The sequence below is a fragment of the Scomber scombrus genome, chromosome 19 (assembly GCF_963691925.1).
Source record: "Scomber scombrus chromosome 19, fScoSco1.1, whole genome shotgun sequence".
In the NCBI taxonomy this organism is placed as follows: Eukaryota; Metazoa; Chordata; class Actinopteri; order Scombriformes; family Scombridae; genus Scomber; species Scomber scombrus.
The window spans coordinates 11,574,704-11,715,030 of NC_084988.1; the positions used below are offsets into that span (position 1 = coordinate 11,574,704).

The following is a 140,327-nucleotide window of genomic DNA, read 5'->3' on the forward strand; positions in this document are numbered from 1 at the left end:
CTTTGACAGGGAGAAATAATAAATAATATCCTGTTTTTGTGGCAATTGGGTTATTTCTGTATTCATGGCTCCTGAGTGTGAAGTGTCAAGCACGGGGCCCACTGGGTTTGATCTCTTTTTCCTTCAGAGTTCCCTGCATGTTGAAAAATCTGACCTGTCTTCTACACAGCAGTATGAGGACATTAATGAAAAGCACAGTATTGATTTTCTATGAAACACTGCACTGCTTTGTTGCATTTCCTTAACCTTGGCTTCGTTGAACCTAAGGCTGCCCAATTCAATTTTTGTTGGATTTTCCATCTCCCTCCTCTCTCAGGGGGAAATTTCATTAACTCTTAACTCCAGTGCTTGGCGTCTCTTGTTCCACTCATAGTTTAGTTGAAAAAAAGAAAAAGAAAACACAGGTACAGTCAACCTATTTTTTTCAAAGTAAAGTGCACTGCTCTTTGGAGCTAAGAGGGAAAGATGTAATATGTACATTTATCCAAAAACTTTCTGTTCCAAAACTTGAATTTTGTGTGACGGATTTGTACTGTCACCACTCAACAACTCTTGAATCAGGAGCTTGTGGCGAGTGAACTTCCACTCCAAGATGAGTGTCGACAGCCTGTATTTCATGCAGCGTTTTAAGCTCATTTGGGCTCAACAGTCTTGGCAGGTCAAAGCAGAGCTACTAGCACCATCAGGCTTGTCACTGATCTGAGCCTTGGATGTTGGTGGTCTGTTTGACAGGCGTAACGTTTCTCCTCTGTCAGCCTGGCAGGTGGTTTAACTAACACTGTGCCTCTGGATGGGATCTCAAAGTTAAGTATTGAAACCTGTTTGACTTCTGGACTTGTGCCGCTGTGACTCATCAACCCTGATAGAAGAGGACAGAGACAAAATGCACATTTAGGAAGCTACAGCGCGCCACAGACATGACAAATCTGTCTAATAATACATTCTAACAGAAATTACCAAGGCTGTCAAAGGTTCAGCTTGTGTACAGGAGGAATTTCTTTTTCTCGATGAGGGTTGATAGCAAAGGCTACAGGGTTGCAAGTCTCCTGCCCCCTACCCAACCTGTAAACTCCCGATGTAAACTAGGTCAGTGCAAAGAGAGAGTGAGAGAGAGGTGCTGCTGGGAGCATTGAATTATTCAATCCAGTCCGTTGAGCTCTGATAACACAAGCAGAACAACAGCAGCGCAGAGCTCTGTGCAAGACAGCCGGAGAACAAAATCAGTTCACACGGGCAATACCTCACACCCTGTTTGGAGTCAGAGTTAGCTTTTTATAGGGGTAAAGAAGGACTTCTGTGCTTTCGAATAAAATAATTTTGCAAGGCAGTTTCTCAAAAAATCATATAAACATCCTTTGTGTTACTAATTAAGTCATATTTCATAACATGCACAGTGTAATTAGTAACATTACAAGCTTGCTTCCAGATTTTCAGACAAGAAAATGTCATAAAGTGAAGAAATACAGAAATCTCAACCACTCTTGCATGCCCCTCTTCAAAACCCCATTGTAAGGCTTTGATCAGCATAACCTGCCATATGTCAGAGTATGTTTACTGCTTTTCTGTTATATGCAGAGGTTGTTAACTTTTACAACCTCCTTTGAATGACAGGGGAAGTGCATACGTCTTCACAAAAAACTGTTGAGGAAATCTCCTTTTTTTCCCATCATGGACTTTCTGCCGTGTCTGCTAGATCTAAGTGAATTAAATGTGAATGCAGACGTGCTCATAAATCTTACAAACACTGAGGTAACGTGTTTCAGACTTGCTTACCAGGTGTAATTTGTCAAGAATGGGTAACTTTATTCCACACAGAGCGCAGCCTTCTGCTTCAGTTGCTTGCTACAGCCGTTAGGGTTTAGTGTTCAATGTGGCATCACTACATCAAACCATGGCAGAGTTGTCATCGAGACCGAGACAAGACAAGAAATCTGTTTTACTCAAAACCAGTACCACAACACAAAAACACTTTAACTATTTTATATTATAATAGTATGCTTAAAATAATGTAAGGCTTTCCAGTTGGACAATTTTTTCACTAATCCAAATATTAATATAATAATAATAATATAAATTACTAAAAGTGGTTGAATGTATGAGTAAGTAATTTTAGTAGTATAGAGTCATTCAATAGGTCAATTTAGTGAGTATATATATATATAATTATTTTCTGCAAGGCATTTATATAAACTGAATTCCTCTTGATTGTGTGCGCCAGTTTTTCAGGGATGTTTGAAATGTGGGGGAGGGGTCATCAGGGCTTAATTATGCTGCAAATGACAATAAGGTCTTACAATTCACTTTACTGCATGTTAATTAGGGGAAACATTTAGCCAATAGTGATGCTCTAATCACGCTTGAGTAGACTTTGATTCTGATCTATAAGCAAGGGAACAAAGGAGGGAACTGAGAAAAATGTCACTCTAATAAACAAGGAATTACCTCAATGCATCCTGATGCTGTTACCTGACAGTAATGGTTTTTTGTACAATACAACAATAGAACCCAAAACACAATAAACAGTAACGATAATCATGCATATCACATCATATCCTCTGGATTCTGATTTCAATTAGCAGCACATTGATCTTGGTTAAACTGACTGTAAAAGAATTCTTCAGCCTGTTGCATTTAAATTGAAGGATTCTAAATCACCTTTTAGACGGCAGAGTCTGGTATTCCCCATTGTTAACATGTGTCACAAAACAGTGTTTGAAGTACTTATTTGTGTCAGAGAAGTGGCAAAAAAAAGTTAACCAACTACACTACAGTGATCATTAAGGACATTACCTATTTAGACTTTTCAAATATTGACGGAATAGTTAGAATAAAGAGGACATTCACAAATAAATGAGTATTATGTTCTTTGAAGCCTTAAAAAGAAAAAGTTCAAATATAACTTGATTCTGGTTTTTCATTCTGCTCTAATTTTTACAAGTTGAAACTGAATTTAATTCTGCTTTCAGTTCAGTTGAGAGTGCTGTTAGTTTGTGATAGCCTTTATTTGGATAATACCCTTTAAGGGTTAATTAATTTATGTTTGAATGGAAGTCAAATTTAACGATTTGTGTAATATAACACTGCAGTAGAGGAAGATGAACCACAGTTTGAAGAAATATGCTGCAGACAAGTGAAATTTTCTTTGCAGGTTGACCTTGCAGGAATATCTCCAATGTGTTTGGTAACGAAGCTGAGCTTCCTCCACCTCCTCCACTACTCCATCCGAGTCTCTCTCTCAACACTCCTCCGCACACACAATTCCCTCCCGCTCTCTTTTTACTGGAGTCTGGATCTTTCTTTCTCACCCGCCCTTTCTGTCATATTGGCTATGGACTGTCATAAAAACAGCTTGTGATCCAAACCCCTCTCCTGTTCTTCAGTTACATAAATTCCACATTCTGTTGGAGTCCAGAACTGTATTTTTAGACTGGCATAGACAGGGTCGATAATGATGCCAGCCATCAACAGTCCCATTATATAAGAGGGGTCTGTATGCAGATGCATTGCCCTTTTTCAGTGACACACTATACTTTTCCCTATATCTGGCATAAGCACTCACATGTACAGTAAACACTGAGCTGTATAACTGTATGTTGGTAGAGATGTCGTGCAGTTCATCCACATTTGTTTTTGTAGAAAAAAGAAATACTGTGACTGTGAGATCATTCTGCAACCCACCACATGCTCTGTTATCTGGCAACTCTGCAACAAAACCAAAGGTGGAAGACTGTTGAGCCTCCTCTGAATGTTTTCTTATTACAGATCAGTTGGAAATACAGAATTTATTGCACACGACTCTTGCAAAGCTGCAGCACAGGGGTTTTGAAATTGTATACTGTATTTAAAGTTATTGTAATCCACATACATTTGAGGTGATTGGGAATATGAGAAGGTCCACTGGCTTTTCCTAAGGCACAAAAGCTTTACCATTGCTGTTTACCCTTGGGATTTATAAATGACATAGTAAGATTTTAAATGCAGCTGTCCATTCAGTGCCATCTGTGGCCTGTCAGCACCATGGACAGCATCAAACTGGTGTTGCTTCCTGTTCTTGGAGCTTCTTTACTTTTCCTCTGCCATCAAAATGTTTTTTGGAACAGAAATACCCAGGGAATGAATCAGATCAAGTTTCATATTCTATGTGTTGTTCCAGACCGTGAGTAAAAAAATACAGGAAATCACTGACAAAAAAACCTGTTTGAGATGCTGCTCAGAAGCTGTTTTTGTCATGGTGGAAACAATATATTAACAGTATGACTTTTACTTGGCCATACTTTCTGAAAATGCTTTCTCTATATTGATTCTTTTAGTAGTCAAATATTTACTTTTTTGGGCAAATTCATATTTTGACCTGATAATTGTACTAGATGAAAATTAAGGTGATATTTGGTTATATATATATATATATATATATATATATATATATATATATATATATATATATATATATATGAATATATATAATGAATATATAATGTATATATATATATACATGAGAAGTCAGGTGTTCACCATTTTCAGCAGGATTCATCCTCTGGGGACCATAAATGTCTTTGTGAAATTGCATGTCAACTCATAATTGTTGACATATGTCAGCATTGAGCACCATTCCAGCCCTAAAAACAAACAATAACTCTAAAGACATACTGTATATTTAGACTCCTAAACAACTTTTCATATCCTCCCTTACAGGCATGATTTAGACTGTGAATGCACAAGGAATTAGAGTACAGCCAATGAGAGCATGAGGGATTCTTGAGAAAGAAGGTGTACTATGGCTTTACCTTGGTGTATTCTTTCCACATCAACATTGGAGCCAGGACTTGACTGAGGCAATGTTTCACAGCACCTTGCTCTAATCGACATGACATACTGTCTGCCAGAGGAGGTATCTGGAATAGCTCAGGAAAAATAAAAATAAAACATCACTAAACAAAGGAGAGGCATTTAAAATGATGTGCTATGGGGTCAGAACCAGGTTAGCACTAGCCTGGGAGCAAATGGGTGGAATGAGCCTGAGGAGGGAAATGGACAAACCTGGATATACTTACAGGTCACAAGTTTACAGTGGAAGAAAACATTAGTGGACAAAATAACAACACAAGAAAAATAATAATATGAAAATAAAAAGCACATAGGCAAAGGAGACGTTAATCAAATAGAACTGAATTGGACAGACCTGACACTTCCAATCTAACACATTAGGATGCTGACAAACAAGCCAGGTATAATGTGAGGATTGATTACTGTGAGTTTCTTTCCAAATGAAGCCTCTTACTTGGTAAGTAATTAGGAAGTGAGCAGATGCTGGTATTGAGCGCTTTGAGCAGCTGAGAGAAGCAGTAATTGTTTTCTGTTGATTACATGGCCTTTTGACAGAAAAATGGGTCACTGCAAGAGTGACCACAGACTGGGATGAGCAGACCTTCCAGCACCTACTGTTGGAAGCATGGCAAGTTTGAGGAAGTGACAGGAAATCCAACCATAAAACCGAGACTGTAAAACATAAATATAATTACAAATATAATTTTATTTTTAAAGGGACATATCATGCTTTTTGTGATTGTCAATGTTAAACATGGTCAAACATCGAAAACTTGAGGTGAACACATACAAAAACATTTACTTCAAGTGAAAAACCACTGCTTCAGCCTGCTAGGAATACTCTACAAGGTTTCTGCTCCTTCCTCCTCATGATGACCTCAGATTGTTTGTACATGCCCACAAACAGACATTGCGTTTGTTGATTGTTCCATGGGTTGTTCAAGTTCTCCACTCGCATATTTTGGCTCGGAATCAGGCTCAAACATGGATGGATGGATGTCCATGCATGTCCAAATTCATTTATAACATTCATCTCTAACCAAAGACAACAAAAACACCCTCACTAGTATATGAAAACAGATATTTTGGCACAAATGAACCCTCATCCAAGGAGCTCTCTGTTAACAGTTTTGCATAATTTTCCTTGTCAAAATCACAGGGTCCCTTCTGAGTTTACCATAACATATCCCACATATTAAATCTGGAAAACAACGTAATACTTGCTGGTAGTGGAATTACTGTTGTCCTGTATGACAAGCCTTCAGTATCTTTACTGACAGGACTCAAAAGAGGAGCTGCTGTATGTTTTAACTTTTATTGAATGATGGCTCCATCTGCTGGTTATAAAGATCCTTGGTATAAGTTAGTTGGACAACCTGAGGCAAGTGATGAGGCAGACCACAGCAAATATTGATGCTTTATCTCTCTCTGCAAGCTGTTGGTGAATCTATGTGAGAAATATAGTAGGTATTAACGTGTGGACTGGGAGTCAAAAGGTTTGTGGTAAGTATTTTCAAACCTTCCCGCAATCTTTCTCCCACAGGAGATCCAGAGGTCATAAGTTCATCTCAGTGACGTATTTTCAACGTCAACGCAACGGCAAAAGCCTTAATTTACATTTGGGAATCTAGTAGATTAAGAGGGATAGCTCAAAGATAAATAGGGCTGACCCCACTTCTTTTACTACAGTTGAACTCCCCTTGGCTGCATTGACTGTTGCCATGCCAACCTTATGTCACCATGACAGAGCTACAATATCCCTCTGTCTCAGCTTTTCTCATCAGGTCAGTCGATTACGTGTATGTAGTCTTTTGGTGTCTTCCTTTGTGGAAAAAAACTCTCATGTACAATATATTATGTAATTAAAATAGTTTTGGTTGCTGACTTCAAGCCTGTAAGATGTAAGATGAAAGAGATTAAATACTTATCCCTTAACACACTCTCTCACACACAAACACACACACACACACACACACACACACACACACACACACACACACACACACACACACACACACACACAATCATTCAGTACAGAAGAAAATATTTTCATGCATTGATTTATGTATTTCATGTTTCATACCTTGATAGCAGAAGAGATTCAATATCATCATTCAAAGGGTAAGGCTTGTGATTTTCTATATTTTTCTTACTGTCAACGAATCTCATGTGCACAGCCATATCAACAATGAACTGATCTACTTACAAGTATTGTGTGTGTATCTAAAGCCTGATATATTTTATGCCTCTGTGTCATAGACCTCCATTGTTCTCAAAAAACTACTAAAAATATGTCAGTGTGCCACACCGCTGCACTGAATGACTGTTCCTTCACCACATTGTTTTTTTTAAGCATTTTTGGACAACATTGGGGGTTTACAGGACAGAGGAAACAGTATATCAGGTTTTAGATACACACACAATACTTGTTAGTAGGATCAACTCATTGTTCGTTTGGCTCTGCATTTAAGATTTGTTGACAATAAGAAAAACGTGGAAAATTACCAACCTTATCCTTTAAATTGAACCAGATGTGAACTACATGCAGGTGGGGGGCAAGAGTAATCCACACAATTATTTGGGCCTCTAATATTTTTCATAATATATATATTCATTACAATAATTAAAGAGGTTTAATGTTCACCCCCAACCCAAAATAAATGCTGATTTAATAGTAGGCTATGATAGAATAGCATATGTAATTCCAAGCAATAATGATGGTGACGTAGCCATATCTTTTTAGCATTGAACAGATAATTATTCATACTGTTACATCTGTTGCCTTGATTATTTTGATACTAAGATACTGCAAAAGTCTGAATATGATTATTATGAGTTGAGATCTGAAGTTATATGAAGCACCTTTTTATAATATCTGAATGAGGGGTTTGTGTGTGTGTCTTTGTAAGGAGTTATTGATCCTCATATGTTTCAAATGTATAATAAGGGTCTGAATTAAAGTAAACAATGTTGTGGTAAAGTTTTAAAAATGACTCAAAAACACTGCATACTAACAGGACATTGTGTATATGTTTTGCGTTTATTTTTGACCATGGCATGTTTGTGTTTGCGTACCTTGCTGTTAGAGAAAGAGGCCCAGACAGTTTTACAGGAATGCCTATCAGTGGGCAGCTGGCTTGTTAAAAACACTCTAGAGAGTCGCCTTTGCCAGACATATGGCAAAGAAATGTTTATTTGACTCAAACATGGCAACAATAGTTTTATCTGTTGTCCTGCAAAAATGGAGCAGTTAAATCATAACAATTAACATTTCTCACACGCACCTTCCTGTATCACACTGATTGGCAGATATTAAGCAGTGTACAATATACATGCAGTATATAGTACAAGCTGTACAAAGACAGAACTTAACCCAGTTTTTCCAAGTCTCTGGAAGCAGGAATATTCTTGACACTGAGAAGTCAGAAAAGCCACAGTTATGTAGGGAGCTGGGCTGTGGCCTCCATCTAGCAGCAGATCCTCCCCCTCATCTGGAAGCTGTTGAGTTTTTCTCCAGATGTGGCCGTCTGATCTCTTTAATGATACACTGGTGCAGGCAGAGAATAAACAACACAAACAAGACCCCATGAAAAGCAGGGGCAAGAAAGTAAAGCTGTTGATGTTCTTGTTCTTTTGGGTACATTCTAAAATTAGTATTTCAGCTTTCACTTAAGAAGGTTTTAATTACGTTTTGGGCTCAAATACATTGGAGAGGCAAGAATTATAGTATACAATTATGCAATTATTACACAAACAGGAGTTCTGAAGCTCTTTTCCCTATAAGGCAATCTCTAGGAGCAATTGTTTTATACAGACAAGATTATCAAAACTTTTCAAAGCATCTCTTCATGAAAGAATAAATCATGAATAGGGCATATTCACATTGAAATGAATATGCCCTTTCCTACTCTTACAAAGTCCTCATCAGGCATTAATACAAATCTAAGTTGAGGAACAGTATCAGTATTTCCACTTCTAATGAAAACATCCAACAACATACATATGCTCTCCAGAAAAACGGAAAAGCAGGAATTTCCTTGATGAGACATCTGGGACTTTTTTTCTCCTTCTTCGCACATTCACAGTTAGAAAAATGCCAGCTGCCTAAACGGCAGGTGTCTTTGACTTGGTCATCCTCCAGAGAGAACAAGTTGCACAGCTGTCTGGCACACACACACACACACACACACACTCATATGTGCACACACAAGCAAAACAAAAGTCAGAAAGAGGCACTTAATGAAAGATAGCAAACAACTTCTTTATACTCGGGTGGACTCGGGGTTCTTGCTGGACAGCTCTGGCAGGGAGATGCCCCCGCTGTGCCTTTTGTATGTGCAAGTGGACCAAACAAAAGCTTATTGCGAAATCTCTGGGAAGCCCAGGCTGTCGGAAAGGAATGCCTCTTGTCTCTTGTGGCTCAGTGCTTCAGTCTTCATCAGTCACTGGCTGGTGAGCTGGGGGCCTCTTGGACCAGGCAGGCGGACAGGAACTCACTCACTCTTGACCTCACTTGCCTCAATAAAATCTATTAGCTGAGCACAGACGGGCAATAGGCGGGTCATTGTTGCTGATGTGATATAGATAAATCAAGCTGATTGCCCTCTGTTAGCCTTTTCACATCTTACTGTCTAAACCATTATGTAATCTCTTTCTATGTGATGAGAATGGCTAAACATTTAAATACAGACCTTGTTCTGTTTAGTCTTTCATCAGAAAGTACTTCTATTTATGGCAATTTAGGAAACACAGAAGGAAAAGCTTCTAAAATTGGGAGTTTTGTTCAGTAGTGGAAACATCAAGGGTGTTTCTCCATATATGAAGGCGGAGTTTTCTCCCTGGGGTCCTGAGCCAACTGGATTATGTAACGGATACGCTGCTTCTCATCCTGATGTGGAGTTACTCTAAAGTTTGGAACATTCCTGTGCTCTGTAAACATGGGATTTTTTTTATTTATTTCAAATGTGCGTCTGCAGATCTTGAGCTCAACATTTTCATCAGATTTTTAGCCAAAGAACTATCTTAGAACCTATTCGAAAACTGACCTCAAAACCCTGCCAAGGATCAAGCCTTTGGTTAATTTTCAACCTGTAACGCTCTTGGTGTGCTGGAAGGGAAATTTGGGAATGGGACTTTGCATTTAGAACTTGAACACAGCCAGACAGGATGGGCAGCGGGACGAGCCGAGGGAAGAAAGTTGCACCTGAATGTGTCAGCGAGGTAAACGTGACTAAAACAGCTGCCGGCGTCACTTCACCCACACAGCAAAGCCGTGCATTCAAACCTCTCAAAATACACAAAATTTTGCGCAACGCGCGCAACCGTGCGCCACAGGACTGCCACAGCGAGGGGCACGACTCTGAGTTTTCTGGGGAGGACGATGACATTGATGGAGAACTGTTGGACACAGTCATGGCAGAGTATGAGGCGCGAGAGAGGACCTCCGTGAAGAAACATCCGTCCAAGAAGACTTTTATCAGATCCAAAACATACGGACTGTGTCATTTCAGCCGGGAAGAAGCTGACGATGACTTAAGCTCAGCTCCTCCACTGAAAGAGACGGGAACAGCCGAGGAGCCACGTGGCTCACACGGTGGACCAAGAGATGTAAACAAGAGGAGCAATGATGCTTTCACACACTTTAGGAAAAACACACCCCCGGATTCCGGTCAGCATAATGTAAGGATCCTTTTATTACTGCATTATTAATTATTTGATATGAGATCATTTAACAGTGTAATCAAGTTTATTACAGAATAATCATAAGAAAAGAGAATTGTTTAGTGCTTAAATGAAAACACACGATATGTTTTCTTTCCTCTCTGGTTGATGTCAGACCTCACAAGGCGGTTTGCTGGAAGCTGTTCCCGCATCTGAAAAAACATCGTAAGTAGACAACTATGATCAATAATTGATTTCCGAGCTCAGTGGAGTAGTTCAAATTCACCTGAAAGGGATCGAAATACCAACCCATTATTCTCAGTGCAGATCAGATTAGTCAGAAGTCTGCAAGCAGGCCGGGAACAAACAAGTGTCTTTTGTTGCGACTTGCGAGGTGATTCCCCCCCCCACGTTTGCATTAAAGGGAAAGAAACCCACAGCAAGAAACCCGGGAGCAATGTATTTCATTGCACTGGATTTATCACCATCATTTCCCTTTTGTGCATTATAATAATTGGAAGTTCATCAGCTGATTAGTAATGAAGCTTGATTTACTCAAAAAATATGATTAAAATAACACATCAAATGTCCCACGCCTCATTTTCATAGTCTCTGTTCTTTATTATCATTTTGCTGAAATGTGTCTTTGCTCTCCTCAGGACTTTTAGCAGATTCCATGGCTCCTCTCTCACCATGCCAGTCATCATGTATAATGGATCAGAAGAAGAGCTGATGGACACTATTGAGAAAGAGTTTAGTTGACCCCCAAGTTGCTCCAGAGCTGCTGTCCTTTTCAGCTTCATGAGATGCAGCAGTTTGCAGGGGGGGGGGGGGGTTTCTTCACAGGGTTGGTACACTGTATTTTTGCAGTTTCTAGGATAGATTTGTGTTGAGCAGCTGCACCCCAGGCCTTTGCATTTACCCAAGTTTTATTTAACAACAAAACAGTGTAATTGTAGAGTTAGAACACCAACTTGAACAGACGCCAGAATATTGTCCTCACACAGACCAGAGCTGTTAACAGACAGAGGCCTCCTCAGTTTGTTATCTGCAGTGATAGAGTGTCACTGTCACCCCCTCAATCCTGCTGGACTCCTGCAGAGAATGCACTGATGTATTTGTAACCTATTTCTTACTTTACTTTAACTTGTCTGTTAATGGGAAATAGAGTGAACAGACATTTCTCTGGTTGCTTAAACTCAGCATTTCTTAAAAATCTAGCAGCACAGTCACATTCTTGAGGCCTTGTGGTTACACTATATGAAGAAAAAAAATTCCACCAGTGGTTTTGAGCATGTAGTGCAGTGTGCAGGGTTATAGTATTTTGGAAGTGGCAAACCTGCAAAAGGCATGAGCTTGGATTGTTTACTTAAGATTTCCTTCCTGACCACAGCTCCTGCACTTCTCCACCCATGAAGAAGGAATGTGCAGCAATAGAGAGACTTCGAATTAGGCTCAGTTTGACCCAGCTGCTTTTCTGCTGAACACATGATTCAACCACATTTAAACATACGGGTGTGCTGCCACTCAGTGGTGGAACACAGTAACTGTGTGTATGTGAATATACTTGGAATATACTCATATAAATATCATATGCATCAAGAAACTGCAGCTGTAACTTTTTAACGACCAGTGAATTTCAACCAGAGCGTAGAGTGAATTTTGTAATTTTGTTTTATATTTCAAATAAAAATGGACTATTCCTATATTCGTGATCATGTGAAAAGTCTGTGCTGTGCTGTGTGTGTGTGTATTACAGCATTGCTTAGGTGACCGATACTTAAAATATGTGTGTAATCTAATAATCCATGTCAGGCAAAAATGTTTGATGTGCCATTTAATCATCACAGTTTCAGCAGGCAGACAGTACGAAATAAATGTAGCATTTGTAAAACAATAAAATATAACACCATAAAATATTTTGCACATTATATTTAAAAAAAATAAAAATGCTACCCCACTCTGGCTGAGCTGTTCAGAAATAAAAAGAGTACAGTACTTAAATAATGATTTGTATGATAATGCATTGTTTTTGGCATTCCAGAAGTTCTTAACTAATGTTATTATTTCTTTGAAGGCCTGTAGAAAGACATCTTCCTCTGTACTGCTGTCAGTAGTTTGGGAGGAAGGAGAGGGAGCTGACTTCTGAGGGTCTCAAAGTTCCTCACATTCTTGGCAATGTAATCCTCACAAATCCTGTCAGAAGAAAAAGTCTGTCATTTTCATTTCTATTTTAGGAAAATAAGATGTTTTAGGTAAAAATACCTACAAAGCAATAAATATTTGCACAATAGATATTCTGACTGCACTGAATTTCATTAATATGCACTTTACTTGGACCCTGAAACTGACAAAACTACATGAAAGCTTATTTGACAAGTCAAAATGTCTGTTGTGCAAAGCTCCTTTGCTGCCATACAATTGCTGTATTTTATTTATGTGGGTTTTCATTAATGTCTCTCTTAGAAACTGTTCAAATATAGAAAGTTTTTACCTGAATAGAGGATATGGCTGCGTCTGGAAAACCAGTGCATCATTGCAGTGACCCTAAATTGAAACATGCAATGGGTTATTTTATGTTGTGTCATCATTTGCAAGGCTATATTTCAGTACAAAGCAATTTCTTTCATATATAATATAGCAACAGATAAAATAATAAGTCTTGACCATCAGAACATGATGTTGTACAAATAATAGCTGCCTCAAAATAATATATAGACAACCTGTTTCACCTTGGAGTCAGCACAAGACTGGCCAGGCTGAAGAGACTCTACATGGGCACAATATTGGCCTTTCCATCCTGACATAACACCGGTCCAGTTAGTTCACCAGTTTTCCTGTCTATTGACAGACATCTGTTCACTATTACACTATATATTATATTATATAGTATGTTCACTATTATCGATATTTTGCTGAGTTTGTTGCTGATAGACGGAAATTAACGAGCAATGCACAAGCTTTGGCTGCATGGTTGGGGTCTGCACTGAGCTTAGGCATCACTGTGGGTCTGTGAGTGTTTCTCTATTAGCTTTGTGCTAGCATGAGATGTCAGGCAGTTGTGCCGCAAGCATGCATGAAACGCATCTTTGATTATCAGCCCGATTTATCCATAATAATTGAAGAACTAATGTAACGCAAGTAACGCCACATTTCTTTGTTTAGTAACTGTAATGTGATTACTGACTGTAGACACTGTAACGCGTTACATTACTGTGTTACAGGTAAATGTAATGTGATTACAGTAACGCATTACACCCAACACTGGTCAGAGTACACCTTGTTTAAGTGTTACATGCCAAATATTTATCTATCAGTCTATCCACATAGTTTCAAGTTGTGCCAGAATTAAAGGACCAGTGTGTAGGATTTAGTGACATCTAGCAGTGATGATAACTTGATGATAACTGATAACCCCATCCTTCCCCTACAAAGCATGTAGGAGAGACTACGGTGCTACGGAGCCTATTTAGATATAAAGGGAATGTTCTAAGGTGATGAAAACACAATGATTCTTAATTTCGGGTGATTATACACTAATTAAAATATACTTATGAATATTATATTCCATCTCCACCAAATGATCCCCTTAAATTTTACACACTAGTCTATCAATGTAATTTAAGGAGGTGTTTAGTTGTTTTTTATGTTTGTTAATTCAAAGGGATTTAGCTTGCCATGTGATGATTTCCAAAGTTATGTGAAATTGGAATAATTTAACTGAAAATGAAATGACGTCATATTAGTTTTTTACCTCTCACAATGATACTCACTGTGTCAACAAGGAGGATGTAGTCGCAACTTCCTCCAAACACAATGACATCAGAGTCTTTACCTGGACACGCTGTGTGCCACAACCTTGAGGAAGGAAAAAAAACAGATGCAAGTTTTACTGAAAAGACAATACAATTCTCACAAAAAAACCTTCCATCATTTTGTCATGATCATAACTGAATGCTCAAGCTCTACACTAAGGGCCTGATTTACTAAAGGTTTGCGTGTGTAAAAACGTGTGCAAACTTGACATCACCCGCAAAAAATGTGCAAGCTAATCTACTAACGCAGCGCACTGAGGTTCGCGTCTTTCAACTGTGCAAGATACTACGCGCTGTCCATGTAGTACGTTTGCCATAATGAATATGTAATATGGGGCATTTCAACCCCAGTGCGCAAAATACAGGGAGGAGAAAATGCAAATGTTATTTAGCACGCGCATTGTGATTCACCAAACCTGAAGGTATTATTTCTGACGCTAACTGCGTCTATAAATAATACCTTTGAAGGACAGGTATTAACCTGCTGCGCACTGGGCACAGATGACTTTTGTCACTATGGAGAGGAGGAGACGGATGCACAATGACAGAATACGCACAGGACGGAGTTTTCCACCTGTGTTAATAATATTGGAGTGGAATATTTTTGGTTTTACTAACAGCATTGACTGCGTCACAAATACTCTCCCATATGTCGGTTTCTCTGGTAATATTTGTTTTTGTTATAACTCAATATATTTGTTATTCTCTTCCACTAGAACCTGATCACATTTCATCTCACGCTTGCAGGCTTTCTGCTCGTCCAAACTCTCCATAAAGACACGCAAAACCCTCATTTAAATACTGCTGTCTCCACCCTGTTGCACCTGTTTTCATTTACGAAGTTATTCTTAGTAGATCACCCGCAAAAAGCACGCAAACGGCACGGGCAATCTATTGCACCGTGCACGCAATTTAGTACCCACTATTTGGGATTTTAGTAAATCAGGCCCTAAGTGTACAAGCTGAAACGTTTGGTTCAGTAATCTGCAAATACGTATAAATTGCTACCTTGGCTTATTCTTAAAGGGATGTTCGATTTCTCTCCATTTCTTTGTTTCAACATCAAGCAGCCACCCATCACCTAACAGAGGAAGACAATACTTTATTAAAAAGAAAACAATTATATCAGAACTACAACACTGGAACAAGGGGGGAAAAAAAGTGGGTAGATTTCCTTACTCATTGGTTTGCAGTCTACACTGAGACCTCCAAACACAAACAAGGTGTTATCCGACACTGCTGTGAGTGAATGCCACGATCTGCCCACTGGAGTCATGGACACTGGGGTTCTGCAAAACATATTTTCCACAACATTATCAAAGAGAAATGTGGGGAAAGATTATGCCTTTTAATATTAATGATGATGTTGAGAGAGTAATTTGGCCATACTTGGAGTTTAGTCTTATAAGATGGGCACCATGAACTTTTATTTGAATGTTGGCCCAGCCTCTGGGATGGCCCAGTCTCTGGGATGATTATGTGTATGTTTTTTTCTGTCTCTAATACTTGACCAGGATGGAAGCACAACAGAGTGTAATTATTCAAGTAATGGTTTAAGATTGTCATTCATCACAATCACATACATTTCTGACCACGTCCATGATTCAAGGTCTAAGCAGTGAATGTCACTCGTCCTGGTTTCCTGCATTTAAAGAAAAGAGAAGTAGAAATCACCACTGCTACTAATAAATGCTGATATATGAGAGAAAACTGGAAACCATGAAGCTCTCTCACCATGACTCTGCCTCCACAAATGTATCCTTTACAACCGACTGTAGCGCTGGCGTGAGCTGCCCTGGGGGCTGGAGCACGGCCCTGCATACGAAAACGATCATTGGAAAATCATCAGAGAATTTTGACACTTTCTTAACAGATTTCCAATACTGCAAACTCCCCCAGAGGCATGAATAACACTCTGACTTACGTGGGTTTGTGGTTCAGCCCAGCTGGCTTGCATGGGGTCAAATACATGAACTTCGTTGTTCCATCCCCAGAAGACATCCTCTACCTGAAAACAACAAGATAGCTTTACAGGGGGCAAGAAATCATTATCTATTGTTTTTAACACAAAATGACTCATGTATCTGGAGGCATGTAGAAGGATTCTGTGTACCAATGATTTAACAGTTGTGTGTTACAATTTTGGAACAAAATCTCATATAAAAATGACACCTGTACTACAATCTAAAGGAAAAAAATACAGAATACCTTGCAGTCCACACTACAAAACATGGCCCTGATTTATTTTTAAAATATATTTACACCTAAGCTGCACTATTGGATTAACCAAAGTGTACTTGTAACATATCTAGAGTTTATTTTGAAAATTTTAAATTACCCATGATGCTTCATCTACAATGAAGCTTCTGTTTCTGCTGTCGACATCAGTCAGAAGTTTGTGACCATAACCTCCAAAATAGATTATCCTGGAAAATATTAAGGAAAAATTATGATGGTTACTATCATGCTAGTGCATCATCACAAATAATACGATCTTACTTTTATCTGCAATATAATTACACATTTTAGACTATTATTATTATTATCATATTTTAGGTATAATTTTGATTGTGTTTTTGTCTATAGGCGTTTTTTTTAAGATAAGATGAGGAATGGATGATAAAATCAAAGAAGTCAGACAGACATCCCCACAGTGCTTACCTTCCTTTATAAACCCAGCAGGATAATTTGTCTCGAGGTGAGGGAGCAGATCCCATCTCATGTATCATTTTTCTCCATGTGTATTTGCCGTCTGTCAGGTTGACACAATAGATCTGTTTGAAGTCAAACACAGATCACTGCTTCATGTCAACTTTGCTCTGTGTATGCTAAACTTTAGGCAGGTCCACCCTGATTCGCTGTGTCTAAATTAACCATAGTTGTTCACAGGCTGCATCTTATGTGTTTAGCTGGTAGAATTTAGTTGACTATTTTCAACAAACCCCTCCATTTAATTCACATCCATTAAGAAAGAGATATGTGTATCATAAGTGCTCACACCCTTAAAAGGTAATGTATCCAGGTATCAAAAATAAAATTCACTGTTTCTGATTTTAAAAGCACACAAAAATAAATCTGTCACATCTACCAAAATCATGTACTTTACGTGGAGCATCAGTTTCTTTACATATCAGCCTCACCTGACTGGTTTGTCCGTTGTCATCACAACCTCCAAAAACGTACATGTGTCCATTCAGAGAGCAGCCACAGGTCCCAGACATGGAGGGCGGGACTTCCCCTGTCATGTGGAACACTTGCCTTCAGAAAAAAAAAAGAAAAAGTGAATAGGCCGCTCACATTCACTGATGTCATCACACATTTTTCAGAGTAACGGACAGAAAGTGGACTGTGTCAGGAAAGTATGACAATCACTAGAAACAGAGAGAAGATGAGAGTCCAGAATATGTGTCACTTCATTACTACACAAACATTTGGAATTTATTTAATATTCTTACCATACACCTCGTTCTAAGTCATATACCCAGATTTCATTACTGGGTAGGAGAATTTCATCATCAGCAATTGACTGTAGAGAATATAACATTACAATGAAATCAATATCTACCGTAACAATATATACAAAGTCTGTTCTGAATGAAATATATCATATAATATATAATATTAAATAAAACAATTATGTTGAATACAAAACCCAAGCAAACAAAAAATATGTTACATTGATATATAAAATAATATAAAACACAACAGCATGCTCACAATGTATGGGTGTGTATTGTATGACCAGTGGTGAAAGAAGTATGCAAATGCTTAAAGAACAGGTTCACAGTAAGGTGACCACATGAATACTGACACAGGTTTTACTTTCTGTAATTGTTCTTTCTGATATTTCCACAGTTACAGTCTTTATAGAAAAACAAATTGCAACAAAAAGAGACAATGTGGCACCAAAAAGACAATAACTAAGACTAATATATAATTAATTGCAAATCAACTCTAAAAAACGTTTTTGCAGAGAAGGACACCCCCCCCCACCCCCCCACCCCCTTATCACTTACATTGAAAAATGTCAATACAAGCACCTGACTTTTGTTTAAGGAAAAATCCTGTACTTTGTACAAAAGTAAACTGTAATCAGAGGACTCCTTTTCAGAGTGTTATAACATATATTACTGGATTCTTATTGATGCATTAGTACTGATGCTCTAAACAACATTTGGATGTTGTGACTGATACAGTTTATTATATAGGCCCAAAGTATTATAATAAAATGTAAATTAAGTACCTCAAATGCACATTTTAATTTGTGTGTGACGCATACACTGTCTCTAAGCAAACAGTAAAACACGTTAGACAGCCTTTTTGGTCTTATTTGTCTGTTTCTCACCATGTATCCTCCCCACACATACAGCAGGTTGTCCTCCACCACGGCGGTGTGTCCGCTCCTCTCTCGGGCCACCAGCTCCGAGCAGTGCCTCTCGAAGGTGGAATCCATGACTGGCTGCTATAAATAGGGTGCCTTTAAACCTAAAACTGTATAGAAAACGTAGCTAAAAATGTCTCGTAGGTTCTCAGTTGCACCAGCTTTTACCAGCAGGAATATGGCACATAACTGTGCGAGCAACCACCACATAAAAAGGCTTTTCCTGCACTGAAATGTGTTGTCATATTAGTTCAGATTAAAATATAAAACATAGTAGGTTATACAGGATTTGTACAAAACTGACAGCCTGTATACGGTGAATTATTAGGTGATTATCCGAAGGGCTAACGTTTTTTCATTTAAAAACATATTTAAAAATACTCACGGACGACAGTTCACCTTTTTTCTGTCTTACAGTTTTTTCTCATGTTGACAAAACCAAAACATCTTGCACAGTGCACACGTCACGTAAAATCTGGCAGGAAGCCAGAAAGACTGGGATTGGTTGGGTTTGGACATGAGGAATGAGATCATAGGCTAGAGTTGAAGGGCTGCATTCAGGGTCTCCTCGGATGGTCCCATTTCGGGAGAGGGGGGAGAGTTTTTTCTGACGCCGGTGTGGTCATGAGATGTTTCAGTCGTGAAGTTCAACTTGAAGTGAAGTTTACCAGGAAACTAATGTTTCCATTTATTCCGACACCACGTCAATGACACAAAAATATTAAGGGAAGAGCAAGTCAGAGGCAGAGTAAAGGATGTCTTTGCAGAATACGGGTGGGAAAATTGCTTCAAAATAAAATATCCGGCGTTCTTTTCTTTTCAAAATAAAATCTCTTTGCCCACTCAATGGAAACCAAAGTGTTAAATATTAAATCAAAAGAATCCATTATAATAATAAAAAGAAAAGTGTAACATAACCATGGAGCTGTGAAATAATACTTTTTAAAAACGAATTTCCTTATTTTGAAGTCCATTTAATTCATTAATCCATCCTGCATTTTGCAATAACAATTGTTTTAATAATTCCAGTAGCTTTTATTCGAAACTTTTTTACATAAATATATATTTGTCTCTTATTTTATTTTATAGAGGCTGTTAAGTTAAACCAAATAAGTAGTTGTGTTGTGTGTGTGTTTTTTTTTTTCAAATACATTAAAATAAAAACACTACTACTAAAAGAGAAAATGTGTAAATAAATATGTGTTTAAAAACAAAAAATATAACACCATAAAGCATTTTTTCCAATATAGTTGTAACATACCTATATTATAATGGTTAAAATGGTAACCTGCTCTGTAATAGTCACTCAGGGAGTATACAGTACATTCATATTTTATGATTTTGTCCTAATATTAATGCTGTTGTTTATTTAAGGCTTGTTGAAAGATTTCCTCCTCTGTACTGCAGTGAGCTGATTTCTATGGTGCATAATCTGTAATGAAGCTGTTGGTCCTGCTGTTGAAATCCTTCAGTACTTTTTCACCATATCCTCCAAAGCAGTTGATCCTGGAGAACATTAAAGAAAGGTAACCATGTTTGCTATAATGCTATTGTATATTATGGCTTGAGTTCAATGGCAGTGTTTTTTTAAATATTTTTTAAAATATTTTTTACTGGGCATATTTGATCAATATGCCCAGTAATAGTTGTACGCATCACAATTTTGTTTGTTGTTAGTTTTTTGTGATCAAAGGTAGTCATTTCACTCATCCTTCCCCTGGCAAGTTAGTTTATGTTATAATTACTAACTTAATGTATTTCAATATAATACGGTATTTTTAATGCATTATGTGCATAGTTTAAAGGGATTTAAAGGAAAACTAAAAATGCAAAGAATCCAATAAAATATAGCATAGATTATTTCAATTAATTAATTGTCCCCTTTAAATTACATTTTAAAACACCTTAATTGCATCATTATTACATTTTAAGGTAAAAATAAAATGTATGTCACATTAATGTTAATTAATATGTACAAATAAGACTAATGGAAATGCAAAAAATACCTTTGTTTTTCGTAAACATGTTAAACTGAACTGAAACAATCATAAACTCAATAACATGTATACATGAAAACGTTGAAATGAAGTTAAATTATATAATTATTTAATATTAGGAGATGATATATAGTAGAAACAGATTAATAACATCCAGGAAAAGAAGAATCAAGTGTTTATTTTCAGCCACAAAAAAAGAAAAAAAAAGAGAAAAGAAAGCAGCGCAAAGCGGACGTGACGAAATACATGCGGAAGTTGACATTTAGCGCCAAAGCTTGAGATATACAGCAACAATCATGGATGTTGTTCGCAAAATAAAGACGAAAGTGTGCGCTGGATTCAAGATGCGAGGACTTATACTACGACCGTATGTGTTTCTTTTTCTTAATGGTTTTATTGTTTAAAAATGTTTTTGCTGATTTTGTAACATTAATAAATGTAAACCCGTGCAGCCATAAAGATTCACACAATACATAAATGAGTCATCTCAAAGGCATAACGCAGGTCTCAAAGCCTATAAATGTCTTTTCAGCCGCCTTTCGTCAATGAGGTTTCACTAATTTTACCTCAACTGACAGTCCAGCAGTTTTAAGCACTTTGACTTGAGCTCAGTTTTATTTTTGACCTGAATTCATTTCTATCCATTAGCTGTCACTTTAACTCATTTCACTGCTTCAACACTACTTCAAACCCTTTCCCTGTTTCTATTGACACTTCAACTAATTTAGCGAGTTCTCTCTAGTATTCTTAGTACATTTAATATTTATATATTTAAATTTTCTTAACATTTCAATCATCCGTATTTTCTCTTGTTCTTTGCTTTTGTTCTTTCATTGTTTTTATTCCTTTCTTTATGTTTTCACCTTCCCTTATTATCTGCTGAAGCACTTTGAACTACACTAGCCTGTATGAAAGATGCTATATAAACAATGTTTGATTGAATGATTGATCTATAACCTTCTAACATCTCCCAAGTAAGGAAATAACAATTCAGAACATCTCAAATGTTAATATAGTTCCAATAGCTTCAGAAAATCTAAATTTAAAACCAGTTGAGAAATATCAGATGTTTCCTGCAAAAGTGAGCACATGTAAATGTTCTCCATTAAATGTACCCTTTTTCTATTTTCATACTAGTGATGACACTGGAAGAAACAATGCTAACAGACCATGTTTTGTGTAGATTGTCATGGTTTATTTTTGTTATGTGCTCCAGTGAAGCCAGCAGGTACCTTGTGGAGGTCCTGGAGTCTGTTGATTCCTCTGAACTGGAGGATATTATTGAAAAGGTCCTGGATGCAGTGGAAAAGCAACCGTGTAAGTATAGTTCATTCAGTTACAGCGTATATAGCTCGCAACCTGCTTATTTCTGCTACTGTTTTTGTCTTAAGTGTGTTTTCAGTCGTGACCATATGTGTTTTCCAACAGTGTCCACTAGTATGATCGAGCTGTCTGTGGTGGAAATTGCAGTGCAGGACTGCACTCAGTCTTGTGATGAAACCATGTAAGTAGGGATGATACTAACAACTGTTATTACCAATCAGTGTTTTGTTTTTCTGTTTAACTGATCATCTATAAAATGTTTAGAATATTGATAGGGTTTTTTTAATAAAGTACTAAAAGCACCAGTATTTCACTTTTGTAAAGTTACAGTCTGCAAGTGTTTTGCAATTGTACTGAAATGACTAAAATGATTAGGTTTATCCCTGTAGTTAGTATTTTGGGTCAAATAGATTGGGGCAGCAACTAACAGTTATTTTTATTATCATTTAGTCGTAAGATTATTTTTTACAATTATTCGATTAATCATTTTGGTCAATAAAACATCAAAAATGGTGAAAAAATGTCCATCATGACATCCTGGAGACCAAGTTGATTTACTCAAGTATTATTTTGTCAAATCAACGGTCCAAAATCAAAAAATCTTACATTTGCAGTAAGTTAAGACAAAGAAAAACAAGTCACATTTGACAGCAATAAACCAGCAAAGGTTTTGCATTTCAGCTTGAAAAATGCAACTATGCTGTATTTTAATAATGCAGCAATTGCCTATATGTTCTATATTTTGTCTTATAGATGTTCAGCACATAATTAGATGAATCTGTATAATCAGCATTATTGTCCTTTAGGAAAAAATATACTTATATAAGCTGGTTCACTTTTTTTCAGAGATAATGTTTTCAACATCATTGGAGCCTTTGATGTTCCCAGATACATTTACAGTACGGAGCGTAAAAAATTTGTTCCGTAAGTAAATGAAAGTTTTCTCTCTCCTTTGTGTCAAAATGAACCTAAAATAATTAAATTTTACTCCAGACTCAGGCAAAGTGTTTTAATTTCAACCTTTTTCAGCATCAGCATGACGACTCATCCGGCCCCGAGTCTGTGTGGTTTGGCCAGGGACAAAGCTGAACTGTTCAGGGAGCGCTACACAATTTTACAACAGGTCTGTGAGCTCTGCTTCATGACTGACTTTCCAGACTTGAGAACTGATTCACTCCTTTACTGTTGTTTGCAGTTTGTTTGTCGTACTTAAATAGAGAATTTTTTTTTGTAGCGTACACATCGGCACGAGCTCTTCACCCCACCTGCAATAGGAGCTGTTGTTGAAGAGGGTCAAAACAAATTTCAGGTATTGAATCATAAACTACTCTCTCCTCACCACTATTTTGATTATTTGTTTATTAAAAAGTGTAAATGTATTTGCAGTTTTTCCTCTTGAGATACTGCACTTAACTGAGCTGCCTTAACAGCTGGAAATTGAAAATGAAACACATTTGACTAACAGACTGATTGTGATTCGTCTGTTCCAGCTGAAGACAATTGAAGCACTACTTGGTAGCACATCTAAACTGGGAGAGGTGATCGTACTCGGGATGGTCACACAACTAAAGGAGGTGAGTGGCGCAGATAGCATTCATTTCAGATCAGATGGAGATGGAGAAGTCCAGAACAGCAGAAGTAATGTCACTGAAAATTAGGAATTTGCAATGTATATTTTTCATCCAGTTTCTAAAAGATTTATATTTTTTATTTTTAAGGGTAAATTCTTCCTGGAGGACCCAAGTGGAACAGTACAGCTGGACATGTCCAAAGCAATATCCTTTTATCTGTTCATTGGAGGCTGTCAACAAAAAGAAAATGTTATATTATGCAACATTTTGTGACTTTTACAGTGGACGTTATACCTTAACTAGATTCTCACCAGTTTCATAACGGCCTATACACAGAATCCTGCTTTGTCTTGGCAGAGGGTAAGGTTGCGTATAACTATAAGATAAGATCAATTTATTGATCCCACAGTGGGGAAAATTCATTGCTACAGCAGCTCAAAAAATAGTGATATAGAAAAAACATACAAAAACAAATGTATACAACAATAAAATTAAAAACTAAATAAAAGGACCTTAAAATGCAATTATAACATATATATATACTGTATATACAACAAAAAAAATATAAACTAAGAAAAAGGACCTTAAAGTGCAATTATAACACATATATACAACAATAAAATAAAAAACACTAAATAGAATATTTTAAGAGATAAATCTGAAAAATGTAATTGTTTTTTTCCTACACTTTTAGATAATTATATTCATAAGCACAACACTTTCTGTTGATTGCTTGCTTTCTTTCTTGTAGGTTGGTACGAAGACTCTGTTTTCCACGTCAATGGTTTTGGATTCCCACCAACAGAGCCTTCATCAGGCACGAGGTCAGTGAGTTCACACAAACTCTAATTACAGACTGAAGCAGAGACCAATCAGTGGTGAAGTTGTTTTACCTTGTTGTTGATAGTTCACAGCATTGCCATTGGGAACAGACCTGGTAAATCTGATCAACATCGCTCGTTAGCAGAGTGTCTTCAATTACATAACAATATATTAAGAAAAGTTTAACATCTAGTTCACCATTTACAGGAGATTTCACTCATGTAGAAATAGTTCAGTTTATAAAAAAAACAGATTCTTATGAATGAACCATAATTATTATTTTCTGCCTGAATTCATTAGCTCAGTTTTCACCAACTCAAACTGAATCCAACATTATTATATAAGCTCCCTAGACAGTCTTCCTGTGTCCTCACCACATAATACTTGCTGTACTTTCAGGGCTTACTACGGCAATGTTAACTTCTTTGGAGGTCCGTCCACCACTTCAGTGAAGGCGTCAGCCAAGCTGAAGCAGCTGGAGGAGGAGAACGAGGATGCCATGTTTATAATTGTCTCTGATGTGTGGCTGGACAGTGTTGAAGTGATGGAAAAGCTCAACCTAATGTTCTCAGGTCTGGTATTAGCCAGGTTTCACTTTACTTTGAGACCAGTAATATGTGAATTGTTTTTTTGTAAATTTAAAGAATACAAACCACTCACATTGAGCATAATCTTTTTTTCTTTTTTTTACAGGCTATGCTGCGATGCCTCCCACCTGTTTCATTTTATGTGGAAACTTCTCCTCTGTGCCATATGGAAAAACACAGATCAAATCACTCAAAGGTTAGACTCATTGAAACCACATTGTACTGCACTTCTGTGTCCCTTAAGAGTTGAAATAAATGAATAAATGGCAGCATTTTTAAATCTTGTTCATTTTTCTCTTTTAGAGTCATTGAAGGCTCTTGCTGATATAATATGTGCACACCCAAACATTCACAGCAGGTAGGATGATCTGCTATGGTGTGTTCTTAACTTTGCATGGTCTTGTTGATAAAACATTGTGTTTGACTCAAATGTCTTCTTAAACCTGCAGTAGCCGCTTTGTGTTTGTTCCTGGTCCTGAAGACCCTGGTACAAGCACCATCCTGCCAAGGTAAACATTCAGATACACCTGGTTTACAACATCACTGGTTCAGACAAATGTATATATAAATATGTCTCCCTCAGGCCTCCCTTGGCAGATCACATCACTGAGGAGTTCATACAGAGGGTGCCATTTTCCGTGTTCACTACTAACCCCTGCAGGTAAAAGAGATATGAGGCTTTCATTAAGTGAACAACTATATTTTTTACTTTTTAAATGTCCAATACACCACGTGATTTTAGAGGTGACAGACATGAGTTTGATGTGTAAAACTGTTAGTAGATTCATGACATTTTGGAAGTATGTCTGTTTTTAGAAACCTTTACCTGATGGCATGCTTTCTCTGTCAGGATCCAGTACTGCAGCCAGGAGATCATCATTATCAGGGAAGACCTGGTCAACAAGATGTGCAGGAACTGCATCCGGTTGCCCAACAACAATCTTGACATACCGAATCATGTGAGCATCAGTTTCTCTGGACAAACCTGTACAAATACCTTGCATTACACAGACACAGAGTGTAATAAATCCTTTTGTTTTTGTAAAAGAATGATCTTGTCATTTCCTTCTTCTCAGTTTGTTAAGACCATCCTGTCCCAGGGTCACTTGACTCCACTGCCACTGCATGTCAGTCCTGTATTCTGGGCGTATGACTACTCGATGCGTGTGTACCCAGTCCCTGATGTCATGATCTTCGCTGACAAGTACGACCCCTTCAGCATCACCAGCTCAGACTGCCTATGTGTCAACCCGGTAAGAAACACAAGAGCAGAGTTTATTTATCTTTTGACAGATTTAATTTTTTTATGCTCTGTTGTATTCTCAATGTGCGCTCATGTGATATGTATCACTATATTTTGTCATTTATTATAACAGGGCTCATTTCCAAAAAGTGGCTTTACATTTAAGGTGTACTACCCATCCAACAGAACTGTTGAGGACAGGTGAGATATGTTTCTCTTTAAGTTTTCCTTTTCACTTCAGGTCATTCACCACAGATAACTGTAGTTTTAACAATCATTAATATTTATACTTATCTGTGTTCTGTGTTATGCTTTTACAGCAAACTTCAAGGACTGTAAGGAGAAGAGAGAGTGGAATTACAAGCGGAGCTGTGTGTTTTTTTGTACAATGTCTTTGTATGATACTGTATGTTTAAAATGGACTTGTAATTAATCAGATTGTAGTTTTTTTAAATTTGTATGTATCTTTATGTATGTTCTGTCATGAATAATAAAGGTTTTATTCTTTGTCCTGAACATCCTGACATCTGTGTGTATGCATGATTCCCAGCCTTAGTTTGAATATGGACAAATTCACTGAGCAATCCTCCCAGAAGACAAGCAAACATAGGTAGAGCTGTAGAGTTTTTAAATGACATTGCTTTGCATATAATGGCAAATTACTGCAAATTATCTTTAATATCAGTTTAAAAGGGTAAATATACATAATTCCATTGGTTAGCTTGTCTTTGGTGTTCTACATAACGGATACAGTTCACACTTTTGCATCCACCGGCAGAATGGTCGACTTAAATCTTCATATCTGCAAGCAATAGGCTGCTGTATCTATGTTTCGTATATAAAATGTGTCTGGATGTTTGCTCGCACAAACACAATACAGAACAATACAAATGGAGCAAAAGTAAGGTCATAATATTTGAAAAAACAAACAAAAACTTACTTACTAAAATGAAATAAACTACAAAATGGAATAGTAATAGTAGTTTTGAAATGGGATATGAAACTTGACTATATTGGAAATATGGACAGAAAAACTGTATGAAATATGTTGTGATAGCTTTAATGTGCAACTATTTTATATTTATTTATATTTTGTATGGGGTGCCAGCCAGGGGTTTTAAGGGGGACAAAGTTATTATCATGGTCACACAGAGGATGTATGCCTAAATGTAAATGAAATTGTTCAAACAACCTTAAATTAAATTATTGGACAAATCAAAACATCACTTTGTTTCTCTTCTTTTTTGCAATGACCATACCAAACATGAGGGCTTGGTTATAAAAGCAGTTTTGATATATCCATGACTTCACCACTCTCCTATGAGGCTGACCTTATCAAGATGGTGGATTTTATACGTCGGTAACTTCCGGTCGTGCCCCCAGAATTCTTGTGATGACCTCACACATATGGCTTACTGCTTTTGAAATTTGAAAACAAACATCTGACTAGGTAAGTCACAGGCAATACGCGAATTAATTGCACCATACAATAGCGTCGACACTATTAGGATTGGGTACACATTGGGTTTATGGCGTGACTATATATATAAAAGCGCTAACGTTAGCATTTAAAGTTTAAAAACGCTGTGCAGCTAAAAGCAACGAGCAGCTGTTTGGTGCTCGCTAGCATGCTGACCAGCCAACTAGTTTGAGGGCAATTTATTTAAATACATCTTTTAAGTCGTAGCCTCGGTCTGTCTTTTCTCAAGTACACACATATTGACGCCGATGATTTTGTCACCTGAATAGTTAAGCTAGCGAAGTAGGTCAGCAGCATTAATCGTTGGCAGCTAGTTGCTATTTCCTGATTTAGCAGCAAAATTGAGACGTGTGCTGCAAAGAAAGCATGAATCTCGTAAATACTACCTTACAGTGAGAACATGTAGATGCCCTTTTCTCTATTATACTGCAGATAGCTAGCTGAAAAACACTGTCATTTGCAAACATCGACTGGGCTCTGAAAGTGGGTCATTTATGTTGTAGCAGCCTATTTTTCGACTACTTATCAGGGGTGGGAACAAACCATTTATTCGATTACCTAATCGCATCAGCACTAACCAAAATGATTTCTCCCCTACCACACGTCCTGATAGGAGACAGGAGAGACGGACAATGGCAGAGAGAATGGCAAACATGGAGGAAGACATGGGGGATCTTCCAGCTGAAGAGGATGACAATGACTCAGACAGAGATGGAGATGATCGAGCTTTCGCTTGGATTGTAAACGACGATATGGATGAGGACGACGATGAAGAGGATGAAGTGGAAGATGAACCAATACTGGACACTGAAGCATCTGAGTCGTTTGAGTTGGACTCCCCAGCTGAGCGCAGTGGTCATATTGCAGTGGTTGACAGGAATGTAATGTATGTGTGGGGTGGTTACAAGGTAAGGAGTTCATGAGATATATATATTCTCAATACATGTATGAAGTGTGTCCACTGATTGCATATTAATGTGCATATTAATTTGAATCGCTTTATTTCCCCTCTTAACAAGAATGCTCAAAACCATGGATTCTTTGATTTGTACCTGCCAAGAAATGAGATCTGGACTTACAACATGGAGTCAGGAGTATGGTAATAGCCTTTTGCATTTAAGTCATGTATTGTTAAGTGTTTACCTGGTCATCAACATTAAATTTGTCTTATATGCAGATCACAAAATGTGTAAATTGTCCGTATATTTACAGGACAAAGCATGTAGCTGGAGGTAATCTGCACACGTCCATGTCAGGCAGCTGTGGGGTGTGTGTCGATGGAGTCCTCTACCTATTTGGAGGTCATCACGCCCGAGGAAACACAAACAGGGTAAAGCTTGTGTGTGACGTTAAGCATGTGTTTTTTCGTTTGATTGCATTACATGTGCCGAGCAGACCTTGAGGAATGTCCGTGTGCAATTTGTGCTGAACGTCTTGTCAGAGCTCCGGTTTTCTGTGGCTGTGCTTTACAGATCTACCGCCTGCCGCTCAGGGCTCCCAGCCTCGTCTGGGAGGAAATGAGGGATCTTAAAGGACTCCCTCCATCCTCCAAGGACAAGCTAGGGTGCTGGGTTCAGAAGAACAGGTGAGAGATGAATATGAGTTTGAAATGAAATGTTGACATCATTATTTCCAAATACCAGCTATTTGCCTAATATGCTTGGGCAAGCTGCGCTTAATGAAATATTAGATTCCAATGTAAAAGATGCACGTAGTTAACTAGAACTGTCTGGTTTTGCCAAGAAATGTCTCTTTTTTTTTGACAAGGCGTTATGAACAGAAAATCAGTGGGTTTTCTGAATGACGAATGATGTTAAATTTGATACAAAGCGTATTCATTCAGCTATTAAGAATTTAGTTTCAGCTATGTAATCATGATAATACAATACAGATTGCTTTCTTGTAAAGATGAATGACATTTTTTGGATATTTTGTCCACAGACTTATATTCTTTGGAGGATATGGCTACGCTGCACAGGGACTCCATCGAGGAACTTTTGAATATGATGAATCGTCTTCGTTTATGGTCTGTGAACAAAAATCTTCTTATGACATCACATAATGTATTTCCAAATTGAATTTAGGCAGAAACATATCAACATACCAGAACAATTGGTAATTGTTTTTTGACTTCAAATGGTGAAATATTCCCTGTGTTTAATTTCTTTTATTTCAGTGGGACAGCCCTGGGCGAGGCTGGAACAATCATATCCACATCCTGGACCTGGAGACATGTACATGGAGTCAGCCCATCACAACGGTGAACACATGTGGAATCTTTTTCATATATACCTGTGACTGGTTTGGGATTTTTGGATAAATGGCAGAAAAATGTTTTACGTTGTCTTTTTGCTGTTGTAGGGGAACACCCCGTCACCCAGAGCAGCCCATGCATGTGCCACAGTTGGTAACAGAGGTTATGTGTTTGGAGGACGGTATAAGGTAGGGAAGAAAAAAACAGGGTGTCTTTAACCTTTTATAATCCAAATCGTTTGTGCCTCACTTGTGTTGTGTACTAATCCTGACAAATCTGATTTGGTCAACAGAACTACCGACTAAATGACCTGTACTACATAGATCTGGACACATGGGAGTGGCATGAAATGTGAGTGTTGCCTTACAGAAATTTGTTTTTTTTTGCCGTTTACTCATCAGAGCACACATGGAGATTGTCTTGGTTGCTCTAATGTTCCCTCTGATCTCTCCCTGCTTTGCTGTAGGAGCGTTCCCCAGCAGGGTCCCGTAGGCCGGTCTTGGCACTCCTTCACTCCTGTGTCATCAGACCACATCTTCCTATTTGGAGGCTTCACCACAGAGAGGGAGACACTGAGTGAGTCCCGGAGTCACAAATAATCCTAACCACCTCAAAATGATGCCCTTCTCTCATGTAGATCTTCTTATGTTTTACAGGTGATGCTTGGCTCTACTGTGTGAGTAAAAATGAATGGAAGAAGTTTAAACACAGTCACACAGAGAGCCCCAGGTAAATGTCTCATCTTACTGTGAATACCATGTTTGTACTGTACTTACTGTATATAGATATATCATGAGTGTATTTGCTTGTGTGTTTCAGACTGTGGCACACAGCATGCGCTGGCCCTGATGGGGAGGTGTTTGTTTTTGGAGGGTGTGCCAACAACCTGTTAGCTCATCAAAGAGCCGTAAGCTTCATAACATCATATCACATGCAGTATATTAACAGTGTACCTATTACTGAATTTTGCACCTCTTTCCACTTTGACAGGCTCACAGTAATGAATTACTGGTCTTCAATGTTCAGCCCAAATCACTAGTTCGGTGAGTGTGTGCAAAAGTGGAAGACAATTCATTAGTGTACAAATTCTCCAACTGAAATGTTGTCCCTCTCTGTCCTCGTGTGCATTCATGGGTGCATTTCTCTGCTCTCCAGGTTTTGTATGGAGACCGTTCTGCAGCACAGAGAGCATTTGGCTAGTTATTGGGACTGCTTGCCCAAACACCTCCTGCACAGCCTCAAACAGAGAATGACACGCATCAACGTACTGGGCTCCTAGACAATGAAGAAGCCATCAATCTAGTCCAGAGGATTAAAGGACGAATATGTTTGGATGGATGGATGGACGGACAGGAGAGTGTGACTCTCAAAGCAGGTAGTCCTTTTTTAGAGTATTAGTTTAATGTGTGTGCACACTTGCATTAAAAAAATATGTCAAGTGAACAGCTGTGGATGTTGGAAATACGTCCTGACTGGTACACTAAGATTTGCAGGCAACCCTTAAAACGGGTTATAATGTTTGATATCATTTCACAGGTGGGCTTCTTTCGTTATTTCTTTGAAAAAGTGGAAATGTTAATAGTTCATGTTTTCTGTAGATGGATGTCTGCTGCTGTGCTGGGTTATAAAATGAAAGGGCGTTGTTTGATGGGGAGAAAAACCCAAACGTTATATTATCTTAGTTAAAATGAGGTGTTGAGATTGTATTATCCAGCACAGTAGTAGATACCTGCATAACCAACTAAACAATAAACACAAAATCCCACTTGTTTAAAGCTTTTAAGAAAGACCATTGAAAGGAAAGTGCACTGTGTTAGTCAGGGATGGGAGAAAAGAATAAAGTTTGTAAAGGGGGGCAGAACTTCAGCTTTGTGGTTCAGCAACTCCATTTCCTCCAAAAGAATATAGTGCATCCTGCAGGTATACCCAAGGGTCAAGGGATTAGTTCTAGTCCCTAAAATGAACAACACATGCATCAGACAATTGGTTGTAGTGGTTTTCGTGAGTCTTCCTCAGAAATTTAACCAACTTAACAACATGAGTCGCTTGCTTAAGTTCACACAGACCTCAAACTAGTGCTTTAAGCTACATACGACTATCTACTCTGAAGCCACAGAAAGGTTCCTTCTAGTTTTATTTGTATATATAGTTATTTATATATTTGTGAGAAAATGTGTGGTTTGTTTTCTTAAAGTGTGATTTACTAAAAAAAAAAAAAGAGAAAAAAAAGGCTTTTGAAGCCTTTTAATTGGCTCCTGTAGCATTTTAATCAATAACTTGAAAATACTACAAATATGCTGATGTTGAGCCACATTGCACTGAAATGCCTCATATCAGTAGGGCTTTGTTTGTATTTGCCTGGTTTGCACAATGTTCCCTTGGTGTTTTTTTATTGTAGAATACAATGCCTACTGTTGATTTGTACTCAAAGAATAAACACATGCCACAAAATTGTGTTCCGTTACTCGAGGTATTCATTTACATGGTTTTCATTTCCAACACATTTTTGGTCAACAAATACAAATGGTATCCAAACAAGGGCTTTTTTTTAATACAGGTGATCAGATGTTAACTCTCATGTTTGAAATATAAATGAAGTCTGTATTGTCCCACTGAACTGCATCACACTGTGCAGTTCACACTTCTTGCCAGGTGTGTTTGCACCCATCTCACTTCTTCTTGGAGGCCAGCAGGTTCGGAGCAGACACTTTAACTTTGCCTGGAATGTTTCTGGATAGGTCAGTATCCTGCAACACAAGATGAAGTTAGTGAACCCATAGCTCTGATACCAAGAAACACAACTACCATATGATTAAGGCATTTTCATTACAGATTCATCTGTAGATTATCTTTACAAACAAAGATTTGTTTAGATCAGAGGTTTTCAAAGTGGGGGACGGCCCTCCTCAAGGGGGCTCCAAACTGTTTCAGGGGATGCTAAGTGAATGAATTTGTTATCAAGAGGAGAATAGCCTAAATGTGTGTGATTTGGTTAAAGACAGATACAGTAGTTTGGGGGGAATTTAACTGGTTTTCCCACTTTCCCAGAGTCAGAAACAAACACATACTTTCAGGAAGCCCTTTATGTATTTGGTGTAGTCTGAAGTACGTCAAATAAGTAAATTAAGTGGAGTGGGGGTGGCTTTTTTTTTCTTTGGCTGATGATCTCAGACTTTGAAAACCCCTGATTGAGATTATAACATGTCATAACTGTGAAGTACTTTTATCACCAATTTATAGTCCAACTCGATATTTAATTTACAATCATAAAACTGAAAATCTGAGTCAATGTTGGACATTTTCACTTGATAAATTATTAAATGTTCATGAAATTTAACATTAATTGTTAAGTTGTAGCCTTATTCTCTGTTGATTGAAAAATTAATAATTCCTCACTACAAATGACTGTAAATGGAACTTAACAGATGACCAAAAGACAAATTATTTACCTTGACACTGCGGAACAAGTCCTTTTCTCTAGTTGATGCTTCTCTGGCTTTCATAAAGCTGAAAACTGCAGTGCGTGCAGCTGGCAGGAACAAAAAAATTATATTACTATCCATTGTAAAAGTAAACTGACACTAAAAACAGAGGAGAGGGTTTATGCATATTAACAATAGATACTTACCTTTTCCTTTCTTTTGAGCGCCTGGTGTCAGTTTCACCTTGTGTCTGTGGGTAAATATATTACTCATTAGCCTATGCAGCCCATTCTTTTACACAGAGAGTGAATTGTTGTGATGCACATACTTAAAGTTGGTGAGGGCGGTATAGGGAGCACAGACTGGAACAGCAAACAGCAGCACGTCTTCAGGATGAGGTTGGCCTGTCAGAGAGGTGAGCAGATTCTCTGCTTCCTGAGACGACACATAGTGAAAACACAATTATACTAATGGAACATACTGGTGAGTTAAAATGAATTGTGTGTTATTAAAAAGGATATTAAAGAAGTAAATAATGACAACTTTTTTTTCCACATTAAAAACCCACCTCTGCTCCAGGGTTGTCCTGGTCAGCTTCATCCTCCTGGAAAAGAGGACAGCTCCATTTTTAAACATCAAAACAGTAGTAAAAATTCATATCTGGTGAGATCAGAAGAGTCAGCATGTCTACCTTATCCTCTTGTTCAGCGGGCCCTCCCTCCTCATCTTCTCCTCCTGTCTGCTCTGGTTTCTTTGCTACAGTCTCCACATTGCGAGGTTTCGGAGGTGGTTTCTGAATGACTGGTTTCCTGATGGGCTCCTCTTTTCCCTTTCCCTTCTTTCCTTTCTTCCCCTTATCCTTTTCTTCTTTTGAACCGGCTGACTAAGAAGAAGAGCACTTATGATGTTATTTATTATGTCTGTGTTGAGGAACTGCAAGACAAATAATTTTAGTAGATGGTGTCATGGAAACTTTTGAATCTTTCTCACCCCGAGCAGCTGCATCATGAGCTCTCTGTCCTCTTCGTCCTGGTCTTTGTATTTCTCTTTGATCTTCTTTAACTTGTTCTGATATGATACACACACACACACACCAGTTAAAGTTCAAGATTTATCCATGAATGAAGTCCACTTTGACATGCAATTCAATTGGTGATGTCTGTAAAACCTCTTAACCTCATTCTGGATATGATTCAACTCCTGTATTACCTAATTCAAATATTTTGTCACATAATTTCATATACAGTGATTTTGGATCACAAATATTTGAGCATCTTGGGTGCAATCATGGGAAAAAAAAATTTCTGGGGCTTTTTATAATTGTTAATAATTGTCCTGGAAATGGTTTATTTTGGGGTTTTTTCCCTCTTTCCTTTATGTTTTAACAAGACTAAAAGGCCATCACTATGTTAACATGCTCAATAAAAAAGTTAAGGGATCAGCTAAGTTATTACAATTTACTCTGAGGGGAGCATAAATGTGTGTACGAAATTTCATGGCAACCCATCCATTAGCCGTTAGGACATTTCATTCAAAATAACAAATGTAAACCTCATGGAGCAGCTACAGGAAAAGTCAGGAGATGACCAAAGTCATCAGAATAAATCTTCAGGGAACCATGAATGTTTAAACAAAATTTAATTGCAATGCATCTAATAATTGTTGTCTGGGCCAACAGACCATGAACATCTGCCATCCACAGAGCCATGACACATGCATGTGTTGTTAAAGGTTTTAATGCTATGTTTTATATTTGGTCGAAGCACAACAAAAAAAAAATCTTATCTTTAAACTTTGGTTTTACCTTTTGGCCTCTCTTCAGTGGCTGCTGGGAGGGGCCTCCTCCACCTTTGGATACCTGTTCAACTGCTGATCCACCAGGTGTAACCTCTGTCTTCTCCTCAGTGTCAACACCTTCCGGTTTCTGCTTCTTTTTCTTCTCTCTAGTGGCAACGACAAAATAGACCTGAAGATTTACACTTGAGACACTCTAAACTCTTTATAAGTGCTTCATAAAATATAGAACTTATAGAGCATCTACTTCTTAAGTGAGGAATATTTCCTCCTTTTTTTTAACTCAAACCAACCAAATGTCTTAACTGCACCTGTTGCGGAGGTGGAGTAGGAGTGGAGCTAAATAGGAAATGGATCATGGTATTCATTTATTCACTCACCGTCTCTGCTTGGCAGTCATGTGTTTCGTCCCTTGTGAGTCTGCCTCAGCCTGAAGAGAAATTCATGAATTTATTATTATGTAGTGTTATGCCCCTTTACTTAGATGAAATTACTAAAATGCATGTGGCCAAAGATTGTAACTTACCTGAGGCGTCTCTTCCCTTTTGAAGCCAGGGTTCTGAGCGCCCCTAGAAGTAAGTAGACACAAGTTAATGTAAGCTGAAGTCATTCAAGCTTGTAGAAAGATCTGAAATGACTGTAGCGTTTGTTTCATTGGTACTATCACCTCTTGGGCTGTAAATGAGACAGGGAGATTGTAGTATCCGGAAAGCTGAATTCTTCACCGTCTTCCTCTCCAGCCCCATCTCCCTCCTCCTCTTCCTCCTCCTCCTCCTTCATGTTGCTCTGCTTTGACGGCATCTTCCCTGTGTCTGCCGCAGGCTCCTCAGGAATAGCAGCGTTTTTTATCTTCTTCTCCATCTCCTTATTCTCTTCATCACCTTCCGCTCTTTCCTCACCCTGATCTTCATTACTGCTCTCATCACCTGCAAATGCAACAGAATCCATCACACCTGCCTGCGTACAGTACCATCAAACACTAAATGAAGTCCGTATTTTTAATGCGTGCTACCTATCAGCTCCTCTTCCTCCTCTAACAGCTCAGAGGTTCCGGATGTGACCTCCTCCATGTCTTCCTCCACCGTCTTCACTTTACGCTCCCCTCTATGCCGAAACACGCTCTGCTCATCTACCTGCGCAGAGGGAAGCATTAAACTATTGTTAGAGGGTGCAAACACACACACACACACACACACACAGTAATAAATAGTTTACCTTGAAGAGGAAGCCAAAGCCCATAATCAAGTAAGAAGGTGGCAGAAAGTTTTTCTTTCCTGAGGAGAAATAGATCAAATGTTATGTTGCGTGTTGAACATCCTCATACTTTGTTTTGGTGCCTTAAAAAGACTCTTTAAATTCTCTCATGTCATACCTCTGATCATGAAACTTCCAGTAGTCAAGTACTCTCCAGTAGGAGCTGTCTTAGACACCTGAAAAAAAATAACAGTTTTGATACTGGTAAGTAAATAATTAATGATACATAATTCACAAACTCTTCTAGTGATGAAAATTAGGAAATGTTGGATATATTGTTCCCAGATTTGATTGGGTAATATCTGAAAGCTCAACCGTCAGAAAAACTAAAAGAGAAGGAAACAAAATGGTTTTCTTCCCATGAAATATAATCACCAATCAGTACTGAAGCAAAAATAATTTTTTAAAAACATGACAAACTTATTCTTGACTGACCTGATTATGATTGACCCACCAGGCGCTGGTGATGATCTTGGCATCCCAAGCAGCGCTGTAACACACGGACATAGTGCCAGCTTCTGTCAGGGTACGAGGAGGGATGGGATCACCTGTAGAAATAGGATGAAGAATAAGAGGGCATGAAAATTATTTTGAAATGTAATATCAAGTGTCATCGTAAATTTAAACGATCAAGTTGACCCACTGAGGGATTACCTGAGGGATTTTTGATGACACAACTAGTTGCTCCGTGGAGGTCAGCGTGAACGTAGATATCGCCTGACAAAGCACAAAGACGAGGTACGCGTGATGAGATGAACAAGCTCCAGATTTGATGTATTTAAAAGAAGTGTGTGGATGTTTATCTGTTACCGGCCCGGAGGTAGCGCTTGACGATCATCTCGTTCTGTTGCTGATCCCGTCCTGCGATGATGAGGTAATTCTCAGAACTGATGAACCACAGAAATTTCTCAAACCTGCCGTAAGAGGAGAGATAGTTGAGAGTAAAATGTTAACTTCCTGTCAAGAACGAATACACATAATGAATTGTGACAAGGTCTGAATATATGTATGGGTAGGTCAACTGTGTTTTACCAGTAGACTTTTCTGGCCTTCTGAATGGTCATCACTGTTTGGACTTCTTTGAGTGTTTGCTGTGTTTTTTTCTCTGCAGATTTCATAGCCTTGAATGAGATGAAAACAGAAGAACATTTAATGGTAAATGAAGTGTCAACTGCAAAGCTGTCTTGTGTCATTAATCAGTGGTTATGAGGGTAAAAAATCAGTGTGTCCTAGTTACAATGAATAATCACAATAGCCTTTAAACAACAATAAATTCTGAGTTTACATACGGACAAAGTTACCAGCTCTTCTCATCACACGGTCCTTCAAAATGACTGGAGGATAAAACTGTTTTCTTACCTTACCTACTGCTTCCATAGTTTTCTGTTCCTTTTTTTCAGCACTGCGTTTGCAGTCATAGTACCTTAAATGGTGGAGAGTAACAGTAAAAACACTTGTCACTCTCACACACACATCATGCTCAATTCTGTGCATAAAGGCTTACATCTACACTTACTTCTTGGCATTGGCATACGCTGACAGGCCGAGATCCACATCCACCAACATGGGCTTGTTTCCTTGCTGCTTCTTGTTTTGTCCTTTGTCTTTATTTTTGTTTTTCTTCCCCTTCTCCTCAGTCGTCTCTTTTTCCTCCTCCTCTCCGTGATCCTCCTCAGAAATATATGGATTCCTAGGTGGCAAAAAAAGGCACACACAAAATATGGAATTTGGTGCAACAGTGAGCTGAAGTGTCTGCTGTACTTCTTTAACAGTGATAATCTCACTTTAATAGCATTGTGATGTGGTTGGTCTGCAGCTTCAGCTCCTTGATGGCGCAGGCCACGGGGTCTCCAGCAGCTTGTGCTTCTTTGACGATAATGCCAATCTCAGTCCAGTCTACCTGGTTAGCCAGTGCACTGCAAACCACCTGCAAAGCCCTTTCTACCACAGGCAGGTTCATCTCCACCAGTTCGCCCTTTACTCTGTCCACCTCCTGCAACACATGAGACAAGGTTGTTTCAGTAAAGTCATGTGCTTGCACTTCTGTTAATTCTTCTCTACAACATGAATGAGTCACACATAAGGGAGAGCAGGAGTCATCATCTGAAGCATCTACTGTATTACTTGACTTGCTGACCTGTATTTGGTGTAAGGCCTCCAGCCTATGCTCATGGTCTTTCTTAACATTCTCCAACTTCTTCAGAGCTTGCTTCTCCTGATGCAAGGCTTTCATGTCGATCTTTTGGCTCTCGATCTTGGAAAAGAACTCATCTACAGCCTAGGTCAAAGGATTAACTGAATTTATATCACATTCATCCAAAAGATATCCGAAATCTGCCTGAAACAGGGTACTAAAATGAGCAGTTATTTCAGTATTTACCTTGTCAAAAGTATCAAACTCTAAAAAGGGGCTCTGGGCATGTTGGGCAAAGAGGAATGGATGGAATTCATCATAACTGTAAGTAGATATCATCGTCATAAATTAATTGACATCACCATGATTTGAAATAAAACAGCTGAAAAAAGTATTCCCCTTTGTCACAAACTGTGTGTTAGATAAAACAGGACATACGTGAGCAGTTCTTCACTGGGTTTGCCAGGAATTAAGCTTGGTTTCTTCTCTCTCTTCTGAATGATGTAACCCTTTAATTAGACAAAGCAGAATTTGTCAATGTACCAAATTTAATACAGGATCCCAAAGCAGCCAGATCCCTCAACGACAAGGCTAAAAGTTAAGATCTCTTACCTTGCCGCTATAGTTCTCAGTTTTTTCCATGTATGTTTCTGCAATCTGCAGAGCCTCCAGGATTTTAGGTGCAACTATACTTAAAACAAATATAGTGATTAATATGGATTTATAGAAAACCATTCAACAGTAACAACCGTAAGTCCAACTGATCTACTATACCTTGGACAGCATCGACTTGGCTGTCAACCTTGACAGAGCCCGGCAGTCCTGCTTCTATCAAACTATGTTCTATCAGAGTGGCTCCATAGGCTGTGGAGTGTTGGGAAAGAACATCAAACATGGCTCAGGCTGTTTAAAAGACAATTAAAAATAAAACAAACTCATAAATATCTGTTGCCACAATACTTACGCAGGTGAGGGTTCAGGACTCTTTTCACTTGATCTCCATTCGGTGCTTTGCTGATGATTTCAGTGAGTCTACATGAAAAAAAGATGTAGTAATACATTAATTGCATTCTGAAGGGCGTCCATTTGGTGGTCTGAAAACTCAACAATGAGATGTTGGTTACCGCTCTAAACTGATGAGAGGTTCAGGGGGTCGGGCATTCTCCACAGGGTACCGCTCTCTCACAGCAATCTTGACATCTTCTACCTCCGCTGTGCGAAAGCGCAGCAGATTCAGAATGGTGTACTCGTGGTCTGCAAGAATGACGTTACCCTGAAGATGGACAGACCAACAAACACACAAACCCCACACAGCATGCAGAAATGTCACGATCAAGAACCTTGACAACAGTAAGGATGTCATATTTAGGTTTAATATGCACCATAACAACAATTTTTTCTCACCCTGTCATATAGTTCAACAATCAAGTGGTAGGCAGCCTCATCAGAGCCAAACTGGATGTCAACAATCCTGTCCATCCCCAGCTGCTTAACCTCGGTCAGCCGTCGTGACTTCAGGTGCTTTCGACACTATGATAAAAAGGTGCTTTAAATATTCAGCTTCATCACAGCAAATCCAAAAACTACAGAGATATAGATCTGATAAAGGGTTTATTAAAACGAATAGAGAGAAGAAAGAACACACACACACACACACACACACACACACACACACACACACAGTCTATTTGGGGATTGAAAAAATAAGTGCTCAATAACATAGTTGAATAGTTGGACAGTCATAATCAATAAAAGCTAAACAGCAAGATGTTCTTACCTTCATTGCAAAGCCCGAAGGCATCATATTCTTTGGCCATTCGAAGTCTGTGGAGTGAATACGGGTGCCGGATTCAATCAGGAGAATCGCTTTGTGGTCAGGCCTGAGATGAGATGAGATGAGAATGAGACTCAGTTACACTCTCGAGTACATTTACTCATGTTCTGTACTTCCTTTTCAGGCTACTTCGTACTTTTTCCACTTTAGTACATTTATCTGACAGTTATTATTAGTAGTTACTTTGCAGATTCAGATTTTATATACACAATATATATATGACCAGTGTAAATATTATCTGATGTACTGTTATACATTTAACTACCTATCACCCAATTGCATAAATATAAATGTGTTAAATGATCTTGAATCCATCTGAGATAATCAGTAATAATTAACATTGACAGGGAACCCTCTTATGCATAATGATAACGTTTACTAATGATACTTATAGGGTAGGTTCACAATTTCACAAGTCTGTCTCAAAACAGTGGTCAGGCCCCCTTATGGACACGGGAAGAGGTTTCCTCACTGTAATTATTTCTCCTGTTCATTCTGGCAATTAAAATCATATGGATCAAATGTGCTGTCAATGTGCAGTCATTTTGTGCAAAAATACATTTAAAAGTTGATGTGAAGCTTATATGAGGCAACTGAATATTGTTTTCAGACAGACTTGAAAAACTGTGAGCCCGTCTTATGTATACACTTGCATGATAAGACATTAACTTAAGTATGACTTTGAACTGGTAACTATTTTTGATAACTTAATAGCTGTTAAAGTAATTTTTTAAGTAAAAACATCAAACATTTGCTGATTACAAGCTTCTAAATTGTAACGACTTTTATGTGATTCACTTTTATATGATCAAAAAACTGACTGTTTTTGGATTGAGGATAGTCGATCAGAGAAGAAAAGACATCTGAAGACATTAACTTGGGCCTATGAAGAAATTATAGCAGGTATTTTGTACTATTTTCTGACATTTTACAGACAAAATAATTGAGGAAATCATCTGCAGATTAATCTATTTTATATTTTTTTATTCAATCTATTAAATGATCATTAGTTGCCACCCTAGAATACAGGTCCACCACATATTTTTTACACAAATTATTTATTTATTTATTTGGTCATGTTTTCTCATGCTATCTGAATTGTTGTTATTACTATGTTTTTCCTACCCTTCCTGATGTATATTGTGCTTGTGTCGGTATCTACCCACCCTGCCCTCCCTGTTGTACTTATGTCTGTTTACCCTTTCTAGTGTTTGTAGTCCTCTTTGAGATAAATGTCAATTGTACATGGTCCCTGACAAATAAATAAATACACGTTACACAAAGAAGAATCAGCTGTAATAAAGTGTGCATTTATTATAAAAACGACTTTAGTTGGTGTGCTCAAGTGAAGCCTCATCAAGCTGTAAAGTAAAGTACTGCGTCACGTTAACTTTGCTCAGACCTTTAGACTCACTTTTGTAGCCGGATGAGGTACGTCTTATTGTCGATGTCATACACGTTGTTCACCCTCATGCCAATGTAGCTGCGAAAGGAGAAAAGGCAGAATAAATGTATGAATGATCTGTAAACAAATGCAGATGAAGTTAACCAGGGCCAGCACAGAGGAGGCTAAGTTGGTCAGTAGCAACATGTAAGGAATAGGCGCATATCGCGTACTTGGCGTTAATTTCGGCAATAACTGCCCTGATATCCACAGTGGCGAATCTTGTTTTCATTGTCACTTAACAGCTGGCGACAATTAGAAAATAAAAAAGGTAAAAATGAAAGCAAGTGTTCACATATCTAGTGCAACATCAGCAAGGAAAACATGCATAACATACTGCACATGCGCACAATGGCATATCCCGACGGAAGCCGACCTAGAGCAAAAAAAGCAGATTCATGCCTTTTATACACATAATACTAAACCCCGACCAATACGGGATGTTAGAGGCCGATACCGATATTAGGGAGTAAAAAAAAATTCAGATATCGATATATGGGCCGATATATGTACAGAATATATACACATAAACACACTTTTTTAAACACATCCCTCAAATGTGCTTATTAATTACTTGTGACAAAGATATGTAATGGATATTTATATATTACAGTTTAAGAATAAACTTGACATCAGTGCTCCGAAACAGTAAAAACACCACTGTGAATTTAATAATTAAAATTAGCTATGATTTTTTTTTTTTAACACAGCAAACAAAAAACAAACAAACAAGCACACAGACAACCTACATATATTAAACTTGAATTAAGAAAAAGGATCAAATATACATAAAATGCTGCTTATATTATTTTAATCTTTATTTTAATACCGGCACATATCAGACAACATATTCCCCTATACCAATATATCACCACAGCTCCCAGTACCTCCCACTCCCACTTAAAAGGACTCATACTGTCCTTATGTAGATCCCAGTAACATTGTACACCTGCATAATATCAGGAATGTATGCATATTGCACATTTATATAATTGCAGATTATTTACACAGATTGTTTATTGTATACAGTATTTTATTTATTTTTATCACTTTCACTGTACTATTGTGTCCATTTTGGATTTCCCCCTAGGGCAGCTGTGTCAAACATGCGGCCTGCGGGCCAGAACCGGCCGCTGAGGAGTCCAATCCGGCCCACTTTCCTTCCTGTCTTCTTTTCCTTCCTTCAGTCCTTCTTTCGATCCACCTTTTCTTTTTTCCTTCCGTCTTTCCTTCCTGTCTTCTCTTCCTTCCTTCCATCTGTCATTTTCTTTCTTTCTTCCATCTTTCATTCCTGGCTTCTCTTCCTTCCTTCCATCTGTCTTTCCTTCCTTCCTTCCTTCCTTCCATCTTTTTAATGGACTGGCCCACATAAGATCAAATTGGGCTGTGTGTGGCCCCTGAATGAAGATGAGTGTGACTCCCCTGCTCTAGGGGGATCAATAAGATACGTTACCTTACCCTTGCTTATCGGCGGATAATATCGGCTGACTGATATATCGGTCGAGCTCCAATACTAACGTGAGTGAACAAAGTGATTGTGTGGATGCTTTGATGCCTGGTAACATTGTGCTGTGCTATGATATTAAAGCAGTGGGCCCGCTCTGCTCTGTGCTCTTTTGCAGGGACAGTTTTCAGGACATCATTAAACTCATGGTAGGCTCTGTAGCGTTAAATGTGCATTAATGATGCACTACTCAAATTGGCTTATTGACGTCAAAAACAGGGCAAGCCTTCGAAATGCATGTAAAACACCACCTAACACCGACAGGAGCAACAAGGGCAATGTTGCAGACACGCAGAACAACAACCCACAGCCCAACACTGCAAAGACATGCGAGCACACGGTCACCACCCACCTCTGGAAATCAGGTAAGGAGCAGAATTATTTTGCTGTGCGTCAAAGATTTGGGCCTTTAAGCGAATAATTCAGCTTGATGGCATTTCCCCCCTTCATGCATAGCAGGTCATAATATTCTGATGCGTTGTTGCTTTTTTAAAGTCAGATTATTTTCAGTGGAGGAGTTTCCAGTTTCCTCCTCGGGTCAGAGTGGAGGGCGAAGGCGTGCTCCGTTACCAAGGCGACGGTCAGCTAACAGGGCTCTGCTAGCAGTGCTAAGCTAGCACCAGTTAGGCGTGTTTTAGTCTCTTTTCTTTATTAACTAGATGCGGGGTAAAAACACTATCTCTCTTCAAACTTCATATTGTAATGCCGTGTCCACACATGCACTTTATGGATGATATAATCGGCGAGTCAAAGGAATGCATTGTAAGTTATGAGTTGACTGAGTATATGGAGTGATGACAGGAATGACAAAAGGTAATGTTTGCTAGCTACTATATGACCTTTAGGAGTACTTTACTGTGGTTTTATTCGTTTGTAATAACGCCTGTCCTTTCTTAAAATTGAGTTGTTTTGTTAGTTTTAACCAGTTCTTTGGTGACTGACCAGAAAAAAAGTGTGAAAAACCTGAGCTGAACTTTCCTAACAGCAGTTTTCCTCCTGTATGTTGGATGTATGTAAGACTTAAGACTACATGTAGTCAACACCGCATTGTAATAAAAGGAGGGATGATGCACCTTTAAAATCTACTAATTCTGCTCTTCTTCAATATATCAATATTTGATTTTATAGCATCATGTGTAATGTATCTGTGTATATATCATGTTTGCCATGGGCCCTTAACCCTGCTGTTGTCCTCTGGTCCAATTTAACCCATTTAAAAATTGCTTTTATATCAGAAATATGGATTTATTTAATCTAATTGCCTTAAAATCACATGGATGGTTTCATACTATATTTTATTCTTTGCAAGTATAATTATCACTACTTTCATTGTATTGTGTGATAATTTGCACTTTATGCTTTTTAAACAGTCAAACCAGACTAGTTCAGTTTTGACCAGGTTTTGACCCAAGAGGACAACAGGTGTGATTTTGTGCTGCCATTCAAATATCTGAAATGGTTTCCAAACAGTATCCTGACTAATCTTTGACATGTACCAGTTTGTGATAATCCAGCAACATATTTTCCTCTGAACTTAAATGTATTTATTTTTTTAAATTATAATTTCTGCTTTTTTTAACTAAAAAATGTGGTATAATTTTATTTAAATGAGACATATTTAATATGATTTCCCAAAATATGTGTAAAAACTTGTGGTAATAAGTTGGAGTGAAGTTGGCTCAAAAAATTCTAACACAGAATTGGGTGATAATTTATACGTTATGCTTTATTAACAGTCAAACCAGTCAAAATTGACTTGGGGGGACGGGAAGACAACAGGAAGGTTAAAACTAAAGAAATGATAAATCGATTGACAGAAAATTAATCATAAACAATTTAGAGTTTTTATTTCTTTGCACATGTTAAATAATTTACATACAAATTACCATTGAAATCAAAGTGAAGGAAGAGAAAAACTAGTGTTTACCTCTACACTCATTAAAGCAAGAGAACATTTGTGAGCTCTATCTAAATAACATTAATCAAAGTCACACTGAAAAATATAAATCTTTAAACCAAATGGGGAAAAGAGTTCGATAAGGACCCCTGAATCTAACTTGAAACGTGGCCTCTGCTTGTTAGATGTTTAGGCAGATGAAGATTTGATTACTTTCTGATTGATTAGGAGCGAATCTGTGAATTAGTTTGAAAATAGGTGCGAGTAAGATACTCTCAATAAAATCATCACATTTAAGTGTCCAAAAGGTGTTGTTATAGCACTTAAATATCTATTGAGCAGCTCTAGGATTTCTCTCTTCTTCGTTTTTCTGCTGTTGCAATTCAGAAATTCAACTGAGCAGTAATATTACAGATATATGTGCATGCCTCTCTTTTACCAGTCTGTTTTTTGTTTTGTTTTTTTTGTTCAAGGCTACAAAATAATAAAGAAAATCGGCGAGGGCACATTTTCTGAGGTGCTTAAAACTCAGAGCCTGAAAGATGGGAAATTCTATGCATGTAAAACCATGAAGCAGACGATTAACAGGTATGAGTAACATAGTGCTCTCAGGTCACTGTTGTGTATGGACCTTTGAAACTTGAGCCAGCAGTTTGACACCAGCTTGCCTTAAGTATCCTATTAGATGTCCGCTCTCTCACTTTGACCTTGTAGTGATGTTGAAACAATATATGTCAGTGCTTGAAATTTGAGTTGTAAAGTGCACTGGTTTTCACTTTTGACTGTGCACTTGAAATCTGTTCATGTATTAATTACTGCATGAGTCACACTATAGTGACATTATTTCCATATAAAGCTATGACCAGTTTCTTAGATCCATTAGCCCGCATCCTGATAATACAATATCTTAGATAAAGCAAATGTGTATTATGACTAAACAATCATTTTTGCATCTGTACACCTGTCAAATTAAATGTGCACATGTCCTCCTATTCTCTGTGATTAAGTCTGGAGCAGGCCAACAACCTGCGGGAAGTCCAAGCCATGAAGAGGCTCAGCCCACATGCAAATATCATCCAGCTACATGAGCTGATTTTGTGAGTCCTGAAGTGCTGTCTAATATGAAGTTACTGTAACACATTAAGTTAGTGTCATTTTTCAATCGAATTTAATGTTTTTTAGTGACAAAGAAACTGGAACTGTGTCTCTGATTTGTGAGCTGATGGATATGAACATCTATGAGTTCATACAAGGTAAGTAAGAATGTATGCAAATATATAATAAACAATTATGAGGGTTGACTGGACCTTAAATGTGTGTATGTAATGTCATTTTCTAAGAAGTGCATTTTGGATGTTCTTCATCCCTTGTAGGAAGAGAAACACCACTGCCTGACCATACAGTAAAGCACTATATGTACCAGCTGTGCAAGTCACTTGCACACATGCACAGGTAGTTTTGGAAATACTGAAACCCACATGAAATGGTGAAATAAAAATTCTACATTAAGTGTGTTGAGATTATCCCTTGTATTTTCATGGTTTTCTTACAGGTGTGGGATATTTCACAGAGATGTGAAGCCAGAGAACATCCTTATCAAAGTAAGATGCATTGTTATTTTCATTTGTTCCACAAAAAGGTAAAAATGTTTTTTGGTTGTACAATTTGTTTTTTTTTCTTAACCATTTTGTTCGACTTGCAGCAAAATGTTCTGAAGCTTGGGGACTTTGGCTCATGTCGCAGTGTGTACTCCAAGCCTCCACACACAGAGTACATCTCCACACGCTGGTACCGAGCCCCAGAGTGCCTCCTCACTGATGGCTATTACAGCTTAAAGATGGACATCTGGAGCACTGGCTGTGTGTTCTTTGAGATCATGAGGTACCTCTGCAGGGATTGGCCGCAACATTTCGGCTGTATAAGCCAAATGTTCTGTAATGGGACAGGACCGGGAAACTTATGACATGTAGTATCACAGAGCTGTATTTAATTACATGAACAATTACAGTATGACTAATGTCTGCGTTTAGTTTCTGTCCTTGTAATTTTAGCGATCCTGTCTTCCACCAAAGGCATACACAAATGTCATACAAATGGCATGTAAATAGCTTTGTTGTGGCAGATGGATCATTATATACCTGCATGTTTCAGCTTGAATCCTCTCTTCCCTGGAACCAATGAGTTGGACCAGGTTGCCAAGATCCACGATGTGCTGGGGACGCCAGAACAAAGTCTCCTCCAGAAGTTCAAGCAGTAAGTTTTCCTCCTCAAATATTGGAGAGCTTGAAGCAGCTTTCATAAATCAGGAAATATAAAAGTTTTATGTACTTAAAAAAAATACTTTTGTGTTTATTGTCTTGCAGATCTAGAGCGATGCATTTCAACTTTCATCCTAAGAAAGGCTCTGGTCTCTCACGGTTAATCTCCAACTGCCCGGCCCCAGCTCTGTCACTGCTTTATCAAATGCTGGCCTATGACCCCAATGAACGCATCTCTGCAGAAACAGCCCTGAGGCACACATACTTTAGGGAAGCCAGGTAAATTGCTTACATCTATTTAAATATAAAGATTTTTTTTTTTTTTTTTTTTTTGTTACAATTAATTGATAACATTGTCCACACAAAAAGAGACACAGGACCTTGCAGCCAAGCAAGAACTGAAAATGAGCTGAATGGATTAAGACAACTGGGCAAGGATTTAAAATGATTTGACAATCATATTATGTAATTTATAATAAAATAATCTTGTTTTCTCTTGATTTTTTTCTTCCAGGCTAACAGAGAAGAAAGCTGAGAGTCTTCACAGGGTTTCTGGGATTATGGATGGAGTAGGGAGAAGCGGGACACATAACTCCTTAGACCAGATCTGGCGACCAGCTAAACTCGGCAAACAACTGAGGGGGAGACATACACGGCAAACACCTTTAATGAGTGTAAGTCAAATTCTTAAGCTTCAAATTTAACCCTATATTAAAATGAACTAAATTGAGTCCAAAGAAATATGAAAAGTTGTTTTACCATGTGCTACTTTCCCCCCCTTCAGCACAACATGAAGCATGTGGCAGAGCCCCTCATCAAACGGAACATCCCTCATTATCCAGCAGAGCTGCCCAAACTCAACATGGTTGTCCCAGGACCACAGATCTCCTTCCCAGTCTCCCCTATGCCTACTTTTACTGTAACTCACCAAGGTGCACTGCCAGCCATCACGTCTAAAAAGTGCCAGTCACGGTTGGCCAAGGTAAACACAGGAGCACTACGCACCTATCAGAAAGGTTTGCTTTAAATATCAGATGTAAATATCACTGTTTTATTTAGGAAGAAAAAAGCAGACTGTTTTATTTATTAATATACACAACCAAACAAGTGCATTTCCTCTCTCCACAGCCCAGAGATGAGTCACACCGTGCAACTTTCAAGACTTACCACATGCCACCTCTGGATAGGAAACACGGAGGCTACTGAGAGCCAAAAAACACTTCAATTTGTGAATTACAAATTGCCTCTTAATACAGGATAGACCTGTTCTGATAAACAGATACAGTATGTCAAGAGGACAATGTTTGGACAGGCCTGATGTTGAAACCTGTAAAGCAACACAAATGTGTGAAAAAAAATTGCAATAAAGACTGCAAAGCCTGTCATTGCACCAGTTATGATTGCTACACCCTCACTGTAATGTGATGAAGTTTAATGTAATCACTACATAAACAATGCTAAATTATGTCATTATGTTGAATTGAGAGTGTGTGGTTAAGTCATGACCTATTTAGGTGTTACATGTTTACAGCAGTTTATAAATATACTTCAATCTGAGCCTTTGATACAAGCTAAGCAATAAGATATCGGAAAAGTGAACAGCTGTTTACCAGGTGAATTAAATGATCAAACATGGTCAGCTTCCTGGAAAATAATAGTTCCTTTAAAACGTAGACACACCCCTTGAACTTGTTCCAGTTGTATTATTTCACAACTTTTGAATCACAAATTATTTAGTGAGCTTTTTTAGACACTGACAAAAGAAAAATACTAATACAACATATATTAAAAAAAGAAAAGCATCACCCTGTACTATGATTACATACCTAAATTATCACTAGTATTATTAAGAAGTTTCAATAATATGTTGTATGAGATTGCTTGTGTGTACATGTATTGTGATCTCTTTAAATATAATGTGTAGGGGTAACAACAACTACAGCACTTTGTCAATTTCTTGGTAAAAACTACATGATTAACACAAAGGAACACTCGAGTGAGGTTATTGACAAATATACATTTGGGAATAAGATATGATATAAGCAAAGTGAGATATAAACAGTAAAATAGAGAGAACATTTTGCAGTTGACAAATAGGACTCCAAATTAAAACACAAACAAGAGCATGGTAGTGTCAAAGAAGACAGGAAGTGGACATTTTCAAATCACACTTAGTAGTGGCTCTATTTAATCCGCTGTGATTCAAAGTTGTAAAGCAATAAATCAAATTCCAAGGAGAGCTGAATACTTTTTATAGGCACTGTTTACTAGTGATAGTCTTTCCAGTAACTGAATGATCCCCCTCTGGACAAACTGAGTGAAGGGCAACAGTCTTCCTGTACAAAGGTTAACAGCAGAAAGTCACATTAGGTGCTTCACAATTATTATATTTTCTTTTTTTTCGGCAAAGACGCCTTTATTGAGCAGTAGACAGACAACATGGGAGAGAGAGGGGGGTGTGACATGCAGCAAAGGACCTCCGGCCGGGATTCGAACAGGGGTCGGCTACGTACGTGGCATGCGCTCTAACCACTCGACCACCTGCGCGCCACAATTATTACATTTTCTAACCCACGAACATGGCCTTTGAGGGAAAAGAATTAAAAGGCACATACCGTGATTCATCTGTTTACTACATAAATATCTCCATGGGGCAACTAAACACAAAAACAGAACCTGATGTGACTCCCAAATTGATTAAAACCAGTCATGAATAATTAATAAAAGATGGATTTCCCAATGAGAATAATTCTGTATGTGAACATGCCTGTATATTATGTGATCAGAAATAATCACCTAGGCCTTTAAAAGTATTTGATCAGATGTTTTTTTTAACTATGTGTAGAATGTAGCTTGGCCAGTACCTTTATAGCCCCTCACTCGAGGCTTAAAATATGTACCATTTCATTCATGAGCTGTGAGAGCTCATTTACATGAGACTGTGACTCAGTCTGCACTTTGTGTTGTTTATTGTGATGCATAATCAGAGTAAAAAAGGTTGTCAAGTATCATTTGTATGTTGTCATTAAAATGTATTAAGCTTACATAAAGCCTGCATAAACACCTAAACAAAAAAGTTCAGAGTGAATTGATGAACATTATTATATATTTTAATCAACAATGAAGTGGGGAATGTAAATGTTACCTCTCACGAGCTTTCTGTCTAGTGTAGGGGTCACTCAACTCTTAATGGCATCAATGATTGGCTATCACACTAAAATAAAACACATAGTGCAAAAGTGTCAAATGGCAAAGACTCAATTTCCAGTCTAAAATATTTCATGTGACTATTGTTAATATTCTTTAAGGAGAAAATTAGAGGACATGAAGTTCCATGTTGAGACTCAATTATCAAGTCAAGGAAACAACCATTATCTGTGAGACTTCCTGAGCGTCATAGACTTCCATACTTGGCAGCACCTTTAGTGCTGCAATGGCACTTTTTTGACAATGTAAGCAACTTCTTTTTGCATCACAGCTTAATGATGTAAACACATCACATGTGGGTGAACAAGAAAAGAACAGAAAACAGTGTATTCAAGATTATTTTAATATTATTAATATGTATACTTTAGGCTTTAGAAATATAACTATCAATGACAAAACTTCCACTGGAGTAATGGTAAGTTTGCTTAGGCCCCCATCAAATCAATTAATTACAATATACACATTATGATACAGAGCAGATTTGAATCTGAAATAATATTAAAATAAATGCTCAATAGATAAAGGTTTTAATAGTTTTATCATTTTCTTCACCTACTGTATTAGCCATCTGTGAGTTCTGAGCACACCCAAAAATGTAAAGCCATTTTTTTCTAATAAACTAATTTAAGTGCAAACTTTTTTTTTTCTTTAAAAAGACTATGATTGCAGCATCCAGCTTTATAGATTCAGATTTCAAGACTGAGGATGTTAAAGCCAAGTGCAACAAGGCAGTCCTCAACCCTCTTTTTTTTGTTCCAATAGTATAGTTATAAAAACAAACAACAAAATAACTAACAAAAATCAGTGCAAAGTCATTGATGGGGAGATTCTACTCAAGAAAAGACAGAAGTGGTGGGTGAATGTGGATGGATGCAAAATTTTCAGATGCTCACGCACTTGGTCATAAAAGGGTAGTTCGCCTGAAAATTCCTATTTTAGTTAGTAACCCTGAGCCGAGATTGGGCTACACCATGAGGTTAAAAAAAAAATAAGGAGAAGGGCTACACAGAGTATGAAAATCAGACAAACTATCCCTTTAATCTCAAGCCACAATTGTCTGATTTGCTTCTAACGAAGCCAAGCCTTAATTCCAGAGGGGACAACAGTCTGATGAGATCTGACATGAAATAAAGATTTTTTTTTTTTTTTTTTTTAAATCTAAAATGTGTTAAAACTCCAGAGAACAATACATTAACACAGTAGTCCACACCACACCTTTCCTTGCTTCATTCTTCCTCTAGGTCAAGTGAGTGTTAAATGAAAACAAACAGAAAAGCCATTAACAAAAAATCGGGAGGGGGGAGGGATTTAAAAAAAGAAAAGAAAAAAAACAGGAAGAAAAAAAAAAAGAAAAGGAAAACTTGCAATGCTTGCAGGGTGAAGAGCAGCATCAGACTCTGGGTTGCAGGGTTCTTTAGCAGCAGAAATATTGTGGCTATACTACTGTTCCACTGGGAGAGCTGGCTTGGTTTTGGGATGACAATAAACCCTGGAAGAAGGAAAACAAGGAGATTTGCATTGGGAAAGTTCACATAGTGTAGCAGAAATCAAGCAACAAATAGCTCATTAAAAATTTGCCTCTAGCGTCTTCTTTTCATATCCCGGTCCCCTGCATTTCATTAAAAGCTTGTGCACAGAAGTCAGAGTGGATGCCGAGTGTAGCGTCCTCTTTGAGAGGTTTGCTTGATGAAGGCACTTTTTAAAAAGACAAGAAATATTTTTCTAGAGGGCTCTTTTAAACCTTTTGATCTGTTCTTTCTCTTCTTTGAGGGCATTTGTGGCTTTTTTAATGTAAAGGATTATTTCTGTTCAGTTCTGCATTTGTTATTGCAATTCTGCTATTAACCATATAAAATAAGGTTTGTTTGAAGTTCTTTCCTATCATTGAATACTAATTGCACCTTCCCCAAGACTGACCTCAACTACTGCATCTTCCACTCTGCTAATTTTCATATTAAGTGGTTTGTATTAATTAGACGTTCTACCCACCAGGGGACTGTGTGGTGCCCACTATTTCCACTGCTTCAAGTTGAATTATCAGGCTGAATGTATCAGCTTCTGGATGTAATTTGTTTCATTTTCTCACACAGAAAGCATTCGGAATAATACTTTTGTAAGACAATCAAATAAAATCACCCACAGTGGCCCATAAATGAAAGCAGTCCCACACATTATTTGACAAATATAAACTCTCAGACTGCATTGGTACTGCACAGTATCATGGCACTGCTTGTGCTCTCTTTTTTAAACTTCAGAGATATGTGATGACATTTATAAGGGCATTGCTGCCCTAAGCCCCTGCTATTGTCTGATTCTAGTTAAAAGTAACAATCTCACTGGACTAACAAGTAGGGATGCTCCGATCAGCATTTTTGGGGGCCGATCCGATCACCGATCACAGGAATCATATATCTGCCGATACCGATACCGATCACCGATCACAGAATAGATGGGTGAATAATAATAATAATCCTCAATGTCCTGTATTTACAATGTAGCCTTGTGCACCACTTAAAGTGGTAAAACCATTTGTACTAAAATAAATAATAAACACAATCAAGATCTTTATGTACCACAATCAACTTTTTATTTGTGTAAACCCTGCCCTGTCAGCTTTGTTGTAATATCCCTCCACCTTTTACTGTCCTTGCTGTAAGGCTCCAGACGTCTAAACGTTTCACTGACAGTGGGCTGAGTGACGGCGGCCGTCTTTTTTTTTGTCCGGGCTTGTTCCTCATACTCGCCGTATTCTGTTGTGTGGCGCGTTCTCAAATGTCGGATTAGGTTAGTTGTATTAAATTGTCGTTGTTGTTGACCACCTCTTGGTATTTCGGCGTCGCATATCTTGCAAACAGCGAGTTTTACATCTTTTTCGGAAACTGTGAAAAAATTCCAGACCGGAGAACTCATGCTGCCTGTGCCAGCCTCATGAGAGCGGATAAACAGTGGCAGGTTAATTACGTCACGCGCTGGAATGCGGGAAACAAAACAGTCTCATATAATATACGTCACGCGCAGAATGTCTCCGGTAAAAAATAAATAAATAAATATAAATATATATTTGCGATCGGCTTTTCTGATCTGCACTTTGAGAGCACACCGATCAACCTGTTTGGGATCAATATCGGCCGATAACGATCTGCGGCCGATCGATGGGAGCATCCCTACTAACAAGCCTTCAGACTGCCAGTTATGATCCAGATCCAGACTATTGTGTGCCTCGTTATAGCAAACTCGTTCAAAACACACAGACAAAAGGGGAAGTATAAAAGAGCAAATATTAAGCTGAAAGCATGTGAGAAACTGCAGATTCTTTGGGCAAATACAGAGTCTTTTGCATAAAAGCTGAAATGTTCGAGTGTATGTAGATGACTTCTTGGCTATGTTGCTATGCATTGTGGGATGACTGATGAACCAATGAGCACACTTAATTATGGATTACCATCCTTTCCCCACACAGGAAATCCTCCTTATCAGAATGCATTATATACCCAGAAAAATGTAGTATTTTCATAGCACAGATTATATTTTAAACTTGGGCATAATAGATCTTTCAGTGGAAAGCAAATGTACATTAAACAAACTTGCCTGCCTGCAGAGGGTGACAATCTGACTATAAAAGCTAAAAATGCTATACCAAATGTCAATAGTTTACTGTATAATTTCAGAATATGTCTTGTTTCTTAGTCACAACCCACCAACTGAGTTTAGGACAGCTAAATATTTGACAGACACAATGTTAGAACTTCAAATTCACCCACATTTCCTACATTAAAAAGAACTTACCACTTTGCCTGGCCTCGCCCATGTGCAAATAAATCCCTCCTGACAAGCAGTCACTAAACAGTCCTCTAAAAATATGAGTACAGTGAGCCTCTCGTGTGCTATCTTTTTACAGATGAGGGGCTCAAGGAGGGGCACGTCCTCCATGCGTGGGCACAGCAGAGTGCCCAGAGTCTTAGCAGGGTCTGTTTTGGTTTTTGTCAGAAGGTTGAGCTTGTCGCTGCTCTTGCTGCTGATGTGACCCATGCTGTGGTTGCGTTTGTGGTCCTTCTCATGGTGGCGCTCCTTCCGATCGTGGAGTGACAGAGTGGCAAATTTACTCACACCTGTAGCGATGGAACTGTCCATAATCCCGCTGCTGATGCCACCACCGCTGCCAGCCTTGTTGGTATTGTTTGCCGTTGTCGTGGTGCCGGCTGAATGGGGTAGACTGTTGGAGCGTGGTAATGTGGTAGAGAGGGAGTTAATGCCAGGAGTATTGGCACCACTGTTGTTTCCATTAGTAGTGTTACTAGAGGTGTTAGTGATTATTGTAGCACCCGCAGGGGGGCTGGTAGCGTTCATCACGTTAGTGTGTGTCCGTGTCCGTGAGAGTGGAAGATGGGGGAAAAGGATGTCCTCAGTGAGGTCCCATAGGCACAGTTGAGTGTCCTGGCCCACTGAGCCAAACCGGTATGTGACACTAACAGGCCGGCTGTCCGTGGAGTTGCGCTTGGAGAGTCGAGATTGCGTACTGTTGGCCCGGTCTCGTCCGAAGTGGATCATCTGATCCTGGAAGTCCTCGTCACTACCACTGAACTCCATGGGGTCGCTTTCTTCCACGCTGGTAGTGTAGTGGTCAAATGCCACCACACTCACCCATGACTTGTGCCCGTGACCTCGGGCTATGACTCTGCAGTCCAAGAACGACCACACAGTCACTAGGTCGTCCTCTCCACCCGCAACTATGTACTTTCCATCAGGGCTCCAGCACACGCACAATAAGCCACCAAAGTAGCTCTTCATGGTGCCATGAAGCTCAACAGCGTCGAAGTTGAACACCCGTAGGAAGCCGTCTTGGCTTACACAGGCTAGGAACTTCCCATCTGGAGAGAAAGCAAACTCATTCAGAGCCCCCTCACCCACTGTCCATTTTAAGAGAGGGTTCCTTGTAGATTTACTCTTACAAGTGTGTACAGAGTAGTTCTCTCCCTGTTTGAGCATCTGGTAGTGCGGTGCCGTGGTGCCACAAGTATGCTCCACATTGTACAGGTACATATTCCCACTGGCATGAGAGACCAGAAACAGGCTCTCAGAGCCCGGCACCCATTTCACGCATGTTACTCTAGATTTGTCTATTAGTCTCTGGCAGGAGAGAAGGGAGGTTGGGGTTTGAGAGGCAAACGGGGAGGAGGGAGGGAAGAGGAAAAAACAATGTCAGTGCAGTCATCAGGAAAAAGATATTCTGAGTGTGCTGAAGGTCTTGCTATCTGTTAAAGTCTTAGGCCACTTGGAAATATGTCACAGACAGTTTCTAGGTTGGGTAGGAAAATACAAACAGAAGCATAAATTACCAAAAATGCTATGGAACATCCCTTAAACACAATTTTTTTTCTTTCTTTCACGTTATAAATTCTCTACATAAGAAGGTTGCAGAGTTCACTACACGAGTACATATAAAAATATGACATGACAGTTTAAGAGAAATACTGAAATAGTTTTGTACACCTCATGCGAGGGAGAATTTTAATACAAGCCAATCTGCTGTGAATTGTAAATTAATGGCTCTCCACTGTGAGGCATAGTTCAGAGCTGTGGAATTGGATCTAACAAAAATAAGTACAGTTTTTCCTACAATGGCATAAAAAGTACACAGATGTCTGTCTGTCTGAAAAAAACTAGAATAATCATTTTAGTGAAAATTTCAGCAAAAAGAAATATCCAATGCCTCTCCAGAAGTTGCTCAACTGGCCAGCAGGTGCAACTTTTGAAAAACACTGCTCTTAGCAATCCACCCTTCAAAGACCTACCTCCTCATTGAAAAGCTTGCTCGTTTCCTTCTTGATTGGGTCGATGAGCTGCACTTGTCCTGCTGAGAAACCCACCAGCAAAGACACGCTCTCTGCTGTTGCCGTTAGGTGGTTGAAGTCATGACAGGTGGGCTGCGTTCCCTTGTATATGCGCTTGTCTATCGGCTTGCTCAGGTCAGCAGCCTGAAAAGACAGAGAGAGAGGGAGAGAGAGAAAGAGTATGAACACACATGAAATTAGCTAATTTGCAAAGAGGAGAGTAACCTTTAAATATTTAAAACACATGTATGCACTTTACAAATGCTTTAGTTGTTAAAACTGTCAGTAATAAACCATTAGAGTGGAATTTGCAGTATATTATTGTTCCCTGTGTTTCATCCCAAACACATCAACACTGAATTTACAGTAGAGGAGCAGAAGGGACAGTGTACAACCTTTAGCAAGCCTTTAGCATTTTTACCAAAACATCATAGTGAGTGAGCAAAAATGAGGAAGATCTCATGTATAGATGAATACCTTTCTCTGTAATAAAAATGACTTTAAAATGATGTTAGATGCTAGCGATCATGTATGATGTTTGTTTTTAGTACAATGAAAATAGTAATTTGCTGCTTTGAACACGTGATCCAAGGCAAATGCTGCAGATGACCAGTATAACAACAGGTCCATGTGTTAATGATTTGTAGTTTACACTACTGATGAAATGGAAAATTCTGAGTGTAAGGTGATGACTCAGTAGTCCCTCCACTACTGTTAGATGTGCCATTGAATGTTTCCACTTAATGTCTCACACAGACTAAATCCTGAACACAGGTTAAGAGTCCAGTCAAACTTTTCAAAAACACATACTGTAGATCTTAGTCTTCACTGTAGCATACATGTATTAAGCACTGCTTCGATGGCTGATGTACTCGCCAAAGATATGTCATCAGTGGAGATGAATCATTTTAAGTAATAAACTATCTTGAGCTGCTGGATTTGTGTAAACTCTTGGCTTTAATACACAGGTCAGCCTAGCTATTTTTGTTTTAAACCTCTAGCAACGTATCTGCTCCAACAAAAATCTCTCCATATTTTGTCCTTTAACTACATACATTTAAAAGCTAAACTTGCTCTAATTTCTTTATCACGCTCATAGCTAGTTTACAGTGGACTGACACACATGACACGCTCATGTCTCTGTGAGTATATTAATAGGACTCCTTCAAGTTTGCAGTCAGCTGATTCCTGTAAACCTGTGATTCCAAGTCAGCTGTTAGCTGAAATTACTAAATGTAGTGACAATATACATTACTGAGGTATAATTACTCAATATGCAGCATGCATGCAGCTGAACTTGTATCCCGATACACCGCGGTGACACCAACATTACTGCAGACAACATATCATGATGTTAGTTAAGATCAGCACTCACTCTCTTCCTTTACTTTCACAAGAAATATAATATGATATTTGCCAGGACCATGAGTCATTTAAGAATTATATGACTTATTCGTTGGTGGCAGAGCATATATGCAGAATATGAAAATATACTGTAAAGTAATGGCCCCTACTGAGACATATATCCCACATGGTTTACCTAAATGAGCACTAACATGTTTAGTGACGTTATGCTGTACAGTGCAGAACTTCAACTTCAAAGTTCTAATAGTATATAAAGAACTTCATGGTGTGTCTCCCCTTAATATTACTGACATGCTCGCTGACTATAGTCCAACCAGAACCCTCAGATTATATGATAGTTGTCGTCTAACTGTACCCTGAATAAGATCCAGGATTTAGTGGAAGCTTTCAGTGACTATAGTCCTGCTCTCTGGAACAAACTACCAGATGACCAGAGATCAGTCATGACACTGTTTCCACATTTAAAAGCAAACTGGAAACCTTTCTGTTTTCTCAGGCTTACAACAAGCCATTTCTTTTACCTGATTATGCATGGCTGGACAACTGTTTTAAACTTTTTTTTAAATCCCTTTTAGTTTTTTTCTCTTTCTATTACTATTATGATTACGTGTGTGAATGTGCTTGATTTGGTGCTCATTTTTATTTGTTTTATTTTAATATTAATAAACCTTGCTTTAACACTTTTTTATCCTGTTGATCAATTGCTTTTTTTTGCTGAGCTTCAGCTCTTTTAACTTCCATTATGTATGAAGGTTGCTATACAAATAAAATCGACTTGACTAACAGCTAGCATTACAGCTGTCAAAACTGAGCTTTAGCGCATTTCCCTACAACTCAACTTAAGTTTGATCAGGTCGTTGATTTTCGTCCAGACACACCCCCAAGCTAAGAGCTGAGTTGTATTACATTACAGCTAGTTTTAATCATCGATGTGTCCGGACACTAAAAACAACAACCCTGTGATTAGCAGTCAAAGGGCGTCGACAGGTAGAGCTGTCACTGTCATCACAAACTATTACAACAACTCACAACTTCAATCTGATCAAGTTGTCATCTTTAGCCTGGTAGCCGCTATCCAGCCTCACTAATCATACCACCCAGCAACATTTAAAACACACTGACTGGACTTGGAGGGGGGGACGGAGACGAAATGTAGCCGCTGGCCTCGGGAGAAGCTACTGGCTCGCTAACGCTAGTTGCGTTGAGGCTAGCTCCGAGCTAACTTAGCTGCTTATTTCAAAGTCAAATCAGCTGCCAGAGTTGTTTATTTACCATAGCAGGAAAAGCACATCATAACAACAGCTCGGACGGCAGTGGTGTACTCTAATATAACTTGCAGTGTCGTGAATTTCCGCTGACATTAGCCTTGTTAGCACGCTACCTTTCTAACGCCTTTGTAGATGTAGAAGTAGAGTTCACGGCCCACATTGAAACAGATCCTGTCGCCGTTGCCCGACTGGTCGTTGACGTTCACGAAGGAGACCTTGACGGGGTTGGAGCCCTGCGAGTTGAAAGGCACTCTGTTGGGACGGCTGTATTCGGAGTGGGTGAGGAGTTTGTAGACGCCTTCCCGAGTGGTGAACTGAGTTTTAATTTCGTTCATCTCCTTCCCTCCTCCCTCCGCCGCCATCTTTGAAATTAACATTCATCCCTCTCCCCCAGGCCGGATCTTACGCACGGACGGGAGCGGGCACGCAGACTCACCCACTCCCCTCTGCGGTTAACCAAGGAACTGCTGGAGGAGGACACGAAGGGAGCTGTTTTAAAATAACCAGTGTTGGGGAGTAACTAGTTACATGTAACGGCGTTATGTAATTTAATTACATAATAAATATAACTGTAATGCGTGACACTTACTGAGAAAAAGTATAATTAAATTACTGTTACTTATGAAAATGTTGATTTGATGATGATTACAAGGGGGTTACATCTGAAGTCAGACCTTTAAGATTTTGCTTAGGAGGAGGTTTTTTTCCTCCTTTTAAAAATATTTAACATATTACTTAATACATATATTGCTGTTTTTAATTCTTTGAAATCAATTTTTTTTTACATTTTATAAAAAAATCATTACGTGGGCTTATTTGGAGCACACATGGGCTTAAATGGTGTCACAGTACCAAGCCCATGTAAGACTTTTGACTTTTTTCATAAAATATCTTTATTTTATATTCCAAAATCTACATGTACTAATGAAAACATTTTCAAATGAGAGATAAATCTTGCTTTATAAGAAATTATCTCCCTTATCATGTCACCATGAAAAACACCTGAACTTAGATTTTGGTGGGCTTAATGGGTACATTCACCCTAACAGTTGAAAACATTTGTTAGAAAAGTCATATGTAATAAGTTAGTTACATTTCTTTGACTGAGTAATTGAAATACATTATTTATTACATTTTAAATAGGGTAACTGTAGCCTAATATGTAACCTGTTATCATAACTTTGTGCTTCTGTAAATTGTTCCGCATTGTACTAGTTTGAAGAGAACAATATGTTACAAATAGCGCATTCGGGTTTATAAGTTTATTTTCACTTTTTGTTGACATTGTCAGGAAGGTAATCATTTTGCTTTACGTTTATTATTGAGGTCATCGTGGGTGATGGTGATGTACATTATATTGAATAGTGTTCCTAACATTTTGTCCACTCCATTAACATACATGAGAGTGGCAAAATATTAGGAAAACCATTCAACATAGTGCATCCCAGTACGCCACCACCACTTAGTACAACCTCAGTAATAAACATAAAGTATAATTATCACTTCTTCTTTTTTTGACAATATCAACAAAAAGTGAAAATGTATAAAAGAAACTTCCCAAAAAATGGATTTATGGGAGTTGTTTGTATTGTATTGTATTGAATTAAATTGCACAGGTGTACCTAATGAAGTGGCCAGTGACTGTACGTTTGCTCTATATGTTTTATGGTAATATAATGTAGGTCTTTTTAATATAATTTTTAAAGTGTTTTTTCCCCAGATTTTTCCCGACCTGTGCAATTTCATCCAGCAGTGGTCAGTCGCGTCTAGATGGTAACCCTAGATTCGCGTCAACTCTCGCAAGATTTATAAGGAAGTTTAACCCACATCCACGACTTTAAGTGATCATTTTAACCCAAACCGTAATCTTCCTTCAACCCTAAACAACTGTTTTTGTGTCTAAACCTAACCAGACCTTAACCACAGCGTTGTTCAACTATAAAGCTCGCGAGAGTTTAAAAAGCAGACTCACCTGTAGCCCACGTTGTCTGTGCATCATTTAGGCTATATATCAAATACACCTGCTCTGCTGGGTTAATTAACCGGTCCACCAGAATTGATTTGCAGCGCTACAACATCATTTCAATAGTTTATTTCACTTTGTCCAAACAAAATGGCTTACAGGAGGAGACGATATCCACTTCCAGGTAGGTATCAGTATTAAATCCTTTATTGGCCGTGATATCCTGCCCCTGCGTGACTTTTAGTGTCACGTTGAAGTAAAGCAATCTCTATTCATTGTTGTATCTTTTGAATGTGCTTAAATGCACTCTAATTTCATATTTTTTCCAGACCACAGTGATGGCCATGTACCCAACAACATGGACCAGCTTGCTTGCAAATACATGGTGAGACTAATTAGGCATGTCGTCACCTTTAGTGTGAATGCTATCAGCTTATGAACTTTAAAACTTTCGCATTATATTTTCTTTTGTGTTGTGTTGAATGTGGAGTCGAGTGACCTCCTGTTTTCCATCAGGAGATGTGTAAAGTGGAGTCCAGCACTGATTCTGACTCTGAGATCAGCCCAAGATGGTCTGACACCAGCACTATGGTATTACTTTTGTTCTGAATGTGAACCTTCGCTCAAACACTGACACACTGGACACAATTTGATAAGTGACAATGTACATTTTTACAGTATGAGTATATTTTAGTATTTATAATAATAATAATAATAGTAATAATAATAATAATAAAGTAAGTCTCTGGGCTGGTTTTCTAGACAGGGATTAAACCCAGACCTATACTAAGGATATTTTGAATAAGATATCTCCATAAATGTTGTTTTCAAATGGAATCAAATTGAATTTGCTCCCCAGAAACTGACTCTTATCTTGGCTCCACCACTGATCACTGCACACGTACACACCTTCCTATGTCTAGTCTTGCCTTTTTTTGTGGTTTCAGTCAAATCATTTAATGAAGGTACAGTGAGATGGCATGCATGCAGCTTTCTAATTTAACAATAAATAGCTGTCTTGTCAATGCAAAAACTACTGCATTCCTAACTGAGCAGGGATGTGTGAGCAGTGCACCAGAGAGTGGGAGTTTAAGGCGGGCATTGCCATTAGTGCACAAGCCTGCAGGAAGGCATGGCTGTTATTCTTTGGTAAGCATCCTCCTCTCTCTAATCCTTCCATTTCTGCTGCAACAGCACCCCCGCTGCTCTGTGTGCTTATGAATGAATGCATGTGTACTTTGATTGTAGTTTTTGGATCCATACGATGGGAGCTCAGAGGATTCTGATGAGTCAAACATCGATGTGGGTGTCTCCAGCAGGCGAACAAGGCAGCAGGGAAAAGCAGGATGTCGGTTCTCAGGACGGAGCAGGCGATATTTCCTTCATCCTCCCCCTGTCTGCAAAGAAGTTGTGATAAATGGGATGAGAGATGTCCAGATGAAATGTGGGAGTGACTCTGAGCTATGGGTCTGTGAGCTTGACTCGCTGCCCTCCCACAGTGACAAGGATGGTTACAAAGATCTTGCAGAAGAAATAAATGATTCAACAAATCACACCCAAACCATGGATATTGAATCACACCGCCAACTTGATGATTCGGGCTTGCATGCTACAAGATCCTCCACGCCTCACACACCTGGATGTCTAACCCCAGGGGAAAGGAGTTCATCCCAGATAGTGCATAGCTCCTCGGATAGATCCCCCAGCCCCTGTAACCTTCAATTACTTTACAAGAGAAAGCTGGGTCTCCCTGAGACAGAAGGGGTGGAATTGGGGCAGAGAAAGAGGCAGTGTGTTGTCAATATGCAGGATGAACCAGAGGGAGCAGACTCTGCATCTGAAGTATGTTAGTCACATTCACATAACTAAGGGCCTGTAATGATAAAGCCGTTCAAGGTTTGAGCACTAAAGGGCCTATAGGTTACCCAAATTATCACATTTTGATGATCAGAAAATCAAAGAACATCTTGTAAAATACAAAAGAGCTCCAGCTGTGATAGTTATGACTGATACACTAAAGAACTGCCTTATAATGCCTTTATATTATTTGAGTTGAAAAGAAATGCAGTGAATAGTTACTTTAAAATGCACTTTATTTAAGTATGGATCAGCTGTCAGAAATGAAATGTCTCGAAGATGTATTGATTCTCTTTTTGAGTAAATATGATGTTTTTGTTGGTAGAGTATCCTGCATCTCCATGATGGATCAATATACAACCTTGCAGATGATACAGATTATATATTTTCTCATATAGTTTCTTTATATTGGTCTTTCCAATATTATCTGATACATGATGCTGGGGTATTTTGTCCTCATTATAAGCCAAATTAATGTTTACTGCTGTACTGGACAGTAAAGTTTGAACACCCTGTCAATTAAATTATAAAGATAAAAATGTATTTGCATTCAGCAGCTTGTTTACTATACATATTCACCAGATTCTAGTGTTGTTTTTAAGCCATTTCTGTATATATTGGCGTAATGTTTGTGATCGTTGTCATGCTGGAAAATAAATGTAAGTCATAGTTCACATTTGCTTTTACAGGATGTTAGTCCTTTTTAGAAGCTGAGTAAAACATCCTGACCAAGTCAATGAAAATTGTTATTAAAGATTATTTTGAAATTAATCAATTGGTCAATCATAAGGAAAATAATCTGCAACTATTTTTTAATCATCCATTTTTCAAGCCAAAATAGCTGAACATTTCCTACTATCAGTAACATTTCCTGGTTCCTAGACAGATATTGGACAGTCAGACAAAGCAAGAAATTTGATTACATCATCTTCAGCTTTAGGAGTTTGTGATAGGAATTTGCCATTTTGTAGACCAAAACCATTTTTTGAGAAAATAACTGGTTGATTTATCAGTAATGGAAATAAATAGTGAGGTACAGTGACAATATATTCATTGCCATTTTCATGCTTGGATTCCATCTTCATTAAATTTAGTAACAGACAAGTATGTGTATTCTAGGAGAGCATTAAGCTACTGTAGTACAACTTCTGTTCATCTGTTTGTGACACTCAAGTCTTGTAGTAACTTAGTTACCTTTAATAGATCCTGGCTTCTATTGTTGGAAGTACTTTTAATTAAAACGTTTTTTTTCCAACCAGCAAATGGCAGTAAAGCACTGACAGTGAAAACAGTTGCATTCATTTTGCTGACCTAAGATATGCTGTGGACATGCATGACCATGCCCATATTTTGTCATATACACACCAGAAGAATTCAATCTATTTTCTCAAATTCTTTCTTACAAACTTGATAAATGGAAATATAAAGCTCTATTTTCCCCACTTTATTAGCTATTTGCCTCTGATCTTTGCAAATAAATTTGTACAAGTCATGTGACAGTCATGTTGACTGACGGCAGAGACTGTAGGTGAGACCAGATCTCAAGCTCTCAGGTTCTGTTTGCAGGTCCCTTTAATTGTTAAGAGCAGGAGAAGTAAACATGCATCAAACACCATCTGTGACACTTTAAAACAAAACATTTAACCAAATCACGAAAAACACTCAGGTCAGTCATAAAGTTCATTTCATACCAACAATCTTTATTCATTCTAAACACATACAGGTTATTCTATGAAACCACTTTTCCTTTCAACTTCCTTATTCCACATTCTTTTTCCACTCCCTACTCACCAACTAGCCACATTCCCAAGACCTTCCAAGACACTTTCCAAAAACACTAAGAATGACAACGTACTCAAGATTACTGCTCCACAAATGTTACCAACTATATTTTATACTGGAATGAAATAGGCTACAAACTACTTTTTTAAAATGGTGGTTAATAGGCAACAAATGTTAGTGATTAAATATGGTTCAATTATCAAGACGTCAAGTCTTTAGGAATGACTTTCTTCCTCTACTCTGTGCAGAGGACAGCAACTCCACGCTCGTAGAAGCTATGTGGATCTTCCTTGGTGGCGATGTCAAAGTCAACGGTGAAGATCAGGTCCGACCTGGTGAAGTTCAGGTACACGGGCAAGGTCACCTGCAGCAAGAAGAAAATAAAACGTGATGACCAAAATCCATTGACAATACAGATTATTAGATAGATGTATCATCTTATACATACCAGGTTTCTCTTCTCAGCATTGCTCTGCTTGATCCAACGGAGCTGAGTGAGAGGCAGCTCTGTGGAGATGGCGGTGGACAGAGACAGCTTGTTGTTGGCACAGGTTGCTCCCTGCAGTTTGAGTCCTGGAATATTGAACAAAAGCAATATTAAAGCTTAATACAAAATCTGAAGAAAAAACTGAAAAATCTAAAAATAAACAGTTGAACAGAAAGTCAGGATAAGCAACTAGACACGCATTTTCAAGACTGAAGTCTGCCTCTCATAAGATTAGAGGGCTGCAGTTCATTACAAGCAAACACTGTATGTCTAAAGGATATTTTGCCAATTTGCATGCACTTCTATAGTCGCACTTCTGTAATACAACCTTGTTATACAATTTGCAATCTGCATCCCCTGATTATAATACATGTGCTGTCTGACCTTTGATGCCAAAGCTGCAGGCGTCCAGTGCAGCACCCTGGGCGTTGGTGACATTGACCTCCAGACACAGCTCTTCCAGAGACCAGCTGTTTGCCTGGGCCACATACTGGCGGGTGGCAGTAATGTAAGCCTCTGGCACAAACAGGCTGCCCAGGCACACGTGGATGTTCTGCAGAAAGGAGGACAGGAGGGGGAAAGAATTAACCAAAAAAAAAAAAGTCATCTGTCAATACTATATATACACTAATATCATACTACTTAATTGTCGAGGATTTTTGATTCTGTACACTAACAATTAACCAAATAATACCTTCAATTCCTTTGCACCCCCACTGGCGGCTCCCTGTGAGATCTGCTGCAGCTGTTTGATTCGCTCACTGAAGTCTGTCACCCACTGGATCACAGTCATGGAGACTGGAACTGTGTACCGACACCAGCTACGAGGGAGGATGCCTAGAGAGAAAGACAAACAGGTGTGCACCACTGTTATTTAACAACATCTTGCTGATTAAACCCAGTTACAAATATGCAGTATTTTCTTGCATTAATCATGTGACTTCAATTGATAAGTAAGGTAAACCCATAAAAATACAGATAGATTTTACCTTTAACAAGTTCGCTGATAAGTGTGCGCAGGTCATTGGTCTGCTTCTTCTTGCCCTCACACACTTGCACCACATCAGTCAGATCCTGACGGACTTCCTGCAGCATCTTGCCACCCATCTTCACCTCACGCTCAAAGAAGCGGAACAGCGGGTCCTGGTGTTTGCATGTTTGGAGGAAGAAGACATTAAATGGAATGCAGAAACTTGGCAGATGCATCAATGACTGTGCTTTTGTTTTCATCGTAACTCATTACGTCATGAGTATAGCTCTATAATTCATAAAAAATCAATCAACTTAAAATTGATGCCCGAGGATGTTGTGCAGCTTCTTGTAGAGAAAACACCCTATTTTAGGACTCTTGAAGTCTGCTTGTCAACTACCTTTCCTCTTATTCTTGCCATTACCTTGATGTTCTCCACTGTGCGTTTGAGTGGATTGACAGTTTGGGGCATGAGCTGCAGCCAGTTGCAGGCAGTGGTGTGGAGGGTCCTCATCCAGGCCGGCTGAGCATCGGATGTGGATGAAGTGCGCTCCTTCTTCTCCGTCTCATAGGCAAGGTCATCCTCATCCTCCAACATCTGCATTTTCAGCATCTTACCAATCATGTCAGTGCCTGTACAGCCCGGCGACAGGAGCGAGTGAGCAGGGAGGGAGGTGGAGGAGAGGTGGAAGACACGGCCATGGTGGGAGGTAGGAAGGGGAGAAGAAATTAATCGTGGAACAGAAGAAAAAAATAGCTAACCTCCAGAATGTGTTAATAAAGGGGTTGTTTGTTTTTTTTTTTTTTTTAAAAGAGGCAAAAACAAGGACAAAAGGACACACAAGGCTTCAGGCAATAATTCCATCAAATTTAACATTCAACATAGATCCCAAGTGGATAAATGAACCGCATTCTTGACTGACTGGATCTGTAAACAAAATAAACATAAAAAATACAGGGTGGCAGGTTTGAGAGAAAAACTAAAGGATGTAGGGTGAGGATGAAGGAGAGGTAGGGCTTGGTGGGTGTGACTGTGAGAGTTAGGAGGAGTTGTGGAGATAAATCTGACTTAATAGGGAGGGAGGATATAACAGGGGAGCAAAGGGGATGGAGAGGTGTGGTTGTTTGGAGTCCTAATTTGAGGGTGGGGTGGGGATAGTATCTTTGCAAAGCGACATGATGGCTGTGAAATACAGCTGCTGGAGGGTGAGGATACACACACCCTTCCTTTGGGTAGAGCACCTTTAAATATGATTGCTATGACTACAGCTAGATTATGGGTTACTTGTGAAACCATAGAAAAGTAATTGATGGAGTGAACCGATGGGAAGATTAGCAGAGGAAACATCCATAACATATTTCTTTGTCATACACCAACACACACACACACACACACACACACACACACACACACACACATGTGCTATTCTGCCTAAAGCAGACACAAAAATGTAAGGTCTTGACCACTTGTCGCAATTAGAAATCCGGTCAAAGTAAGAGTTAAGACACTAGAATAGAAAAAGAGAAAAATAGTTAATAATCTGCGCTGTGAAAACCAGTTGAGATGAGGGAACAACATGAAAACAAAACTAGACAGATGACGAAGAAAAATCCAGTGAATGTGAAAGAACACCAGAATACATATAGCGAATATGACCGGTGGCGTACCATAAGTGGTGAGCAAGACCTTCTCAGCATTGCTAGGTAACCCGAGCCAGGATGGAGTCTGAGTGTCCGGAAGCATCTCTACCCAGTGAATGAACTCCTCGCGCCTGTGACAAATCAAAATCGTGAGAAACATAAGCATTAGTCATCACCAAAAAAAAGTATCCATAAACTTTTTAAAAGCTAGAAGACTACTAACCGAATGCCGTCGGGCATCTTGATGTCCTTGTGTCCGTCAACTTTGAAGGCCAGTTTGAACTCGCTGTCGAAGCTGCCCTTGGTGAAAATGCGGTCCAGGAAGGTGTTGAGCAGACGCTGGTCAAACTCATTGTCAATGCGGCCGCCATAGATGGACTGAGCCATCAAAGTTTTCAGAGCCGCCCAGGGGATCTTGTCTGGTGCAATGTTCTGACGACCCTGTGTGTAGAGGCAAAGTGTAAAAAGGTTATTTTTAATGCATTATAAATACTTCAGTACTCATTATTTATCTGATCAACTTATTATTTGTAAAGTAATTGTAATCGCCAACCTTAGCAGTGTCATCCAGCCAGGTATCAACAGTATCACAGGCAGAGCGGAGGTCAGACTCTCCAAACTCATACTTCTTGGACCAGCCAAGCGGTGCATAGCGCAGTCGTTCCTGGATGACAGCATGGAACCAAGCCAGCAGGAAATAGAGACGGGCACGCTCATTGGGAGCCTGTGGAGACATAGAAAAGACAAATTCAGCTAGAAAATGTGGGAGCAGTGTGCTTTTGAAGTGTATGTTGGTGTGTTGCTGAACCCAGCTTAAGTAACCTTGCACATGCGAGCCACAGGGATGCTGCTGAAGGTCCGGAGCATGTTGGCCTTAACACCAGGAGGAGGCTCGAACACAAAGATACGACCAGCACGAAGAAGATTCACTGGCACCTGGCAAGAAAAAGGACAACGCTGTGACTATGAGGTATGAAAGAGATCAGGAGGCTTTTGAAATAGAGGTGAGAGCAAATTCAAGACCGTGGTGTCAGTTGAGGTTCACTAATGACTCAGAATTCCAAATCAAGAATATGAAATGACAGAAATTCTGATAAGTGATGTGGTATACCTTGGGGTTGATCTCCATTGTCAGGAAAAGCCTGAAGCTGGCGTGAGGCTGCATAGAGTGGAGTTTCTTCTCCAGCTGCATCAGCCACCCGGGGGCCAGGTGGACGTTCTCCAACATCACCCACCTGCAGGACAAAAAGGGTCAGGATTATCAGTACAGGCAGCAAAGTACACATGCAAAGAAAATGTACAAACATTTAAGCACTCACCTGCCAGACTTGACAGCAGTGTTGATGTCTCTGTCAGCCTTATTGAAGCCCTCAGCCGAACCTGCGGACAGCAGAAGAACACAAACATGAACAGTACCCTCAATAAGCTTTTGACTCAGGAAACAAAAATCAGGGTCAGATTTGTGTAGGTCTGAAGTTAGGAGTGTATGAGCTGATAATTTACCAATAGAGATGGACGTGATGTGTTTGTTCTGCTCAGCAGCCAGATCTCTGACAAGACCGCTTGCATCATAACCCGGTACTGAACACATCAACACTGGAGTGCTGGGCTTCACCTACAGACACAACACTGATGTCAGCAACAATTCAACACGAACAATGTGAAGACTGCTGGAGAGAAAATCTTTGAAACAATGCTTGTCAGTACCTCAGAATCCACGATATTACCCAGGTCAAGAGGCTGCTCGATGATGTTCATGAAGGTATCTCCCAGCACCTTTGAGACAAAAATGTGTGACATGGCCAGCAGACGGTCAGGGCGGAAGGTCTGAATCAGCAACAGCTGGTGCACTGCTTGGCCAATGGAAGCTGAAGACAAAATGGCAAAAGGAGGAGCAGAGCAAGTTATGTATAAATACAATATTTAAAATCAACATCTGCTTGGCCTTTATGCATCATTTGAAAAGTTTGACACATCCATATACTCACTGGACTGTTTCTCCTCTGACCACAGATAAGGAACAGCCAGCTCTGGGGAGTTGCTCTCAATCCACATGAAGAATTGCTGAGGTAACAAACAAAAAAATGCAATAATGATCACCAATACAGTTCATAATCAAAGACAGTGTTATTTAGATAAAAGTGTCTTCATCTTCAATTTAACTCTAATGTTGTGTTTAATTATCACAGTTTGATACCAGATCAATAATATCTGTCAATGCTCACCTCATCAGCCTCAACTTTGTCCACCAAGTCTTTGAATGCTGGCATGCGGCTGAGACGGACCATGGCCTCACTCTGCTCAGTGGTCAGACCCTTCACCTTGGGCACAGACATGCCCTTCAGAACGATTTCCTTACCGCGCATGAAGTGCTGGAACTCTGAGTCATATGAAGGCTCACTGGAAAGAGATGGGTTGAAATGGTTAATGGCAGATTTTATGGAATACTACTGAGAACAATATATAGCTTTAATACTGGTGACTGACCTTGTCATGCCCTTCAGGCTGATCTTAGCCAGCAGCATGGAGAAGGTAATGTGGTCCATGTGCAGCATACCTCTGGCTATTCTGTTGAACGCCACCTACATAAAAAAAACCCCAGACATTTAACATTTGCCCACAACCCTCATACCACCAAACAAAGTATTTTCTTTTCAAAGATTCAGTTTATACCTGGAAGAGGTCCTTGGTGATGACAGCAAGTCTCTGTGTGTGATCGCTAATGTTCTTGAGGTTGGAGTTTTCATACAGCACAGTGTGGTAGGTGTCCAGGAAAAAGTGAAGAGAGTACTGGTACAGGAAGTGTATCTGGAACAAGATACAAACAAAAATGGTTTTATTTACTGGTTGTTTGGCTTGTAGAGAATAAGTGAGAAGAGGAAAAGTATGGCCATAAATCAAATAAAATATTGGCTGAATGTGCAAGTGAGAGTGTTCGGACCTGGTTAAGAGCCTCCATGGTGAAGTAGATGCTGCTGCAGGCAGAAGACAGAGTCAGGTATTGCTGTGACACTGCCTCCACCTCAGCCATGATTATATCCGTTTCCTCCACCTTCCTGGTCACCTCAGCAGCCTCCTTCTTCAAATTCTCCAGCGTGGTGATGATTGTGTCGTCATCAAGGATACGGCCCTTTACCTCATTGAGGGCCTGCAACAGGGATTTTTCCAGCTGACGCAGACGCAGCTGGAACTCACCTAAGGACACATGAGGACAGTTGTTTATTATTTTACAGAATTCTTTCTCCTCCAAGTCTTGCATCCCTGTCAGTGTTATTACCATCCCCAGTTGTGCCTTCTTATTTATGTTAGTTCATGTGCCACTTATGTCTCACCCTGCAGTTTGAGGAGATCAGAGCGCTTCTCATCCACATCTGGCCTCTCAGCCTTCAGGACCTCATTGAGACACTGGCTCTGCAGACTGCTGCGTGTCACAGTGAAGTTGACGAAAGTCACACGAGAACACAAGTCTGGTGGGAACTCAACCTGCATGAAGAGAAGACATCATGTAACAAATTATCTTTCCGTACCATATTACTGCATGAGGGAAATGCTCTATTACAGTCTGAAGACAGACTTTTTAAATACCAATGACGCTTAAGTGATTCAAATTAAAATCAATTAACTTTTTCTAAGGCAAGATTAGCTAGAAATGACTGACATATATGATATAATCTCCTCACCGTTGGGTCACGTGTGGAGAGGAAGATGACAAATGAAGGTGACAGATCGATGTCTTGGTCTCCCAGAGTGATGAGGACACGTCCTCCAGTCCTGCGGACCTCTCTGTTCAGCACCGGGTTTAGGATGGGGTCATAACTCTCTACGTCCTTAAAGGCAAAAAAAGAATAGAAATATGCAAATCATTTACAGAAACAAGAGTACTGGTGAGTGGGCAAGGAGTGAGCACATGGCATATTGTCAGTGTAAAGAAGCCATTCATACCTGGACCAGGAGTGGGTTTCCGAAACGCAAGGCACTCTCCAGGTTCTTCCTGAAGGCATCATCCAGGAAGCTGGTCCTGGTGATTTTGCGGTCTTTGTACTCATTCATGATGAACTCTGTGGCTTGGCCTGATGGATCGATGATTAGCGGGTACCTAAAAAGGGCAGTGGTATAGGTCAACTTAAGGCCAATTAATCCTTAGTAGTGCTTACTGGTTTCAGTGACAAAACCTAACAATGTGACTTGAATGACAATTTTATTGGTGTATCTTGATCAGAGGGCAAAACATACTGACCTGTTGAATCTCTTGAGCATGATGGCATTCTCGGTGCAGAGGTCATCAGCTGGGAGAGAGTTGGCCTGCCAGCGGAGCCTCTCATCTGCGTTGGACAGGTACTCAGTTCTGGCAATGTCAGTACGGAACTGAGGGAGAAATTTAGGCCAATGACAATTAGGTATAATACATGTCTTCTGACCAGATTCAAAGACTAATTTCATGACTGGTGAACAGCACCTTTACAAACTCACTAAATGCAAATGACTTTGCATCAGAGCTTGAAGTACCTGAATATTGGCTTGCTGCAGGTGATGAGACCAGGTTGTGAACAGATTCTGTCTCATCTGCTGCTCAAAGTAGCCGGCATAGGTAATGAAAGCTGCAGAGAGCAGACAGTCTCCAGCGATGGTAGACATCTGGTTCTTAAAGGTCTCACTGGTCTTCTCCCAGCGGTCTCTTTCAGCTGACAGACTCTTCAGCAGGGCTGTGCTTCGATTCACCTGCAAGGAGAAAAAACTGACAAGTTTAGACTAAATGTTTCAAAATGCTTCAGTTTTGACTAGAACCAAAGGTATGATGATATACCTTAGCCTCGACTGCAGCCAGGTCGGCCTTGATGGCCTGGGCCTCTGAAATGAGGACAGCATACTCCTCCTTGTATCGGGCGATGCTAGACTCAAGGTCTCTGATCATCTGCTCCACCTCTTCTGCCTTCGTCTTGTTGTCCGTGGCGTCATCCTCAAGCTTCTGCAGTTCGTTACGCAGAGGCTCCACACGCTTCAGCATGTCAGCGTAGTTAAGCTAGGGGAGTGGAGGAACATAGTATATATTAAAGTGATACTCTCTTTTTTCCAATTTTCCTCCAATCTATTGTTTCTATTTTTAACCTATTGTCCCTTACCTGAGCAATGGCCCATTTCACCATAGGTCCACAAGCCAGTGAGGCCCTGTTTACTTGGTCATAATTGTAGCTTGGGTTAGAAAGATAGTTCTTCTTCATCTTCTCACGAATGGAGTCACTAAATAAGTGGAAAAACAGTCCAATAAATTAGATAATAGCACAATTTATACAGTCAAATGCTTGAATTTTAAGTGTGGAAAACTTATTATGAATCAAAGGTAATTAAACATGAATAAATGAAGTACTGCTCAGGACCATTTAAACTGCATATTGGGTATGGAAGGGGGGCAGTTTCTACAATCGTCACTATAAGAAATGCTAAATCATGTGTGAAAAAAATCATAGCAACCTCTAACTAGGATACGTCCCACAAGTTACCATCAGTTCATTTTCTGATTTATCAAGCACTTTGTTTCAGAAACCTAGAAATCAAATTCCAATCACAGGTGTCACTTGATTAATATACTGATTGAATAATATAAATTTGTGTTTCCATCAGAGAAAGACTAGACAGAGGTTTGGACACCGGTACCTCATTTCCTCAGAGGAAAAGTTGACTATGCTGCTGATGAAATTGTCCCTGATAATAACTTGTCTGATTTTTTTCCAGTCATTGGTCTCCTCGCCCAGCATGAGGCAGATAGACTCCATGGCCAGTTTGACTGCAGCTGGGGGATTGGTCATAGCCCGCACTTCTACTAGGTGCTGCCGCTTAATAGAACTCACCGCTAGTTAGATATGAGGAGGAATGTGTTTGAAAGAAAGAAAGAAGTGAGAGGAGGGTAGGAAGCAAAACAAGAGAAGGAATTCCAAAGGAAAAAGACAACGAGATGGAGACAGGGAGAGGGAGAGAGAGAGAGAGAGAGAAAGAGAGAGAGAGAGAGAGAGAGAGAGAGAGTGATCTTTAGTAAACAGTTGCAGAATATATTTTCTCTTATTTCACCTGATCTCTTCAGCAGAGAAGTTAACAATGGTGGGGATGAAGTTCTCCCTCATGATGATGGATCGGATCTGCTTCCAGTCCGTTGTGCTCTCTCCCAGGAGCAAGCAGATGGATTCCAGGGCCAGCTTCACGGCCGCGGGTGGGTTGGCCATGGAACGCACCTCCACCAGGTGCTGCTTCTTAATGGACTTAACAGCTATCAACATCAGGTAAACAAGGATGTGGATTATGACAAGGCAAGGGGAAATGATGAAGGGAGGGTGTAAGAAGAGATCAAGATGTAAATAGGGAGCCTTGGACCAGAAGCAACCATGAGATAATATTGTAATAAAAAATATTAGAAGGCAAAAAAAATAAAGGCATGAACAATAACTCTACTCAACAAAAGGCACCAATATTCTAGCATAAAATACAGAAGCACACAATGTCATTCTGAATTAAATACACTGTAAAGACAGCTGTGAGTAAAACAAACTAAAAAACACTGTACCATTCTGAGCCTCAATGACAGCAGGCTCCACCTGATCCAAGTCTTCTTTGACATCCAGCTGTTTGTCCTTGATCACCTCCTGCTGCTTGTACACAGACTCCTGGATCTCCTGGCTCATCACCTGGAATCACAGTGTAACAGTATAGGAGTTAAGCTTCAATAGAGCTAAAAGGGATTGCATCTATAAAAAAACATGTTAAAATGCTTGATATCAGGCTCTTAGAAGAAAAAAAAACAACTTCTTTTGTACCTTTTTCTTTTCAGCCTCCTGCTGATCTTTGACCATCTTCTTCAGCTTGTCGTTGGCAGCTGCGTTCTTTGCCTCCAGTTCCTGGCTCTTGATTCTCAAGTCACGACGAAGCTCCTCAACCTTGATAAGGAAGTAGAATTATTATCAAGAGAGTCAGATAAGAGCAAGCAGAAAAATTACATTGAGAAACAGGTGGAATAAAATGGCCCTAAATGTATACAGGCACATACAATGCTGCAAAATACAAACTTATTGTACCTGATCTACGGTCTCCTTAATCTTGCGAAGACCAACATTAAGGTGCATCTGCTGCTCCTCCAACTCGCTGCGTTTCTCATTGAACAGGTTGGCATACTGGTTGATGAAGTCCAGGTAGTGGCGGGGAGTGATGGCCATGGTGTGACCACCTCGCTTTGCCAGACGGTTGTTTGCCTGCATCGAGTTAAAGCAGTATGCATTACAAAATTGTGCTTTTTTTTCTTAAATTAAAACAAGTCAAACGCAAAACTGTAAACATATCCCTACCTGGTGAAGTGTCTGATGTACAAACACACAGCCGTTGACGATAGCCTCGCGGTGAGATGGTGGCTGGGGAAGTTTGTCGTAGACAATGGGCATGTAGTCTGGCACCTTGTAGTTCGGCTTCTCCAGATCCATTTTGCTGGTGAACTCCTTACCCACCTGATAAAGAGCCTCTGTGGACCAGTCTCCAAACCAGTTCAGCACACACCTGACACAGAGTTTTCAGTTAACACAGAAATATTCCCTGTAGTTCTCTGATGTAATTAATTAATTTATGCTCAGGGTTTATTATACATCATTGTACCTGTTGAAGAGGGCAGGAGATGTGGCAGCCCTGTCCTTCAGGCCCTCTGATGAGGGGTTCATGGTGAAAACCACATGGAGGTTTCTGATAACTTGGCTGGTGAACCACTTGTACAGCTCCTCGTGTGTGTCTAGCATCAGACCCTCTTTCTGGGCTCCCTCCTTACACTGAGTCATCAAGGTGGCATATTCATCTCCCTCAAACAGACCAGGAACCTACAGAGAGCAGGGTAACATTATCATCCAGGGAGCCAATATTATGTGTGCACCACTTAAAATCAAAACCTTGTTTCAAAAAAGGTTAAACGGCAATGATGTCATGTAAGAGCTACAAAAGGTGTAAAAGTTACCTCTCCGTTGGCCAGCAGTGTGTTCATCCTCTCAAGGAATCCAGAGTCCAGCACATTGGACTCATCCATGATGAAAGCGATCTTCTCATTCTTGCAACCTGAGCGACGCAGCACTGTACGCAGGTCCTCATCAAAGTCCTCTCCAGTATATTTCCTGTGTACCTGAAGACACGCACACACACAAAAATTAATAAATATGGTCAGAAAATTGTACCAATATAGCTCCCAATCCCCTTGACATTTAGTGTACCAACCTTGATCTGGTAGACACTAAGTCCATTCATCCAGGCAACGAAACGAGACAGAGTCGTCTTTCCTGCTCCACTCACACCAATCAACAGGAGATGTCCCTGAGGCTGACGGAAGATTCTGGAGGAAGATTTTGAGATTTACTCACAAAATAAATATACAGGTCAGAAATTCAGAATTCACAGTAAGTTTCCAGTCAACAATCAGAGGTTTTGAGACGGTTACTCACCGGTCGATTCTGAGGACATGATCCAGCACCTCATTGAAGAGTACCAGTGGGACATCCAGCTCCTCCTCATAAAAGACCTTCAGACGGGCCTTCACATAGTCCCTCAGTTCCTCCTGCTCCACTGGGATATAGTCCTACATCCACAAACAAAATACTCAGTAAGACCAAAAATCAAACTGCTTGAGGTTAACTCACTACATTTCAGTAAGGTTACCAAATCAGGAATAACACAGCATGGTCAACCTGTTACTAGTTTACCTTGGAGAGCCAGTTGCTGTAGAGAATAGGTCTGTTGAGACCCTTCTCCTTATCGATGTTAGGGAAGTGTTTGAGAGCAACCATGTCAATGTTTTCATCTGTCCATCTTCTTTCTTCATCACCAACCAGCCTGGGAAAAAAAGAGCAAGACCAACCGCATTTAATCACTCTTAGGCAGTTCATAAGTGGCACTTTATCAGAATTTTTAAGTAGACAAGAAAATATAGTTCAACAACTTATACTAAGCACTATTAATATAATCTGCTTGATGAAACTTGCCCTCACCTATCCTGGAAGAGTCGGAGAGCCTCATGGGCCCAGATGCGGATAAGCCCCTCCACAGGGAGAGTCTCAAGTGGCCGCAGAGCCTCAAAGATACCCCTCACCCAGCGAGTCATCTCTCTGGGAGAGTAGATGTAGTGAGGTTGGGTGTCTTGGGTAAACCGCTCCTGAAGGGGGGAGAAAGGGGACAAATTAACAAATACAAATATTGTAAATTAAAGGAAACTCAATAAAACTAAAAACATTTTTTATTTTCTTTAGTATGTACACTACTTCCTGTAACATCATTATGTAAATTTATGTTTTTGTCATTTTGCCTCTTCCTTTACCTGAGACATGGTGTAGAACTCCACCATGGCAGCTGTTAGAGGTTCAGCATATGTACGCAGAGATGGGATGAGGCGCAGCATGGCGCGGTTGAAGGTTCCATAAATCTGGGTGAGGGAAGCTGGACCTGGATAGTCCACATACACCACAGGAACGTGACGCAGGAACCTAGAAACAGCACACCAACAACACAGCCACTGTAAGTGTTGGTCATATGTAGTGTCTTATGTTTCTCTCATGTTTAAAACTGAGCACTGTACCTGAGTGTGAGAGGCTTCCTGCCAGGATCAGTGGGAGGATTACAGGCTCCCACAAACTGGATCCTCTCCAGTTTGACCCAAGTCTGGTCTGAGGTGCGATAGAAGCCTCCATGTTCCACCATCTGAGAAAACACAACAGAAGAGCCTTTGTCATAAAAAGGAAGGAAACCAAACTCGTTGAGATTTATTTATTTTTGCCCTTGTGCCTTTTTGCAAACAGTGTAGCATACCTGTCTGATGAAAGAGATGACTCTCTGTGTGCCGTACTTGTCCATATCCGGCAGATTGATCTCGTCACAGAACAACACCAACCACTTGCCGAGCTGGACAGGGGCGAGGACCACGCCGTTGGGGGTACGCCGGTACTCACAGTAGTGGTCAAAGGTTTTCAGCAGAAGCTCTGGGGTAGTGGCGCTGGAGAAGTTCAGACCCACAACCTAATAGGGGGTTTCATAATATTCAAAAGTTTAGAATTTTAAGGGTGAGTAAGACCTTTCTGATACATCAAATTCCAATATTACACTGATTCAAGGATTTACAATCAATGTTAATTATTTAATCTCGTCTCTCACCTCCATGTCAGGCAGGGCCCTGAGGGCACTGAACAGGGTCATAGTCTTTCCGGAGCCAGGAGGTCCACACAGCACCAGTGGTTTGTGCTCTGCCAGCCATGTGTAAAGCAAAGCCTCATGGCGAACAGTGTCCAGGGTGGGTACCACAACATCAGGAGATGCCACCTTGTGGGTCTCTACCTCAATCTGAGGCACCTTGCCCTGCCAAGACTGCCACTCGCCTGAGATGCACACCTGGACGTTAAGAACATTTTGAAAATTCAGATTACGAGATTGCAAATAGTTGGTCTGCTTTCAGCAACTTGCAGATACAGAGAATCCATTTTTTTCTGCAAGGAGGCCAAGGCCATTCAAGGCTCCTCTGTATCCTGTGTACCTCATAGTCAATGATGGGGACATTGGGAGCAGAGGGGAGGGGCACGGTGGTGATGCGACGGATGTATTCTCCAAGCTCAGCCCTCATTTTCAGCCGCCCGTCACCAGAGAAGGACCACAGCACGGCATAGATCAGATATTTCTATAGGGAGACAACACAACAAGTTTCATCAATTGTAAGAAAATGTACATATTTTTACTGTGATAAACTCAAACGGTGGTTTGTGATGGAGTGCAGAAAACAGAATACTACCTGCATGTATTTCTCTAGCTGTTCAATAGGCATGGGAAAGTCTGGATGGTTGTTGTTGTAAAGTGCCACATTACGGCAGGCCTGGTGCATCATTGAGAACAGAGAACCCAAGCAACGAAGGCGGGTGAAGTCCATGATGTGCTCCATCTTGGAGGCGTGCTCTAAAGCCTTGATGACCAGGCCTGTGGAGGTGAAGTATGGCTGCAGGACAGTTGCAACATCACGCTGGATCTAGTGGAAAACATACAATGGGACATCAGTAAAGAAGAATGGTCACATTTTGAAAAACGTTTGTGTTGAGCTTGTTGTGTTTTTTCATCTAAAAATATCATCTCCCCTTTAATTACCTGCAGCATTGGTGATGCAGTCTCCTCCTCATCTTCTGTGCCTTTCCTCTTGCTCTGAGACTCGTCCTCTCCCTCGTCCAGTGGGATGCTGCGAATGCGATGAAGGAAGTTGTTGAAGATCATATCGGTGCTGAGGACGTCCTCACTGAACCAGACCATACCACAGCGAGACACAGTGGCCAGTGTGGCATACTTCAGGTCCTGTACTTCAAACATTACACGCACCTGGAGGGAAGAGAGAATAACTCAGGGTAAATACCAATGTGATTCCACCAGAGCAAAATGAGGCAAAAAAAAAAAAAAAAGTGTTAGTTTGAAATGCTGGTGCTTTTACATTTGGTGGCAAGCTGAGACGCTCTCCGTTGGGCAGAGTGAGCAGCTTGTTGTCATCCAGGACAGAGTTGAGATTTTCAACCCACTCAGGGTCGACGTCACCATCAAAGATGATCCACTGACGTTTCTGCAGTTCACCTCGCACATTATCAATGATCCTGAAATCAGGAAGAAAAGTATTTTACATCAGTTATTAAATACAAAAGATGCACGGAGTACATTCATAGCCTATGATGAAGTGTTAAAAGTAACTCACTTCCTGAGGATGTGTGTGAACAAGCCATCAGTCCATTCACGGGTGTTGGGGTCCAGGGTTCCATACAGGTGATCTTTGCTGATGGCCTTGGGGTCAATGATGTGTGCCACGCCCTCATAACCCTCCAGCCTCTCCAGGGCCTTGAGCAGCACCCTCCATGCCATGGTCTTCCCACTACCTGAAGGTCCCACCATCATCAGACCGTGGTTGATCTGTGTGATCTGGTACAGCTGAAGCACCTGGAAGAGGTTGAATGACATTCAGAAAATCAGTGACTATTCAGGATGCCTTCTGGGGCTTCCATGCCAGCAAAAGGGCCACAGCTGTATCTCACTAATTATTTGTGTAATCTGCATGTCACTTCATACCTTCTCCACCCACATGCTGCCCACATCGTCACCGTCTCCGTAGGTGAGGTACATCTCCCTGCAGACCTTCTTTAGCTCCTCCCTCAGAGCAGTCATCTCTCCACGCATATACTGCACTCCAGGGAAGACATCTGACAGCAGGCTAAACAGCAGAGGGATATCTTCTGCCACCAGCTTGGGAACCATGGTCTCACACACACTCTGGATCAGAATCTACAGTGAAGGAAGAGCACACACAGACTGAATGAAACAACAAATTCAACTCAAATCATCCAACCATAGTATTAGTATTTTTTATGTTGGCGTTGCTTAAGTTTTTCTAGTGTGCTTAGCTCAAAACAATACAAACATGTCAGTTCTTTGTCCTACAACTACAGTTTTCATACCTCCTGTTCGGGAAGGTTCTCAGCAATTTCATTCTCATCAACGTTTTCTCCACGCTCATTCTTCTCTCTTTTGATCCTCTGAATGCGCTCGCGCTTGACATTACCAGCACTGACCAGCACACTCTTGAGAGCTCGGAGACCGAAATCGTAGTGACTCTGGGATGACAGCTGCTCATCGCACAATCTGAAATAGAGGCAAGGGATGGATTAAGAGGAACACTAACATCAACATCCTCTTAAAGAAATTTAAGGTTTACTAAGACAAATACATACTTGAAGAAGGGAACAATTTTCTTGGCAAGGGTCTCAGCTGTGCGGAAACCTTGAGAGTAAAGCATGACCTGGGCAATGAGCTGGCGGTCAGGCTTGGTCATGGCCAAGCTGCGGAACAGCTTCTTCAGATTGTCAGGCAGGTTAGAACGGCCAGCGTAGCCAGGGTTCATGGTGATGAAGATGGCCATGTCTGGGCTGACCTTTACCTGCTTGTTCAGGAGCTCTGTCATGACAGGCACACCTGAGAGGGAGACAGATAATAATTAATTTTCACATTTTACTGCATCATCTTTGAACTTTATGTTTTAGCAATGGAAAGCAAAGGTGTTTGGAAATTCTTGTTGTAAGAGCATTATAAAACCCTAGTTCCCACACATATAATACTTACTCCTGTCTCTGTTGGGGTTACTGTGCTCCCTCAATGCCACCTGAATATATTGGACCTGCTGGGAGACAGCAGACAGCATTCTCTCCTCCAGACGGTTAAATTCGTCAAAGCAGCCCCAAGCTCCCACCTGGCACAGACCCACAAAGATACGACCCATGGCCTAAAGACGAGGAGGTCAACAAAAGAGATTTGTAAGTTAAATGACTGATATGATGAAAAACTAAATTCTGTTAAATAACCAAGTGCTCTATTAGTTTAGATGTGCTTAGTCTGAGAAGTTACAATCTGAATGAAGTCATGTACCTGGAAGTCAAATGTCTCATCACAGTTGAAGACCAGGACAAAGCGGCCCAGCTGATGACCCAGGGCTTTCACTGACTCAGTCTTCCCTGTGCCAGCAGGACCTAGATGAAGGACAAATTCCATGAAGTTCAGTGTTTTATATGTAAAAAGTAACTTTCTATCTAACTATCCATTTCTTGTCTGCAATAAGAAAAAATAAATAAAATGGCCATACCGAATGGTGACCCTCCAAGGCGGGCCTCCAGAGCCTGAGTCATGGTCAGATAGCAACGGTCTGTCAAAGGGGTCTGGACAAGCTTGTCCTGGACACCCAAATATTCAAAGCCGTAGTTGAACTTGGCGTTGGCCATCTGAATGGACAGCTGTTGGAGAACATCTGTCTGCTTGGGGTCAAAGTAGAAACGCATCTGGCTGAGCCACTCAAAGGACTTGGGGTTGTCTATCTTGTTCTTGATCAAAGTCCTGGTCACGTCACGTTGGTGCACCAGCTCGGTGATCTAAGAGGGAGCAGAAGAAAGATTTCAGACAGTTTTCTTCAGACAACATCCTTTTAAAAACATACTTTAAAAAAATATTCCCCCTGACCAGGTGCTCCAGTTTCCTCCTGCGAAGTGCAGGCTGTTCCATCAGCACGGTGTCAGCCAGCACATTCAGGGTGGCCTCCACATTTGTAAGTACTCCCTGCATGGGCGTCATGTCCCCACCACCTGAGATGGTGGTCAAGGCAGACTCGATGTTCTCAGACCAGGCAATCTGGGCGGAAAGGACCACCAGTTGGGCCTGTGGAGAGAGTAAACAAAAATGGAATTATGTAAACATGTCTCCCTATTTACATTTCTGTATTTGGTTTGAATACTTTAAATAAGTATAATAGATATACCAACCTGATAACGATCAATCCAGTTGATGTACTGGCTCAAGTCAATAGATGTACCCTGGTTGAAGCCTGCGACCTCTGTGACGGACTCGGCAAGCAGCTTGGCCAGTGTGACCCTCATCTCCTTCTCCACAAGCGTCAGCCACTCGTTGATCTTGGGGTGCTGTGTGATAGAGACTGGAGTCTTGTATAAAATCTCTTCACCCTCACGGGAGGAGATTCCCAGCACCACTGTGTTATCTTCATTGAGCAAGATGCTGGAGACGCCAGCGAACATCTTTTTGAAGTGCTTCTGCAGTTTGGCCACATTCTTGCTGTTGCCGATGATCTCGAGCAAGTCCTCGTCTCCCACGAAGTAGAACCTTGGAACAAAAAGAGCATGATGATTATCTGAGGGTATTAGTCACAACCATTTCTAAATTTTATTTTCATTACGCACACTGACAACAATGCACATTCCCTTCTTTGCTCTCTCTGCCTCTGTGTCATCTTCTTACCTGGGGAATGAAGATCTCTCCCTCTCCAAGTATTCTCCCAGAGCTTTCTGGATTTTTCCAAGAAGGTCAGCCAGTCTCTCCAAGGATCTCTGCACTCCTTGAATGTTCAGCACATCCATTACTAATGGAGACTTTGTCACCTTCTTCATCAGCGCCAAGAACTCTGTGCTGATACTGTGGAATAAAAGGAAAAACAAATTACATTAGGTTATAGGAGAAAACATTATTACAGTAGTTACAATACTTCAAATGTCACCATGACCGCTGAAATTAAAAGAAAAATGTGTCAAAATCAAGAGAAAAAATAAGGGTCCTCCAGGTTACCTCTGGAACCTCTGGGTTTCTACAGGCAGCAGATGTTTGATGTCAGCACTGCCTGTGAAGATGCCTTCCAGATAGACCCAACGGCGCTGAACATCAATCCAAACGTCAAACAGAGCCATGATGCGATTGAGCTTGTCTTCCCAGCTCAGGGCATCTTCCTCAAACACCTGTGAGGAAAAGACAGAGCATGGTATTGTTAAATTTCTGAGAAAAATTAAATATTTGTCTTAATGAAACCTACAAACATAAATATAAACCTGTATTTACCTTGTAGTAGGGAGACAACTTCATGGCAGACACGCTGTTAATGTGTTCTTTGACCTTGTTGAAGAGGTCATCCCAGCCTCGAATCAGACGACACTTGTTCTGGTAGTTCACCAGGTCAAGCTCGTACGAGTTCCACACTTCACGTATCTGAGGACAATAACCACAGGAATAATATTATTCAGAGCTTCATAAATCAGACCATAAATTTAAAAAAATGTCTGTTGCCCCCATTAGCATCACAGCTACACTGCATAATCTCTCCTCCCTTTTTACCTGTTTGAGGAACTCCTCCAAAGCCATCTCTCCCTGGGCCACGAGGAGAACGTCCTTCACCACCATCTCATTCTTCTGCAGATCCACATCCCAGACCTGTCCCAGGGTCAGCTCAGAGGGGACCCAGTTCACATGCAAACGCTTCATCAGCTGCTTCCAGTGGCGGTCCTTTAGAGCCTCAGATTTAAGCTCAATCACCAACATGTTGACCTGGACAGAGAAAGGAATAGGTTGAGAATTTAGTAACCCTTTTTTTTCCTCTTGTGGGTCAAAACTTGCAGAAAAATCAAGTGACCTTGAGGTATCCCTTAAGCAGCCTTTGGACAAACTCGTAAGAAGCATACTGTCTCAGTCTTGCTTGGAAGTTCTTCAGCTGATTTAGGAGACCATCCAGACTCTGACGAAGCTACAAACACAAAACAAAAAGACAAAGGACTTGTTATATACACTACAGAATTTGACAAATATACAATGGGGACTCATCAATCCGACTCATTTGAATCATTACTGTGTATTTGTTACCTTGCGTGGCTGTACAGACACCCATGGCTGCTCTTTCATCTGGTCGATCTGCTCCCAGACCTTTGACAGCTCGGACCATACCTCCTTCAGGTCATGCAGTTCTTCCAGTGCCACCTACAGACATAAATGAGTCATAAAAAGCATCTTGTTTAGTCATCACTATTATTTTGAAACAGGTATAAAATGAGACCTAAAATCCATGCATTATGGATAAAATATTAATTACATTGTAAATTGGTGTTAGGTGAAATACTTTTTAACTCTTGTATTTTTTATAGGTGGCTTAAAAAGCTTTTGTATAAACGTGTGTGTACATTACCTGCACCCTCTCCTCACTGCCACTGAGCAGGCCTGTGTCAGTGAGCTCCAGAGCCTCTTTGGCACGAGCACACTTCTCTCTTTCAACCTTCAGACGGCCGAAGTTGCCTTCATAGATCGTCAGAGACTGAATAGCCTCCTCTGGACGCAGGTTCCCCTAGTGAACAGATGATCAGACGTACATTCGAAAAATGACAAATAATTCAATTAATTTGATAGATAATTTTAACAATTAGCTGTAACCACTTCTGTTTCCACAAAACTATTACACATTTCTAGGTGGTCTTACAGCAACTGGTTTGGTCTTCTCCCATTCATTCAGCAAGTCAGTGGTGCGGTTTTCAACAGCTTTGTCCTCTTGGACAATCTTCATCTGCAGGTTGGCCACCTGCTGCTGGATAGCGGTGTCCTTGCGCTTCATTATGTCACTGAAAGCACCCCATTCTCCCTCAATGTTGTCAATGTAGAGCCAAGATGGAGGGAACTGGAACCTCTGCTTCTCCAGCAACCGCTGCCCGTTACGGAACATCTAGGGGGCACAACAGGGAGAATTACATTTAAAACCCTTTTTTTAAGCAGGCAGTGACAGACGAGGCTGAAAGAAAGCATACTGTATGTTTTACAGGGTACTTACATCCACATTTTTCTCAAACTGTTTGATCTTGCGCTTCAGGGTCTGGACATATGTTATGAAGTTGACAGCGTCTGAGGTGCTAGCAGTGTCCACAGAATGTTGTTCCAGGTCTTGACGGGACTAATGAGGGAACAAGAAAAAGTGACGCAATAACAAAAATTATTTTACAAATTAATAATTTTATCAGTGTTTCTCTGTGATGAATATAACCCAGTTGGTTAAAGGACATTTCTCCATTATTATGTTTTACCTTGGATATCTGGGCGTGGAAGTCCTGCATGTTCTGTCCAAGCATCTGACCAAACTTGCTGAGCACCTCTTTGTGCCACGAGTCATACTTCAAGTTCACCTTGGATTGGACCTGATGTCAAGGAAAAATATAAACATTTATTAAAAAGTGTGCAGGCATACAATAGGATATTACTTTGGAGGAAAAAGCACATAAACTGGCACTGCATTGTAAAATATGCATTTGCACAAATAAGAGAATAATATAGAAGTGTAAAATCTTGTTGCATTTTTGTGAGTTTATAACACTGTAAACAAAGGCTCAAATTACTCTACATGCCAGGTCATAGTTACCTTGCCATAGTCAATGATCACAGGTCCAAAATCTTTCCGTGTCTCTGCATTGTCGAAGGTTCCACGTGCTTTGCGGATCTGGACCAGGAGGGCTTGCCACTTGGTGAGGTCTTCACCCAGACGGTTGTAGATGTTCTCTGCTTGCATGTCCCACAAGCACTGGTATTGCAGCCACACCTGGACATAGACGAGACAGAAAAGTCAATGAATTAAAGAGGGATAATTACAAATCACTATGCATAATACTACAAGTAAGATTGTGAATGAAAAATAAATGGTATTAAATTTATGACGCATTTTGTTTATGTTGTTAAAACAGGCATCTCTTACCTTAACGTACTGCTCCACCTCATTGACGATGTCCTCAACTGCATTGTAGGCCTCTTCCAGGGCTGCAGGACCATCTGGCATCCTGGTCAGGGCATTTCGGTAGAACTTCTCTTCCTCTGACAGCTCGTAGTGGACACCCACCTTTGAAAAAAGAGGCTTGTTTAGATAAAAGCAACAGCACAAGTGAAATAAGATGGAACTTAAAAATGACCTAGACAGCACTACTCAAATAGTTTTATGGCCCTTACCTGGTATCTCTGGCTCTGGATCCTGGGAAGAGAAAGGATGACCATCTTCCAGGAAAACATCTCCTGGTAGAGCTTGTAGCGACAGTCTTCAATTGGTGGGTTAAGGTAGATCACCTGGTTGGTAATCCTCAGCTCATGGACAACATTCTGGGAAAAGAAAACAATATGGTTTGTTTTAATAAAATGTCAGCTGTGTGCAGGTATTCAATGGGCCAGATGCAAGAATATGTTCGTATTTTTCTTCTTAAATCTGTCGTACTTTTCTCGTGAGGTGGAATTTACGAGTGTGCCACGTCGGATTCACCAAACACTCGTATCACCAGGAAACAGTCGTAAATGACCTTCGTAAACATGATGAATCCCACCTGTTCTAAATGAACGCGCGTTCCCGAGAATAGTAAATTAACATGAATGACGCCCCCAAAATACCATATAAGGTCAGACGACCGGCAGGTTGTGGAGAAGCTCCATTCATGAAAATGGCACTAAAGACTAAGAATAACAACTTTACGAGCTCTCAGGCTGAGGTCCCGCTCTCAGAAATAGATCAACAGAAACACATATTATTATTTAGTGTTAGTGGTGGAATTAAAGGTCCTGAGAAAGACAAAGAATGAGTAAAAATGACCCGTGGTGTGAACGCTGTATCAGCTGTTGCGCGCAGCATCACAGAAATAAAAACAAAAATGACTGAGCATGAATTATGCCAGAGGATGTCATCAGCCAGGGAGTTAAACAATTACTTCGATAAGCAATATTTCAATTAAATGAATAACAGTTATTAATAAATAGTCAGTTTATATTGTGGAAAAGTAACTGTGGAAAAGTAACTGTGGACAAGTCGCTTTGTAGTTTCGGCCGCTAATATTTATATTGTACGCTTGCATTATATCATAGTTTCAATTGTCAATTTAAATGACTGATATATCTACCTAAATTGTTAAATAGCCTACTTCTTTATACTGAATAGCCTAATTATTTTACAAACAGAGTAATGTCATCATGATTATGGATTCAGAAGTGCAATTTAATGAACGGGACATAGACTTTCCCCCCCCTTCTCTACATCCCCTGTAGTTCACACCCATTACTCAGGGGTCTCTAAAATACTGACAATATAATAATCGCTCAGCCTGCGGATCGACATTATTCATTTCTCTGTTAAGTGGTAGTCAGCATACAGTGATGTTAAAAAGAAAATCCAAGTCAGTTGATTCTGAAGCTCAACTGCTGATGTTACACCTGCTGCCGGATTGCTGTCAGCACAGACCTGCTAACACCCGGGATGACAACGCAGGGCAAGGCGGCAGAAGAAGTTGGAGATGAGGGTACCCGTGTGGACGTGTTATGTGTTCATTAAGTGATTATCATATCTTGCTTATAGTATATGATGTCTATATGAATGAGTATATGAATCCTCGTAAATCACTCGTACGCATGGTTTAAGAACGAATCTGTGCGTACGAGTGGTTCTTGCATCTGGCCCAATGTTTTATAATTAATGTAGAAATAAAATAATGACATGCCACAAAGCAACGATAGTCAGTGCTCACCTTGATCTTGGGCTCGCCTCCTGGTTTGTGGCTCACTTGTGGAGCTTCTGTGTCCATGTCCACATCAGCTTTGTCCTCTACCTGACCGCGGAGCACTTGGGTCCAAGCCTTGAGACCAGCCTGCAGACGCACTCCCAGGATGCGTTCAATCTATGAAAACAATACAAAAGTAAATGAAAACCATTCATGTCAGCCACATGTGAAAATAAACAAAGGCTAAATCATTCAGAGCATTCCCATTCTGACTCAAAGTGCTCACTATCTAAGTGACTGAGAATGGTAAATAATCCTTGTATTGTTGCACATTTGAGATGCTAACCTCAATGTCGAGCTTGTTGACCCAGATGGGCAGGTTGGAATAAGAATGCAGATTGAGGTCATCCACAGCTTTCTGGACACGGTTGAGGATTTCAGAGAAGGTCTTGTTTTCGAACATGCAAGTGTCCAGAGAGCGGACCTCGAGATCTATTTTCTCCTCGATCAGTAAGAGGTCATCCACCTGGAAGCACACACAGGAGAAAAAAGGACATTAAGTAAACAATAACATTTGTTGAGTAGTTCTAAACTAACATTGTGGTGCCAAGTCCTCCAGACTGACCTTCTCCTGGAAGTTGAAGACGGTCTCAGCCAGCCTCTGAACATAAGGATCCAGCTTGTAGGACTCCCAGACCAGAGTGATTCCTTCAGTAACAAGAGCCTGAACCTCTTTCTTAAGCCCAGCCACGAGCAGGGAGATAGAGGATCTTTCCTCCACCTTCTCACAAGTGCGCTCATAGGTGCGAACGCTCTCAATCAAAGAGATGGCAAATGGGTACAGCTGGTTAGCTTGGTGGGCTTTGTTGACAATGGCCAAAGGAACACGGAAGCTAAGCCACTTGAGATTGCGGACCTCTTTGGATAAGGTGATGATCTCTGGGAGGAAGTTGACTTTAAGCTTGAGCATGTTTCCTGTGCGTCCACGTGCACGAGTACTCTCAATGGTGAAGATGCGGCCAGACACACCAAGGTTACGCTGCTGCACCTGGTTTACAAAAATAAAATAATTTTTTTTTTAAAAAGGAATATTTATCAATACTATATGACAGAAACATGCAATGTAACAGAGGTTAAAATGTTTCAGAAAAATGTCTGTATTTAAGTCAATTATCCTATCCATACCTTGCGAGCCCAGTCATCAAATATCTCTTGAGTGTTGAGTTTAGCCCTGAAGCTATCCCCATCCTGCTTCAGCTTCAGCCCCTCCACATGGTTCTCCCAGCCTTTTCCAAGGACATCCTCCACCCTCTTCATGTACGCAGTCAGCTGACGGTCAATCTGCTTGGCCCAGATGATGGATCCAGACACAGGTGGCAGATCCCGGACATGGCTCATCTTACATGCCTGGCTCTGAGGATACTGCACTTTGAATTTATCATGCAGCGACTCAATGTCATCTTTCACACGCTGGATGAGCTGTGTCTGGTACTCTCGGATGGCACCGCGGATGTGGGGGCGCACAAAGAGAGCGTTGAAGCGGGAGAAGATGCGGAACATCTCGTTGGCGTTCTTGGCTGTTCCCAGCTGATCACGCAGGCGGGCAGTAATGCGGGTCTCCACACGGTCGATACGCTCATCGTAGCGCTTCATGGCAGCTTCCCAGGCTTCCATTCCCTCCTTTGACACATCCAGACCATCAACCTCTTTGACATTCTCATATGCCAGGTTGACCTCCTCAATAGCATTGGCATCAGCTGCATCGAAGAGAACTCCAGCAACCTTCATGTCTTGAGGCTCCACTGTCTCCCCAGGGGCATGCTGTGGCACAGCAGAAACCTGGAGATAAAAAGATACATGAAACATTTCTCAATCAAGCATGGGTAAAACAAATATTCATGAATAATTTGTTATGATCTACAGGGGAAAAAAACCTTAAATGTATACTCTACCTGAGGCCTCAGTACACGGACGATGACAGCCCTCAACTGCTCATGCTGCCTTCTGAAACGTCTCATGTGATCCAGACGAGACTGGAGCTTCCTATGGGCAGGGCTCAGACGCCACACCATCTTCAGATTCTCCTCTCTCTTTCTCTTCACAATGTCCCTCAGAAGCACCTGCAGTTTCTCATACTCATCCTCCCAGGTCTGGAACACCTCGAAACAAGCCACCATCACCTGTACAAAGACATTAAAAGGTCATGTAATAAATTGGGTTGAAAGATATGCAATATTTGAATATGCAGAAGCAAGTTCCTCTGGGGAAAAATATAATTGTTGGCTGGTAGTTAATACCATAGAGCCAACCCACCCTTACCTTCTCAAACTCCTCGTAGGCAACATGCATGAGTTTCCTGGTGCCCAGCACCTTAAGGAGCTGGGAGCTCAAGTCCCTGGAGATGGCCTCGACTAGACGCAGTGCTCTTTGGATGGGGTACTTGGTGTTCCTGATCTTTTTCAGGTGAGTAAATATGGCCATCAGGGCCTGGCGGATCTTATCAAGCTCTGAGGCAGAGAGCAGGTCATTGAGGGGGAAGTCCTTCATCAGTGGATTGTAGTCATTGACTGTTTCCACAGCCTGTTTCAGACCTATGAAAAGTAGAAAGGATAACCAGTTGAGCAATAGTTTATTCAAACTAAAAAAGGAACATAAATGAAACAAGGCAAGTGAAATGTAAACAGTGGTTGTGACTCACCAGTGTCAGTGTCAAAACTGACAGTAGCATGGAAACGTTTGCCGTGTTTGAGAATGTCCAGTGTGAGCAGAACCTCAGGGCTTTCTCTCTTTTCCTGGATCCTGTTGAGGGCCCTCTCCAGATTCAGCCAGAAACTGATCTCCTGCAAGGCTGTGCCTGATGCTGGGTCACGGTCAAGTTTGGTTACCTGATGATGGGTGACAGAAAGTGGTACGTATGAGGGGAAAATAATAAATCAGAACTGATTGTTTAAATCTGAGATTTAAAAAAAAAAAGAAAAAAAAAAGAATGGCCCTTACCTTTTGGATCTCCCTGATCCAGCGATTCACTCCAGATTGCAGCTGGTTAAGGAAGGTTGGGTCTTCCACTTTATCCCCAAAGTCAGTGACCTTGGGCTTCTCCCCACGCTCATAGCACTGCTTGGCGATGTTTGTGATGATGGGGTGGATGAGCAGGCTGATCTCAGGGATCTCAATGTTCTGCTGCAGGTGGAGAAGGCCCATCTCCAGCTCAGCAATCTTTTTCTCAACTGAGGGTGCCATCTTATCCCCATCTCTACAGAGGTTGCAAAAGAGAATGTAGTGAGACAGGTGAATTTTTTATTTTATTTGTTTCAACATTTATTTATTTTTCAAAATTCAATTAGTTTCAGGGAACATTTATAAAAAAAAAAAAAAAAATATATATATATATATATATATATATATATATATATATATATATATATATATAAAAGACACATTCTGAGAACTACCTGTCTGCCTTGCCAGATTCGCGGATGTAAGACTTGAAGAAAGGTGCGACAGCATTGCTGATGAAAGAGTGGAGTGTCTCGTAGGGAGAATCCTCACTCAAGGTCAGAACTCGAACTTGGGTTGATATGGGCTTGTCTGCATCGATGACACCTGTCCTCTTGATGAAAGCCAAGCTGCAGGGGGGATGAAAAAGGATAAATAGGAGTTAATTTCTATGCAGTAATTCAAACAATATCTTTTCAATAGTACAGTTGCTATGGAGGAAAGTATGCAGTAATTAATTTTTACCTGTTGGACTTCAACCCATAGTGTATATCAATGCTGATGTTGTAAGTGATGCACTCTTTCTCCTCCTCTCCCTCATCTCCAACATCCTCTGTGTAAAGAAAAAAATTAGTTCATATAAAATCTTATTATGTAAAAAGACTTTTGAACTTTGAAGATAAGCAGACAATTCATCAAATAGATTGCCATCAGTTATAAATGGGTGTTTACATCAGCCGGGTGCTTAGGCTTTTCACCATGCAGGTCACTATTATGAGGATGCTAGGCAGGGGCTAAGATTATCAGTGTATATTAATAAGCCATGTTGCAGTAGGATGACAGTGCAATCATCTGCCTCCAAAACATCCTTTCTCTCTCTCTCTCTCTCTCTCTCTCTCTCTCTATCTCCCCCTCCCTCCCTCTCTCCCTCCCTTTGCAAGTGAGGTCATGGCTTGTAAGAAAAAGACAGCCATTTGCAGACACTGCACTGTCTGTATTGCAGCATCAGTTTTAGTGCAAAAACACAAATAGACTGGGCCAGTCACGCCCTGGCTGGGAGTCCAAAACCTTGCAGGCTCAGGCTCAGTCATGTGCAGTATCAAGGGATCAAGGTTCAGCACTCATAAAACATTAGTGGGGCAAGGCTCTGAAGCTCTGGATTAATTTGCCTGGAGGAAACTGAAGATAAAGTGTTCATTGTGACAAACTAGTTCACATGATAAAACCCGAGAAGGTGACATGACTTGTAGTTCTAACACAGGATCCATTCTCTGTTGATTTTATATTTTGGTACTTGTGTCTTGATTTTAAAATGGGAGGTTGTGTTGTATCTGCACTGTGTTCGTTTCTTTCTCTCTTTTGATAAAATTGAATGTAGTAGTTAACAGTGAGTGTTTTCATTAGTGTGTATTGTCATCAGACCAAGTTTTCCTTCCCCACCCAGTGTGGCGCAGTTTCCTTTCAAAATAACGATGTGATAGCAAGTTAGTATTTTATCTAGCCTTCTGCCAAATAGCTGTAGCTCACTTTTAACGTCAACTAAGTGAAACTGAGTTTACAGCTATCTAAATCTATTCATGTTGAATTTAACAGCTACAGATACACTGCGTACATGTTGGTCTGACTGTCAGCTAACGTTTCATTAAATCGTGCATTAGCAGATTAAACCAGCTAGCTGACCACTCCCTGCTAAACGTACCTTTGAGTGCACTTCTCTCAACCAGGACGGTGTGCACTTGGGGGTCGGCCAGAAATTTCCTCATCTGCTCCACGGTGCTCTTCTCCTCCAGGGCGGTTTCCAGTGAGGCCGGGGCCTCGCCGCCATCTTCCAGGAGCAGCGGGACAAGTTTCCGAATATGTTTCTGCAGCACCGAGGCGTCAGCGACCGTCTGGACGGCCGACACCTCCATGGTGCCCGAGTTATCTTCTGTCCCCCCGCCGTCAGACATCCTTTAAAACGGTCAGCGACGACCAGTGGTTGTTAGAAAGTGAACAAAGAGACGGTGTTGGTGTAATGTGGCTGTCTGTAGCAACTACCGAGCTGTCCAGAGGCTGACTGCCGCTGTCAGTACCGCAACCGTGGCCGTCAGATTTAAGAGCGCAATGGATTGTGGTACTTGTGGTTCAATGGGTGCGTATTCCAATAGACTATTAACGCTACAAACTACACTACCCACAATGCAGTTTAGGGAATCAGATTTTTTTTTTCTCTCTTTGCTTTAACCGGGTATGACTGATAGGGGGAGAAAGGGAGTTGACTAACATGATACAGCAATAAAATCCAACAATGGAGCTAACAGCAAAACAAAGTGATAAACCTTTAATAATTAGGGCCCGAGCACTGACCAGTCAGTCAGGGACCTATTGCTTTTGCCAAGATTCTTATTATTAGGGCCCGAGCACTGACAAGTCAGTGAGGGACCTATTGCTTTTGCCAAGATTCTTATTAGGGCCCGAGCACTGACCAGTCAGTGAGGGACCTATTGCTTTTGCCAAGATTCTTCTTATTATTTTTCACGATCTTGTGCCACCACTTTAAGTGCATTTTTGGTGGCCTGAACATACATGAAAACTCATGAAATTCTGCACACACGTCGCAGCTGGTGAAAATGTATTTAATTCAACGTGATTGGACGCAAGCGTGGTAAGGGGACTCGCTAGCGCCCCCACACGTCGGGTCATGTGACCACAAATCCTCTCGGATCGCCATGAAATTTAAATATGTCATAGGTCTCATCGGATCATTGGGAAATTAATTTTGTGGAATTTTTTTTACCAAACAGGAAGTCGCACCAATTTTCATTTTTCGAACACCGCTTTGAGGACTTTATGATGTTCACAGAATCATGAAACCTGCCACGTAGGTTTCAAATCATGAGCTCTTTCATCTGATACCACATTTTGCCGCCATTTTCCCCATTTCCAGGCCTCGTACTTTAACGAACTCCTCCTGCAGTTTTGACTCCAGAGACTTCAGATTGGAACTGTATCATCCTCATACCTTGATTATGTAAACTTGACGACAGATTGTACCTACGTTATACCAGGTGGGCGTGGCAGTCGTTTGTTTGTATAAACAAACAACTCCTTATAACTCCTCCATACATTGTCGGATGTTTATACATGCATGGCGTGAAATGTCACACCTGGTGAAGCCGTTTCAATTTCAACATCATTGGGGGTGGGTGTGGCAAGGGGTCTCCATAGCGCCCCCTAACAGCAGGTCATGTGACCACAAACTTTGTCTGATCTTAGTGAAATTTACAGGACTCATAGCACTCATGGGTAAACCCCCAAATTATTTTTTTTCAAAACTTTCACTCTAACAGGAAGTGAGTTATTGTGCATTACCTGCGTCAATTTTCCGTTTTTCCCACATAGTTTAGACGACTTTCCCGTCTTCACAGAATCACCAAATTGCCCACATAGGTTCACACTCAGGAGCACTTTCATTTGAGACCATAATTGCCCCTGGGCGTGGCACAACAGCTCAATAGCGCCCCCTAATGCCTTTATCCATTTTGTACATTTTACCAAACTCCTACACTCACCAAATTGTACACATACTTCAACAGTCACAGATTGACTACTGACAAAGTTTGGGATTTTTAAGCGAGAAGATGACTCCACAGCGCCCCCTGGAAGAGGGCCCTTCGATACTGCTTGCAGTTTTAATTGTATTTATAATTCTGCAATGAATAAATTATCATTTCTACAAGCTAATGGCAACCTCTATCACAATTTGACTGGTTTATGTATAATGGCGCATAACTGTGCTTGTTTTGCTATCCATCTCAGTTAGTAGTCTAGTACTTCTGCATTCTTAAAAATAAATAAATAAATAACCTAACTATCCAGACAGATAAACAATTATAGTAACATGAACTGGGACATGAGTCAGCTGTGAAAGGCCAGACAAGACATAAAGGCGCCATGGTTTGATGGCTACAAAGGTACTGAATCTTGACCTTAAAGGATGGGTTCACAATTTGTCTGTCTTAAAACAATAGTCAGGTGCCCAAATTAACATAGATATAGGTTACTTACTCTTGCCAATCATTTGTCCTGCTCATACTGGCCATTAGAAGATCCCTGCGTAATGTACTCACAATGCATATGATGGGACAAAATCCACCAGCCTCCTTCTATGCAAAATATTTATTTATTTATAAGCTAATATTACGTATGTAATCTGATTAATAAATATAGGCTATATGTAAACTGATTACATAAGTAATCAGATTATATTAATAATCATAGATTGAGAGTTACTACATTTTCCCCACATAATCTGTAAAAAACCTTTGGGAAGATTATTCCCAGCCGTGAGACAGCCAAAGTTTGCATTATTTTAATGAAATTGAATTTTTGGGGATGTTCTATGCCGAATACGGTCATAGATTTGTAAAACTGTAAATTAGAAACTCAAAAGTCAAAGTAGATGAGTGATAGACCTATAAAGGTCAAAAACTGTCAGAGGAAACCACACATTTCAATAGAATACAGTAGAAATGTCCTAATATGATGACACAAACCTCAAGCCGCAGTATGGTTTTTCTGTTTTTATTACATAAATATTAACATGAAGTAAAATCTCAGAAACAAACAGTTAAAACAGAAACATAAAAGCTCCTACAATGTGAGCTTTGTATAGCCTATACACCAGATCCCTGAGTAAGAAGAGCAGTATATTCCTGATTTTTACAGCATTCATTCCCACGTTATGTTACACATTTCAGACACATCAAATGTAACTGGTCATCAATTCTAAAATGGCTTAATGGCTATGATTACTGACCTATAATGAGTTGGTGTCTTATTGTGTGATGAGAACTTCAAAAAATAGTTTTTAGGAAACCTGAGAAAAACAATGCATATCCACTCTACCTTCTGTAGATATAGTTACAACAGGAGTACAATACATTATTAATATGATTTTGGACTTGGCCTGTGAGCAACAACAGTTCCCTAATAATCATTTAAATGAGGTATCAGCAAGAAGCATTTTATAGCTGTTCCATTAGAAATGAAAGATTGCTGACTTCGCTGTGGTTTTTGCACTCAAAAATGCCTAATTTTCATAGATGTGTTTGCAGACATATACTGCAAGAAAATAATCTTACAGTGTCCACAAAAATGTGTTCCTATTTTGCAGTCAATGGGTAAACTCCAGTATCAAGTCAGGCCACACAAAATGACAGCAGGCTTCTGTTGCATCTGCAGAGATGACCTTCACATCCAGAATAACAAATGTGAATTCAGTTCATCTATTGATTCCAGCTGTTTCCCTTTTACATCACCACTGAACTTTGCGTTCACCATTTCATTAAGAAAAAAAAAGTTGACGGGGAAGATAAATATCCCATTAAACCACAGTCCATGAAAAGGAGCTCAATCCTCTTCAGGGAACTTGAATTTAGCATAGACAATGAGCATGACTATGGACATGACGATACACATCGAACCAATCACAAGGTAGGCAATGCCCAGAAACTCATTCTTGCCACCCATCCAGGACACGTTGCTGAACACCACCTTCTTTCTGCCATCAAAGCTCTGAACAGGATAGTCTGTGGAACAAAGTGTTAAGGATATACAGCAAGAATAAAGAAACAGAGAATATTAAGGACAATGAAATACTATTTACTATTCATGCTAATACTTCAAAGTATTTTTTCAAGGAATTAAAAAAAAAAAAACATCCATAAAGCTAAAACTGTCTTGCTTGCATTCATATATATTATTTGAGCAATATGATTTGATGACGTAGTAAGGGATTTAAACTTACAAAACACATTGATAGTATTATACTTTAGAGAAGATGGACATTTGTTTGACGAATGTATATAGGCCTTGCTCATTTAAATATCAATCAATCATGTGATTTATCATTTGCCTAACTCATTTACCTGCCTATTTGCCTGGTTTTGTTTTCACCTCAAGAACTCCTGAGTCATTGTCTTCATGCTGCTTAGTTAAAACAACCACACCCAACTGGTCAAACAGGTTATACAAAGTTTCTGTTGATGTAGTAACATGACACCCAGCATGTGCCAATTTCAATGGTTGACCCCTTTAGGTAGATTTGGAGCTTTGTAAATCTCCCCATTCTGTATAAGATGCAACAATGTGAAACAGTTTAATCTATGCCACTCTACATGTGTAAAATTATCAGTGGAGTATAATATTTACCATGCAGATTTATATGCTGTATACCCTCTACAGCTAATGCTGCAACTGTCATAAAACTGTGTGAAGAGGACACACTTTGGGATTTGAACAGTTCACAATCATAATTGACCAAAATTCAACTTGCCTGCATGCATGTCTTGATTCAATGCTAAATGCTAAAGATATGATCTAAGTCATTTTGTCTTTAATGGTTTTCATGGTACCCTTGCTATTGATTTGGCATTATTGACCGCTGCTGCTGTCTGTCAGCACTACTGAAAGGTCTGTGACAAGCAGGAAAAATAACGCATTCATATACCCATAACAGAATGTGTGCCAGTATGTTGAAAATTATCTCCAGGAGCAAGTTACACCTTTGGCTTTGGATATGGATTTATGGTGCATACATTAATTAATCCTACAACTAAACTGCAACATGTAAGATGTGATAGTGTTGCAGTACTTATTTGCCTGATGGAAACAGATGAAATTAAAGTCAAAGCTCCAAGCACAGGATTAAACAAAAGTAACTGCCCACGCTTTCAAGAAGCCACCTTTAACATTCCATCTGTAACATATAAAAAGGATACTGTAGGCAATTTTGAGGGAGTAGTTTCCTGCTGGAAGGCCCTCTGCGTAATCCCCATCTGTGATTCGGCGATAGAGTTTTGTGAAATCTGGCAAGGCCGCTCTCCTCATCCACACCAAGAAATCTTGATTGATGAAGCCGTTGTTTGCAGGGTCTGAGGGGTCCAACTCATAAGCAGGTTTGGACCAAAATAGAGGCTTCACAGTGCCTGCAAATCAAACTTTTAATCAGCTATGACAATTTCCAAACATTAAAAAAATAAAAAATAAAAAAATAAAGGTAGGCGATTTGCAAATTCTCCTAAAAGACATAAACGCACTAGCCCTGTCAATTATATTTGCTGTACTTAAGTTACTCAATGTATGCACAATACTCAACAACACAACAGGAGCAAGCCGCAGTAAAATGAAGCAAAGAAAGTACCATTGAATGCGTTCTTCAGAGGTGTGACAGAGGGGTTTCTGTATTTGATGTTGTAGTCTGTCCACCAAGCAATGCCTTTTCCATCCAAGGGCACTAGCTTCTGTTTACCATTCACATTCTGATATAGCTTGAAGGTGTCTTCCAAAAAAAACACAAGAATTAATAACCCTTAACACAGTAATTAAACTAAAATACAAATTCAGCATTTTATATGCACTTTACGTACCATTGAACATGCTGTTTGCTACTGATCCACATGGTACAATTGGTTTATCGTTGCTGTCATACTCATAGGGAGAGCAGGTGTCACCGGGACTCTTGAAGAAAGCCAGAAAAACAGTGTTGTCATTACTGAAACAACATGCCTCTAAACCAAGGAAATGATTACTTTTAATGATTACTTCTCTGATTTATTTTTTGTGGACATATGGGTTTTGTTTTTACCCTGAACATTAAAGTGTGTGTGTGTGTGTGTGTGTGTGTGTGTGTGTATACCCCCCAATATCCTATGTTGTTAGCTCACCTTAAAGTATGTCAGGTCTCCAGACAGCTGGTTATCATCTTTGGATGCAAAGTATCTCCTGTAGTTCTGGAAGTAGTTGGACAAACCATAATAAAAGAACACTGGCCCCTGTCAAAGACAACAGAATAAAAACAAAACAAAAAAACACAGCCAAGGGTCAGAGGAAGGAATGGGGTTCAACTTGATATAAATGAAAGTCCTGCTTATGTTTGTGCTCCATTGTCACCTTAAAAAGGCTGTCGATGTTGAAGTCCAACTGGCACTCGCATTTCTTTGACATATTGTCAGTGCACTTAAAGCATGGTGAGCTTGTATCAATCCCAGTGTAGTCAATCTGCATGGGAGAGAACGAGGAAGATTATATAATATTTATAGTAAGACACATACTACGACACCTATCTCAATAGCGTGTCATTCACACCACACCTCTTTCAAATGAGGTGTATGATATCACTTACAAGCAACAAGTCTTTGAGGATATAGCAGCGCTAGTTTCATGTGTCAGACCACCCCCCATATCAACACTAAAAACTGGATTTTTTTTCCCCCATTGGCTGTAGGTTTCTTCTCTTCATTCTCTCTCTTTTTGCCTGATATTTGACTTTTGATTCTCAACATGACACCAGACTCATGTATGCTTTCAACAATCATACCTCCAAAACTTGAATGCTCTGTGAAGTGACAAAGAGAGCGACACCAATGCCAATGAACACCAGACCAATGACGACAAATCCTGGGATGACAATGCCGGCAGAGAGAATGGGCTGCCAGGCCGGAAGCCTCTGCTGAGTGAAGGCAGTGTTGTCAGGCCGGTTGGCTAACACCTGTTCCTGCTTCACCATTTTCTTGCTTCTGTAAAATGGATTGTTAATCAGTTTGTTGTAATCATTCACATTGTATGCTATATCTTACATCAAGTGTACTGTATAATGACCATGGCAAACGTATGAAACACTGTGTGGCCTAGATAAATCAGCTTTTCTTTTCCCTGTTCTGGCACTAAAGCCCTCTCCATGTATTTCACTAAATATATGCCTTACTTTCATTTTTAGTTTCATAAAGGTGCCAACAATTACCATTTCTTATTTACAACACCATGTTAGCCCACCCAGCCCTAAAAAGGCTTCATATCACACACAAGTCTAGAGAGTCAACTGCAGCAACACCCAGATAAGGTTGAAACAAACACAGACCAGAGAAATGACTTTACACTCGCTGTAAAAGAAAAATCACTGCTTAAGAGGACTTTTTCTATAAAAGGTAAACGTGTATTTGAGATTTACATCTAGATTTTAGGTGTTACTTACATGCAGTCAGCTCAAAATGGAGAAGGAGAGGCAACAAAACATCGGTATGCTTCCATAAGAAGTAGGCAAATCACCTTTACCTGCCTGCCTTCACTTCTACCCACCCATCCTGTTCGTCTCCCTAGCTGACGTCAGTTTGTCTGCATGGCTGATATGCCCGGATCTGGGATCAGTTTTTTTATTTCTCCACGAGTAAACGGAATATAAACCTGAAGTAAACGCTGAATCCCGATCAGCAACAAAAGAAAATCCAAACCCAGATAATTTCCCCCTATTTTACTTTAAAACAATGAAGATATATGTTTCAATCAAGCGGCTATATAACCAATAAGTCCCGCCTTCCTTTTTGGATTGACATTTAACTCAACCAATCATCTAAGAACATGGGGCCGGGTCATGTTTGCGATCAGCCAATCAGCAAGGAGTTCATTGAAAGGAGACCTGCTACGGTGCCGTCTTTGTGTTGACATCTTCGGGGGATTGAGAGGTATTATTAATATTTTTAATAATTCACGTATGCTTTTATTTCTTAAAACAACGCTCCCACATGCAGGGAAGAGTGCGTGAACTGTATCGATACACCTTCGTCAAACGAAGCCGACTGTTTTTTTTCCCTCCCAAGTCGCACCTGCCACTGTGTGCCACTGCTGGTGCTAGCCCGGGGGGTCTCATTGTTAGCAGCTTTAGCTAACGTAGCATGGTCTCGTAAGGGGAAGTTTAAATGGAAAAAACACACAGAAGCGATTCAACTCTATTTCAAGTACATCGTGTGAACTGAAATGAAAACGCTCGCTTTGTATATTCTAATGTGTTTAATTTAAGTCGCCGTTAAGCAGAAAGCTACCGTTAGCTAACGCAAGCTAACGTGCGTAGCCACTCTGCTGCTAGCTGTGCAATTATCGCTAGCCATCTGTTTATGTTGGACTACAACGGGCTTTTATTCGTCTCTACATTACAAAAGGGGTTCCTGGCTATTAGATAAATGTATTAAAAAGTGCCAGGGACACTCGGTGTTACCGGCTTGCTCAAGTTTTGTAGAGTCTGATTTACAAACAGTATTGACTCCTACAATAACATTTTAAAGGATAAACTACAATGAAACAAAATTCACCCGATCCCATTGTGTAATTCATACTATATTTGTTCACAGTTGTAAATGTCTAGTGTAATCGTGGATATATAATGTGAAAGGCCAACGCTTTCTTTGTTTAGTTGGTCCTGTTCGTAATCATATTTCTGGTTCTGTCTTCATTTCTTAGTGTTTGAATGGATATTACCCGGTGCACGGAGAAATGGGTAAAACAAGAAAAGGTTACTGTACCATGGAGCCCTCATTTCATAAAATTCATGACATTCACGCACAGTTAACTACAGTTATTTAAATCATCCAAACTTGAACAGTTTTGGATGATGATGATGATGTCTCCCAAAGCTTGATTATATTTGGTGGTGGTCAGCAGGTGGATTTACCATCCCCAAAGGTGAAGTGCCCAGTTTACACAAAGGGGTTTAATGTAAGGTAGCTATAAAGAATCCATCACTGTAAATGACACCAGTAGAGATTGTGACTAAGGTCTCAAAATACTTTAAGAGTGAGAGATTTGGCATACATTTTCTACCCCCTGCCCCCATTTAACTATTGTAGGTTATTGTTTTTAAATAAGTCTGTGTCCTATTTTCAATTGGGAATACCACAGTGTCATAACTAAGATCACACATTTCAAATAGTTTGTTTGTTTGATTTTTTTCGTCTTTGTTAATTTGTTTGTTTTTCAGCAGGCACAACCCACACTTCATAATTTTCATTTTTTCTTTTCAGAAATATCTTGCTGTCCTTTATCATTGGTTATACTATTTTCAACATCTAAATTTCCGCCATTCCTATTTATTTAATTACTTAGCTAATGACTGTTTAATTTTGATGGGTTTCATCACATTTCTGTCACCCTCTTTTGTTCAGGAGAGGCCTCCGACATCCTCCATGATGCTGTCCAGTAAGAAGTCAGATGCTGGCTCCTCTTCCTCCTCCTCTTCGTCTACTGCAGGAGCAGCAGGAGGGGATAGGCCCCAGGTTTCTGATGCACAGACTGGTACTTCTGCCTCAGCTGCAGGAGTTCTGGAAGTAAAGAAGAAAGAGAGGTCGTCCCCCAGTGGGGAGCCTGGTGGAGCCCCTTTGCCCCACCAAGCAGGCCCTGGGGGGGCAGATCAGGACTCAGCTGAAGTCCGCAGGACGAGTCGACGCAAGCGAGCAAAAGTAAACATTTTAGGGTGTTGTTTCCTGTACGCGGCGAGATGGAAGCATTAAACAAGCTAACCAATAATGAAGGTTTTGTTTGGCAGTGGCAGAATTCACTACATTCAGATCATTTGTTTGACTAAACAATCAAGACATGCATCATCATTGAAACTTCAGGTGCAGGTTCTCACTTACATGTGTTTGTAAAAAAAAAAAAAATTCTTTTCATTGCAGATTTTGACGCTCATGGTATTGGTTTCTTATGCCTGGGAAAGGTTCGGTGCTTTCAAGTGAGATGAGAAACGCTCAGCCATTGAAGGATGTGGTTTTAATGATGCTTTTATTGTGCCTATTGTTGCAGGTGGAGTACCGCGAGATGGACGAGAGCCTGGCCAATCTGTCTGAGGACGAATATTACTCTGAGGAGGAGAGGAACGCCAAGGCAGAAAAAGAGAGGAAGCAGGTCATCCCTCCTCCGCCTCCCCCTCCAGAGGAGGAGAATGACAGCGAACCAGAAGAACCATCTGGTGAGTCTGAATGTTGATGGAGGATTATGTCAAAGAAGTGAAATAAAACAAACTCTCCTAAATGTCATCTTTCATCAACTACCTAAATCCAAGAATACAGAGACCCTAATACATACATATATCCATAACCTTTTGGAAGATGAAGTCAGTGTTAACAGAATGATAACATTATGCTTTTCAGGTGTGGAAGGAGCTGCTTTTCAGAGCCGTCTCCCTCATGACCGTATGACGTCCCAGGAGGCCGCTTGTTTCCCTGACATCATCAGCGGCCCTCAACAGACTCAGAAAGTCTTCCTTTACATCCGCAACCGTACAGTAAGTGAACATTTACATGCATTGCTACGTCTTCAAAACAAGGATAATAGCTTATAAACAATACTGTATTTTAATAAATATCAACCGCATGCAGCTCCAACTGTGGCTGGACAACCCTAAGATCCAGCTAACCTTTGAGGCCACAGCACAGCAACTTGAAGCTCCATACAACAGTGGGTCATTAAATGAAACCTTCATTTTCTTTTTTCTAAGAAGTCTTATAGAAACTGAGATTTAATGCACTTTTTTCTATTAAGGTGATGCCATGCTGGTCCACAGGATACATAGCTACCTTGAAAGGCATGGCCTCATTAACTTTGGCATCTACAAGAGGGTCAAGCCTTTACCCAGTGAGTTCTCAGTCTTGTAGACAATTGAATTCAGAGGCATCGATCTTAGAATGGTCAGTGTTGTTATAATACTCAGTTCCTGCTCTCCATGCTTGTTTTTGCAGCTAAGAAGACTGGGAAGGTTATAGTCATTGGTGGAGGTGTGTCTGGCCTTGCAGCAGCTCGACAACTGCAGAGTTTTGGGATGGATGTTACAGTATTGGAGGCCAGGGTAAGTCACTAACGGCTTCTTATAAATCTGTTCTTTCACATATAACTAGACCATTTGTCCTTCAGTGATTTTGCCACATTTTCTTAACCAGCTAAAATTATTTTAATTGTAAAACATGTACTGTCATTTTGTATTTAATAACAAATTAGTGACACCATCTAATCACTGAATTTATTATGATTTAACTGTTTTCTATGTGCTCATTTGCTTACTAATAGTGACCTAATCTATCTTGCATTCTGTAATGAAAGTGTACCAAGTGACAACATTTTACTTCCCCCCTCCTCCCCCATACAGGACCGGGTTGGAGGCAGAGTGGCCACATTTAGAAAGGGCAATTATGTTGCTGATCTGGGAGCCATGGTGGTGACAGGCCTGGGTAAGATTCAGATCATGTTTTGTTTTGTTTTCCAAGTGAATAGTGACGTCACTCACAACACTGAGTCAAAGCATCCTGTTGCCTTTTAGTTTCCAACTGATTTTAATTTTCATTTAGCACAAAAGCAACATCAACAGATCTTGTAGATTATGTACTGTTGACACATGATGTGAAAATGCTTCATCTGAGCCATTTTTTCCCACATAGATTCAGTAAGTAAGATCCACCTGCAGAGGGTGATATTATCCATGTAACTATTGTGTCACTATTCATTTGGTGTGTGTGTGTGTGTGTGTGTGTGTGTGTGTGTGTGTGTGTGTGTGTGTGTGTGTGTGTGTGTGTGTGTGTGTGTGTGTGTGTGTGTGTGTGTGTGTGTGTGTGTGTGTGTGTGTGTGTGTGTGTGTGTGTGTGTGTGTGTGTGTGTGTGTGTGTAGGAGGGAATCCCATGGCAGTGATCAGTAAGCAGGTTAACATGGAACTGGCTAAGATCAAACAGAAATGTCCACTGTATGAGGCCAACGGCCAGGCTGTGAGTATAACTACATGTCCCAGTGAACTATGTTGCCTCTCATCCATTATCCTGCTATAGCCAAACTCTCATATTCAACAAGATGTTCACATGTATAATTCTAAATAAAACGTATGATTGCCAAAATAATTGGGTTTTATGTAAAGCTAAGAACAAACTTCACAAGTTGATAGATGGCAAGGGGCTAATGGTAGCAGAGGCATGCATGTGATTTGCTGTAGCCAGCTGATGCATGAAAACATATCCGCCTGCTTCAGTCACACTGACATTTTTGTAGCGTTACATTAGGTTAAGTTCTCTCCCAAACAGCTAACCTCAAGAATAACCATCCATCACTTCAGTGCAGTTGCATTAAATACGTGTATCCAAATTACATTTTTGAAACCAAGACCTTGTGTTGTTTACTTCCTTTAACAGAAGATGATTATGTGTGCACACAAGTTCCCTGAAGTGCCCTGTGTTTAGGTTTATAGCTGTTCTCCAAGCCGGTTGTTGTCCTCAGGCAGGGATTTGGCATTCCCTGAGCCCCAGTAAAAGGAATTGTGGATTCACTTAACTGCTTACCGTTGCATGTCATCAACAACAGCTCCGGTTCCTTTTAGCACAGAGCTGACCAGAAAACGGATATAACCCTAATGTCATTAAATTGGAAATAAATAGTATTTTTCCCCCCTCTAATTTTCTTTTTTTGTCCGTCAAGTGGCAGCAACAGTAGTCAGGATGTTTAGGTTCACGTTCAGGGCACTTCCATTGAACTAAATACTAGCCTGCAGGGCTCTTGAAGCGTCCACATCATGTGTAACTGGTTTCCTCCCCTGCAGGAAAAGACAAATTAAATGTATGTGTTTTACTTTTTGTGCAAACCTGTTTGAGGTTAAAGTTGTGCTTACTTAATATGTTGTCTCTCTCTCTCCCCTCTCCCTTCTTGTCTTCTCAAACCCTTCCATGTTCAACTACAAAAGGGTGAACGGTGCACGAGTGTATGTATTGGTTTATTTACATAATACATTCTTTATCTAATTAAGAGTCACTTTTAAAAGACCTTTCAGTTCCATCCATTTAATTTCACTATGGTTTACTCACCATTTGCTGTCCATGCAGAAAACAAATACAAAAACAAATGAGCAGCTCATGTCTAAACCATCATCTTCTAGAAAAGCACCTGCAAAACAAACCTCACCTTTTTTTTTGTTTAGGGGAACATCCAACTAATAATGAGTTTATTTAATGCCTGAAATATAAGATTACTCTGTTTTGAATTAATATTAGGCTTTAGACATTTCTGTATATTAATAATACTAATTAATCTGAGAACACTAGTGGCTAGATGGTAGCTTGTAGAGATAATAATTATTAGTAAAATATGTTACTACTCTGTTCAAATCTAATACCACAAGTGTGCATTTTTCCTTAACAGCCTAAGTGTTTTAGTAATGCATTTTCTACAAAACTGGTTCTATCCTAGCATGGTTTCTATATTAAGTGATTTTTGAAGCATGTTTTAAGTTTTTTACTGCATGTTTCTAAAGACATGAAATGTTTGGAAGTGTCTTTGAAGGACAATGACTATAATTTATACTATCAACAGTTAAAATTCGAAATATGGAGTGATGTATAAACACCATTAAGATTTCTAGAGAAATTCTGCTTTTTGAACTAGTTATGATACAGTGTATTTAAAAAGTAATGTGTTTTTAGCTGTAGTTGAATCTGGTGTGTTGTTTTTGTATTGTTAATTTGTCATTTACATTTTTTTGTAGACCTAATATCTGCTGTACTAAGTGTGACTGATCCTCTGGTGTCTTTGTTGGATATGTGTGTCCAGGTGCCAAAAGAAAAAGATGAGATGGTGGAGCAAGAATTCAACAGATTGTTAGAGGCCACTTCCTACCTCAGCCACCAGCTGGACTTTAACTTCCTCAACAACAAACCAGTTTCTCTGGGACAGGCCCTGGAGGTGGTCATACAGTGAGTACAGTACACACACACAGGAGATGGTGACAGATGTATCCTGTACATGTTTACCTAAAGAAGAGATATGTATGTACAGATACAGAAATATTGTGTCTGTGTAGGCTGCAGGAGAAGCATGTGAAGGATGAGCAGATAGAACACTGGAAGAAGATTGTGAAGACGCAGGAAGATCTCCGGGATCTTCTCAACAAGGTGAGAATTCAACATCATATCGCATTCAACGTGGTTAATAAGTTGACCACTTCCCTCTCTCTCCTCTGGCTCATGGTGACAAGACTCCAGGTTAGCTTCATATTTACCATACAGACATGACAGTGGTATCAATTTTCTTATCTGACTCTCGAGAAGGAAACAATCACATTTCCTCAAATATTTACCAATTACATTAAAGGCTACTTAAAGGGGAAACCCTGAAATTGTGGTGATGACCTTTTCATTGTCCACTTCTGAGTTCTTTGTCATATTGGTTGGTGGGGAAAAAATCTGAATTGCTGAACAAAAAGTCCTCTATCAGTTGCTTTATTGATTTGCTGGGAGAGGTAATAGATGGAATAGACTTTTAATATTAGGTAGACAGATCTGAAGGTGACGTCAAAGTGCTGTTATGGTAAGAAAAACTGGCTTGAGACTGGAACACCACTCAGTTGACTCCTATGCTGATTGGAAAAAATCCAGATTGTAGAAAGCAGAATAGCAAAATCAAATTGTTTCTAGTTAATTCTGCCTTATTATACACACGTTTCCTTCATCCACCATCATGACACACAACTTCCTTCCTCTGCCTCTCTTTACCTCCTTCCTTCTCTCTCTTTTTCTTTTCCCTTTTCTTTTAGATGGTGACCACCAAGGAAAGAGTTAAAGAGCTCCACCAGCAGTATAAAGAGGCCAGTGAAGTCAAGCCACCCAGAGATATCACAGCTGAGTTCCTGGTGAAGAGCAAGCACCGCGACCTCACCGCACTGTGCAAAGTGAGCTCAGACACCATTTAGCTGCAGACCAGTAATGTTGACAGATTGTTTTCTAGAAGAGTTTCCTTTTGTGACACTTTCATTACTCCCTCAGATGTCTTAGACCGAGCAGAAATAAGACTACAGGAGTTAAAATACTCTAGTCAAAGCAGTTAAGTTTAAAATGGAACTATTTTCAACTGTGTTTGTGGTGTTGTGGGTATTACATAGTGTCTGTGTTTTCTTTTGCTCAAGTTTGAACTACTTCAAAGCAGTATTAGATTTCCTGGGTTGGTAGTAGGTGTTCCCAGAGGTCAGGAGGTCGACCACCACAATTTGCAGGACAGAATCTTTGTCTTTGTTAAGGATATGATTGGACTTAAAGATCGAGCAATTTGTAACAGTATTATAATACTGGGAAGGAGTTAGCATGTAAAAGGCATATTTTATGGACTAGTAGGTCAGGGTGGGTGCCTCACAGAATTTTAAAGCTGTAAGGCGCTATCTAAGTAAACCAGACAGGCTATGTTTAAGTGGTTTAATGCCTTGGTAGGATGTATTATTAGAGCGAGTGCTGCTGTTTTATTTTTGGTGCGGATAAATCCCCTCTACTACTGCTATGTGTGTATTTTAGAAGGAGGTTTTAGTTGGTTTAAACACAGCTGGTGTCTGCGCTGCATTTGTCTGCTGCCCATCCGCCGTCTGAGAAACCACTTCAAGGCCTTGAATCACGGTCTGACTGTCTTTATGTATGCAGATACACACACACACACATTTCCAGCAAGACAGAGTAATTTAGGAGGTTGTGTGTTTGTACATGACATGCATGACTACACCATATAACAAGATTTTAAGGCCAGTAAGGAGGGATGGCTGCGTCAGGATATTTTCCAGTATTCTCGCTGTTTTTAGTATTTTCCCAGGTCAGCTTGCTAGCCTGGAGGCATCATTAAGATGTTAAAAGTTTCTAGGCTTGCCTCAGTGAAGCTCTGTACCAGGTCTGGCGAGGTAGGTGGTATTACCAGACTCTGTGCTGCTGTCGTAGTTATTTCTATTGTGGTGTACTGATGAACAGGTTGAGTCAGCCCTTTTTGTCAAAGCTGCTTGTCCTTTCTACATTACCTGAAACATCTGGGTGTGTACACACACACGCCAATTTTTTCTTCTCACTTCACTAGATACATCACCATTTCCTTAAAATTCAGTGTGATGGCTTTTTAGCGTTATTTGGAATCCTTTTACATGTTTAATGCTGAAATCATGGCGCAATAGTGGTATTGTAACATTGAAATTAATCATAATTGTTAGCTGTAGTTTAAAATGGTCAATTTGTTGATGTGATATTCAATCGCAGTTTGTCATGAAGTTTTAATTAGTTCATTTTAATTTTATTTTAACAGAACTGTTGTTCTGATAAATAACTTTTCAATTAAAGAAATATATCAGTATTTTCCAGCAGCTGTGTTACCGTATGGATATGAAATATAAACATGCAGTCACATCTCCCTGCTTTATTTCTTGTCTCTGTGTAGGAGTATGATGAGTTGGTGGAGATGCAGGTGAAGCTGGAGGAGAAGCTGCAGGAGCTGGAAGCTAATCCACCCAGGTAACTCACTGCTTCACAGTTCCACAGTTTTTTTGGTATCATATCCCTTAAAATGCACTGACAACTTGGTCCATATTTACAGTATTTACACACACCATATTTACACACTGCTCAGCTCTATTTTGTCATAAGAAATGCGCATGTCTACATCTCAGATATTTTGTTACTGTTTGGTAAGTGGTTGATGTGTTCCTGGGCAAGCTAAAAGTGGGCTTTCATGTCTAAAATTTGTATTGCTTGAGAACTTGAGGCAAAAATATTCCAGGGTGTGGGATGGGTCAGTCTCATTAATGAGAAAACTCCACTAGCACCAGGAAGGAATTACAATTCCTGGTCAAACTATATAAATAAAGTAATATACATATATATTTCTGAGCTCTCTGCAAAAATGAATACAATGAAAAGTTAAGTGCAGTGGTTGAAGTGATAAAGTTGGCACAGTTTCTGTGTTTTGTAGATTATATCAACAACTTTGTAGCTCTGAACTCTTACTTAGTTTACATACATGCTCTTTTCAGAAATTTCTGCCACAGACTCCTGATCCAGTATGGTCACAAAACATCATGATTAAATCATATAAATCCAGTCAGAAACAGAAGCAGCAATAGCAGCTTGTTGCAGCCTGTGATGTAACTGCAGATCTACTGTTATTAATTTTTCTATGTTAGGTTGCTATTTTGAAGCAATAGTAGCTTTTATGTGTGGAGTGAAAACAGTGCTAAATTGGTGATAAAAGTAATTGTTGGAGTCATGCAGCCCTTAGCAACAGATGTTTACCTGTGTTATGTCCTGTGCTGATGTTATAGTTTAATAGTAATTGTTATGTGCCTATATTATGTATTATTATGTTTAGCTTTTTCAGCTTGTGCTTGAGTAAACCTGTCCTCCTTCTGTCTCAATAGCTGTCAGGATATATTACCGTGTCTCTCTCTGTCTCCCTCCCTCTTTCCTTTCTTTTCCCACAGTGATGTTTACCTGTCATCCAGGGACAGGCAGATCCTAGACTGGCACTTTGCCAACTTGGAGTTTGCCAACGCTACGCCTCTCTCCACCCTCTCTCTCAAGCACTGGGATCAGGTATATACATGTACCCACTGTGAAATGTCATAACTGTGCAGTCCTGACAGTTGTCTTGCACAGCAAAGGTCTTTTTCAATCCTGTGTTGGTCACTGCTAGTTCAACAAACACTTCTGTCATTCTTTTGAATAAAACTTTATTTTGGGACACATCTGCAGGTCCATATCAACAAAAACAAAAAAACAAAATACAAGGCAATACAAGGACAAGACAATATACATATACACAGGGTTAAAACAGATACAGACATGCGTTCCAATGCTTCCAATGCTTTATTGCATTAGGAAGTTCATTGTGCTGCTGATGTGACAGAATATTGATTAATCCACAGGACGATGACTTTGAGTTCACCGGCAGCCACCTGACAGTGAGGAATGGCTACTCATGTGTACCCGTGGCTCTGGCTGAGGGCCTCGACATCAAACTTAACACAGCAGTGCGGCAGGTCCGATACACAGCCTCCGGTATGTGCGCAGGATTACGCGTGCTGAATCGGTGTCCATACAGATGTAAACGTATATTAACCAGACATTTATTTGTTCATTCTCCAGGCTGTGAGGTGATCGCTGTCAACACTCGCTCCACGACCCAGACCTTTATCTATAAATGTGACGCTGTGCTGTGCACCTTGCCGCTCGGCGTGTTGAAGCAGCAGCCGCCGGCCGTGCAATTTGTTCCCCCGCTGCCCGAGTGGAAGACAGCTGCTATACAGAGGATGGGCTTCGGCAACCTCAACAAGGTCTCTATAAACATAACGTGCCCGGCAGTGCTTTGGCTACATCAGAACAAACTCTTTCATTCCTTCCTCCTCTCCTTAACCAGCTCCAGCTACAGGAGCTTAGATTTTAGTCGCAAAATCCTGAACTTGTGGAAGGCCTGAGATCTGAAACCTGAATCCCCTAACCCCTCTACTCCACAGTCTTCAAATGAGTAATGTCCATACATACAATAATTTTTAATAATGCAGCATATTTACGTCAGAATGTAGGATTTGGTTCCTTTAGGGATCTCCTGCTGTTGTTTCTGCTGCATTGTCCTTATGCGGATAACTTGACCTTCAGCTGTTAGACTCCTCCTCCAGGACAAAAGTTGATGAGCAGTCAGAATTTGAGCATATTCCCTGAAGGTTTATGTATCATTTTTCCATTAGGTGCTACATCAGCATCTCTGTTGTATTCAACAGATTGTCCTTCCCCCTCTTTCTGTCTTCTTTTTTCTTTGATAAATCAGTAAAGGTGTTAGTTTGCAGAGAGAAAAGCTTTTGTTGTTCATCCTGGCTCTTTGATCAGATGGAGAATGGAGTCAGAGCCAAGATGCCCTTTTTTTTTTGCATTTGTAATCCGATCAGAGTGCTCATTTAGCATCACTTCTGACCCCCCTCCCCCCCAGCATCATCTGCAGCACAGTAGTTTCTCTTAATTCTGCTGCAACAGAGAATACTGCATTATTATGCAATATCAGCTGCTACTACTGCTGTCTCCAGCAGAGGGAGCTCTACCATTCACTGTGAGATACATCTCACTGCCTATTTGAGCATTTGATGAAAATGAGCACTTTGAATTTTGTGCAAATTATTATTTCTGTGTTGCTCCCTTCCTAAAGGTGGTGTTGTGTTTTGACCGTGTGTTCTGGGATCCCAGTGTCAACCTGTTTGGTCACGTTGGCTCCACCACAGCAAGTCGAGGCGAACTATTCCTCTTCTGGAACCTCTACAAAGGTGACAAAGATTACTTGTAGCTTAAGCTGCAGTTGTTGCTTTTGATGTTGTCTGCATAATTCTTGAAGCCATTAATCTTGCAGCACTTCTTAAAATGGCGCCATGTTCACTTATAATTAATAGATAAATTATGCACAGGGATGCGACATCACTGGAACACTTCCTTTTCATATATTCCCGGTAAGTCTATAACAAATGTGACTTTTTCCCCCCTTCGTCAGCCCCAATCCTACTCGCTCTGATGGCCGGAGAGGCTGCTGGCATCATGGAGAACATCAGTGATGATGTCATTGTCGGACGCTGCCTGGCCATTCTTAAAGGAATATTTGGAAGCAGCGCTGTACCACAGGTACACATGTCTGTGTATTATTTGTTGAAAACAGACACATTTTCTTATTTTCAATAGATGTTAGTGTGTCCATCTTTTACTTTGAGTACTAATTTAACTTTAAAGGGGACCGATTATGCTAACTTGTAGCTCTATATTTTTATTCTGGGACACCACTACAGTAGCTTTGCAGGATCGCATATTTAAAAATCCTTTTTTATTTTATACTGGCTCTTTATGCAACCGCTTAGTTCAGCCTGTGTCTGAAACAGGCCGTTTTAGCTAGGTCCTCCTCCCATTGAGACTACTTTGTTCTCATTAGTTAGCTTTTGGAAGCTTCATCACAGCCGACTTCTGGCTGCTCAGGAGGCTACATAAACATACCATGAAACATATTATCTTTTTCTTCATTCTTTACTCAAAATGGTAACTTCTCAAATACATCTGTAATCTGATCTGAAATGTACGAGTAAACAACGCAAACAGCACATGGCAAAATATTAGCAACCAAAGCTATGAAATGCCTGTTATGGGCACGTGCGATGATCTGACGTCAGCTCTTTGGCAAGGTAGGAAAAAAAACACAACAAACAAAGCATTCAGAGGAGGTTGAATTCTTCGCTTTTGAGTTGCAGGAAGTATTTCTACATATGTTAACTTCAAGTTTTGGAACTTGGACCGTGTTTAACATAGATATCCAATATCACAACAGTATATAAAAACTATCCTCATAATTTGACATAGTTCCTAGTTCTGTTCATATACAGCTTCATTATGTCTGTTGTTTACGTAGAAACAGTGGTGGATTATCTTCATCATTAGGGTTTTAAGTGGAATGTCAAGTTCGTTCATGAATTGACCCCCACAACCAGCACAGCTTCACACTGCATAGCATATGTGAAAGGCACTCACAAGCAGAGTCGTATCCAAACCACCCGTCATTATAAATCATTTGCTTATGGTTTCAAATGGGGTAAAATCATATGCATGGAAGCCAACGTTGGAACTGCTCACCATCCAGCTGTTTACAGGTCTCTCTGATATCAGAATGGAAAACCCTAAAATCCTTTGTGTTTGTGTTGCTGTTGTTGTTGTTTGTTGTCATGGCAGCCAAAGGAAACCGTGGTCACTCGATGGCGTGCTGACCCCTGGGCACGGGGCTCCTACTCGTACGTTGCAGCAGGTTCTTCGGGTAACGACTACGATCTGATGGCACAGCCCATCACACCTGGCCCTGCCATCCCAGGAGCCTCGCAGGTGAGCATGCAAACAAGAAAAGGAGGCTTTTGGGGGGAAGTGAGAAATCTACGAATGTTTGTGAGAAAGCAACAGAGAGATGGCATGTGAGCCTGCCCACAATATTCAACCAAAGCAGAGCAGATGTTTTTTTTGGCTGTTTCAGTGTTGGCGTGCTGATCGATGTGAACAAGTCATATTTATGCGTTGACTGATGAGATCTGGCAGTTAACTTCTCCTCTGTTTTCTTTTAATTTCTTGTGTTGGGAAAATCTAACATCGATCTCCTCTCCCTCCCCTCTCAGCCCGTGCCTCGTCTGTTCTTCGCCGGAGAGCACACCATCAGGAACTACCCAGCCACAGTTCACGGTGCCCTGCTTAGCGGGCTCCGCGAGGCAGGACGCATCGCAGATCAGTTTCTTGGTGCCATGTACACACTTCCCCGACAGGCCACCCCTACAGCCGCTAGCAACCCTCAGCAGGCTCAGCCCACCCCGAGCATCTGAGAGGCCTCTGCCAGTTTCCTGTTAACTCAGGACTGTCCAGGACTGACCAACAACACGAGAAAAACACAAACCATCTACTGTTGACATTTCTGTACGTGGAAGATTTTGGAATTTACTGAAACGACTTTGCCTTTGCTCAGATAATGAGTCACAATAATGTTGAATTGAGTATTTCAGTTCTTCCCAGCAATATCTGTGAATATACATACACTATAACTACATTTGACTAACAGACAGATCTACAGACTGAGCTATGCTGAAGCATGATGACTAAATGTCGTTTTTATTACATACTAATGTAATAATTATTCTAAGGCTTTATAAATGTGATTTTTCCAGTCTTAAAAACAGAAGCATGGCTTTACTTTTGGTACTTGGAGTGTTTCAGTGTATATGAATCCATGTGGAGTTTATTTGCAGATCCCAACATATATTTATATGCCCCTGTCTGAACATTAAGAATGGCTGAAAAATGTACACACGACCTCAAACCGGACATAAAAAGGCAGATAAACAAAGTCATTTCCCATTGGTGTCATTCCAGAGGCCTGTCTCGGTTGTCTTAAGGTTTAAAAAAAGAAAAAAATTGTAGTTGTGTGCCTCCTAAATTTAATTTATATTATTTAGGGTGCAGAGACTAGTGAAAATAGTTTTTATTACAAGCTAAAAAAAGAAGTTTGTTGAAAGAATTGTGAATGTTTTTGTTGCCATAGTATTAAGTATTGTTATGGTTATTATCACATACTGTCATCCCACACTTTTTTATATTGTCAGTTGTTTTTGTTATTAAAAGAAGACATAAATTGCATATTGAAATCAGTGTCTTTCTTCCTCAATCTATTAAGATGGAACTCAAAAGTGAACAGATCCACTGTTACAAACTTATCACCTCTTTTGTACAGCCATGTGCAAAAAGAACATGGCTGCTCCTACTCTGACCTCCCTACGACCCTCCCTCATTGCAGGTCTGGCTGCTTCCCAGGGTCTGTGGTACTGTATCTGTGAGGGAGAGATGAGGGTCTCTGGCAGCAGCTCCAAAGAGTGAGGGATTTGATGAATTTGAGGGAGAGAGGGGGGTCAACCATGAGCTATGAGATTTTGTTTCTATGGAGTTGTGTTCCAGGGCTCCGTGCCCCCTCTGTTTCCATGCGCTTTCAACGTCACAGGCCTTGTTTTTCCCCCAGAGCTGCGGTTATTATTATCGTGACCAAAGAAAATGTTTGATGTAACAACAGTAATTTGAGCTGGGGTTTTGGACTGCAGCACTTGGGGTATTTTCACCTCCCTGCTAAACCGTATGGCTCGGAGCAGTGTGTAAGCCTAACTGTCATCTGGTGAGAGTATTTTCCATAATAGTCTCAAGTAAGCCCACATCAACTGATTACTCGATAGAGAGACACACAAAGTCAAGATAAGGAGTTATAAAAGACACTCAGAGAGACCACAGCGTGCCTGAGCACATCTGCTGCAGCAGCCTTGTGATTCAGAGGTGCGAGGAGGAATGCACACTAATGCAACACAAACACCCTCCCACATGCTGTCATGTGAAATGTGGACATCATCCATAGCAAACAAATGTTAGATAAAATCGAGAAATCTTAGTCACTGTACAATGTTATTGGCAGTAAATTACAAAACACCCCACATTACTTTGATCAAGGATGTGTCACTTCTAGTTATTCAAGGCTGCAAGCTCTAGCTCAACATCCACCTCATCACCTGTTGTAGGCAGTGAAAGCTCTCTCACTCTTCCATTTGCCTGGAGTGCCACTGAGTCATATGGTTGACTTGACAACACTAATTCATGTCAGGCATCAGTGCCGAAGCTCAGGAATACCAGGGTCCAAACAGGCACTGCTGTTGTTAGAGTGGCACCCTCACCCCACCCACATCTGAATTTAGGACAGATTAAAACGCACAAGCAGGAGACAACGTTAACCCCTGACCCTCAAAGACACCCCCACGAAGAAACCGAGGCCTTCTCTTCATTCTTTTCTTGCAAGTTAAAAACTACATGAAGCCTTGAGGCTGCAAGCGTTCATGATTAACAATAGGCCTTTTTCACTGCACATTAGTAGGAAAAGCGCAGGTGTTACTAATAACATTAACGATGGCTCTGCACAATTCAAGCCTGCACAGTATCAGCACCCTGAAACCAAAGCAGCTACACAGACTTCAGCCATAATTAATGTTATTGTTTGCACCTGTGCTTTTCCTACTTTGAAATGTCAAAATGTCTTCAGTGAAAAAGCCTGGATTGATGCTTTATACTTTCAGTTCTGTTCACAGGAAAATACCTTAATTTAAAGGATCTGAGCACTTCTTCTACCACTGTAGCCTATAGTGGTTGTGAAATTCCCCACATTACTGCGACTTTCTAAAAGCATCTTGTGACACCATGAAATATGATGGGATTAACTGCTAATGCAAGTGAAATGGCAAACTGAAGTGGAACAAGAAATGAAAATTTAAGGGGGACATATGTTCATGAATAAGTGAATTTCACATTCATGGCAGAATATTTCAAATTAGTTAAGGGAACTTAATATAAATATATCTATAAATATCTATTTATTTGTGCTTTTCTATAAATATATATATCAATTACATCATTCACTTGCACTGGAAATGCCATTTTGAAATCCACAAGGAGGAAGAAGGCCTCAATAGACCAAAATGCACTGCACCAGAGATAATTTGTTCTTCACTGGAAAGTTTTGATCTTAGTCTATTAGTATTACTCTCTACCTCTCACATTAAAGCCATGCAGCTGAATGCAACACGTTCAGGCCTGTCCTCTGGAGTACGCAGCTGTTCTGGGAAATGTAGGAAATTACCAGGCAACGCGAGATGAAGTGGGTAAAATTAAAACTCCTGAAATTGCACTGAGCATCACCGATGGTTCATAAAAATAACTGAACCTGAGAATCAGACTGTGGTTATTAAAAGTACAGTGCAGATTGTGATGGATTATTTAAAGAAACCAGAAGTTGCGGGGGGGAAAGAACTGCTGGCGTTCACAAAGCGAGGCGTAGCTGTTTAAGAGAAAGTTGTGCGTGCTGACTTTGCATTCCACAACAGCTTGTGGTTTTCCTCTTTGTACCTGACCAATTTGCCTCATTTGTCTGCCTGCTTATTTTGCATACCGTCAGCTGCTGTTCTCTCTCTCTCCTCTGAACAAACCAGGGGATTGGACAGAGTTCACAAAGACACACACACACACGTACAGAGGGTGCACTGCTATGAAATCAAAACTTGCTGAGCTTGTTCAACAAAAGGCATAAAAGAGATTAACATACGTGGTTGCCTTTTACTCAGAATCAGCTCTGCTCACACACATGTTCCAACTTGGGAGACGTGTTACAAACAGGTTCGTTTTTTATTTTTATTGGAATACATATGGTCTGCTGTACAGTTGGCAGCTTCAAGAGACCTACATGCAGAGTGCGCCAGCCACAGTAAGGTTAAAACATGCACAATGTATTAAGTCTAAAAATGAAAAGAAAAAAACAAAAAAAACAGCCTTCCTAAACAGTCCATCTCGCATTGCTGACACACTGACAAGAAATAATAAATCATAAAACCCTTTTGATCTGATTTCATTACATACATTTTTGTGTTTGACACCTCTGTCTGTTAGTCTCCTTCTTCTGCACACAAATTAATTTATTAACACTCACAAATTAAAAAGACAAAACCAAACAGTTCCAACCCAAAGGTATGATTGTACAGGCCTGAAATTCTTGTGTATGTGTGTAAGAGAGATGAGCTCTTACTTCCTATGAGATTATTCCTACTAGTTTATGTTCATGTGTGTATGTATATATACATATATATATACATATATACATATATACACACACACACACACACACACACACACACACACTTATGTATGTGCGTCTGAGGGCCTCTACTCTTCTTTCTTTGGCTGCACTTACTAACATACAACACTGAAGATGTACAAACCCTGAATTTATGAGCAAGGGAGCTCGCAGAGCAGCAGAGGCCGGAGTGCTACATGGTTCCCGATAAAAACAGGGGGGCGACACATGGCGAACCATTCAGCTCTGCGGACCTACTCGCCTCTGATAAAACGCACATAGCTCTCATTCTTCAATGACTATGACACAATCCTGGCCTCCCTCTCTCTCTCTCTCTCTCTATTAAATGGTCTCTCTCTGATCCACGGTGTATCACCGTGTCTCTGGGTCGTGAGAAATGTCTTGCATTAAAATAACAAAACACAAAATACAGGAAGAAGAACTCTCCAGGAGTGTTATAACAATGAGGAAGAAACATTATCTTGCAAAAAAATATCATTCTTAAAATCAAGATGACAAATACTTAAAATATTTCAATAATAAGGCCCACTTTACAAAATTACAAGATTTTCCTTAAATAAAATCTATCCGACATAAGACATCTTTTGTTTAACAAAGAAATAAAAACAGGTAAGCAGAAAAAAACCTCAAATTGATTATTTCCCCTCTATTTCAGGATCTTAGGGACAGGGTACCCATCTGGGGAAACACTGGCACTGTCTCTCACTGTAAACTGGAAATACTGTGGAATGATTTTGGCACAATGCTAAAAGGCTGAGATGCAGCTTAACAGGGCGCCACACCTCGAGAAATGTTGTTCAAATGCACAACAATGTCCTTTCTTAATCTGGTGAGATGATTCTTAAATACTTTTTTTCTAATTTGGCTGGTGCAAAAAACACATTGGCTACATTACATTCAGCAAACAGCTACCGAGTTTGATTCTGGGACACGAAAGAGGAAGCAGGGAAACTTTTTGACAAAGGGGAATAAGGGGAGGGCATTAGTCGTTTGAGGTCTTAAAGTTAAGTGCTGGTTAAGTGCGGATTACAGCCTACGACACTCAATGACACCATGACCCTGGCCTCACAATGGAGGCCTTTGAGGACAAGGGGCCTGCTCGCTGCCCGAAAGCCATTTCTGCCTTGCAACTCCAATCTCCACTAAGTACATTCTAGTCTACTTTATAAAAAAGGGGAAAAAACTGACTTGAAAATAACGGATGTTTATACATACACCACCAGAGCTTTGGAGGTTTTCTGTTAACTATTTCGCTGGAAGAAGAAAGTAGAAGCAGCCTCTTTTCTCTCCACTCCACTTAACTTCAATACCTCTTTTTGGCCTTTTCATTCAAACTCTAACAGCAGCTATCATCCGGATTCTCTGATTCAACAACGTTTTTGCAAAGCTGCCATCACTCAGGGATGAGAGGAACAAAAGCCACAGAAGTTTTGAACCCTGTAAAGACTTCACTCGAATCCCACATGTCCAGTCAGCACATTCCTTAATGATACAAATGAGACCTATAACATGTGAGTAATGGCATGTTGTCCAAAGCCACAACTGGACACATCCAAGTCCAGGTGCAGGTCTTCATCCTGGCACACACAAGAGTCCATTTGGGCAGCAGTGGGCAGAGTGGATGTAAGGTCGGGTTAGCAGTGGCATTAGTGTACTGTGGGGCCTTGTAAGGAAGAAAGGCAGCGTGCATAGCAGAGGATGGAGTTTCAACTTTGCACCTTAAAAAAGATCTTTCTTTGAAGCAGGTCTCCAGGAGGGAAACCCACAAACACGTCATAAAACCTACAGTTTCCGACAGCTGGGGGCTCCTTCTGGGACCCCTGACTCGATTCCTCTCTTCAGGGTAACAGGAGAGAGAAAGGTTAAAGACGGTAGAATGTAAGACAGACAAATAAATGGCAATGGTTGCACAGTATGGCTATAGTAAGGACGGATGAAACTGTAGACCGTAATTTAATGGGCGGAGGAAAATAGGTGACACAGGAAACTTTACGGGGGCAGCAAGTGCAGGAAAAGGGTTGAGGAGGGCATCGGTGTTAGCGCTTGCATCACCCGGTTGCTACACACACTAATCCTGACCAACAGTGATGTCAGCCTCAAAAACAAAACATAAAAACAACTCTGACAAACACGCACGTGTGTTTGTCAGAGTTGTTTTTATGTATGTTATGGCGCTGAATGACATCACTTGTCATTCAGCGCCTTTTTATTTGGGGATCTGCAGCGGGCACACACCAGATCACGTGTCGAGCTTTAAACGAAAGCCTTCGCTGACGTTAATAACAACTCGCACCAATATACAACCAAGTGCATCTCTGGCAGGATGAGCACTGGCAGAACTTGATATGCGATACCCTCCTCTGTTTTAATTATCCCTAACGTGGACTTCACTGCCAAGCCGTCTGTTGTCTTCCCTCCTGTATTTAGAAGCCCTGAGTCAAGACGTAGAGACAGGATTAGATGCAGCCGTGACCTCTGACCTTTTGGCTACCAAGGGAGCTACCCATCATTATCTGGTGACAGGTCTCTGGCCTCCAATAAACAATTCTCTGGACCAACAACACATATCATCACTGGTAAAGACCACAGCTTTCCCTTTTAGGAAATGAGAATCCAAGGAGGATGTGGATAAATAGAAAGGCTGAAGGAGGGACAGTTGGTTTCTCTGATATGCTAAAAGGAAAACTGGAATTGGTTGAAAAGATTGTGGAAAATATGGCATTCCCTCTTGGTAAATGAGAAGAGTGGTAGTAGAAACAATAACAGAGGGAAGGACTATATGATCGACTGTTGGCATGTGCGCCGAGAGCTCTTAACAGCACGTCTGGTCTGTTTTTTGCTCTATCATAAAGCCAGCAGAGGCCACATGGCAATCCTTTCTGAGGCTGCGCTGCACCCAGCGACTCTGACAGACAAATCCAAAGGATATAGCTTTTTGGGCGGTGCGGTCTATATTCTTTAAAAGGGTACTTTGAAGTTGCATTCGGAAGAAAAAAAAAAAAGCATATTCTCAGGAACCTTGTCTTGATATTCCCTCAGGGAAGAGTTCCTCAAATTGAACCAAAATAATTTTACAATGTTCCATACAACAATCCCTCAAATGTTAAAAATATACAGTAAAAAAAAATGTAACCTTACAATCAGTAATGCATGTCATTTATCTGCAGAATTTGGTGCAAGTCTGAAGTTGTCGGGACAATCCTCTATTCTATATCTCAAGGCACAGATGAACGTACTGTAGATATCTAGAAGTTAAAGTAATGTGAAAATAAACATCAGCAATGATGGTAATTTTGAAGGTAAACACATTTTTCAATTTGGACTTAGCGGACTTATCACTATACAGTCATCACATCCACTTTATATGACTGACTGATATAGTTACAGACATTGCATGGGTGCGGGGGGGCAGTTCACAGATTGCATATAATCTCCTGCTTGCATAAACAGTAAAGTGGCAAAGCGGCGACAGACTGCTGTCACCTGAAAGAAACCTGTATATATATATATATATATATATATATATATATATATATATATATATATATATATATATATATATGAAGACTAATAAATATTACAGCTAGATGGTGGCTGGTAGATACAGGAGAACTGAAACCATCTCCAGCAGGGTCTGACACAACAGCATTAAAATCCATAACAGCAGAGGAGCCAGATGGAAACCAGACTTTAAAAGTTCTTCAGTGGATCCCACGTGTCCCCAGTTGTCACAGTTATGGTTTTGTGATCTTAAAGACCGCAGTCATGTTGAACTGGTGCATCAAGCCGTTAAGCGATTGGTCATTCACAGCTGCATTCCTTAGCAACATTTGTACATTTTGTTGTAGGATTTACATTGCCTGTTGTACTGAAGTGAATGTGTCAGACCTAAAACCAGCAGGGGTCTATTAAAAGACAGTTTGAAAATGTCTGAGGTCTCTGACATAGCTTTGCACCACATTTTACCTCAAAGAATACACATTTTCTATAACTGGCCAATGGCAAAAATTTAATTTTATGGCACCCCCATTGCTTTTATGGCCCCCGCCAATGAGACATTGCTCCAACATACCAACCGTAAGTTGATATTTTATAAAATAACAAAATAATACACCTCTATAGAAATAAGAAATGGAGATAAACTGGGACGATTCGCACGGCGAACCCAGTCGCATCACAAGCTGGACTGTCAGTTCCTTGTGGTTAAAAGTCCAAACCCCCCTCCTGGTGTCTTCCTATGACTGACTGGCTGGCATGTCCACAGTGTTTGCAGCAGCACTGAAAATATGTCCGCCTTGCCAGGCCAGGTTTGCTAGTAATCCAAGGTCCAATGTTCTGTTTAAACAGAAACTCCATTTAACTATGGCTCTCTCAAAATACATGAATGAGGACAGTTGCAACAGCTGTAAAACAAAGCACCATGGAAATTGTAGCATGGTTTGAGGTTAAACAACCCTCACCCCCCTCCCGCATCCCCTCAATTTTTTTCTACATGTGCATTGCATTTCATTGCGTGCAAACATTTTTTTGTCTTGACATGGTTGGGCAGAAAGGGAAAAGATGATTCAGAACAGGAAGCGAATTACTAAGAATCAAAATAACTGGTTAAGATGGCACAAAGCATAAATAAGGTCCCAGTCTGTCAGGTATAATGTATATAAATGTGTGTCTGCTCCTAAAATGCATCCAACCAGCAATCCTTTAAGCAGAGTACATGCTGAGTCACAATCTTTCAAGTGCTCTTCATTTATTACTTAAAAACATGCAAATGCTCTCTCAACATCTAAGACCTCAAATTAAATCCAGTTTTGAGGCTGGCGCATGCCAGAAAGTGGTGACACGGGTTAAAAATAAATCTAAAGTTTAAATGTGCATGTGTTTGTACGTTTTGTGGATTTACGTGTGAGAAGTCAGGAAAAAGGGACATATGGCCTTGTTTTATTATCAAAGCAAATATGAGCTCAGTAAAAAAAAGTATCATGATGCGACCCTAACCCAAAAAAAAGAGTAATTCGCTTCCTGTTTTTGGTCACATTTAAAGTAAAGATCCTCTAGTTTGTGAAGTATTCTGCATGAAGATCCAACCCTGCGAGATGAAGATGCATCTTTAACATTGTACTGCTGCTGATTAAACATAGTGTTGTCTTTTCATTGATAACAAAAAGGTTGCAACTCTGATTTGATGCAAAAGGGACACATCCAGCTCCACTGAGGTCACAGTAATGGTCCTCTGAGGAAAGGCATTGAGTCCTCCTTTCCTCTAACTCTCTTTAAACCCTCTCTGGCACACAGAAAAATCACCAGGCGTCCCCCAGCATGCCAGCCTCTCCCTTGTCAAGCTCCAGGATTACACTATAATACATCCAACACAAGAAGCAGAAGAGGATACATGGGCTGGTGAGGCAACCTCCACAAACACTGTACAGGCACTGTCTTTCCATTTATGCCTCTTTTGGGATAGAGAAAGTTCCGGATAGGAAGAGCTGTTCACTTCTCAGTGTACACTCTCAGGTCAGAGTGAGGATGTCAAGGCTGTGGTTTGTTGTTCTGGATGCCTGCAAATGTTATTTTGTTGTTATTTTTCTTGTAATAAAAGCTGCAGATGTTGTTGGAGATGGTGGTGACACAGAGGTGGAGTGCTGTTAAAAAAAGAGGAAACAGATCTTACTTAATACTCTTCTCACTTTATGTGTCCCCTTGACACTTCATCACATCTATACATCTTTCTTTATAAACAGATTTGTAATTAAACAAGCTGAGGATTGCATAGCTAATCTGGTCAATGGCATTCAAGATTAAAGAAAAACATCTAATATCATGATTATATAATAGAATACAAAACTTTACCAAAAAACTGTTTATGTCAGATAGAAATAGGAGAGAATCAGGCCTGGAGACAACTGAGAATGATTGGAGTAATTTACTGGAAAGCCAGACTCCCACTACCAACTCAAGGTCCTGGTTTTGTTGGTAATGTTGGAACTTATGTTGGAAGAACATAACATGATAATTTTCTATTCCATAATTAAATTTTATACAGAGATTCTCAGGGACAAAATGAAGGCTGGAGGCAGTGTTATGAAAAGTAGTCAGCCTTCTTCCCCCCCCACATTTTCTGGGTTTCTCCTCCTATTTCATCCACACTGGCAAGAGACTGATGTCATGAAATATTTGGAATAAAGGTTGTGTCTATTGTGCCATTATACCAGAGGAAAATACCTCATAAACTTCTGAATATCTCTTAATATACTTTTAATTGCTATACTGTAAAGTGACATTGACCTTTATCTAAAGATTAGAATGTTTTAAGTACCTGAAAAAATGACTACTCACCCTTTAAACTTGAATAATAATAGCAAAAAAAACCCAAACTGATTTGTTTCGACACTGCCCAAAAGACTTTCTTAGTTCGGTTACACTAAAGTTCCTAAGGAATGGCCTTGCTCATGGGCACTACAGCCGCTTAAATAAAGTGAGTCTGGGACTACTGCTGCCACCATGATGGATGTACAACAGCCAGTGTTGTGTCAGTGTCAGCTTGATACTGCAAATGTGATGTGTAAGCCCTTTAAGAGATGTGACATAATTACAAATGAGTAATTAATATCAGGTTCCTTTGATGAATGAGTGTTTGTCTTTGTTTAATGTTTTAAGAGAAAGAGAGAAAAGAAAAGAACAGAGGCTGTCATCTTCTACCTGTCCTCTATGTTGCTGACGTCCTGCTCAGACCTGGGAGGTCTAGTGATGTTCAGACTGACGGTGGCTCCACGGTCGGTTCCCGGCTCCACTCCTCCCCTCGGCCCTGGCTCCTGACCCTTGACTCCGACCAGACCAGGGCTCCCCTCTGGACATGGCCCCTGCTGTCTTGGACCCCCGATCATAAGAGCTCCCCAGGTGGTGTGAGTCGCTGCTGGGTATCTGTCGTCTCCAGGAGGCCGGGCTGTGGCTCGTGTTGGGACTGGGCTCTACACCATCAGTGGCCTGAAGAGGTTAAAAATGTAGATAATGAGTCAGTCAACACAAAGTTTCTAGCAGCTCCAGAAAGTTTGTGTTCAATAAGTGGATTGAGTTGGGATCAAATTAAAACAGAGGTCACTTAATTCAATAAATCTCATAGTTATGTACAGGAGATGTAGGCATTTTGTTTGAATGGTTTGGGGCCTTGTTTGGACTTTTGTATTATGTGGGCATTAAATACATGCTGTTTATGTTAACTGGTGTGTGACAAGGAAAGTCTGCCATGTGGATTTGTGCCAGGGGAAAAATCCCCAACCAAAAACCCCAAACTGAGAGATTTATAATTTGGTGGCTGCAACGGCACGTCCCCTTTCATAACCTCAGTAACCCTGCTCTAAGAAAGCGAGAGTTAGATGACGATGCAGTTCCTAAAACACACAGGAACAGCACCCCGCTCCTGTAATTTCAGCTTTAAAAAAGCACCATAATTAGTGACATTTGGTGGGTTGGAGTTGGCTTCTGATGCAGTTTTAGAACACATTCTCGCTAATTGGCTTTAATGGAGCCCTGCTGGACTGCCTTTCTCCGTCTCCAGGGGTAACAGACAGGAAATAAGTCACCGGCTAACCCTGGCAAGTAGGCGTGCTCTATGTGGTCACTTCCTGCTCCAGTCACCGAGGGGAGGAAACGGCAGAGTGGCATATTCTCCTTCTATGGTAAGCTACTGCTGCAGGACTGGGGGCTTTCACAAGGTTGCTATGTAATGTGCTTCCAGTGTTCCTCCTACACTCAGCAGGAGGCTTGTACACTATTCAGCATTCTGTAATGGACTTAAAATAATAAACTGAACAGAAAAAACACAGTATGTTTCCTCTGGCTAAAACAAAAAGCTTAAAAATGAATTAACACTAAACTAAACCTTTTTAAAAAAAAAAGATGTGTAGCTTCAGTAAAAGGAAAAGTAAGTAAAGTCTGTGTGTGCCAATGGAGAGATTTTTCCCATGTGGCTAAAAGTTAATTTAAGAAAATATTTGGGGTAGAGGAACATCAGCCTGTAATAGGTGCTGTTAAGTAAGTTGATGTGCCACAGCAGAGGAAATCTACTGGGAACAGCAAGTGCTGCCGTCATCACAGACCTGCTCCTGCTCACATCTGAATGCCTTCGGCCCTGGAAACCCACATTTACAGGCTGTCACATAAGAAACATTAAATCGTCTCTGGAAACACAGCATACCAGACAACATAATGAAGAGAGAAAAGGTGGGACTGAGAAAAGCAGCGCTCTTGGGTACAAACACTTGGCTGTGGACAAAATACTCTCCTGTTGTAAGATAAATCAAGTTTTAGGCTTCACAGTTCAATATTTACATTTATGGAATTCATTCATTAAGCCCTTATTTGTTAAATGTGCCGCGTGTACTCTGGATTTTTCAGGCAAACAAAGGATTTATCAGTGCCGTTTATAAGAAAACCAAAGAGAAGCTGTGAGTCTGCTTTCTAATACAGCATGAAGGCCAACAGATTTAAGAAATAACACGGGAACAGAAGGAACGTGTCAGAGCTCCTGCAGAACAAATTAGATCCCTGCTTTAAATCTTTCTGCCCTTGGTCTCACACACACAATTTTAAGGAACGATGTTGCTTCGCCAACTCAAACTCTTAAATCACCTCTTCAGGAAGACAATACTCTTGACACTTAAGTTTAAGTTTGTGTTTGATTTGTTCAGATGATAATTGTTGGTTGTGATTAATAAAACGCTATTGATTTGTTGCTTCTCATGGGTCATTTGTGCAGTGTCTGTTGTCTGAAAACACCATGCTGCAGTCTGCTGCACAGATTGTTTTTCCAGAGGGATTTTTCCCCGCGGGTCACATCAGGCGAACAGTGAAGAGCAGAGCAGCTCGGATCCCACACTTTACCTTGCCGCTGCTGGTTTTTGACTCAACAAAGGATGTTTTGGTATCTCGCTCATTAGCCATATCGGCCCCGCTGTCCTCAGCCAAACATAAGTTCACGGCTCATTCATGTACAGGCTGAGGTTTCCTGCTGCTACAGAGGGGAGGAAGTACTACAATACTGTTCTGTTCTGTACTCTGAGGTGTGGAGTGACAGCTACAGAGAGAAACCACTCCTCATTTTAACACTGAACTATTAGGCATATTCATATCGGAATTGAACTTCAAGTCTGTTTTTGACAAAATATCAACCAAATATAAACTATTTCCCCACGACTACTTTTCACCACCTCTATTATCAGAGCCAATGGCAATACTAAGAGTCTACAGCCATGTTTGCAGCTCTGTAAGCTTTGAGCTAAATGCTAACATCAGTAAGCTAACACAACCACAATGACTGTGCCGACATGCTGATGTTTAGCAGATATTGGCTGCTGTGAATGGCATTAATTTTGCAGGTATTTGGTCTAAACCAAAGTATTACACAAACTATCACTTTGACCCGATAGTGGTGAAAAATCAAAGGTTAAGGGAGTTGTGACAGTTTGCAATGTAGGGAACATGGATATCAAGTCTCATAACTGAGGAGATATTTCACTTCAAACTAGAAATCTGAACCATATTGTTATTGGAGGGACGACCAAAGTCACACGGATTCATTGTCTGGCAAACACAAATATCTGTTCAAAATATTGTGTCAACCCATTTAGTAGATGTAAAGATATTTCCATGGATAAGTACAAAGTCTTTCCTGCTGGTGGTGCTAAAAGAAAATTCAGGGCATCACCAAAGTCAGCGGGCTTCATCCTCTGGGGATCATGAATGTCTGTACCACATTTCATGGAAATCCATCTAATAGTTCAGTCTGGACCAATGTGGTGGACAGAGTTGTTAGCTCAATAACTCAGACGACAACTGTACGTTTTCATGACTTTACTCAAACTCGTGCACGACTACAACAAAGACTGACTCAGCCCTTCCTCACTCCGAACATACAAAACATTCGAACATGCGCAGTCGGGAAAGTAGCACATAACAAACTCCCCTTTTCTCTTCAAAGAAATACAGTGCAAAGAACATATTCCTTTTTAAATGGCCTTAACATATAACCAGGTTTAAAGTTTCAACTTTAATAACAGAGTAGAACAGTAGAGAAAAAGTCTTTGTTGTTTAGTCCATTTAGCTTTTAAGCTGCCATACACCTTCGCTGAGAGCCCTCAGCAAAACGAGTGCAGACGTCCCCTTCCTGGTCAAGCAGTCAGCGAGCTGTTCCTTAGTAGTTGACCACATGATCTGCTGAATAGTCCCAGAGCTGACGAGTTCCTTGATACTACTGATCTCGAGTCTGAGTCTTTTCTCTGTGACTGATTTGGTGGATTTGATAGCATCAAAAAGAGAGTGGTTGTCTGTTACACACACAATAGGCAAATTGTTGCGTGTACAGTCACCTGTGGTGAGCTCTGAATAGTGAAGCTAAGAAGACTGCACTGTCGATGCCATCTCCAAGTGCCAAAGTCTCTCCAGCTAAAGTGCTTCGGACAACTCTCCTGATGCTTTTTGATTGCCAGCATATAGGTGAGAATCTTCCAACCTCTCCCATAAGCATGATTAGATGCCCCCCTTGAGTGCCTCCATCAGGAAGATTTCCCATGGATGAATCACTGAACACCACCAGCTTTAGGGAGCTGTCTTTTCCCAAGTACTGAAACCTCAAAGTCACTTCCTCTGACTTCAGTTTTCTGATCAGTTTATTTGCACAATGCACAGTCTGAACAGTGGCGTGCTTTGTACTGGACGGTAGGATGGATATGTCACACATTATGTCAGGACTGCTTTGCCTCGCCACCCACAATATCTGGCCAATCTTTGACCTAAGCATATCATATTCAGTGTCTGTTAAGGGGGCCTCTCGCTGTGTGGCTCTGGTGGGATCCACAGGAATGGGCTGAAGATTTTTTATGTACATCCATTGTTGCACCTGTATATCATCCTCCACAGAGAGAACCTCCATTCCAATGTAGTTGAAGCTGTTGTGTTCTTCCCACCCAATTTGAAAAGCAGCTTTCAAGTGAGGGATGACTGTCATGGAGAAAGTTTCTGAACCCCCCCAGATAAAGTCGTCCACATGACAAGCAAGAACTGTCATGCTTCTTTTTATCCAAGTCAGTAACAAGTCTCCAGATTTCGACTTCATTTTTCCAACTTTCGTAAGATTTTTTCTCATCAAACGCTGGCAGAACTTTATAATTACCAGCGGCCATCCTCTGCTACCAATGTTAACTCAATAACTCCGACGACAACTGTACGTTTTCATGACTTTACTCAAACTCGTGCACGACTACAACAAAGACTGACTCAGCCCTCACTCCGAACATACAAAACATTTGCACATGCGCCGTCGGGAAAGTAGCACATAACAAGAGTGACATTGCATCCATCAAACCATGCTGCTAGTGTGGCAAAACATTTGCACCATTAATACTGGTCTGAAGAAACCAGACCCAACAGTCAAGGTTTCAACTGACTGAAGGACAGCCATGATGATATGACCATGACCTTTCAATCGATGAAGAGATGTTATTTTCTGTCCCCACATGGGTTGAATAGATGCCATCCAAATAATTTATACATGAAGGTTAAAAAAAGAAATGTAATCAATAGGCTATTAGTTTGCCAAGGCTGCTACAGGGAACTTTAGGGAATTGGGAATGTTGTCTCCTCCTGAATGGCAGTTCATCTGCAGTGCAGTAAACCGATCTCTGCAATAATCTCATCGCTGGGAAGTGTTTGACAGAAGTGGTCATAAAAAGAAATGACAGTCATGTAGACAGGAGAGAGATTTTATTCTGAGAATTTTCCTGTGCTCATGCTGTTTTAACCAGTTTTTTATGCATAAATGTCCAAAACACTAACTTCATATTGATTAACAACTACTAATTACACGCCTACTCCAGATTTAAGGGATTGTGGTTTGGCCAAAGATAGAGGAGTACAGCTACAAGTGAACATTAATAGGATGTCAGTTAATGATGACTAGCTACATTCCTCCTCCATCAAACCATGTGGCCCCATCTACAAGCTTGTAATAATACAACCCTCTTCTGTCAACCTTTGACACCGCAATCACAAACTAATCCCTAACCTCCCACTGTCCTGACTCCAGCTGTATTTATCCAAACCTCTCGGGAATGGACGCAGTTCAAGACCACTGAAATGTACTGAAAATCCAAACCAAACATTATCGGCTATAAGACATGCTTAAAAAGAGCAATTGTGATTTGAAGCATGTGTTTCTTGCACTCTGGCAATTCTCGATCATAATTGCTATCCAAATGAAGTGACCAGTTCGTGCATCAAACATGGGGATGAACAAGGTTTCACCACAACACAGAATCAATCAAAGGGGTTTAGGAAATTCCCATAACCAAGTAAAAAATGCATAACTGGTGAAAAAAAAAAACTGAAGGAAGGACAACAGTTCATCAGGTCATGGCTGATTTACCACATCACAGCAGAGACAGGGACTTGATTCGAATAGCCCATCTCCAGATTCATCAAGTGTGACTGATGTAGGGCAGTCAGAGAGATGAGACAAAGAGACTTATGAGCGGAGTTGAAAATGAAAAAAGTGGCTCCAGTTCTGAAAATGTGTGTTAAGTCCATGTGGTGGAACTGACGTTGGCACCGAGCCTGACACAATCCCTCAAATGCATGACTCGAAGCCACTTTGTTCATGTGAAGGTCTGGATGAAAAATCAAATAAGGAGTTGGGAATAAAATGGAATAGAGAGGGAGGGGAGCAGTCAGAGGCAAAATAAAAGTCCCCTAATGCTTTCTACCAGTCTATATCAGCACTGAGTATGAAGCCTTAAGGGTTGGGGCTCAGTGTTAGACAGATTTCATGAAGCCCACTGACGTTTTTACGAGAGGGAGTGGTCCTAAAGACAATGCTAAATGTAGTTGCCATGTTTTAATACAATGGCTCGCCTGGCTGGATATAAGACACCCCTAGCTCTCCAGGTCTGTGTCCGTTGTCTTTGCTTACCCCTGCAATCATTGATCAAGAACAGCAGAAATAAAGACACATTATTGCAATACACTAATTCAGTAATCTAAACATGCATAATATACTGTGTCAACAAAAAATGTCAAAAGACCCATATCATGAGAACTCTCTCTAGGATTATCAACAGAAGATCTCAGTGTACTGAATAAATGCAAAACTAAAATAACTCATTGCCCTTAATAACAAACAACACCAAATATGACTGATGATACATTTTGCATGTATGTGTCTGTCTCCTTGGTAACGTCTCCTTGGTACTTATGGAGGCAAGCACAGGGATCTTACTCAAGGGCTCTAGTCCAGCCTAGTTTGTCAAACTGACAGGATGATGTTATTGCAGCCGTGGAGCCCATTCTGTAAGCAGTGTTACAGCCATATGATAATATATTATATACCAATAGACAAGTAAGTTAATACTTTAACCCATTAGCACTTTTCACCTCATCTTTCTGACGACTTGTATAAACTTTCTCACTCCATTTTTTAAGTTGAATGTGAATGCCAAACTCAGTCTAGATGTTCTATAGAGTTGAGTTGTTAATAATGTAGATTAAACTCAAGGTAATTGACGTATATTAAACATTTTATGTAAAACTACTGATAGCAGATGACAAAGGCATGTATATATATATATAGAGAGAGAGAGTACACAGAGGTAAGTATTTGAGCAGTTATCTTCCTTAATGTTTGTGTAAAGAAGCAATGCAGCCTGGCAGGGGCACAGGCTACAATGTGGTGGCACACATAATACAAGAAAACTATTTTCTTCTCCTTTAGGTTTTCCTAACCTCCTTTTCCCCCTGTTGAGGTCTTTTTCATTTCCATCCTCCCTCTCTCTTTTGTCCCACCCTTTTCTCTTTGTGCTTACTGGGGCAGCAGGAGTGGGGCATTGCAGAACTGCTGTGCTAAGCTTGAAGGCGCAGAGCCTGGCGTCAGGGAAAAATACAAGCTGAGCTCTCGTGCAAAGTGGACACACCAGGAGCTAAGCTTTGCGGTTCTACTTTCTGGACTCTTATCTGAAACATATAACTACTTTCAGGGTTTTACGGTTAACACCTTCACCTGTATTACAATTTGTATCTGACAGAGTATTTAAAAAGTTGTATTTGCAGTAATAGTTTAGAAATGTGTTTGTTTTATGAAATGTTGGAAAACTTTACAATAAACACTGCATAAGGGTGTAACACAACTAAATTAATTGCTTTTCCCTCCCATGTCCCATGCATGATGCATTTGGTATTCAATGTAAACAAAACCCTATAAGATCTGTTTCAACCCAGTACCAGGAAACATTTGTCATATTAATGTAGACAAGTACACCATGTATTAGTGATAAGACATGACTTGGACAGAGAGACGACTGTCAGTAGATTTTTAATCAAATGTTTCTCTTTGCTTCTATTCATGTTTTCTCTGAGGGAGCAGTTTTCCTCATCGTGAAAAGATTGAATACTGAGATACTCAGAATGACCTAATTCTGCCAAATATTGACACTATTTCTTTATTTCAGGCTACATCAAATTAATATTTATCATACTTTTTACTTCCTGTGCAGTATGAAGTTCCTTTTCCTCTTTACACATGATTACTTCTTAATTATTTGATTAATTCTTTCTTTCTTTCTTGTACTGTTTGAATTAAACACATTTTATGTGAGCAAAAAAAATATAAGAACTTAAAGTTGTTCGTCCTACCTGTGGTTGTTGCGTGTATGATCGGCCCCAGGACTGAGAGGTAACAGGTGCATGGGGTATGGTCCTTCCCTGGTTTCCTGCTTCCATGGTGGGAGACTGAGAGCTCTTGCCTCGACGGAGCACTGGTTCCTCGACTTCTCTGGTGTTAGTAACCACACTATTGATCCTACGCATGTACACCTGAGAAGAACAAAGAGCTAAACTCATGCAGCCATGAAGTAGTTCACATCAATTTATTATTCTTTTAGTACTAAAAATGTTCTCATTCTCAACTCAAGATATGGTCTCACACATTTATTCATTATCTTACCTCTGCAGGTGATGGCTTGGCTCCCTTTGTTTCTACAGCATTCCCACCAGCTCCTCTGTTTACCACTTCCTCTGTGTCAATGGTGGTCGCCCGATAGGCCCTCCATGTTGTCGCAGTTTCTGCCTCGTCTTCTGACGCACCGTCCGTCATCGTCCTGGCACCCCCTCTTCCTCTACCCATCTCATCCACTGACCCAGGGCCACGGTTCTTCCAGGTGCTTCTAACCGTCACATTCTTCAAGTCAGGTAAACTTTCTTCCTGGGAGTGCTGGGTTTGTCTTTGGCTTCTCCAGCTGGTGACTGTGGTGGTGCTGCTGCTGCTGCTGCTTTCAAAGCCCGACTCTGTGTCGTTAAAGTCTGCGGAGGTCGTTTCTGGGGACTGGAGGCTGAAGTTGCTGCGTTGGCAGCACAGGTGGCTGGTGGTGGTCTCCAGTCTAGAAGTGTTGTGTTGCTTGGATCTTAATGAGGAATCATTGTGGTCATCCGCCCCACAATCTTGGTCCTGGCATGGTCGCAATGTGATCTCACTCTTGGGGATGGAGATTTCATACGGGATGGAGATACTGCCATGGTGCTCGCTGCTGGGGCCTAGTAATTTAATAAAAGTTAAATAAACAAAGGAGAAAAAAGGCTCACAGCAATGTAGTGATGTGAAAATAAATGTTGTTTGTGCAGCACCTCATGTTAAGTCCTTCAACAAAATCTAATTGCAATCATGGAAATGGAAAATACTCTACTTTAAGTGTAATACTATAACAACACAAATATTTATTTAAAATAAAACCAAACATTATTAATGAAGTTACAATTGTATTGCACAAGATGTAGTGATGCTAGTATATGAATAATATAAATGGCTCAAAATGTAAATGTAAACAAAAGTATGACCCTACAGGCACACTAATACTAGAAGTTTTCATTTGTACTGAAGGTGGTGTATGAATGGCCTCATGTCACAATGATGGGAGGCATCCATTGCATGTGTGATCAACAGACACTTTTACTGCAATAATGTTTTCATTTACCATTACAGAATGTATGTGTAAAAGGGTCTAGAGAGTTCAATGAAGTGTAATTGTCTTTGCGAATTGTGAAAATGACAATTACATTACCTATGAGGATGTTACTGGTGGATGTGTGGCGTTCTTTGACAGGCAGGGGTTCACTGGAAATACTGCTGCTGCGGCTGCTGGTTCTGGAGGAGCTTGGGTCATTGGGATAGATGGTTATACTACTGGTCATTTTACTAGCGGTGGACACGATCGGTTTGGTGGAGATTTTGGGCTTGCCATTAGTGGACAAGGGTTCTGAAATCATCACTTCCTTCCTGTCAATCTCAACAATGGCCGGCTTGATGACAGCTCTTGATCTCAGTGCCTCACGCGGGCTGCACACTCGTTGGATCTCAATCCCTGATGGAGTGTGCGTGGGCCCATGGTGGCCTCCCTCGGCTAAATTTGTTCTGCTGTGGAGCTCCTCGTCAAAGGAGCTCCTGGAGGACGATCCCTCTGATTGCGAGTCATGGACATGGGAGTATCTAGAATATCTGGAGGTTGCAGTCCTACTACTTACATTTGTAGTAGTCGTTTCAGTTGCAGGCTCTGGCTCAGAGGGTCTTGACCCAGTAGATTCAGTTTCGGAAGCAGAGGAATGACCCTCTGACCCCTGGTCATTGGGCAGCAGTGGAGTGACATGGGATCTGTAGGCTGTGTAGGAGCCATTGGCTTTGGACAGGGTGGAGGCAACAGACACAGAGACAGATTCCTGAACCTGGTCTATTGATTCCTGATCTGAGGCAGATGCTGTGTCCTTCTCTAGTGCAGATATACTGTTGATGTTACTGGAGGTGTCAGGCACTACATCAGAGCTGTTTGATTCACTGTCACTACCTACATACAATTTTGACAACTTGTCTGCTCTTTTTTTGCTCTGTTCAGACTGTTCGTTCTGTTTGTGAACTGTCCTCATTGGCTTCTGGTCATTAGCTGCTGGAGGGTAGCGACTAAGAACAGACATTTTTTTAACATCACTAGAAGGTGTATTTATAGAGCTGTATGTGGCACCTCTTGTCTTTTCATCAGTTACTCGTCCTGTCTCTCTTATTCTGTTATCAGATGAAATTGCAGTAGTTGAGGTTTTGGGTGTCCTTCTGCTCTTGTGAGCAGGACTAAGAGCTCTCCTCACAGATTTAGGTGAGCTCTCCTCCGAGTGGCTAAGCTCTTTGTTCCTCAGCTTGGTTTCTCTCTTATGCTGAGGAGAGAGATCCCTGCTCCTGTGTTTGGGTGAGCTCGGTTCTGAGACAGTTGCAGCACTCCTGTACTTAGGCTTCTCCTGTCTGAAACCTCCCTTTACAATAATCTCTTCATTCTCAGCTTTGCCGTTCTCCAGGAGCTTAGCGGGGCCTTTGGAGCAAATGATAGAGCTTCCATTGCCATGTTTATCCACATTACTAGTTCCATTTCCTCCAATTCCAACTCTTCCGCACAGCTGCGTCCTGAGCTGTTCCACCTGCTCGCTCAGTTGTCGAGCCCGGTTTCGTTCCATCTGGAACTTCTCATGAAGTTCGCCATTTTTGGACTCAGAGTTCTTCAGGTCCTCCTCCACTATCTCCATCTGCTTGAGCCGGTTCTTCAGCCTCTCTACTTCCTGCGTCAACTCCTTTACTTTGTTGTCCTCCTCCTGAGATCCTTCACTGTTCTTCTCATTCTCAGATTTGTTCATGAGGCCAATGTTGTCATCAGTCAGCTTCAAGTAGTCAAGGCTCTTCTTGCGTCCAGCCAGTTTACTGCTGAGGAGTCCTGTGGATAGCTCATCTTCAATTCTTGACCTCATGAAATCTGCACGACCAGGATCTGCGGAGATGCCGAGTCGATTCTTCTGGTGCTCCAGTTTTTCTGTCAGATTAAGGATGAGCTTCTCATCCTCCCTCTGTTTCTCTAGTAGCCTCTTACGCTCACTCACAAAGGTCTGGGTAAATCCTTTGAATTTCTCAAGCTCCATGGCCAAAACCTGTTCTGCTTTGTCCAACTTTGTCTCAGAGCCCTCCACCTCCTTCAAACGAGCTTTGAGCATATCCAACTCACTCGAGAGCTTCTTGGTTAAGTTCTTCTCCTCATTTAGGCTGAGGCAGAGCTGGCTACAGTCAGACTTGCTTTTCCCAAAGGCTTCTTCCAGTTTCTCCAGTTCTGCCATCCTCCGTTGTATACGTTCAATCTCTGCCCTTAGCTCTACTGTGAGGCTTTCCTCCTCTTCCAGTTTCTCTCTCACCGTGCGACAGAGGTCCTCAGCTTTGCGGACCTCTTCATCCTTACCCTGGATCTTCAGGAGACGTTTTCTCAGAGCCTCCACATCAGCAAGCAGGGATGAGTTGCTGCCTTCTGCCTGGATGATCTTGTCCTGTAGAAGAGAGAGAGAGAGAAAGAGAGATCAACCCATTTAATCTGTTTATGTACTGTATTTATGTTCCACCTCAATCCACTCAATTGCTTCTGAAAAGCAGACACAAACAAACACAAACAAACACACTGTCGGAAATCAACCAGTACTGACCTGGAGGTCAAGCAGCTCATCCTCAGACTTCTGTAGCTTGGTGGTGGCTTCTTCCAGTTCATCAAGTCTTCGACCGAGACTCTGCAGTTTGTGCCGCAGGTGGCGGTGTGTCATGTCTTTGTGATCAGACATGGCCACAAATTTCTTTGAGTTAAGTGTCTTGTATGTGTTCTGTTCTTCTGGTTATTTGATGACAGCGTTTTGGGAGGTCCACATTTGTGTTTGTGTCCTTTAGGCTGGTCTAAAGTGTTATACAGTGGCCAATGTGAAAGGTGTTGTCACTACTCCTTTCTCTCAGCGGTCCGTGTTGTTTTGTTTTTGTTTTTCTCTTTAAAACTTTGAAGTTCCCTCAGAGTGGTGTTTAGCAGACAAATCTGTCATCTGTAGGAGGGAGAGAGGAAACAACACTTAGTCATCGCCAATTTGTCAATGACAGTCATTTGCATTCTAATTCTTGTAACTCAGTGTATTAAAAGGAGTGACAAAAAGGAAAAAAAGAGATTAGCTGGCTACACATGAAAGCAAACAAGCACAGTCAGGATATTATTTCACAGTTTCATCTAATTGCTGTGACACAAACCATAGGACAGGAAAAAATGAGCCAAGTGCCACTGTAGGGCTGTAAACACACACTGGCGGGCACACATACACAAAGACACACACTCTCACGCAAATCCTAGGCAGACAACCAAATGTGAGAGGGACAGGATACAAGACCTAATATTTTAGAGAAGTTAATTACAAATTTGACTAGTCACCATAGAGTTAGTTACCAACCTTTGATCCATAAAAATAAAATGATATGAGCGGGTATTACATGGACATAATATGCAAATACGCTGCACCCTTCTCTTCCTTTTTGTCATTGAACCACCATGTATTTCACCTTGCCTGTCATTTAAGGAAGCTGTGGGTGGGTCGCACTGCTTACATGAGAGTGTGCTGATGGGGGTTTCAACATGGCGGCACATGCACACACACTTTGTTTTCTCCCTGCTCTTGTATCCCACATTGATTTCAGCTTGCCTGCCTTCTGCTGACAGCAGCATATCTCAATAATACCGGCCTCCTTCGCAAATACACAGCCGTCACCGAGGCAACCGCTACATCACAGGCCCGTCACAACACTACACCATTCATGGGCCACTTGGGACGGATGTGATGATAAAACGAAACTGTGACCAGGACTATTAGACAGAGATGAATTAGCTCTGACATGAGGCAAGATCCCATATTAAAGAAATCTAGTAATTGCTACAAATAAGGATGCCGCAGCTGTGTTTTGTTAGTCAGTACAATTGACTCCTTACAACCTTCTTCCATCTCTCAGCCCTGCATTGATCAGTGTGATGAGAACACCGATTATTAGCACAGCACAGTCTGGATATCAGCATGGCTTCCATCAATCGAACAGCAAAGCTTTTGTCTTATGCATGATTCAGGTAAGCGGGCTTTCCTGCCTCTAAATCCTATTACCTCCCTTCCCCCGTCATTCTGCCAAGCTTCCCCCCCACTGACCGCGAGGGAAAAACCGACCTGAGGGTAGGACATAACATCTGCACACATCATCACTTATCGACCCCCTGACAACCAGCTACCACTCCATGTCTCCTCTTTCCCCCTTGTCTACAGTACAATGTTCAAAGACTGACTTTTCTAAAGCTGCAAACCACTACACATAAAGACTACTGTCGCTAGAAGACGTATTTTACATTAAATAACTTAAAGTGCTGTAAAAAAGATCAACCAGTGCAGTAAATTAACTACATCTTTTTATCTACATGAACTATGTGCGTATAACATGGTATACAACAAGGTATAAGTTGCCATTATGGTTTACTTTAGCATAGCTTCACATACTTTCTATCGTTTCATTTGGTGTAAAAGCCCAAACCACTCTCCCCGCAATTCATTAAATGTCTTGTTGAGCATAAACTAAGGCAATCAGCTTTGAAAGTCAATATGGCAGCAATTACTTTATGAAAAAACACAAAGCGTTTCGCTGTAGCGTTTAAATTATTCTTTACTTTCATGAGGTCTAGTGGTTTCTCAGTGGAGTATAAGACTAGAAGGAAGTGCAGGGATTGCAGAAGGAGTAGGCAAAAGACAAATGAGAAAAAAATGCTGGAGAGAAAAGTGCTAGCCTAGCTGTCCATTTGAATGCCAAAACACCTTAGTCAATAAAGTCATTTTGTGCTGCATTAGCTTTGTCCAGCTGTGGCTTGTTAAGCGAGTTGTAGACCACTTTTTCTCTTTTGTCTTGAGCTGGCTGCTGTGGTCCAAAACCTGTCCTGGCTGATCCGGTTCCAGTGGAGTAAAACACTATGAAAAATTCCGATAGATCCAGAAGAGAGCACTCGCTGGCACAACATTCTTAACTAGTATTATTCTGTTTTCATGACGGCTCTTCAAGCTGCACTAGGTTGTTCAAGGAAAATGTAACTGCTGAAGAAGTTGAGAGAATTACTTTTAAACAATGTGCGTAAGCAGAAAAAGGGATTCCCTCTACACCAAAACTAAATAGATTTTTTTATACAATTTGGTGGCATTCTCTCAGTAATCAAACATCTCTCTGGTTTTCACAGATTTCTAATCTCAGTAGGTACTTGTTTTGGGCAACTACAAAATGATTTTTGCTCATGTTCCATATTTAACAACTCTAAAAGCAGTTCTGGTTGAGCCCTGTCCTGGTTAATAATGGTGTCCGTTAGGTCCAGCTACTCCTGTCTTGGCAGGCTGCCTACCTCTTCTCTCATTCTGCCTTTATTTCTTTGCCAGCTCTTTGCTTCCCTCCCTCATCTCTCCCCTCCATCTCTCTCAGACACGCACACCCACACGGCCAAGTGGGCGCTTTTAAGGGGCGGCAGTGCGTGCAAAGCGACTCTGGCAAGGGTCTGCCTCTGCCAAACCAATCAACATACCTGATTCACTTATCACAGGGCCAGGGGCCTCATTAGCTATATACAGGACAAGACAGAGGGGACTTAGAAGAAGAAGCGTGGTGGATGAGATGGAAAGGAGGAGAGAAGAATGGAAAAGATGCAGCGTTTTGGAAGGAAAGGGAGAAGAAAGAGATAAGTTGAAGGAAAGATGGATAAAATTAAGTGGTTACATGTGAGAAACAGCGAGACTGGAGTTTAGGTCATTAGCATTTATACTTGAGCCATGAATTCCTTCCATTTAGGACCTTAGATATGTGCTCGTAAATCCTGAATTCCTGTATTCCTTTGATTTGATTTTCCACACTTCACACTCAAGACTTGGAAGGATAGTCACACACACAAACACACATAAGCACACATAAGAGCCGATTGTACTCCAGTTTGCCGACTCTTCTTCATGTAGGCAAAAGGTGTGTTGTGTGCTGTTTGGGCAAGAACAGATTTTAAGAGGAGTGACTGAAGAAGGGAGGGAAAGTGGGGAAGTACGGCAGGAAGGGGTTGCTGATGTACTCCGAACTCATTCAACAGTTTCATTCCCCTGTTTTGTGCTTAGTTTGACAATTATGGAAAACCTGCAGGGGGGTAGGAGCTGTGAGGCAGGGAAACTGACCCCTTTTATGCAGACACATTCCTAATGATAGACTAACCAGGGCACTGCCAGTCCTTCGCTCTGCCTCGCCTGCTCTTAACCAGGCCACCGACAGACTCCCCAAGGCCCTTGCTGCAAAAAAGCCCATTCCTAACCAGAGTCTGGCCAGAATCCAGAGAGAATATGAAAACATTTTTAAATTATTTTTCTTCAGTCTGCTCTGAGCTAAATACATTTGAGCAATTTGGAGCCCAGACATAATTTCAGTAACTGCTTTCTGAACACATTCCTGTCACTGTATTTTTGCAAGGCTTGTCCAGCCCTGTGTAAGACTGCGTGGCAGACCTCACCTGTGTGATTACTGGGACTTCCTGACACAAGTCTTACAGCAGGACATCATTTAATCTGTCAGTAATTGATAATCTCATTGCAAAATACAAAGAACAGCTTCAACAAACGCTGTTTGATATAAGACAACTTCCATTTCCTGAATTTTGGACAGGAAGTTCCTCTCTTGACCTTTCAGTCCCTTTTGCACTGAGTGACT

General features: G+C 40.4%; 10 protein-coding genes and 1 long non-coding RNA gene across 18 annotated transcripts in view; 5 read left to right on the forward strand and 6 right to left on the reverse strand.

Annotated features, from left to right (window-relative positions):
• Positions 1–10,453: 10,453 nt before the first annotated feature.
• On the forward strand, positions 10,454–11,314 carry LOC134000931 (uncharacterized). The gene is made up of 3 exons (XR_009927450.1): positions 10,454–10,503; positions 10,661–10,710; positions 11,145–11,314. It is a non-coding gene; the product is annotated as an uncharacterized LOC134000931 (long non-coding RNA).
• A 1,001-nt stretch (positions 11,315–12,315) lies between these two features.
• On the reverse strand, positions 12,316–19,139 carry LOC134000932 (kelch domain-containing protein 1-like). Of its 2 annotated transcripts, none has more exons than XM_062440449.1 (14): positions 19,067–19,139; positions 18,646–18,791; positions 17,756–17,826; positions 17,441–17,558; positions 16,962–17,074; positions 16,639–16,726; positions 16,225–16,308; positions 16,035–16,115; positions 15,884–15,942; positions 15,480–15,589; positions 15,309–15,381; positions 14,259–14,343; positions 12,980–13,032; positions 12,316–12,681 (listed from the first exon to the last, which is right to left on the reverse strand). In XM_062440449.1, exons 2-14 carry the CDS (start codon positions 18,751–18,753, stop codon positions 12,549–12,551), a joined length of 1,176 nt encoding a protein of 391 aa, XP_062296433.1. In that variant the 5' UTR covers positions 18,754–18,791; positions 19,067–19,139; the 3' UTR covers positions 12,316–12,548. The 2 variants fall into 2 exon arrangements, with proteins under 2 accessions (XP_062296433.1, XP_062296434.1); XM_062440450.1 differs by having other exon boundaries at positions 18,646–18,762; positions 19,067–19,124.
• Positions 19,140–20,972: 1,833 nt separating this feature from the next.
• On the forward strand, positions 20,973–26,730 carry pole2 (polymerase (DNA directed), epsilon 2). Its single transcript, XM_062440451.1, has 19 exons — positions 20,973–21,045; positions 21,895–21,995; positions 22,107–22,182; positions 22,848–22,925; positions 23,031–23,124; positions 23,236–23,310; positions 23,492–23,575; positions 23,720–23,776; positions 23,884–23,932; positions 24,324–24,396; positions 24,794–24,966; positions 25,088–25,177; positions 25,285–25,339; positions 25,431–25,490; positions 25,565–25,642; positions 25,832–25,940; positions 26,058–26,234; positions 26,358–26,425; positions 26,545–26,730. The coding sequence occupies exons 1-19, from the start codon at positions 20,975–20,977 to the stop codon at positions 26,561–26,563; spliced, it is 1,587 nt and encodes a 528-aa protein (XP_062296435.1). The 5' UTR covers positions 20,973–20,974; the 3' UTR covers positions 26,564–26,730.
• Positions 26,731–27,622: 892 nt separating this feature from the next.
• Positions 27,623–32,416, forward strand: klhdc2 (kelch domain containing 2). Of its 2 annotated transcripts, none has more exons than XM_062440454.1 (14): positions 27,623–27,674; positions 28,318–28,612; positions 28,724–28,803; positions 28,917–29,034; positions 29,177–29,289; positions 29,646–29,730; positions 29,881–29,964; positions 30,066–30,146; positions 30,251–30,309; positions 30,425–30,534; positions 30,615–30,687; positions 30,778–30,865; positions 30,949–31,001; positions 31,114–32,416. In XM_062440454.1, the coding sequence occupies exons 2-14, from the start codon at positions 28,337–28,339 to the stop codon at positions 31,235–31,237; spliced, it is 1,344 nt and encodes a 447-aa protein (XP_062296438.1). In that variant the 5' UTR covers positions 27,623–27,674; positions 28,318–28,336; the 3' UTR covers positions 31,238–32,416. The 2 variants fall into 2 exon arrangements, with proteins under 2 accessions (XP_062296438.1, XP_062296437.1); XM_062440453.1 differs by having other exon boundaries at positions 27,629–27,674; positions 28,321–28,612.
• Positions 32,417–32,487: 71 nt separating this feature from the next.
• LOC134000934 (ribosome quality control complex subunit NEMF-like) lies at positions 32,488–42,182 on the reverse strand. The gene is made up of 32 exons (XM_062440452.1): positions 42,014–42,182; positions 41,811–41,879; positions 40,340–40,442; positions 39,967–40,092; positions 39,687–39,835; positions 39,527–39,594; positions 39,337–39,426; positions 39,175–39,248; positions 39,001–39,071; positions 38,809–38,884; positions 38,566–38,706; positions 38,213–38,421; positions 37,945–38,118; positions 37,788–37,851; positions 37,461–37,549; positions 37,239–37,342; positions 37,083–37,145; positions 36,864–36,976; positions 36,547–36,604; positions 36,390–36,448; positions 36,187–36,307; positions 35,842–36,100; positions 35,701–35,743; positions 35,555–35,604; positions 35,185–35,323; positions 34,371–34,448; positions 34,072–34,263; positions 33,949–33,984; positions 33,709–33,815; positions 33,587–33,630; positions 33,408–33,487; positions 32,488–32,705 (listed from the first exon to the last, which is right to left on the reverse strand). Exons 1-32 carry the CDS (start codon positions 42,070–42,072, stop codon positions 32,628–32,630), a joined length of 3,186 nt encoding a protein of 1,061 aa, XP_062296436.1. The 5' UTR covers positions 42,073–42,182; the 3' UTR covers positions 32,488–32,627.
• Positions 42,183–43,522: 1,340 nt separating this feature from the next.
• On the forward strand, positions 43,523–48,978 carry LOC134001122 (MAPK/MAK/MRK overlapping kinase-like). Its single transcript, XM_062440686.1, has 12 exons — positions 43,523–43,709; positions 45,715–45,829; positions 46,249–46,338; positions 46,424–46,494; positions 46,615–46,693; positions 46,794–46,842; positions 46,944–47,122; positions 47,393–47,494; positions 47,605–47,778; positions 48,014–48,173; positions 48,284–48,481; positions 48,628–48,978. Exons 1-12 carry the CDS (start codon positions 43,523–43,525, stop codon positions 48,703–48,705), a joined length of 1,482 nt encoding a protein of 493 aa, XP_062296670.1. The 3' UTR covers positions 48,706–48,978.
• Positions 48,979–51,038: 2,060 nt separating this feature from the next.
• wdr20a (WD repeat domain 20a) lies at positions 51,039–59,547 on the reverse strand. Its single transcript, XM_062440581.1, has 4 exons — positions 59,284–59,547; positions 56,499–56,681; positions 54,493–55,833; positions 51,039–52,195 (listed from the first exon to the last, which is right to left on the reverse strand). Exons 1-4 carry the CDS (start codon positions 59,545–59,547, stop codon positions 52,142–52,144), a joined length of 1,842 nt encoding a protein of 613 aa, XP_062296565.1. The 3' UTR covers positions 51,039–52,141.
• Positions 59,548–64,669: 5,122 nt separating this feature from the next.
• On the reverse strand, positions 64,670–92,949 carry dync1h1 (dynein, cytoplasmic 1, heavy chain 1). Of its 2 annotated transcripts, none has more exons than XM_062440980.1 (78): positions 92,621–92,949; positions 91,447–91,534; positions 91,158–91,331; positions 90,703–90,958; positions 90,404–90,590; positions 90,025–90,296; positions 89,658–89,885; positions 88,891–89,544; positions 88,331–88,753; positions 88,052–88,231; positions 87,733–87,882; positions 86,180–86,326; positions 85,932–86,072; positions 85,602–85,778; positions 85,270–85,380; positions 85,020–85,139; positions 84,675–84,914; positions 84,387–84,542; positions 84,068–84,181; positions 83,841–83,951; positions 83,546–83,755; positions 83,273–83,419; positions 83,006–83,172; positions 82,682–82,855; positions 82,192–82,546; positions 81,893–82,087; positions 81,522–81,804; positions 81,308–81,408; positions 81,005–81,164; positions 80,617–80,857; positions 80,344–80,527; positions 79,958–80,170; positions 79,590–79,828; positions 79,335–79,491; positions 79,001–79,225; positions 78,654–78,884; positions 78,402–78,542; positions 78,026–78,259; positions 77,684–77,890; positions 77,454–77,575; positions 77,196–77,361; positions 76,870–77,033; positions 76,585–76,714; positions 76,327–76,460; positions 76,103–76,217; positions 75,849–76,010; positions 75,500–75,714; positions 75,199–75,403; positions 74,932–75,105; positions 74,674–74,793; positions 74,424–74,544; positions 73,523–73,718; positions 72,991–73,108; positions 72,675–72,890; positions 72,377–72,589; positions 72,108–72,235; positions 71,813–71,966; positions 71,551–71,697; positions 71,203–71,353; positions 70,812–71,065; positions 70,544–70,678; positions 70,358–70,452; positions 70,096–70,270; positions 69,859–69,934; positions 69,578–69,738; positions 69,374–69,485; positions 69,190–69,250; positions 68,982–69,105; positions 68,693–68,806; positions 68,424–68,594; positions 68,094–68,311; positions 67,898–68,001; positions 66,654–66,862; positions 66,249–66,402; positions 65,954–66,096; positions 65,644–65,812; positions 65,221–65,345; positions 64,670–65,136 (listed from the first exon to the last, which is right to left on the reverse strand). In XM_062440980.1, the coding sequence occupies exons 1-78, from the start codon at positions 92,868–92,870 to the stop codon at positions 65,008–65,010; spliced, it is 13,923 nt and encodes a 4,640-aa protein (XP_062296964.1). In that variant the 5' UTR covers positions 92,871–92,949; the 3' UTR covers positions 64,670–65,007. The 2 variants fall into 2 exon arrangements, with proteins under 2 accessions (XP_062296964.1, XP_062296962.1); XM_062440978.1 differs by lacking the exon at positions 73,523–73,718 and adding an exon at positions 73,934–74,129.
• A 3,270-nt stretch (positions 92,950–96,219) lies between these two features.
• On the reverse strand, positions 96,220–99,469 carry tmem30b (transmembrane protein 30B). The gene is made up of 7 exons (XM_062440981.1): positions 99,281–99,469; positions 98,854–98,961; positions 98,628–98,735; positions 98,331–98,421; positions 98,105–98,242; positions 97,683–97,889; positions 96,220–96,491 (listed from the first exon to the last, which is right to left on the reverse strand). The coding sequence occupies exons 1-7, from the start codon at positions 99,467–99,469 to the stop codon at positions 96,313–96,315; spliced, it is 1,020 nt and encodes a 339-aa protein (XP_062296965.1). The 3' UTR covers positions 96,220–96,312.
• Positions 99,470–100,381: 912 nt separating this feature from the next.
• On the forward strand, positions 100,382–114,681 carry kdm1a (lysine (K)-specific demethylase 1a). Of its 4 annotated transcripts, none has more exons than XM_062439949.1 (22): positions 100,393–100,421; positions 101,194–101,230; positions 101,895–102,188; positions 102,529–102,697; positions 102,879–103,012; positions 103,107–103,185; positions 103,270–103,362; positions 103,467–103,573; positions 103,871–103,952; positions 104,387–104,481; positions 105,444–105,461; positions 106,307–106,449; positions 106,557–106,647; positions 107,289–107,423; positions 108,935–109,008; positions 109,974–110,085; positions 110,418–110,550; positions 110,638–110,825; positions 111,689–111,803; positions 112,025–112,152; positions 113,242–113,388; positions 113,673–114,681. In XM_062439949.1, the coding sequence occupies exons 2-22, from the start codon at positions 101,201–101,203 to the stop codon at positions 113,871–113,873; spliced, it is 2,568 nt and encodes an 855-aa protein (XP_062295933.1). In that variant the 5' UTR covers positions 100,393–100,421; positions 101,194–101,200; the 3' UTR covers positions 113,874–114,681. The 4 variants fall into 4 exon arrangements, with proteins under 4 accessions (XP_062295934.1, XP_062295933.1, XP_062295931.1 ...); XM_062439947.1 differs by having other exon boundaries at positions 100,409–100,421; positions 101,194–101,245; XM_062439948.1 differs by having other exon boundaries at positions 100,409–100,421; positions 101,194–101,245; positions 102,532–102,697.
• A 6,772-nt stretch (positions 114,682–121,453) lies between these two features.
• Positions 121,454–140,327, reverse strand: part of luzp1 (leucine zipper protein 1) — a 43,554-nt gene continuing 24,680 nt past the window's right edge. The window contains exons 2-7 of one of the 2 annotated variants that reach the window (XM_062439951.1): positions 136,250–136,630; positions 133,813–136,096; positions 132,702–133,288; positions 132,392–132,571; positions 124,415–124,699; positions 121,454–123,357 (exon numbers count right to left, since the gene is read on the reverse strand). In XM_062439951.1, coding sequence (XP_062295935.1) covers positions 124,457–124,699; positions 132,392–132,571; positions 132,702–133,288; positions 133,813–136,096; positions 136,250–136,381 — 3,426 coding nt within the window. In that variant the 5' untranslated portion in view covers positions 136,382–136,630 and the 3' untranslated portion in view covers positions 121,454–123,357; positions 124,415–124,456. Of the gene's footprint in view, positions 123,358–124,414; positions 124,700–132,391; positions 132,572–132,701; positions 133,289–133,812; positions 136,097–136,249; positions 136,750–140,327 lie in introns of those variants that run through there. The other variant, XM_062439952.1, reaches the window with a different exon arrangement.

Excerpts from the sequence above, each read along its gene's own strand:
- LOC134000932 (XM_062440449.1), bottom strand. The coding sequence starts at position 18,753 with ATGGATTCCACCTTCGAGAGGCACTGCTCGGAGCTGGTGGCCCGAGAG. Across the intron at positions 15,943-16,034 it reads TTTGTGGAGGCAGAGTCATG|GAAACCAGGACGAGTGACAT; the intron begins GTGAGAGAGCTT and ends CTTTAAATGCAG. Across the intron at positions 13,033-14,258 it reads ACATCCTCCTTGTTGACACA|GGTCACTGCAATGATGCACT; the intron begins GTGAGTATCATT and ends GTTTCAATTTAG.
- pole2 (XM_062440451.1), top strand. The coding sequence starts at position 20,975 with ATGGATGTTGTTCGCAAAATAAAGACGAAAGTGTGCGCTGGATTCAAG. Across the intron at positions 23,311-23,491 it reads AGGGTCAAAACAAATTTCAG|CTGAAGACAATTGAAGCACT; the intron begins GTATTGAATCAT and ends CGTCTGTTCCAG. Across the intron at positions 25,491-25,564 it reads ACAAGCACCATCCTGCCAAG|GCCTCCCTTGGCAGATCACA; the intron begins GTAAACATTCAG and ends TGTCTCCCTCAG.
- klhdc2 (XM_062440454.1), top strand. The coding sequence starts at position 28,337 with ATGGCAGAGAGAATGGCAAACATGGAGGAAGACATGGGGGATCTTCCA. Across the intron at positions 29,290-29,645 it reads TGCTGGGTTCAGAAGAACAG|ACTTATATTCTTTGGAGGAT; the intron begins GTGAGAGATGAA and ends TTTTGTCCACAG. Across the intron at positions 31,002-31,113 it reads CAGCCCAAATCACTAGTTCG|GTTTTGTATGGAGACCGTTC; the intron begins GTGAGTGTGTGC and ends TCTGCTCTCCAG.
- LOC134000934 (XM_062440452.1), bottom strand. The coding sequence starts at position 42,072 with ATGAAAACAAGATTCGCCACTGTGGATATCAGGGCAGTTATTGCCGAA. Across the intron at positions 39,072-39,174 it reads CTGAGAACTATAGCGGCAAG|GGTTACATCATTCAGAAGAG; the intron begins GTAAGAGATCTT and ends GTCTAATTAAAG. Across the intron at positions 36,977-37,082 it reads TGTCATCAAAAATCCCTCAG|GTGATCCCATCCCTCCTCGT; the intron begins GTAATCCCTCAG and ends CTATTTCTACAG.
- LOC134001122 (XM_062440686.1), top strand. The coding sequence starts at position 43,523 with ATGATGCACTACTCAAATTGGCTTATTGACGTCAAAAACAGGGCAAGC. Across the intron at positions 46,694-46,793 it reads TCACTTGCACACATGCACAG|GTGTGGGATATTTCACAGAG; the intron begins GTAGTTTTGGAA and ends GTTTTCTTACAG. Across the intron at positions 47,779-48,013 it reads ACATACTTTAGGGAAGCCAG|GCTAACAGAGAAGAAAGCTG; the intron begins GTAAATTGCTTA and ends TTTTTCTTCCAG.
- wdr20a (XM_062440581.1), bottom strand. The coding sequence starts at position 59,547 with ATGTTAATTTCAAAGATGGCGGCGGAGGGAGGAGGGAAGGAGATGAAC. Across the intron at positions 56,682-59,283 it reads TCTACAAAGGCGTTAGAAAG|GCTGCTGACCTGAGCAAGCC; the intron begins GTAGCGTGCTAA and ends CTGTCTTTTCAG. Across the intron at positions 55,834-56,498 it reads GCAAGCTTTTCAATGAGGAG|AGACTAATAGACAAATCTAG; the intron begins GTAGGTCTTTGA and ends CTCTCCTGCCAG.
- dync1h1 (XM_062440980.1), bottom strand. The coding sequence starts at position 92,870 with ATGTCTGACGGCGGGGGGACAGAAGATAACTCGGGCACCATGGAGGTG. Across the intron at positions 72,590-72,674 it reads TGGCTGCAGTCGAGGCTAAG|GTGAATCGAAGCACAGCCCT; the intron begins GTATATCATCAT and ends TTCTCCTTGCAG. Across the intron at positions 70,271-70,357 it reads AGCCTGAAGGGCATGACAAG|TGAGCCTTCATATGACTCAG; the intron begins GTCAGTCACCAG and ends ATCTCTTTCCAG.
- tmem30b (XM_062440981.1), bottom strand. The coding sequence starts at position 99,469 with ATGGTGAAGCAGGAACAGGTGTTAGCCAACCGGCCTGACAACACTGCC. Across the intron at positions 98,962-99,280 it reads AGAGCATTCAAGTTTTGGAG|ATTGACTACACTGGGATTGA; the intron begins GTATGATTGTTG and ends TCTCCCATGCAG. Across the intron at positions 98,736-98,853 it reads ACATCGACAGCCTTTTTAAG|GGGCCAGTGTTCTTTTATTA; the intron begins GTGACAATGGAG and ends TGTCTTTGACAG.
- kdm1a (XM_062439947.1), top strand. The coding sequence starts at position 101,201 with ATGGATATTACCCGGTGCACGGAGAAATGGGTAAAACAAGAAAAG. Across the intron at positions 106,648-107,288 it reads TCCGGGATCTTCTCAACAAG|ATGGTGACCACCAAGGAAAG; the intron begins GTGAGAATTCAA and ends CTTTTCTTTTAG. Across the intron at positions 111,804-112,024 it reads CTTCTGGAACCTCTACAAAG|CCCCAATCCTACTCGCTCTG; the intron begins GTGACAAAGATT and ends CCCCTTCGTCAG.